At 40.1% G+C, this 137,501-nt stretch overlaps 19 protein-coding genes across 19 annotated transcripts; 8 read left to right on the top strand and 11 right to left on the bottom strand.

The window, feature by feature from the left end:
• Positions 1-40,142: 40,142 nt before the first annotated feature.
• On the bottom strand, positions 40,143-42,849 carry K441DRAFT_698449 (uncharacterized protein; the record flags this gene model as incomplete). The annotated part of the gene is made up of 2 exons (XM_067653062.1): positions 40,143-42,329; positions 42,407-42,849. 2 exons carry the CDS (start codon positions 42,847-42,849, stop codon positions 40,397-40,399), a joined length of 2,376 nt encoding a protein of 791 aa, XP_067500876.1. The 3' UTR covers positions 40,143-40,396.
• Positions 42,850-43,987: 1,138 nt separating this feature from the next.
• Positions 43,988-44,861, bottom strand: K441DRAFT_688879 (TIP41-domain-containing protein; the record flags this gene model as incomplete). The annotated part of the gene is made up of 2 exons (XM_067652242.1): positions 43,988-44,489; positions 44,569-44,861. 2 exons carry the CDS (start codon positions 44,859-44,861, stop codon positions 43,988-43,990), a joined length of 795 nt encoding a protein of 264 aa, XP_067500875.1.
• Positions 44,862-45,082: 221 nt separating this feature from the next.
• On the top strand, positions 45,083-46,761 carry K441DRAFT_664635 (serine/threonine-protein kinase-like protein). The gene is made up of 3 exons (XM_067649379.1): positions 45,083-45,259; positions 45,314-46,270; positions 46,326-46,761. The coding sequence occupies exons 1-3, from the start codon at positions 45,167-45,169 to the stop codon at positions 46,467-46,469; spliced, it is 1,194 nt and encodes a 397-aa protein (XP_067500874.1). The 5' UTR covers positions 45,083-45,166; the 3' UTR covers positions 46,470-46,761.
• K441DRAFT_664634 (uncharacterized protein) lies at positions 46,598-47,881 on the bottom strand. The gene is made up of 3 exons (XM_067649378.1): positions 47,519-47,881; positions 47,170-47,426; positions 46,598-47,017 (listed from the first exon to the last, which is right to left on the bottom strand). The coding sequence occupies exons 1-3, from the start codon at positions 47,745-47,747 to the stop codon at positions 46,790-46,792; spliced, it is 714 nt and encodes a 237-aa protein (XP_067500873.1). The 5' UTR covers positions 47,748-47,881; the 3' UTR covers positions 46,598-46,789.
• Positions 47,882-47,988: 107 nt separating this feature from the next.
• K441DRAFT_664633 (glutamate 5-kinase) lies at positions 47,989-50,072 on the top strand. Its single transcript, XM_067649377.1, has 2 exons — positions 47,989-48,057; positions 48,130-50,072. The coding sequence occupies exons 1-2, from the start codon at positions 48,012-48,014 to the stop codon at positions 49,638-49,640; spliced, it is 1,557 nt and encodes a 518-aa protein (XP_067500872.1). The 5' UTR covers positions 47,989-48,011; the 3' UTR covers positions 49,641-50,072.
• A 167-nt stretch (positions 50,073-50,239) lies between these two features.
• K441DRAFT_616167 (TIM21-domain-containing protein) lies at positions 50,240-51,176 on the bottom strand (the record flags this gene model as incomplete). The annotated part of the gene is made up of 4 exons (XM_067645735.1): positions 50,873-51,176; positions 50,619-50,803; positions 50,404-50,558; positions 50,240-50,331 (listed from the first exon to the last, which is right to left on the bottom strand). The coding sequence occupies exons 1-4, from the start codon at positions 51,161-51,163 to the stop codon at positions 50,240-50,242; spliced, it is 723 nt and encodes a 240-aa protein (XP_067500871.1). The 5' UTR covers positions 51,164-51,176.
• A 207-nt stretch (positions 51,177-51,383) lies between these two features.
• On the top strand, positions 51,384-53,003 carry K441DRAFT_679613 (AAA-domain-containing protein; the record flags this gene model as incomplete). The annotated part of the gene is made up of 4 exons (XM_067651280.1): positions 51,384-51,446; positions 51,539-51,809; positions 51,934-52,306; positions 52,436-53,003. The coding sequence occupies 4 exons, from the start codon at positions 51,384-51,386 to the stop codon at positions 53,001-53,003; spliced, it is 1,275 nt and encodes a 424-aa protein (XP_067500870.1).
• Positions 53,004-55,773: 2,770 nt separating this feature from the next.
• K441DRAFT_503941 (uncharacterized protein) lies at positions 55,774-56,856 on the top strand (the record flags this gene model as incomplete). Its single annotated transcript, XM_067642038.1, has 2 exons — positions 55,774-56,544; positions 56,824-56,856. Coding segments are annotated over 2 exons (804 nt in total), but the record flags the coding sequence as incomplete, so codon positions are not given.
• Positions 56,857-57,664: 808 nt separating this feature from the next.
• Positions 57,665-60,026, bottom strand: K441DRAFT_688871 (uncharacterized protein; the record flags this gene model as incomplete). Its single annotated transcript, XM_067652241.1, has 7 exons — positions 57,665-57,684; positions 57,840-57,911; positions 58,006-58,263; positions 58,350-58,515; positions 58,678-58,821; positions 58,931-59,055; positions 59,882-60,026. 7 exons carry the CDS (start codon positions 60,024-60,026, stop codon positions 57,665-57,667), a joined length of 930 nt encoding a protein of 309 aa, XP_067500868.1.
• Positions 60,027-61,413: 1,387 nt separating this feature from the next.
• Positions 61,414-62,358, bottom strand: K441DRAFT_205894 (uncharacterized protein). Its single transcript, XM_067640513.1, has 2 exons — positions 62,341-62,358; positions 61,414-62,285 (listed from the first exon to the last, which is right to left on the bottom strand). The coding sequence occupies exon 2, from the start codon at positions 62,046-62,048 to the stop codon at positions 61,599-61,601; it is 450 nt and encodes a 149-aa protein (XP_067500867.1). The 5' UTR covers positions 62,049-62,285; positions 62,341-62,358; the 3' UTR covers positions 61,414-61,598.
• A 255-nt stretch (positions 62,359-62,613) lies between these two features.
• Positions 62,614-63,523, bottom strand: K441DRAFT_688869 (uncharacterized protein; the record flags this gene model as incomplete). Its single annotated transcript, XM_067652240.1, has 3 exons — positions 62,614-63,257; positions 63,363-63,425; positions 63,487-63,523. The coding sequence occupies 3 exons, from the start codon at positions 63,521-63,523 to the stop codon at positions 62,614-62,616; spliced, it is 744 nt and encodes a 247-aa protein (XP_067500866.1).
• Positions 63,524-65,957: 2,434 nt separating this feature from the next.
• On the top strand, positions 65,958-68,281 carry K441DRAFT_574665 (uncharacterized protein; the record flags this gene model as incomplete). Its single annotated transcript, XM_067644108.1, has 2 exons — positions 65,958-66,245; positions 66,299-68,281. 2 exons carry the CDS (start codon positions 65,958-65,960, stop codon positions 68,279-68,281), a joined length of 2,271 nt encoding a protein of 756 aa, XP_067500865.1.
• A 3,779-nt stretch (positions 68,282-72,060) lies between these two features.
• Positions 72,061-75,615, bottom strand: K441DRAFT_574888 (uncharacterized protein; the record flags this gene model as incomplete). Its single annotated transcript, XM_067644127.1, has 3 exons — positions 72,061-74,802; positions 74,854-75,071; positions 75,273-75,615. 3 exons carry the CDS (start codon positions 75,613-75,615, stop codon positions 72,061-72,063), a joined length of 3,303 nt encoding a protein of 1,100 aa, XP_067500864.1.
• Positions 75,616-76,374: 759 nt separating this feature from the next.
• K441DRAFT_729081 (uncharacterized protein) lies at positions 76,375-77,098 on the top strand (the record flags this gene model as incomplete). Its single annotated transcript, XM_067654187.1, has 3 exons — positions 76,375-76,428; positions 76,483-76,550; positions 76,692-77,098. The coding sequence occupies 3 exons, from the start codon at positions 76,375-76,377 to the stop codon at positions 76,996-76,998; spliced, it is 429 nt and encodes a 142-aa protein (XP_067500863.1). The 3' UTR covers positions 76,999-77,098.
• A 1,534-nt stretch (positions 77,099-78,632) lies between these two features.
• Positions 78,633-80,152, bottom strand: K441DRAFT_688866 (Mob1/phocein; the record flags this gene model as incomplete). The annotated part of the gene is made up of 2 exons (XM_067652239.1): positions 78,633-79,829; positions 79,943-80,152. The coding sequence occupies 2 exons, from the start codon at positions 80,150-80,152 to the stop codon at positions 78,633-78,635; spliced, it is 1,407 nt and encodes a 468-aa protein (XP_067500862.1).
• Positions 80,153-80,937: 785 nt separating this feature from the next.
• Positions 80,938-82,697, top strand: K441DRAFT_698436 (vitamin b12 biosynthesis, cobw-like protein). The gene is made up of 5 exons (XM_067653061.1): positions 80,938-81,022; positions 81,078-81,089; positions 81,147-81,243; positions 81,310-81,826; positions 81,897-82,697. Exons 1-5 carry the CDS (start codon positions 80,968-80,970, stop codon positions 82,251-82,253), a joined length of 1,038 nt encoding a protein of 345 aa, XP_067500861.1. The 5' UTR covers positions 80,938-80,967; the 3' UTR covers positions 82,254-82,697.
• Positions 82,153-83,641, bottom strand: K441DRAFT_205736 (uncharacterized protein). The gene is made up of 5 exons (XM_067640512.1): positions 83,465-83,641; positions 83,095-83,203; positions 82,940-83,022; positions 82,635-82,787; positions 82,153-82,535 (listed from the first exon to the last, which is right to left on the bottom strand). Exons 1-5 carry the CDS (start codon positions 83,541-83,543, stop codon positions 82,441-82,443), a joined length of 519 nt encoding a protein of 172 aa, XP_067500860.1. The 5' UTR covers positions 83,544-83,641; the 3' UTR covers positions 82,153-82,440.
• An 87-nt stretch (positions 83,642-83,728) lies between these two features.
• On the bottom strand, positions 83,729-88,622 carry K441DRAFT_641478 (nucleoporin Nup157/170). Its single transcript, XM_067646655.1, has 5 exons — positions 88,140-88,622; positions 85,625-88,084; positions 85,484-85,572; positions 84,782-85,426; positions 83,729-84,673 (listed from the first exon to the last, which is right to left on the bottom strand). The coding sequence occupies exons 1-5, from the start codon at positions 88,429-88,431 to the stop codon at positions 84,023-84,025; spliced, it is 4,137 nt and encodes a 1,378-aa protein (XP_067500859.1). The 5' UTR covers positions 88,432-88,622; the 3' UTR covers positions 83,729-84,022.
• Positions 88,623-88,755: 133 nt separating this feature from the next.
• Positions 88,756-89,723, top strand: K441DRAFT_664614 (GatB/YqeY domain-containing protein). Its single transcript, XM_067649376.1, has one exon. It carries the CDS (start codon positions 88,920-88,922, stop codon positions 89,526-89,528), a length of 609 nt encoding a protein of 202 aa, XP_067500858.1. The 5' UTR covers positions 88,756-88,919; the 3' UTR covers positions 89,529-89,723.
• The last annotated feature ends 47,778 nt before the right edge of the window (positions 89,724-137,501 follow it).

Below are 137,501 nucleotides of genomic sequence, written 5' to 3'. Positions count from 1 at the left end.
GCGGGCTGGCGGCTACTAATATTAATATTAAGATGCTAACCCCACTCCCTAATAAGAGAACAATAGGTAGGTAGACACTAGGAGATACTTTAGGTGCGGGCGGTTACGGAAGAGTATTCTTTACCTTAAATCAGTTAGCTAATATAGCCGCTATTAAAATAGTAGAGCGGACTACCCGAAATTATTATAGTATAGATAAAGAGATTAAGATACTTTAGGAAGTAACTAATCTCACACAGAAGTCAGACAATAGTAAGCGAATTCTGCGTATAGTAGAGGTAATCTACTCTAATAGTAAGGAGTTCTCCTCTAAGACGGCCTTTAATAATATTACCATTGTTCTAAAGCCAATAACGCCCCAAACCTTTAGCGACTTAGTAGGGACTTAGAGCAAGGGGTAAGCCTCTTATATTCTTAAAATTATAGTTTACTAACGTATAAGCTTAACAGAGGGTATAAGGGCATAATAATAGAGGCAGCGACTACATTCCGCGCCGCACTGCTAGGTATTAAAGTTATATATAACGGACGCTAGCTGCACTGCGACCTAAAGCCGACTAATATTAGCCTTATCGGCAAGCCGCTCCGTTCCGTCCTACTAGACGTTAGTATATCTAGGCATATCTAGATAGGTAGGTTATTATAGCCTAAGCTAGGCATAGTTAGTATAATCGGCTATCTCACTCCTAAGCTTAAGCTAGAGGATTATAACTACTTTATTAACATCTAGTCTATAGGTATTATCTTATTCGAGCTAACGTACAACTACTACCTATAGAAGTTCTCCATTAACCTATAGCGCGACAGCAAAGATAATAAAAAGCTGCGCCCTTCCTTCCGGAAAAGTCATTAAAATGCTATTAATAAAATAGCTAGGGATTATAAGAGTGCGTACGCGCCGCCGGCTAGAGGCTATATATATTATAAGTGTTTCATATTATAGAGCTTTAATAGCTTCTAGTAGTAGATAGGCTAATCTAAACTTATAGTCGGCGGTCTCTTTATTAAAATAGTAAGATACTAGTAGGCAGCGAACAACTATATATAGCGCCCTAATATTGACGAGGTTCTCTAGTACCTAGCTTAGGGCCTACTACTACCCAAATCTCTATAGGTAAAGAGATAACGGTTAAAGTATAGCCTTAAAGATAGGAAGGTATAAATAAGCGTTATTTAAAAGGCCGCCTGGCTAGCATATTATAGTTATATAAAAGAGAGACTAGTAGTACTAGTATATATACCATATCTAGTACTTATAGCAATTAAATTCCCGTTTCTCTTAACAATAATACCGCTGCCCTATATTCTATCACTTTCAACTATAGTTAGGCCTAGGGTTCATACCACCCCCTTATCGTGCCCCACATATTAAATCACGTAATAACGCTTCCTCACTACGCCTATACTAACTTATGGATTATTTAAAGGCTTACCTCCCTATATTTCTAACCTCTACCTAAAACAGCCTAACTTGTAACGCCCTTATATACAGCCATTGCTAGCCATAACATCGCGGCCAGACAGCCTACCCACTACTACAGCCAGCTAAGATCTACTTATTATAAGCCTACATCCTTTTAATTTAGTTTTATATTACGGCCTATTAAACTAATAGCAGCGCGAACTTACAGGATTGCCTTAATATTGTTACCACTTAAAGTGCCTACCTTATTCCTTATACGGGTACACCAGTATCCTAGAAAGCCTACAATAACCAATTTACTACCACACTTAAATAGCGCCTTAATGCGGTTATCACCGAATAGATATATAGAAGTGTTATATATTATAGCGCCGCCAATAAATAGCCTATAGGGCATACGCTACTAGAGATTAAAGAGAAGCGTAAGGCCGAATTAAAGGCGCAGGAAGAGCTTAAGGGGGCTACCTCTAACAATAGTAGCGATAATAACGACAATAATAAAGATAAAGGCGGTAATAATATTAACGCCAGAGTTAATCTAGGGAAACCAGTAGTAGCACTAAACCAGCCCTAGAGGCCGTAGAGGCCACACTAAATAGACTGGCTCCTAATACCACCGCTATCCGCTAAAAGCCCTCCGGCTATACTATATAAGAGAAAGCGGCGGAGGATATCCGGGGAAGACAAGAAGGAAAAAAAGCGCCCTATTAAGAAGCACGTTAGATTTACCTAAGAAGTCTCCGCCGCTATAGAAGATATTATACCTAATATAGCATGGCAGAAGGGCTAGAAGCGGCAACGGACTCTTAATATAGGTAATAAAGAGGAGAGGGACAAGAAGCGGCCAAGTAAGGTATAAGTTACTACTACTTACCCTAGCAGTATATGGCTGTAGAGACTATAACTATAGCCAAGATAACCAGCTAGTTAATAATGCCACGATTATTATAATAGGGCGGCTAGGCTAGCTGCTTACGCGCTTATAACACTACGCTACGCCACTCTTAGGTATATAGCGTCTTTATTACCGATATTAAGAAGACGCTAAAAGGCATTACTCCTACTATAAGGACTATTCGCTTAACTTAAGGACTCGAAACCAAGGCTTATTTAAACTCTTAGGGCCAAGACTAAAAGTATTTTAGAGTGGCTAGTGCCAGTAAGGTTATAGAGTGTCTTTATAAGAAAGTAAGGAGGGATTTTCTTAAAGGATACTGTACTTAATATAGGTCTAGTTAAAGGATATAGAGGCCTTTTATATCCTACTTTTCTCTACCACTTAGCTAATAGGAGAGCTGACAGTGGGCTCCACTTTAACTATACCTTAAAAGTTAAGCCGATTTACTAACTTAGGGATACTAGTACAGTATTACAAATACACTATAATACAGCCACGACAGGAGCATAATCCTTCCCTATCTACACCCTACTTTACTATACCTTTATAGGAGGGTTATATTAAACGGTAAGGGCTAACATTAACCCCTTTCTTTTAATCATTCTAAGACGGCGATATAGAGGCAGCTAGTTAAGCGTTGCTTTATATAGCAATGCCTATCTAGTTATATGGCTTTACTTAAGCCCCATTACACGCCTTAACGCAACTTCCTGTCGCCTTAATAAATTAATAGCCAATAAGCCTAGCCTAAGGTTAAGATAAGGTAAGTAGGCAACTTAGCTTTTAGATAGCCCCAATAGTATAGGGTTTAGAGGCGTTTGTATAAAGTTGTAAACTAGAACCGAAAGCTAATAATAACCCCCTAATAACGCCTTACCTAGTAGGAATAGTATTATATAATCCACTCCTAATGCCTACCCTTTATGGAGCCGGACACTGCTTAAGCAGTAGACTTATCTTAGCCAGTTAACCTTATATATTTACTCCCTATCTATAGCAAAGGAGCTATTAGTGCGTTATAGGGTAGTTTAATTAGCATTCTAGCTAAGCCCTTTATAAGCGCTCCGCCTTATATAGGCGGTATAACAACTCCTATTAATCTGCCTTATATTAAGGGAGAACTCTACGCATTATATATAGCGGTTATTCATCTATTCTAGTGTAGTAGAGTAGGGTGGTTAGGTTACACAAGGGGGCTTAGACTTATAGCTACGCTTATAGGGCTATTTACTAGATCTAGTTTTTAGGATCATAATTTAAGCCGGAACCTAGAATTGGGATATAGTCTTTAAAATTAAAATATAGTCTTTAGAATTGGATCTAGTTCTTAAAACAAGATTATATTTTTAGTTAAAACTTAGGCTAATATTAAAGGGTAGATCCTATATTTATTTTTAACATTCCCACCCTATTAATATAAAATTTAAAGTTAACTCACACCCTAGAATAGGAGGATATCTAGATTTAAAAGGCAGTAAGCTAGGGCGGTCAATTTCTTAGCGGTAAAGACTTTTAAAATGTACCTTTGTACTATAAGCGAGCCTCTTTAACTTCAATCCAATATATAAAAACTTGTTCCTTTATACACAAATAATAACAAGATATTCTTAATATAGAAGCAACTAGATAAAAACAAAATACCAAGCTAAAGAAATCCTAATTAACGCCTTAATTCTTAATAAATGCTAAAAGATAAAAATATAATTACAAACATCTTTTCCTATAAGAAATCTCTTATTAGACCTTTTAGGATCTCTATCTACGGTAGAATCCACCTTTCTCTTACGTACCCTTCTCCTTAATATCTCTTCTAATAAATCCTCTAATGCCTTTCCTAGTTAATCTCCTTGCTTATACGGTTTGCTCCTCTTAGCTATCTCTATTATAACATCTTTAAATAGTTTATATATCTTAGCATAACAGCAAAAGAAACAGGGATTCTTAGCATAGTATAATGCAAGTCTCTTTAGTGGTATATCCACGGCTAAAACCTAGGTAGAATACTAGCATATTACCACAATAGGGCTAAACGTAAATACAAATGATTTATAACTAGGGCTTCGGAGACGTCTTAAGTCCTTTCTTATATAACAAGAAGGCAACTATAAGACGAGATACTTCAGTTGTTTACGCGAAATTATGGTATTAGAAATCGTTAATACTTTAAATAGGGGGGATGCAACTCTAAAAAACGTCGTAAGATTAGCTAAGCTATTCTCTACTTACTTATTAGTATTGCTAAATAAATATAGGGGTTTTATAAATATACCTTAAGTTACTGGCAAAACATGTTTAGAAACCGCAACTATATCCGCTAGTTAAGGCGAGTCTATCTTAGCCTTGCTATAGTCCTTCTTTAGCTTAAATAAGCCTATCTTAGCTTCGCCGTGGCCTTCTAAGTCCCTAAAGTAATTAAGGTACATTTTTTATACATCTCCCTAAACCATGTCCTTTTATATATCGCCCTTCGTATTATCGTTGTTTTTATAAGGATTAACTTTATTAGATGTTTAAGTAGGCGTATAAGGCATCTATTTCTGCATAGGGTTAGAAAGCTATAATTATTTCTCCTCCCCGCTACTAGATGCCGTGTCTTTATTATCGATATAATTCTAAAATAATTTAAGGTTTCTAGTAGGTTGATTAAATATATTACCCTTAGGGCGGTAGCATATAGTAATATTTCTATAAGCACTGGTTAAGGACCTATAGGTTATATTAGTAATATATTTAAGCTTAGTTAAGGTAATATATATAATATCTGGTATTCCTATAAAGATCATAAGGGGTATATAATTAAGAGGTGAGGTTTAAAGGTAAGTTAATTTAATGGCATATAAGAACTAGGAGTACGACGTTTATATTTCATTTCTCTCCCAGGGTGGAGTTAGGACAGAAGGTAAAAGGAAAAGACAGAGCACACTAGCCGCCTTTTTCCACCCTATATAGTATCTATGGTAGAATATTTAGTAGCTATAATTACTCTCAGCTTATATATTATCTACGCCCCAGACTATAGGCACCTAAAGCGATCTATAAGTGAGGTATTGTTAGGAGTAGCTATTAGCTAAGCTATTACTAAATTTAAATAGCTAACAATCTCCAATAGACGCCGTATGCCTTAGTAGGGTTTAGAAGCGTTTATATAAAGTTATAAACTAAAACTGGAAGTTAACAATAACCCCTAATAACGCCTCTCTTAGCAGGAATAGCATTATATAATCTACTTCCGACGCCCATCCTTTCTAGGGCAAGATACTGCCTAAGCAGTAGACTTATCCTAGCCAGTTAATCTTATATATTAACCCCCTATCTATAGCAAAGGAGCTATTGGTATCTATAGGTGGTTTAATTAGTATTCTAGCTAAGCCCTTTATAAGCGCTCCGCCTTATACGGGCGGTAATTAACTCCTATTAATCTGCCTTGTGTTAGGGAAGATCTTTTACTTAAGGCGCTAAACAGCTGGTACTTAGAGGTCTATAGGCTTGTTCTATATCCTAACAATATTAACCACGATTTCTCCTTAAGTGGTATTCTGTAACCCTAAGTACCTATAAGCGCAGCGTCCCTAAATTATTAGCTAGTAAGTAGGCGTTTATAAATAAAGAAACCGACTTTAGAGATAATAATGGCAACGTAAAGGCGTTAGCTGGTTAGAAAAGTAACTTTAGTAATAAGGATTAAGAATGGGATATAGAGACATTATATAACGGAGAAAATAGTTTTAGTACTAAAGATTAAGAAATAGGGGCAGATAGCAATAAAGAGATGTCGAGTGACGAGGCCATATAGGCGACGGTCGGATACGGTGGCCTTGGCTTTATAGTCTTAAATCTATAAATATAGGATATAAATATAAAGAAGACTTCTAATAAAAGCTGGTAAAAGGGTTAAAACTTTAGCCTCTTTTTGTTTAGCCTATCGCGAAACAAAATAATATTTCACCATTCCTACCAGAGTCTCTACCCGCTTGACTTATAGCAAGCTATAAAGTATTTGCGATAATCTATGCTTTTACTCAGATAAATTTATTTACTACCTTAAAAGCGATAATAGAAGGCAAATCTATACTAACGACCCAGAATTTTCTAATTTTCTTATAGACCTAGGACGCATACCACCTTAGCAACTATTAGTCATGTTTAAGACTACGGTACTTATAGATTTATATCTTAAGGATATAAACATGTTTTTTTATAGTGTTTTCTTTTTATTTAAATTATTTCTCTGCTTATAGTANCTNGCGGTTNTTTATCTATTCNNGTNTAGTAGGGAGGGGTANTTAGGTTACGNNAGGGGGCTTAGACTTATAGCTACGCTTATAGGGCTATTTATATAGGAACTTCTTCAAGTATATATAAGGGGGGTGCGAGTCGTTGCAAAGTCCATATATGTAGGAACTTCTTCAATATTTCTAGATCTTGGACTTATATATTTCCTTTTTTTATAGTTGGCTCGCAAGACCAAAGCCGTAGCCGCTAAATCCGTTAAGATCCTGGCTGCATGTTTAGAGGGCGCTACGCCCGACTACCTAGCTCGCTCTTTTTATAAAATTCCTTAATTAATCGATGGTGCCTAAAGGAAATCGTTATAGAGGAAGTAAGGAACGATGGTTAGAGTAGTGGAATATAGATATAGGAGTATTTGTAAGCGCGCATTAAATTTATCCTCTAACAGCTAGCACTATTTAATTTTGATTTAACAAACTACGCCGAATATATAGTGCTTTTCGACTCTAAAACTGAAGATAAACCATGACCAGATCCTTATCGCTACTACCCCTCTTATTTACGGCTCCTAGTACTAGTGTTATAGCTACCTTCCCTAACAAAACTTATATTCGCACTTAGAATAATAAAGGTGCGTATATTTATAAACTTTAATAGGTCCTTTAACAGGTCCGTGTCTGGCTTGACATTAATACTCTCTTACTATTAGCAGTGCTATACAAATATAAGTAGGTATACTTATATAGTACTAAGTTTTTATATCTAATATATCTAACTCTTTATACGGTATATCTATAAGGCACTAAGTTATTATATCCAACTCTATATTTAGCTCTTTTTCTATTTCCACTAGACATTCCTTATAGGCTTTATATTTACACATATACGTTATTCTATATTTTAGCGGACCATCTCTATAATAATACTAGCAGCGATTACAATAAGCTTAACAATTAAAATGGCTAGACTTATACAATACTAGACCAGACGGCTAGATATAGGAGACTAAGAATAGCTGGCCTCTACAACTTCCGTTGCGGAAAATCTATATAGCCTATATTAGCACCACTAAAACAGCAACAGTAGTCAAGGCCTACATAGGTTTACACTATACGCACTTTAAATGCTTATAATTAGGGTACCTTTCCCCAAGTCTAGCTTCGTTATAACATTACTATACCTTTTATTAGGCCTTTTAATATTATTATAGAAGGATATATACGTAAATCCAACGTTGCTGCGGCGACTAAAATTGTTATTATGGGGCCTATGGGATTATTTAATAGCAAAACTCACGATGCGTAGTTTATAACTCTTAGATTTAATAAGCATGTTTTCTTCCTAGTTAGATCTAGTACCAAGATTAAGCTTTTTAAGTTGCTCTAACAGTTGCGTATGTTTTTCTATGCTGGATATTCCTCGCTAGAATTAAGAATAGGAAGGTTAAAAGTTTAGAATTTATAGGTGGATATACGGGGCAGCCTAAAAGGTAGAAGTCTCGGCATATTATATAAACTTTTATATTCGGCGGGCCGTATATTATTTATAGCTACTAATATAGAGATCTACAAGGCGTACTATGCTCACTATAAGGCGTACATACTAGCTTCCAACCCCTCTATTCCGTCCACATTATCTATTACTATTTATATTTTATAGTATAATCTACGTTAATTAAGCAACTTAGTATAACTTCCCCTTTCTTTTACCTCTCCCTAAGAAAATAATTTTGTCGGCACCCGTAACTATGCTAAGACAATAAGCAGTAGGTTATACTTACACAGATCTAATATTTTACGTTTATAACTCCACCCGCTATTTTCGGCTTTTCTGTCCACCAGTTAGTAGGTTTTAGGCATCTTAAATACTTACAGCAGCTACAGTTCTTTTAAGAAATGCCTTAATATAAGCTATACTTATACTATACTTATTAAACCATATAATACTATAAAAGGGTACTATATAAATATCCATAAGTGTAGTTATAAAGACTTTTCTTTAACGCGGTTAAGTTATATTACGCTTTAGCCGGAGTTAAGAGCATAAGGGCTAAACGCCTAGAACTTATACGGTAGGCGGGGTAGTAAAAGGCAGAAGTCTCGGCCTACGTATAAGTTAGCGCTCCTATATTACTAGCCTACTAATATAGACTTATTACTATCCGCAAGGCTATATACGCTAACCTCCTATTTTATTTAGCTTCTATCCCTACCGTTACCCACTGTCCACATTTCGTAGTATAGCCCACGTTAATTAAGTAACTCTATATAACTTCCCCTTTCCTTTATCTCTCCTCTATCTAAGATAATAATGTTATTAGCGCCCGCAATTATACTAAAACGATAAGCAATAAGTAAAGTTATTTAACCTTATACTTTACTTTTAAGTAACTTATAAAGCAACACCTCTATTAGATTATCTACAGCAGAGGTAGCTTTATTAAGAAGTAAAATCTTTACCTTTTTAAGGATGGCACTTATAATGGCAATACGTTAACGTTTACTACCTAAGAGTTTAATACCTCCTTCCCCAACGGTAGCGTTATATCCACCGTCGTAATCTACAATCCGCTTATAAATAAAAGCGGCTTTATAGGCCTTTACAATTCTATTACTATCCGCACTAATTCTATACGCTATATTTTCTTTAATCAACCTATTTAGTAAATTAGGGTTTTGCGATATAACTATAATATTCTTTTATAGACTGCTAAGCGTAATATCACGGATATTTTGGCTATTAATTTTAATATTCCCTTTATTAGGGTCAATAAAACGTTATAAGAGGTTAAGGACTATAGTCTTGCCGCTTTCACTTCGTCTAATAAGTATAATAGTCTTTCCTCCCTTAACTGTAAAACTAATTTTTTTCTACTGCCGGCTTGCCGCCACTGGGGTAGGAAAATAAGACGTTATTAAATTTAATATAACCGACGGTAGCCTTAAGGCACGTTACTCCTTCTTTTTTAATAATAGATGGCCTAGATCGAAGAAGTTTAGAAAAGCGTTCTCCTTTACTAAGGCACTGCATAAGCAGCTCGTACGACTATGTAAGAAATCCTATAAAGCTATATAGCTTTAGCTATAAAATAATCAGAATATATAAGCTGCCTAGAGTTACGGTACCCTTTTTAATACGAAGAATTACGAGCTATATTGCGGTTAGTAGCCCAATTAATTAGGATATATCCTGCAAAAAATTAGCAGATAGCGCCGTCCAAGCAATTTATAGTATTAGCTTAACGGTATCCATTACTATAGAGGAAAATTAGGCCAGCTCGCAATCTTTATAATTAGCTAAAGCCACTAGCGTTTAATATTTAACTCCTTTAAATCTAAGCCGGTTTTCCCTATATTAACTTATAAAATATTCCTAATACAGCCGGAAAAGCTTAGGATTCTTAGTAAGTTCGATCTAGATATATATAATAACTATAGCTATTATAATAAGTCTAATATACCTATTAATAACGTGTGATATATAGGCTATAATAGTGATAAAATCGACTACTAAAGGCACCGTATTAAGAAATACTATTTCCGCTATAGAGACAAATCTCTTTCCCGAACCTAGAACCTCTAAAACTTCCTTAAAGCTTTTATCTTTATAGAAGTCTATTAAGAGTCCTATAACGTATTTAAAGCCACCCTCTTTAATATTGCGCTTTATAGATGTTATAATATACCTTCTTACTATCGGCACCAATTTTATCGGAATAAGAAAAAGATTTTATATTATATAGAAGAAGAATTTTTAAGTAGGGGAGGAACCTATAAGACACTAGTTAGTTAATCCTATTAAAAACGATATAAATATATATACTAAATCTAATAGCATCTATTATTGCACCCTCCTATATTAATAGTAAAATCACTAGTAGCCTACGGGCTCCTTCTGCAATAACTACAAAGTAAATTAAAACCTATATTTTTAAATCCCTTAGCCGTAGATATGGTATAATAACTAAGAGGTCTCTTCTATAATCTTACTAGCTTTTTATATCGCTAGTTTAGGGTTACTCTCTAAGTAGCGGCTTAGCTTTAGTTGTAAGGTAATATATTCTATCTAGGATAGAGAGTCTAACCAATAGAAATATCCTTAGAGATGATATTATAAGGTGTATAACTTAATAAACATTACTTAGTTAGCTAATAGTAAGGAGGATAAAGCGGGCGATATCTAGGGTATAGGTGGCTAGGTAAGAGCTAAAATAAGGATACCTTTCCTTAGGTAACCGAATTATTTCGAAATAAAAAAAGACCCAAGTGCTACTCTATATAAGTATTAAAACTTCTAAAAAGGCCTAAACGTTAGGTTAGTATAGAACTATAGTCCTATAGAGTAGGTTTATACATATATATATATAGTGATTTACTTAAATATAACCTAGAGAATACCTTCCGTAACCTAGGAGTCTATTAAATCTGCTTATAAATAGTAGGATTTAAACATTTATATAGCTGGTTATAACCCCTACTACCATCTATAATATAAGAGTGGGTGGCCCCTATATAACTAATACCGACTATAATCTTAAAGCTTAAACGGTATAGGTAAGGAAAGAAACGGTTAGAAGTAAGAGATAAATATAGTCGAACGTTATAAATAGTTCTATGTTTTGTAGCTCTATAGGATAAGATATAGGTATATAGGTATCTTTAGCGCTTTATATAGCTTTCTAAGTATAAGTAAAGACAGTACTGCTAGACCTTTATTCGCCCTAATCTCCAATAAAATGACACGCAAAAAACTGGGATGGAAGTAGCTATCTAAACTAAAATAAGACTATATATACACGCCACCGACAACTAAGAGTTAGCTACCTATAGTAGATACCACCTAAGCGCCCTGACGCGCCTTCCGCATTCCAGCTCTCTTATATAATTACGCGATACTAAACCTATATACTAGGGTACCCTACATTTTAAGCGCTCGCATCATCTATATAATCAATGCTATTTTACTTTAGTAGGTACTTAACCTTAATAGGGGTACTAAATTACGTAAATGGAGCGTGTTGGTAAACCTATATAGCAATTTTAGTTAGCTAACAGTCCGATCTTTTTTACTTAGTAGTTAATAAGACTAGATCTTAAGCTTCTTTATCCCTCTAATATCTCCGCTCGCTCTCTGTTAGAGATGGCCCCCCTTTTATAAATTTATAATTTAGAGCTTGCCTCTTTTAGGAATTGTATATTATATAACCCTATAATAAGTTAGCTAAAGGAAATTTAGTAAAAGGTAGTTCCTACTAGTAGCATAATCTTCTTATAAATTGTATAAAAATAAGTCCTATACGCTGTACACTGGTATAAATTGTCCATCGAAAAATAACCGCTATACGTTAGTCGACTTTCTAGCGTAGTCCTCTTTAAGCTATAACACTAAGGGGTATAAGGTTGAGGGAGTGAATTATATAAAGATTAATTTGTTTTATCCTTGGTTTCGGCTATAGTGGTTATAAACCGATTAGGATTATTTAATATCTAGGTATTATAGAGCTAACGGCTATTAGATTGCGCTCCCGTAAGAGAAGGTTACCCTAACTATATACTATACAGCTATTTTTCTTTTCTAGCTAGGGCAACGGTATATATAAAAGTGGAAATTAGCCCCAAGGCGGAATATAGATCCCGCTGGAAGATCTGTATATAGAAGGCGTTGGTGGCTTCGTTGGACTTACTTATATATAAGCAAAGAGGCCTTAATAAATTACAGCGGCCCACCCTATTATTAAGTCGCAATTTTCTTATATGTAAGCAAACGATTTTCTTATATATGAGCAAACGATTTTCTTATATGTGAGTAAATGACTTTCTTATATATGAGCAAAGAAGACTTAACAAATTAAAATGATTTCCACTTATAGATAATTAGACCACTCCTACTTTTAAAGGCTTATCCTATTAGAGAGTCGCACCTTTCTTATATATAAGAAAATAAAACTTGCCTTATATAAGTCTAGAGCAACTCTTTATAGTTAATTCGTACCCTTATACGGGAATTACCTCTCTCCCTAATTTAGGATAAAAGAAGTCATATTGCCGATTGATTATATAGTCTTACTCTAGCTCCTTAGCTGCTTTAAATATATATAAAGACTATAGATCCTAGGCGTTTATCTCTTAGCTACTATACTTTACTTCTCTCCTTTACCTTACGCTTAACTTAGAGAGTACTTTTTTTAAATATCCCGGTATCGTATTACTTGGGACTTAGAACACCCTATATATTATACTAATAGTGCCGTTTCTACTTTTACGCCCCCTTTAACTAAATAGAAGGGTTTATTACGCTCTAGCACTCTATCTCCCCTTTATAGCCTATCTAAACAGTAGAGTCTAATATGGTCTAGCAGCCTAGCTCTTTTTTACTACAATCTAGCCAAACAGAAGCATTTACTGTACTCTACTACTCTACCTTATTCTTCCTACGACCTACCTAGCTAGGAGGATCTATTATACTTTAGCACTTTACCTCCTTTTTTTAGCGAGCGACCTAAATAGGAGGATCTATTACACTCTATCTCCTATAGACCCCCTAAGGCCATTTAGGAACATTATATTCCACTAATTCTAAACTTACTCCTTTCCTCTTAGGTATGCTCTACTTATGACCTTAAACTAGATCCTTAGTATCACCCTAAACTAGCTATACACTATATATTTTTAGAGGATATATATTCTAAATTTACATTAGATTAGGGGTATACGTTAGTGCAGTTATATTAGGAGGTCTATAGGTTTAACAAATATTCGTTTAAGGTATTGTTACAGCTAAAGCAGCTTAAATTAAGCCGTAAGGTTTGCTTACTAGTGTTTAAAAGCAGCGTGGTACATCTTCTACTTTTGCTTTAGAACAAAGAAAAAGAATATAATGGCCTAGAGGAAGCCGTGGTAAGATAAGTGCCTATCCTTTTAGTTTTATATGTACTAAAATTTGTAAGCAGGCTATAGCCAAGCGAATAGTAATTAAGGAGATAAGGAGTTATAATTTAAAGATGCGAACTAAGTGTTTTAATTATTCTGCTCTTTAAAAAGCTATGTACCGTTAAAGAGTATATACTAAAATACTCGCCATTAGTTAAATTAATAGAGTGCCTCTTAGTGGATTTAAGGACGACTTTCCTTTAATTAAGGTGCTATGGCTAAAACTAATTATAAAATTACAGTAAGATAGTATTAGTAGAGCGGGTTCTTTATATATAATTGGTTGTAATTAGTATATTATTTTATTTACCATCATAAAAATACTTTTATAACTATTAAATATTTTTAATCCCCTTTTTAGATAGAGTAAGGCAGGAATAAGTAGTCGGAACTAGGCATTCTATATAATAGCCTACAACAATTACTAGGCGAGTTTAGGTGTGCTCTATTACAGTACATAGTCGTTATACCTTTTTATTAAGGACTTTAATACTAACTTTTATCTTCTTAGGCGGAATTAACTTAGTAAAGTAATTAAGAACGCGATGCTTTCGACTTAATTAGACTCTAAACTTAATACCTACGTTAACTACGTTATGCGGGCCTGTTTCTAAATCTATATTAAAACCGCCACTTAAGCAATATACGTGTACCTATAGCGCCTAATTTAAAGGCAAAAAGGCAACTTACAGCTTAAAATATTTAAGTATCTCTACTTTACTATTCTTAGTTAACCTAAAACCAGTTATTATATATTCTATCCTTTATTTATATCGTAAATATATTATTAAATTAATGCAAATAGCACTTTAATTTTTTTATAGTTTATACTTTTAGTTTAATAACATTTCCTATATTAGCTGTTAGCGCATATATTAATTTAGGGTATTTTATAGCGGTAAAATATTTCTAGTAGTACGTATACACGCCCGAAACATTCTTCTCCTTAAAAATTTTAACCATAAGTTTAATCCAAAATCGCTTCTCTTTTCGCCCTCAGCTTATCCTTTACTCCTCCACATCTTATTCACTCTCTATCCGCTATTAGAACAAATATATAGTCCGTTTATATTTAATAGAGAAAAGGGCCACAGAATATATCTCCCACAGTAGTTTTTTAGCCTTTAGGTATTTCTTATCGGCCTCCTCTAATACCGGATAATTCTTTTATAATTTCCTTATATATATAGAAGTTTCTCTAATATCGCATATAACCTAACTACGCCCTACTAAAATAACTCCTTTTATTTAAATTAGTATTAGCGGGTTAATAACTAGAGGATAGATAGCCAAAGCATATAGGTATAAACACTTAGACGGACTCTCTCTATCCTAGCCAACTTAAATAAAGCTATACGCACTTTATGGTCTAAAGGCGCCCTTTACCTAAAAGGAGCTATAAAGAATAAATCCCCAAGCGATATAATTAGGGAGGATATTATTATTAATAATATAGACCTTCTAACTCTTTTTATAGTTAATAGACCGCTAATATACCGTTAGGTTGTTCGTTTAATACTCTTCTAGACTTAGAAGTCAATCTATATTACTAAATATACGCCTTAGATATTTACTATACCTTATAATAATAGGATTAAAGCAGATAAAAGATGGCCTTTTAAAGTCTCTTTAATATAGTATATAGCTTTTCTAGGTAATAAAACATCTTATATAATAGAAGTTAGCAAATATACCCAGGAACTACAGATAGAAGAGATAGTAACTTTAATTATAGAACTAGGTAATATATATATGCTATATCTTAAACACTCTAGTTAATATTAATATTCTAACTATAGGCTAGATTTATATGTCGCGCTTAGTTACCGCGTAATATCCCCTATATTATAAAACAAGGTAAAGAGCAAGGCGAAGCGCAAGTAATTTTTATTCACTACCTCTATTATAATAAGCCTTTTTTAGAAATAGTAAAACAGATTTAGCTAGCTAATTAAATAGTTAGTTTAGGTTAAAGGGAACGTTTTAAGGCACTTAAATGGAGTAAATATATAGTTTTAAAAGCCTAATAAGAAAAAACATAGCTGCGATATATAGCGTTATGGCGATATATAGTAAGGGACTATTACCTTAAGTTAGCGAAATTAAATTAATATACTTAAAAAGGCGTAGTACCTTTGCTTCCGATATGCTATAAGCTACTAATAATATAATAGGGCGAAGTGTAGCGGGGTACTATATTGCCCCCACTTTCTAAAAATGGAATAGCCGGGTAGCTTTATATTGGGTACTAACTTATTTTTACTCTTTTATCGTGCTTATTACACCACATCTACTAAATTTTTAGCCACGTTCCTTCGCACAATTTTATCGCGTTAGGTTAACTTAGTAAGGAGTAGATATAGCGCAAATAAACGAAATGCTTACTTATAGGAGTATATACTGGTCGATTATTAGGCCCATAAGGCTAATAAAAGGTACCTCTTTCTTATATAATTCCCTAAGCGCTCTCCTATATAGTTATAAATTTAAAAACTAGCCTTTATAAACCCTTAGACTATAAAGACATTCGGTACTTACTATTATATAAATAGTATATATAGAAGGGGTAAATAAGGGGACCGACGATATATCTAATGGTAAGCTAGAAAAAAAGCCCTCTATACTAGTAATACTCTTAGTGGATTATATATACTTTTACTAAGTAATATATAGTATAGACAGGATATTAAGATAGATAGGAGTTATATAGTTAGTTATACTAATATAGTTAAGTAGAAAGATATTCTTACAGTCTTTATTAAGAAGTAAAGCGGCGTTAAAGCTGTGTAAATACTTCTATATAATTTAATTCGTATAGGCCTAGATTAAAAGGGGTAGGCTATCCTTTTAATAAATATAGATAAAAGATGTACGCTTTTTAGTCAGCCTTTAGTGCGGTTCTTCTGTCGCGAAGGCACTTAAACTAAAATATTCTATTAAATTAACTCCTAATGCCCTTAAACACGATATTATCCTACTATTTCCTAAGTTAATTATTATATCTTTATCGCCTATAAACTACGGAATTGTATATAAAATACGCTTAGAGGGATCAAACTTCGCTATAATAAAATTCGAGAGCTGTTATACCGTAATTTCCCCTCTTTCTATAAACTCTACTAATAGTTAAGCTTTACTTAAATAATAAAGGGTAAAATTACGAACCTAAAGGATATAATGCATTATTATCTTTATAATATATTGCGGATACGCTTCTATAATTTAAGTTACTAATTAGGTCTAGGACAAGCTAAGCGTCTTAGTTAAGTCCTAGATAGGTAATAGGTTAATTCTCTATTACAAAAGTAGATTTATCCGTAGCTGCTAAATATAGGTATACTAGGGTTTAGGTGTGTCGGAATATATGGACAGAAGTTACGTAGTTACGTGTCGTCGGTCGTGTCTTTGATTAGTCACCCTTATGGTNACTAATNANCCCCCTACTTAGGCACCGCGATNCTTACGATCCTCTNCTTTNNANACCTATTAGACAAGAATCAANTNANCAGTTAATAGGCCAATNAAGTGCACTTGGGTGATACCGACATTGATTAATGGTTAACCTCACCGGTTGGCTATAGAGCAACAAGGTTCACTGCCGCCCCAGCAGCTTCGTTCGATCGCAAGCAGCATTCCAGTACCTAGCAGCAAAACCACACCAGCAGCTACCTCAGCAGCATCCAACCTCAGCTAGCTTAGAATATATGACAAATACGCACGAGACATTCTACAGCACGCAAATCAATACCCAGCAGACCTCTTTGTTGAGCCTATCTGCATACCAGCTTTGACAGCACCCAACATCCAACCGCCCTCGGGCAGTACCCCATCAGCAGCTACCTTAGCAGCTACCCTAGCAGTACTACGGCAGCGCTCTAGCCGTACACAGCACACCAGCTTTTATAGCACCCAACACCCAACTACCCAACTGCTTTACGCAGTACCCCAGCGTAGCTACGCAACTCAGCAGCAAACCAATATCTAGTACGCGTCTTAGCATACAAACCAATACCCAACAGCTTCGTGCAGTACTCCAGCGTCACAGCAACTCAGCAGCGTCAGCAGCACCACCCAATACCTAGCAGCATCAGCAGCACCCAATACCCAACAGCCTCGTGCAGTACTCCAGCGTTACAGCAACCTAGCAGCGTCAGCAGCACCAAATACCCAACAACCCAGCAGCGTTAGCAGCATCCCACAACCCAGCAGCATCAGCAGCACCCCCTATAACCCCGACACCGTCTGCCGCCTTCCTTGTAGATCTGCTACGTCGAAAATTACGTTAACAGCACGCCCCTAAACGCCAGCGTGCCCCCTTCCCTCCTACGGCCTTTGCAAGCCACAAATACCACGTCAACAGAGTCTATATATTAGTGGTTTTACGCATAAAGAAAGAACTGCTAGTGTTGGAATGTATGGACAAAGGTTACGTGGCCACGTGCGCCCCCAAACGCCCGTAACCTACGAATAAGACAACTGCCGTGCCAATACGCCTACGGACAGACAAGAATTCGTGCCGATACGCCTACGAATACGACCCCGTTGCTGGCATTATACTGCCACCCAAATGACCCTGCGCTGGTACCGTACTACTACCTACACAGACAATAATCGTGCCGATATGCATACGATACATTGACCAACCGATAGCACCAATACGCCTGCTATCACGACCCTACCGACCGACTGATAGACGAGCTCTACGTTCAACCACTATCACCACCCGACGCTCGCACCGTACTGCTAGTGCTAGAATATATGGACAGAGGGTACGTGGTCACGTGTCTTAGGATGGCTGTTCTACGCACAAAGAAAGAACTGCCAGTGTCGGAATATATGGACAGAAGTTACGTAGTTACGTGTCGTCGGTCGTGTCTTTGATTAGTCACCCTTATGGTNACTAATCAACCCCCTACTTAGGCACCGCGATCCTTACGATCCTCTGCTTTCTACACCTATTAGACAAGAATCAATTCAGCAGTTAATAGGCCAATCAAGTGCACTTGGGTGATACCGACAAGGTGTTTAAAATTAGCAAGGATTTATAAAGTGCTATTACGTTAGCTGTGGCGTACCGTATATTAGTGGCCGACTTATAGTTTAGGTTATGTTTTGGGTATTTTATAGCTTATATATCTATATTAAGATTTTCTAAGCTCTAGTTGCCTTTTAGATAATTAAAAGGGGCCATTTAATAGAAAGAGTCGCTAAATATTATTAAGGATAACTTAAGGGTATCTTACAAAATAATCTTATCACCTCGGCCGCTGGTAGGATTAGCGCTACTATTTAAGGCAGTTAATAAGCTTAGTCCACGCTTTAGTAAAGCAGAGGTTAAAAAAGGCCTAGGTATTACTAGCTAAGTTTTTACTAACTAAGCATTTATCGGCCGAGCTTTAATTCCCATTAACGCTTCATATAGTTTTAGGTATTTACTTTTATAATATTAATTAACTGCTTTTATGGTTATAAGGAGTATCTAGTATATATTATAGTATTTTTACTCTAGCAGTTTACAGTAGGTAGAATAAAGTAGCTTCTTTAATTTCGCTTTCTTCCGGGTATATATTAAGAGGGGCCCTATTATTATAAAAGAGGTATTACACTCTTTAGCCTTACAATAGTACTTCTTCTTACGCCTCTTTTTACGCCTTAGCTTACCTACCCCCTTCTCTAACTAGTATATATTAGCCCCTAGAGCACCCTCTAATAAAATAGTTCCCCTTCTAAAGCTAGAGCTAGAGCTAGAGCTAGAGCTAGAGCTAGAGCTAGAGTTAGAGTTAGAGTTAGAATTAAAGTCGGAGTTAGAGTCTTCTAGTTATAATAAGTTTGCACTCTTAAAGGTATCTCTAGGAGACTTTATTATAGAAGTTCGACCTATTACCTAATTAGTATAAAATTTAGCCGCAAGATATAGTGTAAAATGCTCTCTTACTATACTCTTAGTTTTAAAGACGCTCTATTATAATAATAATATAAGAAAAGTACGGTGGGAGTATTAACTAGGACGGCAACGAGTTCTAATATTTATATTATTCTAATAAAAATATATTAATGCTTCTATTGGTGGCGGCAGCTATTAATAAGGGTTAGAGGATTTAAAGGACGTATACCAATAGAATATATATAGCACTGCTTGGCTTGGCGAACTATTAACTAGTTATCTTATAATCCTATATATAAGCTACTCTCTATAGCCGCTTCTAAGGTAGAGTTTAATAAACTACACCTTAAATATAGGAGAGGTAATACATAATTAGAGGCAGTGCTTAGGTTCCCTTCCGTATAAATTCTCTAACTTTAACCTTCTCGTGTAATAGAACCCTACCGAAATTTTCTTCTATATCCTAACTATTAGCTAATACTGCCTTTTAGTTTATTACTTATATAAAAACTAGGTGTTAGCGAAACTATTTTAGAGGGCTTTTTAAACTCCGCCCAATATATATTTATACTACGTATAAATAGACTAAGGATTTATTTCGAGTTACAGTAATACTACTTAATTAAATTCTTTCTTAAACGGTGTATGTAAGCTAATACTCTCACTATAGGAGGAGTACAAGCCTTAAGCTCCATAAGGTATTTAAGAATATTAGCTATACCTAAGATAATGCTTACGCTACTCGCCGCTATACGCCTATGCTGACTTAGTATATTAATATTAGCACCTACCTCGACAAGTAACTAAAGCACGTCTATATGTCCGTTGTTAGCCGTATAGTGCAGTGGTGTATTAGCGCCTTAATTAAATAGGCTTATATCCTAAAAGTCCCTCCTTAGATCCCTGATCTGATTAGCGGAGATATCCGCGCCTTTATTAATAAGAAGTTAAACAGCGTCTATAAATCCCCGTCTAGTAGCAAAATATATTTTTAGCTAGTGAGTTATATTAAGGACACTAGTTACCTACTTAACCCTAATTACCTTTATATACTTTGTTGCTTAAAGTGCTAGTATAAGCATAAGTAAAGATATATAGCTTAGGAGATTAGCTTAGATAGGAAGTCGTTATATAATACTTCTCTTCCTTTATCCGTTTAGGTTGATTTAAGAAATTCAAATATATATCTCGTCTATAGTCAGTCCGTTAGATATTTTATAGCAACTATATTATCTATCCCCTATTAGCCACCCCTTACCTTACCCTTTACCCTACCCTTTACCTTACCCTTTATCTTACCCTTTACCTTACCCTTTACCTTACCCTTTACCTTATTCTTACCTCACCCTTACCTTACCTACTACCCCTTGCCCCCCTAGACGAATTATAAAATCCTAGTCACTATATCTATTTTATTAAATACTAAAATGGAATTAGATAATAACAGACTAATAATAAAATAAAAAGCGATAAAGAATAATAAGATAAGCGCGTAATGACTAGGAAAGGTCCTATATATAAAAAACGTATAGTTCTAAATTTACCAGTTATATGCCTTTTTATTAGTATTAGAGGGTTAGTATAGGATTCTTATATAAGCAAGGCGACTTACCTAGCGGTGCCTCTTAATTAGATGCCATACGCCATATATAAGGGCTGCGTGATTTTTAAAATGCTTAAGTCCTTTAATTTACTCTAAATAACAAGGATGCTTATAGTAGAACCCCTACCTAAACACTTCTTCTGCAACGTAATTATTAAGATACTTTTATAGTATATCCTTCTTCGCAAATAGGCGGGTCTGCCTTAGCATTAAGAGTTAGTTATTGCTGATATAGATAAGGTAAATAAGATTAGTAAACGTTATAGGATACGGCAGCTGTATTATCTTAATACCCTCTTCCTTAATTAGGACCGCGCTCTGTGTCTTATTCGGGTTTTCTTAAAAAGGCGAGTCTAAGCTAATCTATTCTTTCTGCCGCTTTGCCTATTAATAGGTACTAGTATTAGTATCACTTATACCTCTTTTTACGCCTATTATACTTTAGTCTACTTTAGACCTAAGTTAAAATCTAATAGCCTTGCTTAGGATCCCATTCTACTAGCTCTCTTGTTAATTATAATACTTAACAAAATTACGGATAAACTTTATACGGAGTTTTATAGCGTGCCCTTCTTTAAGCTTATTTAGCGGCTAAGACAGCAGTTTAGTAATAGCAGCATGTTTACAAAATTTATACTATATAGCTATATAGGTAGAAATGTCTGTCCCAACGCTACCACTAAGCTATCTTTTAATATTGTAATTGTTAATAGCGTTATAAAAATTAAAAATAACCTAGTCCTCTTTTTATTTGCGTAGAATGTTTATAATACTATAAAGTTTATATCTAGCTTTATTATAACGGTTATATAGTTTCATTCCCTTTACAGTGTTAATAGGGTAATATCCTCAGCTTTTAATCTTTTACTTATATCGCTCTCGTTTCTTATAAAGCTGCAAAATATTAGGGTATTAATTAAGTTTTAACTGGAATTTAAGTTTCTACTCATTAGTTAGACCTATAGGGGCCCACTTATCCCTTAAGATCCCTATCCATATAGCATATTAGATAAGGTCGTCCTATAATAGAGTCCTAAAGTAGATTAACTAGAAATTGCGCTTAATTAAATTAGGTAAATAAAACCGTTAGTAGGTATTACCGTAATAACCTATTATTTAATTTTGCTCTTCTAAAGTAAGGGTGCCTAGAAAGCTTAGTTAATAAATACACTTATATTAAATTAAACACTTACTATTTAATTTCCTTCTGGACGCTTGTTGCAGCTAATAAAGTTTAAGCGATTATTTAAACCTAGCCACTCGGCCTAACCATATATAGTGATCGCGGCATTTTTAGTAAGGGAATGCTTTAGTGTCCGACACTCCCCTATAACTAGCTATTATCTTAATATCTTAAAAAATAGGTCGTTCCTCTATCTCCTTCTTAACTTCACTTTAAGACTCTCTTTATTTGCTAGGATTTTAAGTTTAAAAATCTCTTTAGGTAAAGTATAATAGCGTTAAAATATATTATCCGCAATAGCAAGGCTTATAAGATAGAATAGGATATAAAAAGCTAGGATGCTTTTAAGACGGAAAATAAACCTCTTACTATAGGTCTATTAGTGCCATTCGTGCTATCTTTAATCGGCGTCGCTATATACCATCTGCCTTTACCTTTAGAATTCTTAATATATATAAGACTTATAAGGGCAATAGTTATAGTTTAATTAAAGTTTTTCGCATCGCGAACTTTTAGGATTATAATATATTTATATAAAAGCGCTTTATTGGAGCCTCTTACGCTTAAACTTTTAATAAGAGCTTAGGGTCTTATTGCCGTGGCACTAGAGAGGAGGAGGATTGCTCCTATTTGCACTTAAAAACGACTATAGCAAGGCTTCGCGTCTATTGTCTAATAGGCATTAATAATTATATATAAGTCCTATATATACATTACATTCTTTTCTTTCTCTAATGTGTCTAGCTTATATATTAGCGTTAAGTAGGTTAGAATCCACTATAACAAATTAGCAAAGTTTTTATTTTAAAAAATCGAAGATCGCCCTATATCTTGTATATTAAGTTCTGCGCTATTGTTTATACTATAGCCTACTATATCTATAAATTTATACAGCATTTATCTCCAGTACGCCTTAATCGCGCTTTCCTTCTTAATTTGAGAATTCTTTACGCGCTATTTAAGGTATGTTTTAAATATATCGGCTATACACTAATAAAGGGCCTCGGTTAGGTTAGACTTAACTTTTAGGCAAAACCTAAATATAAATTATTAGTATTATAAGGTAAATTTTAGTTTAAATATAAACAAACTTTTCCTAGTTCTAGAACTTACGCTTAATAAGAGAAGTAGACCAGGGCTTCCGTTTTAACTTCGCTCTTTCTTAATCCTTATAATACGCAATCCTCTGCCGTAAATATTCCCCCTTAGAATTAGCGTCTTCCCTAGCTCTAGAGTTAGAGCTTAAATCTAAGTCTAAAGCTAGCTTAAAATAAGACGGCTTGCCTAGTTTTAAGTCTAAGCTAGAGGCTAAATCTATATTTTGCTATTTCTTGCTTTAAGAGGGCATAGTAGTTAAACGCGTGGTGTCTTAGTGTGCTTTAGTAGCTGCCAGTTACCTAGCTTAAAAGCGACTGCTATTAATAGGAACGCTAAAAAAGGCTCTACGGGAGATAGGCGTTCTTAAGAGCGGGACAGGGTAAAAAAACCCCGTAAGTAGAAACCTAGAAATCAAGTATTAGGGGTAAACAATATAATAGCAGGGGAATGTGCATACGTAGCTACTGTGGGAAAAGGGTTAAAAGAGCGTAGTATAGAAAGGAGGTTTTGTTATATAAGGGTAGTGCTTTTAGCGGAGGATAAGGATAAAGGTGGAGACAGGATTAGGTAGGCGGTGGTTTATAGCTTCTTAAATAGTCGCCAAGGGACGTTTGGGGCTTTAAGAGGTGCGTTATAGGGCTATAGCGCTTCTAAGTTTGGTAAGGGAGACCCTGCCGCCCTTGGCATGCTTAGCACGTTGTAAAAGCGGCAATAGACATGGGTCTAAGCGAGGAGAAACTACCTCCTAAAACGGGGGGTAGGAACCTCTAAATCCGGCTGCGTCTTCCCCAACAACAAGATTCTAGTAGTTATTAAAGTATTTATATATAGTAATTAGGTAGAATTAATATACTATTTAATATAGTATAATATATAAAACGGTAATAGTATAATATATTAGAAATAGGGTAGATCTACTAATAGCTATAGGTACTACTAATATCTAAGCCTACGTCTAAAGTCTCTTAAGGATATAATTCTTTTTAGTATCTAAATTTATTCCCTTCTTATTATATATTTTACGTTTAGGCGTTCTTAACTAAAGGGAGTTATTATAGTAACTATAACAGGAGCCTTTATCGGTATTAGCAGTAATTAAAGCGTTAGGCTTGGCAAAATACTTATATAATGTTTTCTTAATACACTCGTAATTATTATATAACTAGAAAAACTTATCTCTTATCTCTATACGCTTCTACTTATCTTCCTTTTTACCTCCCTACTTTAACTAGATAGTATTACTGGCTAATAAGTTATCTAAGTTTATAGAATTAACTAACGGTAATTAGGATCCGCGTAATAGTAATAGCTAAAAGGTAAAAGAGGAGTAGGATAATAGTGCGTAAAACTATTACTGTTGGCGAGAATTTAAACGGTATACTGCCTTCGGCTTTAGCTATAGGAGTAGGTCTTATTTACTAAAGTACTAGTGTTTAAATAAAAAGATTACTTTAGCCCTTTTACTATTATAACTAGCTTAACTACCACGCTATAGAAAAAAAGAGAAATATTATTTATATTGGGAATAAAGGCAAGTGGTCACCATATAAGGCAAATTGCCATTACGGGTGGCAAGTTGCCATTACGGGTGGCAAGTTGCCGTTACGTGTCGCCGCGGCAGTAGCGTGGTGAGGAGCCTTAAGCTCCTCGCCCTCCCTAATATATACAATAATAATTATTATTATACTATCTACGAACCGTAGCTATGTAATATCCCCTTATGTAACCAACACTAATTAGTAGTTAACTTTACTGTTATACTACAGAATAGCTAGGTATTCCACTAAAAAGAGACGAGCTACTATACCAGTGCTACTTATGCTAAAGGAAGCTATCTTTTAAGGTTAGAACTAGTCCTAAACCTTAAATAGAACTCTTTTATAAATCTAAGGATTTAAAGGCTAGAACTGGTCTTAAGCCTTTTTAAGATTATAGATTCTTGCGTCCATTATATAGAATAACACGCTTTATAAGTCTTCGCGATTTAAGGCTAGAACTAGTCTTAAGCCCTATAACCGCAAATATATATTATAAACGCGTACTAAACAATAAACGCGTACTAAATAATAAATATATATTACGAACGCGTACTAAATAACTATCCCTACACTAATAATACTTCCCTCCCTCCAAAAACATGGCTACGCCTACCTTAAATAACTAAAAAGACTCCTTACTACTAGGGGTAACTAAGCATATAAAACTTATTAATAAAGATTAGGATAAATTCGCCTTTAATATAACAACTTATACCGTAAAATAAGTTAACAGCTTTCTTCTATACTATATTATATTTTACTAAAATAGATATTATACCAACTTATAACTATAGAAGTATTTTAGGGAGGATTTTATAGGATAGACTACTAATACCTAGGTACTTAGCAACGTTAATATTATTTAGGACTTTTAAGACTTCCTCTATAGAAATAGGGTATATATTACTAAGAACGGTAACCTAATTACTAGTAATATTTAGGCCATTATTACTAGTATAGAAGAACTAATATAGATAAAAGCTAAGATTATACGTTAACTATAAAAACCTAAAAACAACCTATATTCTTTAGAAGGTAACTTTAATTTATATTAAAACCCCTAGAACGCTAACCCCCTACCTAAAGCTACTCTCCTACCTAAAGGTGCTCTCCTACTTAGAGTTACTCCGCCTCTACCTCCTCTACTTTAGCTAACTAGTAAGCTTTTACTATAAGAAGTTACGAATCTAATAAAGGTATATTCGGATAAAGAGAAAAAGTTTAAAAGAGAACTATATAATATACTTAGAGCAAAACTATAGGTTTTTTATAACTATTATAATAAGGTTAGAATTTAACGCTACTAGTACTATTACGCTTTCTCTATTATGTTAAAGGGACAGGCGGTAATATTCTATTATAACTATATTACGGGTAAAAACTATAACTTTAATACAATACTTTAGCTTACTAAAGCCCACTTTAAGACTAATAAGAATCGCTAACTGTTAGCGACTCAGTCAATCGAGGCATGAGTACGGCAAGAGGGACGCGTAAGCCTATACGATTGGTAGTCTATAAACGAGGATCTAAAGCTAGAGAAAGGAAAGGAGAAGAAGAGCAGCGCTGGTCGAAGTAGGGTTCTTTTTATACGGTCTTCTAGTCACGTGACCGCGAAGTTCTGCTAAGTTCTGCTAACCAAGTTCTGCCAACCAAGTTCTGCTAGTGCCGTAACATTACCCCCCCCTCCGCAAAAGCCTGCCCTTAGGCTTTATAGTCCGTATTATGCTTACGGGGCGTTCTTATCTTTATGTTCTTCCGGTAGCTTATCGTCTTCGCTATACCAGCACTCCATCTACTCGTCTAGGTACTTTAGGGGTCCTGGTTTATTAGGGTAGCGGTTATGGAATTCTTAAAGCTTATAGGGACTGCTAATAAAGTTCTATATAGGGTACTAGGTAGAATCTAGGTTATAGCCTTTCTAACTAACGCGGTACTTTAGCGTTTTCCTTACTAGTTTATAGGCTAGTACTTCTTTAATTTCCCATTCGTTGTCGCCATTGACTTAAATTAGTAGGGGAGGTTCGTTCTTTTATCTAGGCAATGGGTTATTTATAGCTTTCCATAGCTTATCCGGCGAGAAAACGGGGTAAACCTTAATTAAATCCGGGAGCTTTACTTTATACGAGTTACCTATCTTCTTAAGGACCTTATACGGTCCCGCTATTTAATAGTCTAGCTTACGGCTAGGCCGTTCCGTCTTCTAGTTCTTTGTTATAACCTAGACCATATCGCCTACGGTAAAGTTAGGTTCGCGCCTATACTTATTTGCCTACTGTTCCATTAATTTCTAGGCCTTTTTTAGATTTATATAAGCTACCGTCCAGGCTTCCTTTAAGCGCTTGGTGTACTGCTGGGCTTCCTTATAAGACAGTTTCTCGCGTACGGTCTGTGGTCCTTCTGGTCTATCCTAGTTAAAGCTTGTTTAGGGTAAATACCCTATTTCTAGTTAGATAGGTGCAAATCCCGTAGAGTTATAGGGTAGGGTCGCCTGGGCGTAGTCCATTAGGGGTAGTAGTTTGCCCTAGTTATCCTAAAAGTAGTTAATAAAAGGCCGGAGTCTCTAATCTAAATATTAATTTACAATCTCCGTCTAGCCGTCTATTTGGGGGTGGTATACTATAGAGAGCTTTAGCCTAATACTTAGGATCTAGGTAAACTCGTTCCAGAAGGCTAATATAAATTACGGGCCGCGATCGGATATAATAGTATCTGGTGGTCCGTAAATGCGGTAGATATAGTGGATATACAGTCGGGCCGCCTCCTTAGCATTAATATTCTTATAATAGGGAATTAAGAACGGGCGCTTACTAAAGCGGTTAACTAGAATTATAACCATATTATATCCGTCGCGGTCTATTAGTAGCTTATAAAAGTCTATAGAGATATGCTGCTAGGGGCGGTCGGGTATCAGGAGAGGTTTCAATAGTCCTAGGGTCTTATCTCGTGGAATTGTAGATCTACGGCAGCTGTCGCAGTTCCGTACATAACGGTTAATATCTATAATTATTCTGGGCCAGTAGTAGCGGTTACTAATAATCTTACGGGTCTTATTTTTTCTAGGGTAGGCTGTAGAGACCTAGGTATAAGCTTCGGCAATAAGCCGGGTCTGTAAGTTCTGTTTTTTAGCTACTACTAGCCGTTCCTAGTGCTTAAGTAGTCCGTTTTTGAGGGACTATAGGCTAATAACATTTTTTGCCTTTTTACGGTATTCCTATAGAGAGGGGGTTATTTGGTTAGCCTATAGTAGTTTATTAATAAGGTTAAGTTCGGAGGAGTTAATAGAATATATTTTAGCGCCTAAGGAGTCTATACTTAGTTCTGCCCATATTTAGGGGTTAAGGTGTTCTAGTTATAGTAGCGTCTGGGTCCGTAGTGAGATCTTTATAGCTGTCTAGTTATCTAGGTCTTACTCGTGCCTTATAAGAGCGTCCGTATAGTTTATAGCGCCTAGTCTATATATAATTAAGAAGTTAAATTAAGATAGGGTATCCGCCTAGCGTGCTTACTGGGCTGTAAGGGCCTTAGTTATTATAAAGTATTCTAGGGCCTTATAATCTAAAACTACCTTAATCGGCTTAGGGGTCCCCTCTAGCTATATACGCTAGTGCTAAAAGCTAGAGATAATAGCCAGCATTTCTTTATTATAGATGTGGTAATTTAGCTCGGCATCTATTATAGTCTTCAAATAGTATATAATAGGGTGCCACTCTCCGTCCGGTTGCTTCTGGGAAAAAATACTAGCTATCGCGCTATCTAAGGCATTAGTTTCTAGCATTAAGGGCCGTTCTGGGTTAAAATGGGCAAGTAGGGGAGCCGATACCAGCCGTTTCTTAAGCTTATTAAAGGCCTGCCTATATATGGCGTTAAAGTAGAAGGGCTGGTCTTTTCTAGTAAGATAGTTAAGAGGCCAGGCGATCCTGCTGTAGTTCTTAATAAAGTGTCGGTAGAAGTTATAAAACCCTAAAAAGGATTATACCCCCTTTACGGTCCGTGGGGGTGCCCACTAGTTAATTACGGCCGTTTTCTTTAGGTCGGTTTTAATTCCGTCCGTACTAATAATAAAACCTAGGTACTTTATATGCTTAACACTAAACTCTAACTTCTTAATGTTAACCTGGAGGCTAGCCTCGCGGAGCCGTTATAGGACTTTATAGACGTACTCCTTGTGTTCTAGCTCGTTCTTAAAGTAGATTATAATATTATCTAAATAGGCCATATAGAAATCGTTAAGGTAGTTAAAGAGTACATCGTTTATGTACCGCTAGTACGTAGCTAGTCCGTTAGTCAGTCTAAAAGGGAGTACTTTATATTTATACGTTCTGTAACGGGTCCGAAATGTAATAAGATCTTTAGACCTAGGGTCTATCCTAATTCGGTAGAAGGCCTAGCGGATATTAAGCTTTATAAAGACCTTAGCTCTACTTATTTGGGCCAGAGTCTTATTAAGTAGGGGCAGCGGATAGCGATCCTTGCGGGTTATATTATTTAGCTTATAGTAGTTAATGCAGAAGCGGAGTCCTCTATTTAGCTTTTTAACAAAGAGAATAGGTAAGGCAAAAGGGGCTTAGCTAGGCTTAATAAAGCCCTTATTTAGGTTATTAATAAGATACTACTTTGTGGCCTACAATTCGGTAATAGACTACTTATAGAGGGGGCTAAAACTAAGGGTGTTTTCTTTGCTTAATCTTAATCTTATAGTTATACGGTCGGTGAGGTAGAAGTATATTAGACACTGCTTTAGAGAATATATCCTTAAATTTCTAGTGTTAATAGGGTAGCTTTTATTCTACTAGTTCCTTATTTATAAGCTCGCTTTCTTATCCGCTAAGCTTATTTCCCTTTTCCTTAATTATTTAATTAATTTTGTATAAGCTCGTTGTAAAGGCAACAGTATTAGGCTAAATTAAGTTCTGGTAGAATCCTATAGCACCAATACAGCAGACATTAACTAGTAGGAGGTCTGCTAGTTTCCTTACAGCCGTTTTCCGGACCGTATTTTACGGTTTAGGGTTTATAATCTTTCTTAGCTCCTATTCTATCTTCCGCAGGTTATCCCTCCAATCTATTAGTTTAGTATAACGTCTAATATCCCTTACTATTCTTTATGGCTGTATAGGGCCTAAGCTCTCCATGGGGGGCTTTTTTAGGTCACTACTAACTTCCTAGGTCTTTAATGCGGGTAGCGTGATATGGGTAGTCTAGGGGCGATATAGTATACGGATCCGTTACGAATTAAGCTATATATCTTTCTCAAAGGCCTAGTCCCTACGTACAGCATTAGCCTAGTAAATAGTATTAATCTAGGGCTATATAAGGTTTTCTATTATAATGCTAATTTTTTTTATAAAGGAAGGGGTTAGGGGTAGGGTTTTAGGCTAGGTAAGCCGTCTACTCTATACGTTAAGCTGTAAGCCTAAATAGGCTAGCTATTTTCGCCCTAAGATTATATCGTGGCTACCTAGGTCCGTAATAAGGAAGGGGGTATTATACTACCTTTGTCCATTAACACGGAGGTAAATCCGTAAGATAGTTGTAATGGGTGGTCCTATCCGCCTATTATACCCGCGGATAGGAATTAGTTTAGGCAGTTCTTTAATAGGTACATTTAGAAAGTTAGCTAGCTTTACGGCACACTAGGTGTCTATTAAGGCGAAGGTATTTGCTCTAGAGTTAGCTAAAGTAGAGGTTAAAACTTGGTATTTATTGCGGAATAAAGTATAAGGGATAGTGCAGCTTCTTCTACTAACTAGCCAACCCAGATTAACATCTAACATATTAATCCCTTTTAACCCTAAAGAGGAGTCTTCCTCTAGGGTTCCTCTTTTTCTAACTCTGTGCTATCCTTCTAGATTAATAGAACCTCGTCCGCTTTCGCGTTTGTTAGGTAATCCTTTATATAGTAACCTTTCTATCTACAAGAGAAGCAAGCTCCTTAATCACTAAGGGCCTGTATATGGGGGTTACTATACATAGGCTAAGCATTCGCCGGACCTATGGCAGGGCTGGCCGCACGGCTAGCTGCTGAATTGGCAGTAGGCTGTATAGGTGGTGCTATAGGGGTTGCCGATCGTGCTGGGGCATTGCGGGCCATTCTTATATTGCTTATTATCTGATTTAAAGGGTTTTTAGCTTTATACCGTTCGGCATATGCCTTAATTCGGCGGAGGCCTTAGTTAATAGCTAAGCACTAGTCCGTAAGTTCCTTTAGCGTCTATATAGTAGTAAAAACTGGCAATACGGCTCGCTGTAGGTCTAGGGTAAGCTTGTTAAATAGGTCTGGCATTAGATCTTCCTGGGGAATTCGAGCCTAGCTAGCTAGGTGCAGAAAGCGGGTCTAAAAGGCCGAGAAGGTCTTTGTTATTTTTATGTTTAGGCTTTTATAATTAAGTCGGGCGTTCTATACTTTAAAGGGGTCCTTATAAATAGAAGACAGGTGGACGATCATCTCTTCTTTAGAGAGGAAGGGCTCTGCCAAGTCCTATGCGTACCGCGAACGTAGGTACGTCTATACGTCCCCGCCGGTACGGCCGAAGACGTAGGCCATTTTAGCCCAAGTAGTAGGGAAGTAGTCCGTATTAACTTTAAGCTTATCCTGCAATTAAAGCTTCTAATTATTAAATATAGGGTCGGTTCCGTCTATAAGTAATAGGGGGTTTGCGACCTTTGCGGACTGTAATAATACTAATGCTATATATTAGGCTAGAGCCTTAAGGACCATAGCAAGTCTCTAGGTGTTTAATAATTCCTTACTAGGCGTAGGGGGTTCTCTAGCTTTAAGCAGCTCTTAAAGTCGTTTAATTTCGGCATTAGCTGCTGTAAGCTCTACTTAGGAGTTTAAGTTAGTTACTATTTTACTATTGGAGGTATTTAAGGGTCCTACAGCTGCTTTGCCGGCTGCTGTATTTCTTAGCATCGTGGTATAGTTGTTAGGGTAACCTCTGGTAGGATTCTACAGGGGTTCTGGTCTGTGCGTATTCTATAGGTCTTATTATTCTTTTCTATTCTTCTAGTTCTAGTAATATTCTTTAGGTCTAATTCTATATTCTATTCTAGTTTGTGGTCCGTAGATATATTTAAGTTCCTTCTTAAGAAGAAAGGGTAGTTAAGCTTTAGATAATATTAGCGACTTAGTTAATTAAGGCACAAGCACAGCAAGAGGGACGCGCAAGCCTATACAATTAGTAGTCTATAAACGAGGATCTAAAGCTAGAAAAAGGAAAGGAGAAGAAGAGCAGCGCTAGTCGAAGTAGGGTTCTTTTTATGCGGTCTTCTAGTCACGTGACCGCGAAGTTCTGCCAAGTTCTGCCAACCAAGTTCTGCTAGTGCTGTAATACTAACTTTATATATCCGAATAGTGGGAGACTATATTTTAAAGAGTTATTACTTCTAACCTAACAAAGACTTATTTAGAGTGCCTTTAACTACTTTTTAATAAACTTTAAAAAATCTAATATAGCTTTACTAAAACTTACTAAAATAAGAATAGCCTAAGGGACTAGGTTATCTTAGCATGCTATAGCGTTCTTAAGTATAACTTAGCCCTATATAAACCTATAGATACGTTTAAAGAAGTATATACTAAGCTATGCTCTGCTATAGGTACTACGATGCAAATATAAGAATTTTAATAGTTCTATACTAAAAACCCTACCTAACTAAATATTCCTAACTAACATAATTATAACTAAACTAATTAAATATATAGTAGCCGCGGTAGGGAATATAGAAGAGGGTATAATTAATATTAACTATAAGGTAATTATAGAGGTCCTTATAGAGGTTTATTTTAAAGTAATTACTAGAAGAAATGCTATATTTATAAGAAGCTAAATTACTAGTTAACTAGACACTCCCTTAATAAGTAAAAAGAGGCATATAATAAGTTTCGTTAGAGTATAAGAAATATCGAAAATTATAAGGTTACTATAGCCTACTTCTAAAGCTTCCTAGTTTAATATAAAGGCGTAAAAGACCTTAAGGGTAAGGTTAATAAGACCGAATAGCTCCTTATAGATATAGAAATTAAGGACTACTTACCTAACTAATACTTTACTAAGTATGGTAAGGTAAATAGCATATAAACCATTACTGTCCTTAATAATTAATCTACGCTCCATTCTATTATAAAGTTAGATATCTTTAATAAGCTAAAGGAGAGCTCCGCGTTTTCCTTTAACAATAGATACTTAGCGAATATCTTTTATAGTATTATACTGGATACTAGAGCCGCAGGAGTATCTATAGTAAAAGAACCTTAAGTTTAAGCCCTTTAGCAGCTTAATAGCTCTATTTAAATTAACTATTTAATAGTAGGCTAGTATATAATTCATTTTAGTAAAGGTATTATAATCTCTCTTAGTACAATTAGGGTTTAAACCCCCTTAGGGTATATTAGTTTTTATATTATTTCTATAAATACTCTATTTCTATTTTACATTAAAGATATAAATAAGTTAGGCGTTAGGCTTAACAACCTTAAGAATATACTTATTTAGGAAGACAATTAGGTACCTATTATACATAAGTAGGGTTACCCCTAGTTGCTCCTTTATTAACTAGAAAAGAGTATTACTTAAAGCTATTTAACTAAGTTGGAATTACGCTAACTATACTATCGTTTTAGCCACCTATCTATTTATTAATTACTTAGGGTTCTTTAGCGAGTAGGCTATAAAGTTAAGGTTAAGGCAATTAAGCATTTTATAAAGTATTGCCATTACTGCTAAATAAACTAGAAGTCCCCTAGCTAATTTAAGTTTACCCTTAAGAATAACTACAACTTTAACTTCTATATTATTATTAACGTTATATATCTTAGCGGCAAGCTAGTACTCTAAGTTATTAACTTCTTAACCTTCTTCTAAGCCGCGCGTTTCTTAAAAGATATATTAGCTAGAAATATATAGAAGACCCTTTAGTTATACTAGATTAATATCTATTTAGGACCCCCTAATTAAATTATTTATAACGTAAAAAAGAACTTCTTATTTATAGAGTTTTAATAATAGATAAAGGCAATAGTAATTAAGGTTAAGGAAGTCCCTATTAAGGCATATAATAATATTAAAAAAGTGGAATAATATTACGCGCCATTACGCCGCGTATATAAGATTATCTCTTTAGAACTAAAGGACGCTAGTAAAGAACTTACCTTATAAATAGCTATTAAAGCTATTAATAATTCCGCTAGTCTAGATGGACTTATACCTATATTACTAGTCTTTAGCGCCTACCCTTAAATAACTAACAATTCTCTACTATCTCCCTTTGTTATATAATAAGCTGAGGCTATTTACAAGGTAATAAAGAAGGTGCGACGTCTCTACGCTATACGCTAGGTTAATAATATACTAGGAATAAGAAATGGCCTAAATACCTTAACTATGCTTAATCTATCACTTTAGTCTAAGGTACGCGTATAGCGTAAAAAGGGAGAATAGTTAGGCCCATACTAACTTATTATAATTAATAGTTAAACTTATACTATTTAGATGCCTTATAGACCTACTTAATTCTATTTAACTATTATTAAGCCTTACTATAAAGATAATAATTCTGAGCCTTTATAGGATACCCTAAAAGATACCTTAGAAGAAAACCACGATTAATATACTCTAGAAGGCGACTACAATCCCGATATAATTATAGTAGATATACCACAACTATAACGCGGTAGAGGTCACCTAAAGGAATTATAAAATCGCTAACATCTTATTAATTTTAAAGAATAATTTGTTGCCGCCATTAAGAATAAAGTTAAGTTATTAATAGCCTTTATAATAGCTAAGGAGAAGGCTGACTTTAAACTTATAAAATAGCTCTAAAAGGAAGGTTATATTATAACTCTAAGAGCTCCTTTCCAAGTATCTAATAAGTAGGAGATTGATAGTCTTATTATAAGAGGAGTCATTAAATTTAAGAAGTATAACCCTACTAAGTTCGATAAAGTTCGCATCTTTAAGTTAAGAATGGTTAATAAGATTAAGGGCAAAGCTACTAACGCCCTATTTAAGAAATTAAGGCTTATTATTTAAGGCTATAACGATAATAGTAAGGAGGTAATTTTTACGTAGTCTCCTATAATTTAATAAGCTAGTTAGCGAGTTATTATTGCGCTAGCTTTCTCCTTAATAAAGAATAGAATAGCGGTTTATTTATAAGATATTACTTAAGCCTATACCTAATTAGAGACGCACCTTTAGCGCTTAATATTAGTATACCTTTTAGAGCAAATTCGCCACCAATATCCTAAAGATATAATTATAGTTATGCTTAAGCCATTATATAGGATCGTAGAGGTAGAAACTTACTAGTGGGCTACCTATAGTAAGTACTATAAAGAGAAGCTTTTAATAACTACTTCTATATTTAATCCCTGCTTCCTTATTATAACTATAGGAACTCTATTTAGAATTATTAGTATATAAACTAATAATATAATTATCTTAGGAGACGACTAATTCTTAGCTCTTAAAGAAAACAAGCTAGTAAAGGCAAATCTTATAGTAAAGCTAAAGGAAAAGCTTAGTTTAATAACACTATTACTCTTTAATAGATATATCCTCTCCCTAAATAAGGATTCTATTACTCTACGCTAGAAGGGTTAAGGCAAGAAAATTAATATTATTAACGCTAATTCTTTAAAGCAAGGATATGTAGAGTAACGCGCTCGCGGAGTTTATATTACTTCTATCTATTAACCTAAGGCTTTATTTAATCTCTCTATTGCCGCCTAACACTAGGAACCAACTAAGGATAATATCCTTGCCCTAAATAAGCGTCTTTTTTAGCAAATAAACTATCTTAATTAGGGACTACTCTATATACCTATTAATCTTCCTACCACTAAGCTCTTTATATTTATTAATAGATTATTTATAAATAATAAAGATTTTAGCTCCTAGTTAGAATATAAGATTATTATTACAAACGAATTTACTAGAGAGAATAACTTTATAATCTATAGTAATCTTATTTATTAGAGCTTAACTAAGAGCAAGCGCATTACCTAAAGTGTTTTAGCGTTAGAGATATATAGAATAGTTAGCGAAGTTAATATAGCAATTATAATTGGAACTACCCTAAAGATAATTATAGATTAACTCAAACTTTCTATTATCCCTATAATTATATACACCGACTTATATTCCCTTTATAAGTATTTAGTTAAGCTTAGTACTATAAAGGAGAAGCGCCTTATAATTAATATTATAGTACTTTAGCAATCCTATAAGCGTTAAGAACTCTTTAAAATTTAATGAATTAATGGCTAAGATAACCTAGTAGATATAATAACAAAGGCGAACCTAAATAAGGCACTAGAGACATTTATTAATATAAATACTCTATATATATAAATTAAAGGTTAGGTTAAAAGGGAGTCCTTAGAAATTTCTTAGTTATATAAGGTCTTAAGATATCTAGGAACTTTAACCGGCGGTTAAAGTTATCTAATTAGTTAGATTCTCTTNCTAAGACTTTTTAGAGCATAATATTCTGTAAACCCTAACTTAACCTAGCCAATTAGGATTTTTTATCCCTAGGATAGAAAATTGCTATTAGCTCGCTTACTACTAGCGCCTTAGCGGCCCTCTAAATAAGATATCTACCTATAACTCCTAAGTAAGAAAGCACCACGTACTAAGAGGCAAATTTTAAAATAGCGAGACTTATATTACAATGGTAATAGTAAGTAAGGAGAATTAATATTTGCTACGCTAGTTAAGCGGTATATATATATATAGATAGCAACCATAAAAGAAGAGTTGCTAGTATTAGGAATAAAGGTAAGTGGTTACCATATAAGGCAAATTGCCATTATAGGTGGCAAGTTACCATTATGGGTGGCAAGTTGCCGTTACGTGCGGCAAGTTGCCGTTACATATTGCCGCGGTAGTAGCGTAGCGAGGAGCCTTAAGCTCCTCGCCCTCCCTAACATATACAATAATAACAATTATTATACTATCTACGAACCGTAGCTACGTGATATCCCCTTATATAACCAACAATTTAGGCGCCGGTATTATATATATAACCACTCTATAGACATTTGGAAGATTAATACCAATCCCAATAGCCTTTATAGCAAAAATAATTTAAATCTTAAAAGATTCTACTAGTTTCCTAAACTTATCTAGTATTAACTATTTACTAAATAATAAGGTTATTTAATAGAATACGGCTATAATTAAGCGGGTAATATTCTTAGTATATTAAGCTAAATATAGCTACTATAGGTATTTAGATATACTTCTATACGCCTTTATAGCTTAGACTCTAGTATTAAAGAATATAATAGTCTTTAGAATCTTATACGGAGTAGCTAAGCGGCTCCCTCCCTAAAAGACGGCAGGATTAATATATATTTTAATAGTTAGAAAATTAATAGCCTTATTAAAAAGGAAGCGGAGTAAGGTATATTTAGCAATTATATCCTTTAGTATTTAGCTAAGATAAAAGATAAGCTCTTTATAGGAAATAGAAGTCTGCTTAAGGTATATATTAGTATTATTAAAGCCTAAGGACTTCTTTACTATTTTTAACGTTTCTAGATTAAAAGTTATAAAATAGGTAAACTATAAAACCAAGCTTCCAATTAGATTGCGTATATAGCGTAGCTACGTATACTTAGGGTAAAACTTCTTACCCTATTATATAATAAGATAAGCTTTATTAATAGCGACTAAGGCTAATTACTTCTTAAACTTAGGGTCTTTAAGTAGATTATGGAAAGATAGTATACTAGTAAGCTTAGGACTAATAAAGATATAAGTATATAGGCCGGCTTTTACATTCTTAAGCGCTTTATTTATATCCTTAACGTTAGCGTTAAGGAGCAGCGTATTACCACTAATTTAATTAACCTTTTAAACTTACTCTTTTGCAATCTTATTTAGAGGAAGAAATATTAGCAATATAGTATTTTTATAAAGAATTAAAATTACTTATATAATAAGGCTTTTACTAAAGCCGGTTTATATAATAAAGATAATATTAATGCAATTATAGATTAGCCTCCGAATATAGGTTACCTACTTATTTTTTATATAGAATTCGTTACCATATAGCAGTAATATAGTACCCTAAATTACGTTATCTCGTACTTAAGTTATTATATTAGGCTTCTTTTTGTCTTAGATTTTTCTCTAAGCTTTAGCTACTTATATCTTTAGTATATCCTAATAGGCTAAGCTAGTAGAGAGTTAAGATATTTATAGATCTATCCGCAGTAACTAAGGAGCTTTACTATCTGCTACTAGTAACTAAAATGCCTTATTATTAGTATGTTACTTTTTAAAGATATTTACTGTACTAATAGTATTATTTACTACCTCGCTAGCAGTATAAGGACAGTTGCGTACTATACTAGACGTATATTTAACTTTTAGCTTCCTTATTAAGGCCTTTAAGCGTTTCTTTATACTAAATAGTAGTATATAGCTTATTAGTAAATATAAAGTCGGTAGGGGGTTTATATGTTAACATCTAGGTAGCACAGGTAGCAAAGGAGCAACAAAGCAGGTAATAAGGTATAGAATTAATCTAAATATAATATATTAGCTATTTAGGTATTTATCTACTATAAATATTAATATAGGAGGTTAAATATTAAGGATTGGTGATAGTTAATAGCTCTAGCTAAATATTTACTGTTTTAGCGGTAATATTTAAGGCAAAACGTAGTAGTAACCACTAGGCCATCTATAATAATTTTAGTAGCGTTAAAATCGCCTTATAAAGCTCTAGAATATAATATTAGCCAATTATCTATAAAGGCGTTAGTTTATTATTAATTAATAGTAGTAGGGTTTTAGGTAAAGCTTTAAAGGGGAGACCCGCTTATTTAAGGCGAAATATAGCAGTAGCTACTAGGCCGTTTATAATAATTTTAGCAGCGTTAAAATCGCCTTATAAAATCTAGAATATAATATTAGCTGATTATTTATAAAGGTGTTAGTTCGTTATTAATTAATAGCTAAAAATTTAGTATGGCGCGCGAGTTTATATAAAAATTATATATAAATTAGCGTAAGGGACGAATAAATTTCCGAACTATATACTAGATAATAATAATATAAGATAATTAATCTATTATATAAGTAGCTTATAATTAGCTAATTATTTAGGACCGAGATAATACCAGATGACAATAATATAAGATAATTAATCTATTATATAAGCAGCTTGTAATTAGCTGATCGTCTAGGACCGAGATAAGTTTTATTACTTATCCGGTAATATTAGTTATCTAGTAGCCCTAAAAACTACCAAAAAGTGGAAAAACTGCACCTTAATATCTTAACAACGGCTTAATAATAAATTCCGAAATTTTATAATTAGACTTTTATACCTATTTTAAACCTCTTATTAGATTTAAAAAAAATTATTAAATAGCTCTAAAAATATCGCAATTTAGCTTAAAATTGGGGGCTAAAACCCAATATTTTAATAATGGCCAGGCTTATTACATTAGAACTTTATTAAAAGTCTTAATATAGGTATAAAAGGCCAATTATAAATTTTTGGAATTTATTATTAAGCCGTTGTCGAGATATTAAGGTGCAGTTTTTCCACTTTTTGGTGGGCTACCGGATGACTGATATTACCGGATGAGTGATAAAACACGTTACCTCAGCGAGCTCAGACGTGAATTTGATTGGAGCGGATGTTCCTTTGACCCGTCAATAAGTTGACTAACATCCACCAAAATCACGTCTGAGAGCGTTTGGCGAGTTTTGTTAAAAGCATAAGCAAAAATCTTAGTTTTGGCAATTTTATAAGGGGATTTCCTCCATAATATAATAAAATAAAGTCTCTAAAAGTTAATATATAAATTTTAGGGGGCTACTTTATATATTAAAGGGCTTTAAATTATATTATCCCCTCCCAAATCTAAGATTAATTTCGTTAAAGTTAAAATTCCTATTATTAAAAGCATAAGCACTTTTTGTATAGGCCCGTACGGGCCCATATAAAAATATAAAAAGCCTAAAATCTTATAATCTATAGAGCTCAATCTCCTAAGTAATTTGATATAATTTTTACCTTAAAATATGTTGTGAGGATATTGATTAATTTTGTTAGGGTTTATGAGTTTTCCTTACTAAAAAAGCTTGTGTTTCCATACAAATCTCGCCAAAGTGCCTCAGACCAAGAAATCGATCAAATATCCGAAGGAGATTAGCGCGCCAGCGCAATCGATTTCTTGGTCTGAGCTTCTGAGGTAATAAAACACGTTAGTCTGAGCATGCTGAGTCAAGTCAATCCCGCTTTAACTACTACGAGCACCTTATACATCGCCACGGACCTTTAGAAGTGCCTTGCACGGGCGCACCTACCATATACTTGTCCATGCGGGCTTGACAGCTTGCTTATTACCAAGTTTGAATATATTTTACATCGGTTGCTTGTAGACTCTAATTGAAATACTACTATCCCTTAACCCGCTGGTGTCCAGAGCTTATCAATAAAGATTAGACCGTGCACGAACACTAGAACACTAGAACAAAGGCTAGCCACCTGATTGGCTAGTACTTATCGATAACTTCTGGATGCAAGCCAGCGGGTTAAGGGATAAACTTTTTGAATATAGTACTAGAAAATTGGTTTAGATGATGTAAGAAGCCGTGGAGATTAGAGTACTGCCAATAAATTTGACAGAATCTAAAAGACTAATTGCAGATTCTCCGTGTACTTGGAACACGTTTTGGAATTCTGCGAACCGCCACTCATCAATAATTTCCGTGGCATTGTAGCCGACTTCCTCGAGAGCATCAGCCCACACCTCAAGCAAACCCTCAGCCGCGGCAATATCTGTAGCTGTTCGTGATCCTGTGCCTCCGGTTTTCCATAGCGCTTTGCATGAGCAAGTTCCCAACGGATCCTCACCATTCTGAAGCAGAAGCACGAGCATGCGGTGCAGGTGTTGGCGTAGTGGCTTACGTCTTGATTTCTTACATTCAAAGTACTTTGAATTCCGAAGTAGTGCAAATAACAAATGGCTTGGGGTTTCTGGACAGAAACATGTTATATCTCGATAGGGCGTTGATAGTTGATGTGGCTCCCATTCTTTCATAGCAAAGATTCTTGCTTTTATGCTTTCGTCACCACCGGTGCACAGATATGCCAAAACCTCAAATCGTTGATCAACGGCTCTTTGCCACGTCTTGTCCGAGGTACTCGTTAGTGTAACCGTGTCTTTGACCATCAGGGTATAGAAAACGTAGTCCGGGCATTCGAAAACAATCTCTTCAAGGCCTGAATATTTCTCTTGAAACAAGTAAGAAAAGTCCAGGGGCGGTACCGTTTGGCCACTCGCGGACGCAGTCCACAGTTTCCTTAATATTTTTGGATCATCAAAGGGATCTCGTTGCGCAGCCGCAAGACAAAGTCTGCCAATGGCGTCGAGGACCTCAATCGTATGTTCTTCATGAGTAATCATACCGAGAGCGTCCACTATCGTGTACTCAATCGAGTAGTAGTCATAAGCATCCAAAAACTCCCCCATGAAAGGAACGGGATCGGCGCCTTCTGTAATGAGAAACTGGATCACCTCCAGAGCCTTATCAATTGGTTTGGAAACATGGGTATCATACCTGCACCAGTTCAACGCATGTCCCAGAAGCGTCGCGCCAGCAGAGTCGACGTCAAAAGGGGATGCCTGTCGGTATTGGAAAAGTTTTTGAAGCGCCACAACATCTCGCTCCAAGCAAGCCTGTATGACCATCGAGTCGTCGGGAACAACGTTGTAGCAGCGGAGACCTGGCATCCAAGATATTGCGTTGCCACTGTGTAAAACCTTGTCGAAAGTCACCGTATAACCGCGAGACGAGAGCCACCGGAAGGGAAGCAATGTTATTGTAACCTGGATTATACCGGTATTTTTTTCACCGCTATTGGTAGCAGGCGAATCGTGAGAGAGAATCTTAGTTGTCTTTGTTTGCAAGAAGCCGATAGGGAATGGTATTGTCCTGCAGAATGTCCTCGTCTGAGCAGGGATTGAAGACTTCTGCAGAGGTGATAAATCGCCCTTGGCACCCTGTCTGGAGAGAGCGCGAAGTTTTTCCTCGGATCTCCCAAAGGCTATGGGCTGTCTTTGTTGTCTAGGGGACGAAAGTTTTGGAAGTTGTGGACTGTCTAGCCCGTGTGATGGTTGGACAGGAGAGCCTTGAGTGTTGCTGAAATGAGGCGTCTTCATAAGAGAGTTTTTACTCTCATTATAAGCTAGTCTACGACCTGAGTAGCATTTTGGTAATTGTAGCCTAGTTTCAAATTCTGCAAAATGAAGGCCAGCGAGCGTGTTTGCCATACAGCGTTGAAAACCTTGTTCAATCATTACGGGCACGTCTGAAGCCAGTTTCTGCGTCACCTGGTCGACTCTCTTCAGAATCTCGGTGGCATTCTCAACCCCTTCCTCGATTCGGAGAGTGGTGGTGTAAGTGTTCTCTGTTACTACTGAGTTGGAAGAGAGGCTTGTAGTGATTCTATTCAAAGATTGTTCGACATGATTCGCGTGGGCGGCTTGCCTACGTTGCATACCACTTGCAAGAAATTAGTATGGCTTATTTTACGGTGACTCCGAAGGAATTAACCTGCTCAAAAGGTGTTTAGAACATACTCGGTCATCTGAATCTGGAGACCGCCCAGAGCAGTTGTGAGGGAAGATTTTGCCCGTTCTAATCTTTTGGTGTGTTCCTCGAGATCTGATCTTTTGTCGCTTGCAACGACTTGTTTCCATAATTTTTTTGCGCCCCCATCAATCATAGAGAAGTCATATTTGCTTAGAATGTCCGACAAAGCCTCTGCATGGGTGAAACAATGTTCAACTGTCACAGTGAAACTGCGTGCTGCTTCCGGGCTTATGTGTGCCGGATCTATAGTTGACAGTTGGAGTAGTGTGCTCTCAAGGACTTGGAGCTCATGATTAAGATTCTTGATGAGTCGTGGAGCGCCTTTGATGTCTTTGAAGACTCGGCGAATATACGAAATGCCTTGAGCAGCTTGGCCAGCTATGCCAACAAACGATGCCGCCGCACTCAGCACACTCAGGGGATCGGCCATGAAGCATGAATGGGAAAGAAATTTGAATTAAAATTTTAAAAATTTGCACTGCTTTAGTTAAAATCAATACGAAGGGAAGGAGATCGATACATAATGGCATATGAGTGATCACTTCGGTGCGGCGCAGCTACAAATGCAGGGGTCGAGCAAAGCCTCATAGGACGTACTCGCTGGAAGCACCAGGAAGCAAATAGCCAGGCACAGCCATCTTCACCTTGGTTGACTGGCCTGGGGATATATTCCTGACGCACCGGGTCGCATCTAGGCTGCCGATACGAAGAGTGTGCGCTGGGTTAGCTTATTCCGGGGCAAGTGGCAAAATCTGGTGGATGGGATCGATCGCGTTGGAGTTGTGGCTGAGGGTTGGGCGGCAAGCAGGCGCCCATCGTATCGCCCGTGACACATGAATCTTTGGAGAGGTTTTGAATAAATTCAGCATCGTTAGACCATCTGGATGTAGAACTGCCATAAACTTATCTTCGTGAAAATGATTTGAGACCTTAGCCGCGTCGTTCGGTTGGAGGTTACGAAACCGTTCTCGTTTTCACGTTCCTCAGTCCTCAACAGCAGTAGTCTCAATTACCAGCATCATGACGGCTTCAAGGCAATATTGTGGACGAACTTTTAAGATTAGCTTTACGACCCCCGCGGTTGAAATAAACAAGCATTCTAGCGTGACAGTGATTTTACGTTAACGCACATGTTTGGTACCGGGTGGAATGGTATGAAGCTATCCTCATTTTAGGCTTAGCGGAAGCATTCTGAAGCCTGGAATATTATCCCAACCCATGGCATCCAGCAGATAAACCGGAAAATTCCCTATGAATCTTGTGGATGTCCCCTAGATATGGTGTCTCTAAGTGAAGACGTTACGCCAAACCTAGACTATCCCTGTTCCCTCCATCTTTCGTTGTCCTCACTGCGGACGATGGAGGCACGGCGAAAGCAGACTTCGATGCTGAGTACTCTTCTGGTCCCTAGCCCATCTCGTTTCATCACCACTCCCTTCATTGCTATTTCAGCGCCATATTCAGCTGCTGGTTGGTATGTGTTACTCCAAAGCATCGGTAGATCAAATTTTATGGTCGGAATCTTTCCCTCTTAGAAGCATCCAAGCGGGGCATGCATACGTCACTATTCACTTCAGTACTAGTCTTTCAAGGTCCTTTTCTACAACTGGCAACAGTTCTGTCAACCTGTTCGGGTCCCTCATGAGTGCAGGGACATCTTCTCTGGTTTTCGCCAACTCTTCTTTTACAACTCCGAACTTCTCCTCTCGTGCAGTGTACTCCCTAATTACCTCTCCCGTTGTAAACTCCACAAAGACCCTAGTATCCCTGATACGAAATATGACGTCGTCTAGGCGCATGAAGAAGCGGCAGAGGAGGAGTAATCTCGCTGGCATAACGCGGATCTTACAGGACAGCATAGCGATGCCATTGTCTGCTAGCTCATCTTCGTAAAGTACGACATCATCGAAGAAAAGGATAGGGTCAGGACGTTTGAGGAGGGCAAGCGGGATGGGTTTGTCAGTTGGGGTAAAAGAGAGAGAGGCGGGTATGGTAGTGCCTTTGTAATCTGTGCTGTATGACCAGTCGAAAGGTTTAACGACTTCTTTGATGTCTTCGAATTGCTTGGAGCTTGGTGGGTTAGCTACATACCATAATGACTCTCACCTGTCTCGAAGACAGCGATGGTATTTAGAGAGAGAAAGCCTACCGATTCTGCTGCCATTCTCTTGAGTAAGAGACTTTCAGCATTGCTTCTCCAGTTTTGTCTACGCGATCTAATGCATCGAATGCATTAAAGTCAATTTTCCAACCACTCGCCAGGTGTTCAATATGCATGAAATTGTCGCCGAAAATCATCTCCGGTGGTGTAATCCCCAGCTTCTCAGTCATTTCTTCGATAGGTCCGGCCTTCAAAATAGGTAGCTTGCGCGTGATGACCCTGAACCCATTCTGGGTAATGGATGCGTCGGCGTCAGGGTCAGGAAGAGGAGATTTGGGCATCACGCCGTTGAACTTCGACGTCATTGTGCCTGAGGTGAGAACTGCAGGTTAGAAAAGAAGTTAGAAAAGAAAATTCGCACCAACAGCTGCGTCGGGATGGATGGAGGGATCCTGAGTCGCGGGGAGATTTCGGAATGGGATTCGTCGATCGTTGCGCGTGGCAACCGCCGACTCGTTTATTTACTCCCGAGCACTTCTGACAACCCCAACCTTGACGACATCAGGTCAAACTGCAATCTGTACGGGTGAGAACTTTGAGCTTCTATCATTTTATTTACTAGCCATCTTCACCCACTCCTCGCATCATGGACGTCATTGAAACCGCATTCGAACGGATTACCGTTACTGATGAGAATGACGACCAAATTGTCACGACTACGACTTATCACAAGTCGAAAGTAAGATCCTAATGTTCAATCATGCCAATTGAGTCCCGACTAACTTTAGTAAAGGGCTCCCTCTCCGCTGCAATGACAATATCAGGCCTGGGTTCTTCTACAAGCGCCAACCGGATGAAACTCCCTCTCCAGAAAATCCAAAACACAAATTCATCCAAACCTCTAAACACTATTACCAAAGTTACCCTTCCATCCCAAGCTGCACAGCAACATCGTGACCAGAATCCTCGTTCATCCGACGAAATATCTCACCGTCGTACTGAGAGTCTCTACCCTCAACCTTCCGCTCCGAAGCAATTCCATCTCGGCATGTTTGAAATCGGTAAGCCACTCGGAAAAGGAAAATTCGGACGCGTGTACCTCGCCAAAGAACGTTCGTCAGGCTTTGTCTGCGCCCTGAAAGTTTTGCACAAGAACGAACTGCAACACAACAAAGTCGAGAAGCAGGTGCGCCGTGAGATCGAGATTCAGTCCAACCTTGCACACCCAAATATCCTGCGGCTATACGGCCACTTCCACGATGCTAAGCGCATCTTCCTGATCCTTGAGTTTGCGGCTAAAGGCGAGCTGTACAAGCACCTGCGCCGCGAGCAGCGTTTCCCGGAATGGAAGGCTGCACAGTACATCGCTCAGATGGCGGCCGCGCTCAAGTACTTGCACAAGAAGCACGTCATCCACCGCGACATTAAGCCCGAGAACATTCTTGTCGGCATCCACGGCGAAATTAAGATCTCGGATTTTGGGTGGAGTGTGCATGCGCCGAACAATAGGCGACAGACCATGTGTGGAACGCTGGATTATTTACCGCCAGAGATGCTTAAGGGCGGCTCCAAGGAGAACTACTATAGTGAAAAGGTCGATTTGTGGAGTTTGGGGGTGTTGACGTATGAATTTTTGGTGGGAGAGGCACCGTTTGAGGACGAGCAAGTTATGACCCAGAGGAAAATTGCTAGAGGCGAGTATAAAGTGCCTGGGTTTGTCAGCCCGGAAGCGAGAGATCTCATTAAGAGGGTGAGTGAAGTTCCGTATCGAGTTTGTAAGAGAATGAGACTAACAGATATTCTAGTTACTTGTTCTTGATCCTGAGAAGCGTATCCCGCTTGAAGACATCCAACAACACCCTTGGATCGTCAAGCATTGCGTTAAGGGCGAAAGAGCTTATATGCGTGACTCAAGCAAGATGAGGAGTAGCGGTGATAGAGAGAGCTGAAGGAGTACAAACTATGTACTGCGTACTTGGGCTGCCAATTATCTTCCCTTTCATTGAAATGAGATGCAATGGATGGGATGACTGCGTTTGATAGGATTGGGGGCCTTCAGGCCTTTTTTGGGAAGCGGACTGAACACTGGATGATGCATGAACAGGAGTTGAATTGGTCTGGTATTTCCTCTGTAAAACGCCGGCGCTATGCGGATATCCTGTATAATGGTACAAGGTCCAAAAGATCCAATATAATACATCGCTTTGGAAACTCGTAAGACGTGCTTCCTTGTGTGACAAATTCGTACGCCCATCCTAGCCTCTTTATTTCATCGATAAATCTCGTCAAACGGCCGAGTATCTGTGAAACAGCTATCCCAGACTTCATTGACTATTCTAGCGGCATGAACATCGTCTTTACATGTCGGCCGGGCCATAAGTGATAAAGTGGCTCTTCGCCGCACACACTCCTGCAATTGCTCTGTAATCTTCCATTGGTTGCGAGTAAAGAACTCTCGTGTAAATCGACATTCTCCAGAGAGAGTTGAGGCGCGAATCTGGGATTTGTTAGCTGCTTTGGTCTTGGCAGTGACTTCCGTTTTGCCCCAATTTCCTTGTCTACTCTCTACACTCTTCCTTCTTCATAACAACTGGCAAATCCAAACGGGCTATGGACCATAAAAATGTAGAGAGAAAAAACCCCACATACCTCTGTGCACGCCTGATGCCTCAAGTTCCAGTTATCTACCTTAAACCGCATGTAATCATACGCGTGTATCATTTCATGCGCCATTGTGTCCTCTATATGACCTCGATTCCGCATATGATTTGCACATAATAAGATTCCATAATTCAAGTCGAATCCTCCAGATTGATCAGCCGTGCATCTTTTACAGCGCACGTTGGTGGAATTGATGTCTACGCCTAGTTTAGCAACTTCGGATTGTATAAAACGCACTGTAGGGCCTGCAATGGGTTAGCGATTGATTCTCATGTGATTGAGCCCTTTATAATGTAATGAAAAGGAACAGGGAAGTGAGGGTAGAGCAGTCACATACTATATTTGAATAAATAGTCCCTGTGAGTCTCGCATCTCTTGCAATCGCTTTCTTCTTTTAAAATGTCGCGTTCAAGGAAATACCCCTGCCTTTCCTCTTTACTAGCCTGCCCTGACAATATTGAGAAGAATGTGCTCCACGTGTAGAAGGTTGCATCAGGCTTCGGGGGACTAAGGGTTGGCTTTGAAGCAGTGCGCTGTGGCGGCGAACCATCAGGCGTCTCAGACATAATTAGGGGTAAAAGAAGGCTATACGAACCCTTGGAACTGGGAAGCAACTGCAGGAATAAAGATGTAGGGCAATGTCGGAAGAAGGGCGGGCTGGAAGGGCGTGCTGCTAAGGCTTTTTCGCGGTCAAGGTGCGGGATTGATGGAAACACTGATTGGGTAAGGCCGAAGGCGGTGTGGAATTTGGGGCAGATATAAAGTTTCCTGTCGTGCTTCACTAATATAGTGTTATAATTGAGTAGAGGTGAGAGGATTTTGTAGCTATAATGGCTGTTCACATGAAGAAACACCTTACAATCGTAATAAAACTCGGTATATCGTAACCTATACATCATATTATTCCTTCAACGGCAAAGAATTCTAGCTAGCTAACAAGCATCTTAGGGACGAGTTCCATTGTTGATGAAAAGACACATCAGCCTCTCCTCTCTATCCTCTCCGTAATTGTCGAAACTGCCGTAAAACTTTTAAAAGATGGTCATAAGGTGGTTCTTGTTTCCTCCGGCGCCATTGGCGTTGGATTGCGAAGAATGGATCTTGACCGTCGCCCCAAGCACCTCCCAAAGGTGCAAGCTCTGGCGGCAATAGGCCAGTGTAGGCTGATGAGCTTGTGGGACCAGTTATTTGGACACCTGAGGCAGCCAGTTGCCCAAATACTCTTAACTAGAAACGACATTGCGGACCGGACGCAGTACCTCAATGCTCAGAATACTTTCTTCGAGCTGCTACACATGGGCGTAATACCAATTGTCAATGAGAACGATACTCTTGCAGTTACCGAGATCAAATTTGGCGACAATGACACCCTCTCAGCTATCACAGCCGGAATGGTACAAGCAGACTACCTGTTCCTTATGACAGACGTTGATTGCCTGTACGACAAAAACCCTCGTACACACTCAGACGCCAGAGCTATCGAAGTTGTGGAAGACGTTGCAGACATTGTGGCCGATGTGTCAAGCCCAGGGTCAGCCGTAGGTACAGGAGGCATGTCTACCAAGATTGTTGCAGCACGTCTGGCCACTTCCGCAGGTGTCACTACCGTTATTACACGGTCCTCGAAACCTGGTAATATATCCGCTATTATAAATTACATAGAAGCTCAAAAAGTGGCACAACTCGCCTCAGCCCGCACATCAACCCGCAATAGCCTCGTTATTGCGGACGATTCCAACCTCCCCCTAGCACAAGCCGCGGCGCTAAACTTGCAAAACGCTCAAAACGGCCCGGTCTCCTCTTCTATGCCCTCGAACCATGAAGAAGGTACTCCAAAACCGTCTCAAACTCCTTCTCGTACTTCATCTCCTCACACCGAGTTCAGCCTCCAACCTCCCTTACATACCCGCTTCCTTCCTAACCTGCACCCAATCCGCGACCGCTACTTTTGGCTTCTCCACGGCCTTGCTCCGCACGGCACCGTCTATATCGATCAAGGAGCCTGGCAAGCCCTCTCCGACAAAGCAGGTTTACTTCCAGTCGGCGTTGTAGATGTTGAGGGTCAATTCGCGCAACAGGAAGCCGTCCGCCTTGTAGTCGTGAAACGGCTAAACGGCGCACCGCAAACTCCCAATACGCCTCCAACGCCCCAGCCACTACACAGAGAAAATAATAGCCATACTCCAACAACTTCTGGCACATCAACTCCACTTGCGTACGAACTGCGAAATCCAGCTCCCTTCGAAGTCGGTCGCGCTCTTGTGAACTATTCGGCAGCCGAAATTAGACGCATTCGCGGGGTACGGAGCACTGAGATTCATGAAGTGTTGGGGTATGCCGATAGCGAGTATGTTGCTCTGCGGGAGAATATTGCGTTTTTCGGGATTGAGCGGAGCAGGCCTGCCACACCAGCTTTAGGGCATAGGATAGATGGAGTAGCAGGGGCGGGGGTGCAGTGAGATCGAACCGCGTGAGATGAACCTAGCAACTCTCGTAGGGTTGGGAACATGTTTTCTGTGATGGGATGGGCGTTTTGAAGTTTTGGTGGCGGGCGAGGCTGGGGAAGTGGGTAATCGGAACGGTGTATCTGGAGCTTATTGACTGACCACGCTGATTTATACATCAAGGACTGCATTAGATGCGCCACAATGGTTGATATAATTTCAGATTGGCGCTCTTGCTGCCATTCACATTATTATCACATGATACCTCGCGTATCCTAGTGTTAACTCCTATTTTTACATCCTAACGTTCTAATACATTGCTTTTTATTTTTCATGCCACCTGAGTATACCCAGTTCAGCGACATTTTACAGTGCTTTCAGATTGGAATGCTAGAACGGCAGTTCAAATGAATAGAACGCGGTAACCAGCTAGCAGTACAGCCCTCTTTAGAGAAGGTCGCAGGGCCCCGAGTTCAGGGGTCCTAGGCGGAAGCACAGGACTTCATGGTCTGACTTCAGCTTCTCGATAAGAACGGCTAAAGACCCGCAAAAATATGCGGAACGCAGAGTGCGATCTGGGGAGGCAGTACGAAGTCGTCGGTCTAGCGGTTCATCTACCACCAACGCACTCCGAACATTTTGGTTGGACCTTTCCCACTTTCTTTCTTTGCATCAGCGTTTTCGAGGTAGATGCGTTGGTGTCCTGCTACTAGTAAATCAACTTATTCGCGAAAGACTATTAAATTGAGATAGGGTGTAAAGTGGAATGAACACTCACCCTTCACATCCAACGCAAGGAATTTATACTCATATTCATCTTGACTGGGCTTTTTCGTCATGTGCAGATTCACAACACCTGAGTTGAGCGGTCCTTCAACATAGAAATGCATGCGCAAGTGTTCGGTGCCCCAGCGGTCTTTTTCCGTCGTGGACCTGTGCGCAACCATAAATAGGTAGTTCGGCAGGTGAGAGGCTCGGAGGGGCTTTGCCTACGCTATTACCCTATTCCTTGCCCACCGGCTCCATGAAGGCTCCCCAAATGCCTGGATCTTCTTGCCGTCCCCCAATAACTCTATGCATTTTGGATCTCTCTTTATTCGGTCCGCGGCACGGTTGAAATGGCTCGTTTTGCTGTCATATGAAAATACCTCTGTGTACAGAAGTGCGACAACTGCACCCTATATTCCAACAATGAGAACCATGTTCTTGGTCTGATGTATGGAGGGGTTCGGTGAAGTAAAACATACAGTCAAAGCCACACCCGCTATTACCACAACAAGATTGATCCCTTGCTGTGTCGTCCTGGCAGCCTTCTCTCGAGCACTAAGCTCTCCCCACCGTACGCGACCGTCATCATTCACGATGGTAACATGCTTGCGGCTTGTAGAGCTAGTGGAGTTGGCTTTTAAGCTTCTCTGCGCAGTAAAGCTTCGTGAAAAAACCACTCGAACCGTGGAGCGAGGGAACGATCGTCTAAGGCATAAAGAAGAAAGGCGACGTAGAGACGAGGCATGTGGGGGTCTTTGTATTGCTTTCATGGTTGGATCATCGCTGTATGAAGCTTGACAGCTCGGTCGGCTCGTGCAAAGCGGAGGTGCTCGTGCCTCTCCCGCAGGCTGGAACGCCACAAGCGTGGCGGCGGTGATATCCAAACTTCTGATATCAAAGACAACGCAACACCGCTATTTTTCCCACAACCTCTCCCACCACTATTGAAATCGCCTCCTACCCTCCTTTCACCCCCTCAAAGCGAGCGTCATGAGTAGTAACAAAAAATCAACGCTGTCATACCTCCCCGACATCCTAATCGCCGCCGCCGCTGTACGTTGACATCCAAGCCTCGCATATTTCCTTTCCTTGAGCGTGCTTCCTTGGTTAAATTGACACCGGAAACTAATCCATTTGTTTTTAAGCCTCTCATAGCTTACTTCCTCATTCGGAATATAATATCACGGCTAGATCCCGAAGCGCAGCAGAAAGAGGAAGCGCGGCAGAAGGCCCGCGCCGCGTCGCAGAAGCTCGATGGCATACTAGCAAATAAGTCACGCGAGTCATCGGAAGATGGCTCCGAGTACGATAGCAGTTATCGGCGGCCGAGGAAGGAGGATTTAGTGTTGACTCCATATGAGCAGACAATAGCAATGGAGGTGGTGGCTCCCGAAGAGATCCCGGTTACGTTTGAGGGTATGTAGGACATCTCCGTACTGTAGAAGATCCGCATTCTACGGCTGAGGTGAAGAAGGCGGCATTTGCAAAGCACGAGAATTAGACACCTTTGATAAGAATTAATTGCTAATATTTCCGGTAGATATCGGTGGCCTCGATTCGATAATTGAAGAGCTCAAGGAATCCATCATCTACCCACTAACCATGCCACACCTCTACGCTCATTCCTCGTCTCTCCTCTCCGCGCCTTCTGGTGTCCTCCTTTATGGACCTCCTGGCTGCGGTAAAACTATGCTCGCAAAAGCGCTGGCGCATGAGAGCGGTGCATGCTTCATAAATCTGCATATCTCTACTCTTACAGAAAAGTGGTACGGAGACTCAAATAAGCTAGTCAATGCGGTCTTTTCATTAGCGAGGAAACTTCAACCTAGTATTGTGTTCATTGACGAAATCGATGCGGTGCTCGGGCAGAGAAGGAGCGGAGAGCATGAGGCTAGTGGAATGGTGAAGGCTGAGTATGTCATTCCTTACATTAATACCTTCTCTCCTCTGTTTTCTTCTCCATTTCCTTACGATATAAACTTCAATCTGCCATCGTCCTCCCCACTCACCCGGTACTCGTGCCATATGCTAACCAATATCAGATTCATGACACACTGGGATGGTCTCTCTTCCTCTTCGCGCCCAGGATCTACAACTCCCCAACGCATCTGCATTCTCGGTGCCACAAATCGCATCCAAGACATCGATGAAGCTATCTTACGTCGCATGCCCAAGAAATTCCCAGTCGCGCTTCCAACAGCCTCCCAGCGCCATAATATCTTCTCCCTCATCCTACGCGGCACCAAAATTGATACGCCCCATTTCGACCTCAACTATCTGGTTCGCGTCTCCGCCGGTATGAGCGGGAGCGATATCAAGGAGGCGTGTAGAGACGCTGCCATGGGGCCAGTACGTGAGTACATAAGAAAGAAGAAAGCCGATGGCAGTCTTGGGCGTGGTGTTGTGCCGGAAGATGTCAGGGGACTACGGACGGAAGATTTCTTTGGCAAATGGAGACGAGGAGCTGAGCCTGGTGATCAGGAAGTGGTTCCCAGTATCGATCGAGGTATATCAAGTGTGCACACGGAGACGGAGGAGAGTGAAGAGAGTAGCGAAGTCGATGAAGAATTTCAGGATTCGGCGTATCAAGAAGCAGCGGTTGTGAGGTGAGAATGGTCCAGTGGGTTTGGTGGGTAAAATCAAAGGGGAGCCATGGATATCTAGACATGATAGTAAATAAGGCGAGGTCATCATACAGGTGTAGTATTATCTCAAGAATCTTGAAGGCCACAGAGCCACGAATGGCATGGGATCGGCGTTTCGGACGCTTGGCGGATAGGGTAATGTCAGCCGGTAAGATTTCATTGCACATAGACTCAACTCAAGCCCACGATGTATTAATTCATTTAAATTTAAATTTACTCCTACGCTCCTATTTTCTCGATTTTAAATTTTATAGAATTTTAGCGTTCGTAAATCCGCTAAGACCTTCTTGGGCTGGTTTTTTTTTCAAAGCGTCTTTTTAAAACACTATTGTCTGAACGAGTTCGAACAGGAATTTGTGGTCGCAGTCACGTGAGCTAAGCGAGCTCAGGAAACCCCTTAAATTCTACCACTTCATGTACGATTAGAAGAACAGTCACCATCCAAACAAGCATACGATACTACATGTATTTCGTGCCCGTGGATACGACTCACTCGTGCTATTAAGTTAGTACGAACAACTATCCTATTGTCTTTCAAAGACAGTAAGGATAAATTACCATTCAAATCAGCCTCCCGGGGAGCAACTCTAACCAACGAAGAGTATCCTTTCAGGATTGCAAGTTCTAACCTACGGACGGCTAAGGCATCGTTTAAATAACTTGTTCTAGGCTCCAGGATGCTTCCCACTCACATGCCGTTGATCCGATTTATACGCTAGCCGATCATCTAGGCACATGCTCTTTTTTCCTGTTTCGAACAGTCGCGGTTGCATGCAAGGCTGAGGTGTCTCTTTTATCGAAGCAGGTGGGGCGCATACATGTCTTACACCTCTTCCGCATCAGCTAAGTTTGCAAACCCCAGTGTCCCGAGCATCAAGGCAAAAGGACTTTCCTCATGCATGAAGCTAAATCAAGTAGGTGGCGTGGAGAGTTTAACTCGTGATCAGAACAAGGTTCATTCAGCTTTGTCTTTCCATGCTGTGGGCGAAAGATAACTCCACGGCAATACTGGCTGGTTGTTTAGACTGCATGCTATTGGTCTTTCTTAACAATAAACCTTATTTATTCCATTACAATGATAAAGCTACAAAAAAAAACCATTAGTAAGCATAGTTAGGCAGAAATTGGAAAAACGTGATGCTAGTTGATTCAACGCTGTCAGCGTAGAGCTTCTAGAGAGCAGCTACGGACCTATCCACATTGCATACACTGCGTCTGTGGCCGTCAGGGCAGGAGTTAAGTACGCCTCGGTCGTCCTATTTCTATCGGACGTCTTGTCTGCAAGGAAACCTGGCCTTACAGCGTAGAAATAAGCGGCCGATATTGGCACGTGCGCAACCACCAAAAATCGACGATTGTTTGAGGAGGAGATGGACTAGAAGATGATTTAGAATATATACAAGTACTATATAAAGCGTCTACACGATTATAAAAGACGTAATGAGCAAATGACAAAGTATTAGAGTAGTAATATATCTTCNNNAATCGATTTTTAGTGGTTGCGCATGTGCCAATATCGGCCGCTTATTTCTACGCTGTACAGCTGGGACCTCGTATTCGAGGACGGAAGGAAGTTCTCGTTTATGCTCGAAGGCCCGTGCGTAAGCCTTAGGAACACCAAACAAATCTAGCTTTCTAATTGGCCAGTTCCTTATCGATAACTACAGGACGAATTCCACCGTGTTAAGGGATAGGATTATACGTGTAATTAAAATCCTTTTAAGTAGTTGCGGGAAGTCTTTAGGTTAACCTAAACGACATGCAGGGGAATCATAGCTGGCTGCAGACTCTAGACATTAAGATACCGCTCGGTTCATATACATTACCTAAGGGCGGGTGGAGGGTAATTCTAAGTATGTAAGGTAGGAAATTAAATAGAGAACAGATTAAGGGCAAAAAAAAAAAAGAATAAACATACAACAGCGAGGATTCGCTAGTGGTCACCCACCTAACTACTGATTCGCCGGTTACTGGTTTAAATATAGGGGAGCGGACGGGACCCTTTGCTCTCCAGTACCTATGAGTCGTATGTGCAAGGAAAGTGGACTTGGTCATATTATAAACGCAAAGATGGAGAGAAAATATATCTAGGCGAGCCCTTAAAGAACTCTACAACGGAATATAGATCTGTCAGGGCTGGTTGACGTTGAAGCCGATGCGAAAGACAAGGACGTTCCAATACGCAAGGCGATTATTTACACTGATGATCAATAATCTCGAGGGACTTTTGGGCTAGGGCGTCCACTCTACTTCTTGCTCGTCTCTCTTTTAGCGCTTGACGCTTGGCGGAGAAGGTAAGAAATTTGATGTGCTAGAGCTCTCTGACAGGATATATGAGATGGATAAAGGATAACCTGCTGCGCCACAGCCGAGAAGCGAAGAATACGAATGGCCCGGCGCGACCGACACAGGCGACGCAATCAACCTCCCGACGGCCCAATAACTAGCCAACACCCACTGCAGACCAGGACGATTCTCTTACGCTGCGAGGATTGATTATGTTGTGGTGGCTGACGGAGGACTAACGTACATTTGGCGCCATGATCATCCACCACCTGTAGCTGCTCCATACGTGGTTTGCCCAAGGCAACAGTATAAAGGACAAAGGTTTGGCATCAACTCGTGTTGCTGTTCTTCTCTTCCTCATTTCCATCTGCCATTGTCGTCTTTTTCCTTAATTCTCTCTCTCAATACTCATACAGCTGTCTGAATCGCTGCCCTCGCCACCACCCAAGATGGATATCCCCCCCGGAATGGCAATGGCGCCCTTGACCGAGGACGATTTGGCCGACTTCCTCTTCAACTACTTCAAAGCCGAGTATGCACCCATTCGCAGCTTCTTCAGCACCGCATATGCCGAGCCCCGCATGCCGCAGCGCTGGAGCTCAATGGGCCACGAGCTCCAGCCTGTCATCATCAGACCCGCGAACGCGCAGGCGCAGAAGGATCTCGAGAGTCTAGATATCTTCCTCCGCCAGCGGAACCTCGACGCCACGTTCGTGCGTGGCATCGTGGTGCGGTTTGCCAAGTACGAACTCCACGAGCGGCTAGAGAAGAAGCTGAACGAGTCCAGCCGCGTGGATCTAATGGTGCGGAAAGCATTGAAAGAGAAGCACGTGATTGATTCTCTCTGGCCCGCCGCGGCGAAAAGCCCTTACGACCGCGTGCAGCAGGGCAACAAAGTGCGCGGGTGGTACGGCGACATGTTCGCAAAGTACTTCCGCTACTTGCACAGCGTGGACGACTACAAGCTGCGGCCCGAAGTCGACGACCGCATCCGCCGCAGCTCGCAGCTCATCCTCGTCCCCCACGTCGACCACCTCGTCTTCGGCCCCATCGAGCCCATCCTCCCCATCGCAGCGAAAGGCGTCGTGCACACCCGCTCCTCCAGCACCCGTGACGCCAGCTTCGCGCACCCAACCATCCGCCCCGACGCGCGCGCCGACCGCTTCGAAATCCGCTTCGATGCGCCCTCTTACCTCTCCGAAACCCACACCCGCAGCGTAGTCCGCACGACCGACTGTCTGAAATGCGGCACCAAGCGCGACGTCACCGTCGTCATCTCCCTCGACCCGGCCCCGGGCCCCGTCGAGCGCAGCAAACACTCAGCCGCGAGCACGGGAGCGGGAGCAGGAGCGGGCCACCACACTTCCAACACCTCCGCGCCCCTCGCCGCACGACGCGACTCGTCCAAAGCAGCGCAGAAATATAGCCCAGGACACGTGCTGCCGGTCAGCGAGATCCGCACGCCGGCCGCGACGCTGGACGCGACGCCCGCGCTGCAGCACGACCGGAGCAGCACCGCGCGCCCCGCCAGAGCGCCCCCGAAGCAGCAGCAGCAGCAGCAGCACCGCCACCACCACCCTGACGGCTCGAAGCCGGAGAAGCAGACACCAGCACCCTCGAGCGCGCCTGCGCGGGAGCGAGCGAGCAGCGAGACCCAGACCCCCACTGACCCCCCCGCCAACGCGCGCAGCAGCCTCAGCTTCAACATCCTCTCCCTCTGGCCCGCCCGCGCCGCCGCCGCCGCCGCTGACCCCGCTGACCCCGCTCCCGTCACCAAGGCCGTCACCACCACCACCGCTGTCTCCGCTGCCCCACCTCACCCCCCAACCTCACCGCGCACGCATCCAACCCCCCGACCCCCTCACCTTGCCGCTCCGCCCTCGCCGACCATGCTCCCGCTCTCCCCGCCGCCGCCGCCGCCATACCGGCTCCCTGGCGAAGCGAGTCTGCTGGATACGGATGTGCCGCTAGCTACGGAGCCGCAAGAGGCAGGGTGGGGAGACGAGGAGAGGGAGGGGACAGAGCGGGAGGGACAGGCGGAGGAAGGGGAGGAATGGGGGCACAGCGCACGGCGGATGGCGAGTCCGGAGATTGTGGATGAGGCGCGGGAGGCGGCGAGTGTGTGGATGGAGGGGTAGGTGTTGTGGCGTTAGGACTGGGGCTGGGGCTGGGGTTGGGGCTGAGGGGAATACCTGGGATGGGTGGGATGGCGTTGGGTTGGGACCATCGGGTGGCTTTGGGGGGTATGGCGCGTCTGGATTCAACGAAAAAGCTCGAGATGATCGTAATGATAATCAGCAACTTCGCTATATACACATCTACCCATTATTTTTCGCCGTCTTACGCAAAAGGCCATCGTTCTTGTACGCATATTTACAGGAGAAAGGACAGTTGGGAATGGATCGAATCGACTCTCGGCTATCCAGAACCACCAGACTTGCAACCACAGCTACCCCCCTGGTATCAACAGATCCAACCACACCCAAGCATTGCGGTAACAAAGCACTAAGTGGACGAGCTTTTAGGCGTTTTTTCCATGGTCGCGCGCGGTCACTAGCGCCTCGGATGACGTGGGATAGATCACCGACTGCATCATGCGTTCTAAGACCTCTACAACACCCGAAGACTTCCGTTGCTACCCCAGAGCCATCGAGAAGAGGGGAGGGCGGTGTTGAACTCACCAGGCAACCGAAACGGGAAATCCAATGCCACTAGCATGATGGCAAAGAAGATCCACCACCCGCACGCACCCGTCACGAACGTGCACGCGCCTGCTGTAGTCTGTAGTCGGCCGGCTAGCGCAACGTTGCCTAGATCCAGGTTCCAGTAGGCGCTGGCGAGGCAGGCGAAGGCGGCGACGATGGTGAGGAAGATGATGAAGAAGACGATGTTGGTGCGTAGTGAGCAGATTAGGTAGATGAAGCACATGAGGCCCATGGCTAGGAAGAAGGATGGGATATGTTAGATTGGGAGCACTCGTAAGGATTTAGAGTTATGGAGGGCATGGTGTGCGAGAAGGCCTTACCGAAGCTGGAACGGAATCCGACGGTGTTGATGCCATCAGCTGGGTTGGATGTTGTCGGGTAGGCGCCATACGCGTTGTAGAAGGGCTGGAGGGTTGCAGCCCATGAGAGCCAAAAGGCGTCGAAGCCGGTGAAGACGATGAAGGGGAAAGTGTTACCGATTATCCACTAGAGAAAGCTCAGTCTGAGAATTTACCATGTTACCATCCACAATGGGTCGGAAAAAGTAAGTTTAAACGAGTAGTACCTTATGCAAATATGGGTTATGGAGGGCTGAATGGGAATAGTGTATATGTGTATTGATTGGTATGTTTCCATGAGATCACATACCTCACCAACGCCTCCCAGAATCATTAGAAGACCACCAAAGAAGAAGTATGTTCCGATTCTACCAGCACCGTTTCCACCAGCACCGCCAATAAGATCGCAGCTTAGCAGGGATAGACTTAGCAGAAAATCAATCAGGGCCCTGGGCTTATTAGTAAGATTATCATAAGAAGATGAAGTCTGAGGGGACAAGTTAAGAGACGGTGAGCTTACAGTGGTGTGGGGTTACCAAAGGCCTTTCGTAGATCACGTGTACCCTGTTCTGAGGAGACAGATAAATCTTCTCGAAGAGTTCGGGAGAGCTTGAGATGCTGCCTACAGTGCGGATTCGCTTGGGAGCATCATCGGAATCATGGTGTGCGCCGAGATGATACGGGTTACCTAAGGCTGCATTGTCAGGTACTGCGAAGACAGGAGAGGAAAGCTATCGATTAGTCGAAAAGGAATTACCGTTGTTGCTGAAATTTTTCTCTAGGGGGGCACCAGCACCATTAAGATGGGGAGCCAGAGCAGTCAAGTTGGCGTTCTCATGAGTGGTGCTGTAGTGTTTGGTTCGTGTGCCATGATGACAACAGACTGATAATTGAATGGCGATGCAAGGACGAGACTAAAAGTGGTTTAAGGCAAGGAGCTGGACTAGTTTGCTTCAATGAAGTTCTAGTAATGCCGCGATCTTACTTCAGGCATGGGCCATGATTCCAAGGAAATGACTGAGGGAATTGGAGTTAAGGGGACGGGACGGACCAAGACTTCAAATAACGGCTCTCAACGACGACTCCGCACTGGGACTTTAGCGGTCGACCAGGGGGGAACGACAGTTTGAGACGATCAGCCTAGAACGTGGACGCCCCCGGATCAAAGGGCGATAGGACTGGAAGGAGTACCGCACGGCTAGCAAGGCCGGCATAACGATATGAGTGGTGCACAACGACTGGCTTGTTGTCTGACGGGCATAAGAAGCACAAGCCAAACGAACTGCCGATGCCGGTTTACTCCTAGGTGCTAGGCCCTGGCTGGGTGACTACAGGGCTCACTTAGAAGACCTCTATCTTTCCCTGCAGGGCTGTGAAGGTTTGCTTGGGACCCGTTGAGCTGTAGAGAGCTTTATTTGATGTCGCCGACGGGCTCACGGAGCGTCCAGATGTTTGGGATGCACTAGACTTAGTTACGAACCGGGGGATGTCTATTGGTGAGGTCATGGCTTCACATGACTTTAGTGGTTGGAAAAGTAATTGGTTGGAGTCAGGTTGGCGGAGGGCGAAGGAGACGAGACAGAAGGAGACGGCAGCGGTGGCGAGGAAAATAGTGGGCCGTGCGGAGAGGCTGGGGTGATCATCAAGACTGGGGAACATCTCGTCTTGCTTTAAAATCGTCTATGTTGTTGGAGCCATTTGCCTGGGCATCTTTATTCCCAGGAGCGACCTCTACAAGACCTGTATGTAGTCAGTAACTGAGGCCATCTCAGCCGAAACGCTTTGTTCGTCATCAAGAGCATGCCCTGTTCAGATCAAGGGTTGATCGGTGGTTGATGTTGAGACACTAGAAGTTGGCGGTGGCCGTCTGATGAGACGAGATGAACCGTCGGCAGACTGTGATTAACTCAGCCAATGACTTGCCAATTTCGGGAGGGCTATTTTAATGCACCGTCTCCTGCGCTTTGCAAAGCTGACTGGAGAAATGATCGTCCTATTTCGCTTCCAAAACGGACGAAACCGTTCCACACTCTCCGCACAATTCTATTCAGTGAAACCGACTCGCAGCGTTGGGTCCTGTGGAGCCATGCCAACCACCGGTCTACATACCCTAACTTGGACGTGACTGACTTTTCTTATTGCATGCTACGAAGGGGCCAGGACTGCTGACACGGTTTTGTTGGTAGAACGACCGGGAGCCAAGAGTCTTTACGAGATCCCAATTGGATTTCTTCGTTCCTAACTTCTACCATCGGGAAGCGTGAGGCATTGCGGCAATGTGGTCGGACACCAGAGAACCAATTGAATTCCATGCTATAAGTCTAACATCTAAACCGAAATATCTCAGAGCGCTATTGCGGCTTTTTGGGAAGTACAGTTATGAGCTTGCTAAAGAAATGGCTTATGAAGTGTTGTTTAGTGTGGCGAACTCCTGCAGAACAATGTCCATCATCTCCGTTAAATAGATGCCAAACGAAGCCCGGATTGAAAAGGAACGGTGGATCCAAATGCGCGACAAATACCACGTGAGCCAGATTGTCCATTCTTAAGGAAATTTCACATGAAGTAGCGACATTCTTCACATTGGAGAGCCAGCCTTCGTAGAATTTTAGTACCAATGACATCGACACCATTTTCAAGTTTTTGAATAAGAATTCTAAGCTCACTTCGGACATGATGGCCGGGTAAGCGCAAGGTTTGTACCGCTCGTAGCGGCGATTGAGGCAGGGATAGCCCTTCGGCATATGATCACTCTGGCTCTTAACTGTCCACAATTTGGTCCGGTGGGGAAACAAAAATTCAGTTTCATGGAAATACGCATTCATCGTCTCTTCATTCATCTGATGGCATACCGGGAGCATGTTGATGGATATACCGCGTTCTTGTCCACATGTGAAGAGGCTTCCATAATCTGACGGTAACTCACCCGACCGGACAAAATGCAGGTAAATAGCTGGTTTGCCGAGCGTGTATGAGTATACCGGGTCCCGAAGTTCTCTCAGAAGTTGTCGAACGTTGAGGTCACTGTCAAGTACCACCTTATGACTCACACCCTGTTTCTTGCCATCGTATGTCTTACTATCTATTTTCTATTACCTATTCATTACCTATCACCGACTGAGTGGCAATACCGACCTTGTGGCGATTGAGTAATAGTTCCAAATCGTCGTCAGTGTCGTCGTCAATCTTTTGCCCCTACCTCATGTATATAGAGAGCTTCTAGAGCCAGCTTCAATCGACAGAGTTCTTATGAGTGACTTGTCCGTCCGACAGAAGTCCAAACAGGTTGAAACTAGAAACCTTCGAGAAATATGTGGTTGGAATTACGCGAGAATGAAGCTTTGAAAATCTCTCTGAAGTTCTGGCCAATGAACCTATCTTTGGAGCACCCTTTGATGGGCCTCTCTCATGGCAATGGTGCAGCTTGCGGAAGACATGGTGTAAGGATCTAACGAATCGACTATCCTTGAATGCAGGTAGTAAAGCTCTAGAACTTCTCGGCCTAGGAACAGATGTATCAAGTGTGGCCAGGTTTCTGAGGTCTGAAGGGTAATAGGCGTATACTTCAGTGGATGAGTGGTCAGCGCCATACAAGGGCTGGATCACATCCTGGTCTATTTCGTCTGACGGTAGATTATAATTCCAGTCCGTTTCCCCAAATGAGAAATCTCCATCCCACATTGACTCATCCCTTCCCAAAGCCAGCAACTGGTCTATCCTACTCGGTACGGTGAGATCGTGCTGGATTGGATCTATGATCTACTCATATACTGCTGAACCCCAAGCCGATTGACTATAGTCCTAATGAAAGATTGTCTAGTATAAGTAGATTAGGCGCGTTGTTAACGAGAAACGATGCGGTTGTCGATAGGTTCGTGCTGGTGCAGAACAACAAGAGCGAGATTCATTCAAGGCCAACTTTTAAATAAGAAGTTAGAAGTTTTCGAGTGAATAATGTCAAATTATATCTCACCACTTAATAAGCCGCCGCGCTCTTACGAGCCGCAATTCCAAAAGACTATCATTCAATCTATCATGCCTGTGAGCCGTCCTCATGATAAAATCTATGCAATCTAGGATATATGAACATATTCAGTCCCATTTAACGATCATTACCGTCCAGAACCTTCGAGTAACTCCGCATTCCATTTAACACCATGTTGTCAGTCTTCACTTCATCATGACCGTGATACAAGGCCATTCAGCAAGTGTGTTCACCAACGCCGTGTGGCTTCACGCCCCGTTCTTATTTCTTCAAATGCGATCTAGGCACCTTTCCAGTAGAGTCCCAAAACTGATTACGTTCCTGTATCGTAGCATCACACCAGGCTTTGATTTCAGGAAGCTCGATCCTCGTTCCAACCCGCGTGAATTCACTGAGATCAACACGGCCCTCGTTAGAGCGCTCATATTCCACCATTTGGAGAATGAGCTCTATCTTATCAATGTCATGGACGAATTTCGCCTCCAGTGTCTCACTGTCCTCGTACTCCTGCCAAATTCGACGTATTTCCTCCCCGGATAATCCGCCTCCGACTTTTCCAAGCAATCTTTTGCAAATGTAGTCCATAGTCTCAGCTTCTCGTCGCGACTTTTCCTTCTTCGAAATACCATCGACCGGTGTGATGTCGCCGACGAGCGCTTCTGCCATATCGTGGATCAGGGCCATCTTTGTGCAGCGCGGGATATCAAGACGTGAGGATAATGACGGAGGAGCAAGCATTGTCAAGATAGACATCCTGTACATATGATCACTTATGGATTCGCCATTATCTATGTCAAATCGCTGCCAGCCCGCGCGCTTCGTAGTCTTTAGGCGCTCAAGGATATGGAAGAATGGCAGAGGAGAATCGGTGTTTTCTTGAGGACGATGAGACATGGTGGAGAGAACTGCGTTCATAGAGTTAGAATGCAACACATAGGAAAGATGAATATAGGTTCAATGCTGCAGAGGTCTGCGTACGGAGCTGGATTGAATACCCGCCCTCAACATACCACTCTCTGGGGTCCAATCGGCTGCCTGTACATCACCCTTGGTAAGAATGCTGGTATCAGGGCCTGCTGAAAAGCGTTAGTAGGTGAGGAAGTTGAAGTGACGGGGTTAAGAATCTGCACGTACCTGGAGGTTCATTGGTTTGGGCAGCGTTTTTAATCATGATGCCTGCGGGGTTTGATAATGATAACTACTAGAATTAAAATTTGATAGAGGTCAACTAGGGTTCAGAGTAAGTCCAGTTGCAGAAGGGTGGGATGAGGTATTTGTGGCGGAGGACCTTGAAGAGCTAAAGGTTTGCTGCCGACGTGAAGAGTTGTTGTTCACGATTCTGCCCGCAATCAGAGTTGCGGAGGATAGGCCGGCTGTACAGCGTAGAAATAAGCGGCCGATATTGGCACATGCGCAACCACCAAAAATCGATTTTTGAAGATATATTACTACCCTAATACTTTGTCATTTGCCCATTACGTCTTTTATAATCGTGTAGACGCTTTATATAGTACTTGTATATATTCTAAATTATCTTCTAGTCCATCTCCTCCTCAAACAATCGTCGATTTTTGGTGGTTACGCACGTGCCAATATCGGCCGCTTATTTCTACGCTGTACAGGCCGGATAGGCCTCTCGGATAATAGGCCTATCAGCTGATAGTATCCGGAGACTATCCGGATAGTCTCCGGATAGTCTTGGCAAAATCCCCTTAATATGCTTATACTTGTAATGCACCTCCTAATATTAAATAAATAAATTTTCTATTAGTATAGATTTATAGAGCTTACAAAGCGCTTTAAAATGGTACCACTTTTATCTAAATATCCTAAGGATAAGCAATATTATATAGATATAAAGCTTACAAGAGCTCTGCGGAATAAGGCTTTAGGGGAGCCGCGCACGGAGCTCTACCAAAGCTCAGCAAAAGCTCTGCACGAAGCTCTGCACGAAGCTCTGTATACGGAGGCTCTACACGAAGCTCTGCGTATAGAGGCTCTGCACGAAGCTTTACGTACGGAGGCTCTACACGAAGCTCTGCACGAAGCTCTGCGTACGGAGGCTCTGCGTATGGAGGCTCTGCACGAAGCTCTGCACGAGGCTCTGCACGAAGCTTTTATATAGAGCCTCCGTAGTAGAGCCGTCGTACGTAGAGCCGTCGCGCAGAGCCTCTGTACGTAGAGATTCGTGTAGATCCTCGTATAAAGCCTTATATAAAGCTTTTATATGCAGAGCCTCTATATAATATAATAATATTTAATTAAAAATATATATAACTACTTAGCTAATAAATATTATTTTTGTAAAGATAAATATTATTTTTATTATAGACATCTAGACCTCTCTAAGCTTTAAATAATTATATGCTAAGAAATATAGCTAAGGCTATCTAAAGACTATCCGGATAGTCTCTAAATACTATTAGCTAATAGGTCTATTATCTAAGAGGCCTATCTAGCCTATCCTTTATAAGTCTATTAAAGATATACTTATAAAGAATAAACTATCCTATTTAGTTAGGCGGATAATAATACTATTTAAGGATAGCCTAGATATAATATCCAGATAAGGCTTAGTATTTATAAAATTTTAACTATAAAACTAAATATTTTATTTCTATTATATAACACTATAAATATAGCTATTACTGCTTTATATAAAGCTACGTACGTAGAGCTTCTATATATAGAGTCTTTAATAGAGAGCGTTGTATAGAGCCCTATACGTAAAGCCTTTATATATAAAGCGTTATATAGAGCGTCGTATAGAGCCTCTATATATAGAGTTTTTAATATAGAGTATCGTGCAGAGCGTTATATAGAGCGTTATAGTATATTAGTGCTACGTATTAGTAAAGCCTTAGAGATCTAAATAGGGCTTTAAGTAGAGCTTTTGCAGAGCTTCGTGTAGAGCTTTGTGTAGAACCTCTACTATCTACTATAAAAGATCAGTAAAAATCGCCAAGTCGTAGCAGCGTATATTGCCCTCCATTAAAACAATATACCCCCTATAGCCCCACTAATATAACTCTATATTTTATAAATAGAGCTCTATTTTATAGCTCTATTNTAGGGCTATAAAATAAGCTATTATTTATAAAATATAGAGCGTTATTAGTAGGGTTATAGGGGGTGCTTTGCAATAGCTTAAGGCTCTCCACTAACTTATCCGACCCCTCCATTCCTAGAAATAAGTACCCCCTATAACTCTACCAAAACGGCCTTAAATTATATAAATAAAGGCTTATTTTATAGCCCTAGAATAGAGCTATAAAATAGGCCTCTATTTATAAAATATAGAGTTATATTAGTGGGGTTATAGGTAGTATATTATTTGGATATTATCCGGATATTATCCGATATCCGGGCTATCCTCGGATAGGTTTATTATCCGCCCGACCGGATAGGATAATTTATCCTCCGCAAGCCTGCCCGCAATCGTGGGGCCGGTGCACGGGCGCCTTGGCTTTGCCGGCATTGTTTTGAAACTCCGCAAACACAAACTGCCACGACGCCTCTACCATAATATGAACCCCCCCCCCACTCTAACTAATAGCATTGCCCTCACGTTTACTTAAATATATGGAATTAAAGGGCTACTAGTCATGCCTCGCTCAACATCAGCCTCGGGCGCTGCTCCAACAACAACCGTAAATCTAGCCCGCAGTTTGTCACTGAAGACAACTTCTGTGCCCACAAAGCCTTCAAATGTCACGCTCTTTATAACTAACTTACGCTTGCTGGACCTTGATTTACGGCCAGATTGGCCCTCAATTACCACCCAAACTTTCTCTACGCAAAATGCTCAGCAAAATCAAAAGAATCGCATACGATCCGTAGAATGGGCATTATTCCGTCTTTTCGAGCTCTGGGATGTTGAAGAGACGCGGGATGTGAGATATAAATTAAGATTGATGTTGACACAAACTGATGTGGTGCCTTGTAGAAACTCCAGCCTTTTTTTCCACCTCTCGAACCCCTTCAATCCTTAAACCTGCGTGCGGCTCTTTACAGATCACTCAATGAATTGAAGAAGAATGGCTTGTTAGGCAGGGATTCCGTGCTCCGAAAGACTATGTTGGATGAATGTAAGAGTGACAAATTCATGGAAATACTCGTGCTATTCTCTACTGCTGTCTTGAAGAAATCAATAGGCGTTGGGAAACAAAGAGGCAAACAAGAACCTGCTGTTAAAGCAATTGCTACTGCAACTGTGTTATCAGCAAGTCAGCAGAATTCTTTGCTTCCATTAGCAATTGCACACAGATCGGCGCTCAAGTCTATTCTACAGAAGAAGGAAGAGCAGAGGTCTCGATATACACACTCCTCAGATCTTCTAGAGACTAAAAACCAATCAATTCACCAGCGGAACAAGCAATTCAATACCACCTTACAGCAAGGAAAATGTTCCGTTCAGCATGGCGATGCCATTTCTATAAAGCGGCAATTACGTGACAATTGGATCGGGAACACGACATGGTTGGATATCATTCTCCACGGAAACGGGCAAGCTGAAGACGGCTATTTGAATGCACCGTTCCGTGATGTATGGAATACTATCGAAAAGGGCGGCTCTCTGCTAGAAGGAGCCAACAGTAGTGATTTGCTAGAGACGTTGGAGCTGCGCGTGGAGAAGCAACGGACGCGCTTGCAGAAATGGCAGTCCTTCCATGCAATGATGACCGAATCAGACATGTCCTCTTCTCGTCAAAAATGCAGAACTGTCACCAAGAGTGGTATACCGGCTGAAAACTGCGAGTTTAACGCTCACTTGAGCCTGCAGCCAGGCATGCCAAAATCCACACAACGGGATACTCGTAAGGAGACTGCGGTATCCACGTCAAAAGTATCGCAAAAATACAAAGACATGGTCACAGAGATGAGAGAGGACATATCTAGCGCCTCGCAACAAAGGCGCGATCGAAGAGCAGCATTGCATATTCACCCGCGTCGAAGTTCGCTCTATTATTCTCCTCAATCACCAATCAAACGCAAGAAATCACGTTCAGAAAGTGGGCCAAAGGAAACCTCAGATCTTCACAGTGTAGGGGAGCTTTCTCATACCGAAGAAGCTCCATTAACAAAGAAAATTGAAAAACCAACATTTCCTCTTACGTCTAACAACCTGAGCACTCCGATCGATTCTGAAGCAACTCTGATCGGGAACTCGGTGGAATCACTACCTCGAGCCTCACCCCCTTCAAATTCAAATGAGACTATGCGCCATGATGAAGAAGCTCAACTGGAAGCTTCTAGTAGTGCACAAGAGGTTACACATGTGCACCCAGTTGCAGCATATCCTGAGTTACAAGCGAGGCTAAACCTCAGCAGCGAAGAACATCTTGCAGAACAAATAATTTCTTCTATAGGTGAAGCCACTCCTTCACCAATCAAGAAGCCTCGTCCTTCGCTCATAGAAAGGACGCGAATGTCAATGGCTCATTCCAGCGCTTTTCAGGTCCCCGAAACACTCGAAGAAAGCCTTCCAGATGTGGCACCATCACTGCCAGAGATCGCTGAGCAACCGGCATTAGACCGCCGTGCTAGTCTAATAGAGAGAACACGACAGTCTATGTCACGCATTTCGCAACAACCTCCTCAAAAATCACGCAGATCCATGGCATCAAAGGCCCGCCAATCACTCTTTCCAGTCAACCAATTTGAGACGCCTCGTAAGCAATCGCCAATTGAAGGAAAGAAGGGCGACTCGACTCCGAAGGAATATCTGTTTTCAGATCATGCGGATTACGACCATGTCTTTAAGAGCCGACCAAAGATTGCGCAAAGCCCAGTCTTCACTCCGCAACACGACGAAGAGCTGCCAATGACGGAAAACGCCCTCGATTTAGACGATTCTATCATTCCGGAGGAAGTATGGGCAAGTTCCCCGCTTGGGAGAGCTGCAGTAATGGGAAGAAATCGAGTATGACGCTATAGTCATGGAACTTCTGAGTTACAATACAATTTTAATGCAGCTATGAATTTATTTTCAACCACCAGCCGGCTCAGATCCATTTATTGCCATGGAATGTGCGATCTTATAATTTACGAACGTGTGCAGACTTTACAAATGGCGATTGTTGTTATGAGAGGCCTAAGTGATACCTAGTTAAGGGCTTTGAACGAACCCAGCGCTGGTATCCCTAGTTCACACACAATTTACAAGATGCCGCCATCACGAGCAGACCCACATTACATATCTTCATCATCCAGCATATCGTCTTCGCAGCTCTAGGGCGTGCTTATCCAAATACTACCGTAGCCCCATATTTCGGGGCAACCGGCTAGCTGGCGTCAGCGGTACAGTACAAGCCTAAACAAGGGAGAAGTTCCATAAATCATTGACACATATAAGACCTCCTGTATCTCTCCCCTTGTTCCGAAGGGTTCTACTCCTTACTTTTCGAAATGGCGGGCCTACAGGCGAACGCCCATCCTCCAGCGTCCGCGTTGTACCCATTAGTCTCTCACAAGAGATCTTGACTTCTGCGAAAGTCATCGGCAGTTACTTGTCTGCCAATGGATATCCCTAACTCTCTTTCTCTCCAAATGCTCCAGCAGCAGCACCCGCAGAACATAACTGGAAAGGACTCGGGGCTGGCCTTGTGGTTGATGTGAGTTATCAAGCCTTATTTCAATAAAAATTCTAACATTTACAGGTCGGAGGATCGGTAGGTCATGCTAGCATTGCAATCGCAAATGCGGCTCCCAAGCTCTAGACCATTGTACAAGATCTCCCTGAAATCTTCCAGGGCAAAGCAGCGCTGCCAGCAGCATTGAAGGATAGGACCACTTTCCAAGCCCACGATTTCTGAACCCCACAACCGGTCAAGGATGTAGATGTGTATTTTATCCGTTTTGTCTTCGCGACCATTCGGATGATGACGCTGTCAAAATTCTGCGAAATATTGTCCCGGCAATGAAACATGGTGCAAGGCTTGTGGTGATGGATACCGTGCTTCCCTAGCCAAACACCGTGGGGCAAAGTGAAGAAAGACTTCAACGGTATGTTGTTCTAGGTGTAGATGTTAAATAAAAGCAAGCTAACCTAGAACAGCATCCTAGATCTTCAGATGATGAATTTTTTCATGAGGGCGAAGGAAAGGGAGATTGACGACTGGAGAAAGATTTTCAAGAATGCTGATCAAAGACTGGAGGTACGGAGGGTTGTCGCGCTGCCAGAGAGCGCGATGTCTCTGATAAAACTTGCGATCAGCGGGAATGATCCGGAATAGAGTAAAAATGATTATGCGGCAAAGGCACATATAAATGATCTTTCGTAGCAGTGTAGCTAGTTCCTGAAAGCAACGTTAAGAGATATGAAGAGCCCTAAAAGACTGTGAGACGCAGTAGAGACATTCAGTCCAAGATCGTGCAAAAGGTGCTCCCAATCGATTATTGATAACTGCGGTTGTTGCTAATGGACACGAGGCAGTATATGGTTGTTCTTTGTGGCGGTCAATGCGTGCTTGGCAACTTTGCAACAAAGCCGACATATTAGAGTGAATATCTCAATAAATCCATTCAGAGCGATTCTAAGTCCGCCTATGACGATGCGTAGGTCTCAGCGCACTCCTGCTCAATTTTCCTGTATATCGACTTACAGCCTCAAGTCAAAGCTATGCCACCTCCCTTAACTCCAGCGTCCAGGGCTATCCGTTGGAATATTGACGACGCTACTACAAGCACCGAGCAGGCTGTAAGCTTGCTCCGCGACCTGGATTAGCCTGATTGCTCTTGAATTAATTACTAGAATTTAGCATACAACTTTCCCAATGACGAGAATGAACAAGATCGCTTTGATATTACGCATGCACTCTTCACTGCGGCACAGGGAGGAAAGCTACACCTCTGTCCGAAACCCCTGAGCTCTTCGAGAATATTGGATATCGGGACCGGAACGGGTATATGGGCCATTGATACGGGTGACTTGTACCCCCGATGCCGAAATAGTATGCAATTCTTCCTCGCCTCCGACCTGCATAAAGTTAAATCAGCGAAGATAGGTAACGATTCCAGCACCATCCAACCAAAATAGTAAGCCAAGCCAAGTTCCCATTTCCCTCCATTTCCCTCGCCAAAAAAAGAACCCCTGAGCACACCGAAAACTCCAAAACTCTACGAATCAACAAATCTAGGGTTCTCCAATATGTCTCCTTCGAATTTGACGATGCCGAATCCGATAGGCCTATTCGACCTCTGTTCGGTCTTATCCACAGCCGCTACATGTCCGGCTCCAGGATTGGCCCGGTTTGATAAAACGCTGCTATGAGTGGCCCTTCCCATTTGGCAACCCAGCTCGGTCAGCGCTAACCCGGGCCTCCTTCACCCACCCTTCTTCTCACAGACACATCGAAGTCGGCGGCTGGTCCGAATTCCAGGACCTGGACGTCCGCCACTATTTTGAAGACAAGTCGATCGAAGAGGGCAACAAGGTGGTCGAGTTCATGAACTACATCATCGAAGCGTGCGACAAAGGTGGGCCATACGACGCTTCCTGGCCCGCGGACTTTCAGTGTTGGCTTGTTCACGCGAGTGTTGGGGCGGTCACCGGAGCGGGTTCAATTATACCTCGCTGAGGTACGGAGGGATATGAAAAAGAGGGATGCGCATAAGATGTTGAATTAGTAAGTTTCTAAATGTATTATGAGCTTGGGCTCATAGGAAATTGTGTTCCAAAACCCTCCGCAGTAGAGAGGCTGTGTGAGCTTCTCTTCTTTCTATTTCCCCTTTGCGAAATTGGAGTTAGTCATGTTGTTTGGGGCCAGCGAACGGAGTGAATATTGGCCTGGGATAGGTTAAACGGCCGGGTGGGGACTGGAGATGATGTGTACGATTAATGGGTTATGATAGTAGTTCTCGAAATGGATAAACTATACTTAGAATGAAATAGAGAGTCGGAGCCCTTACCAAAAGTTCGAACATAGATCGTTATGCCCTGTTAGTCTAAGCAATGAAATAGAACTCATATAGATCAAGGTTCAGTCAAGATAGATTTTACATGCCGTGTAGAGATAGATCTTGCTAGAGACAACCCTAGGTTCCGTGAACGTCTATAATTGCGTAAAGATACTAGATCCGCTCCGAAGTGGCCGGTAACACCGAGTACTATCGTATTAACAATGATGATGGCCTTCTGTTAAGTCGCTGATATTTCAATCAGCGATTGAGCCAGGCCACAGAAGATGACAGAAGAGAGGAGGTAGAGCCCAGACATTACGCAGATTTAAACGATTCGAAACCACGACAAACAATTGAACTACGACATGGGAAAAGAAACGAATATTGCATTATCTCGGGAGAGGTGAAGACAGTCTCAAGCCGAACGAAATCATCGATCCAATTCAATTAACAGGAATAAAGACAATTCGCTTTTACGCTTCACGCAACCTTACCCGCCAAAATGAGGAAATAAAGAAGAGTTGATAGGGATAGAAGCCCTTAGACCTCCCAGGCGAAGTGGGGTATAAGTTTATCGAAAAGACCGAATCCACCCATTTGTTCAAATATCAATCCAGAAGTCACTGCCACACACCATAATATACACATAAACAAATTAAACTCATAACCGAAAACGCCAATGATAAGAGAATCCAGCTAAGGCCCACCTTTCCCAAAGGAAAATCATGTATACCATGTCATCAATACATCGCTTATTCCAATATTGAGCCAAATGATAGATAGAGAAGAGAATATAAGGGGGAATATTTATGAACCCGGGGGTGTCAACATTTCCATACATTTTGTGAGTAGATTGGAAGCCTCGTGGAGCAACTCCCACCTTGTCTTCTTGAACATGTCGCGGACGAGAATCAGCATTCCTAGACAGGCGTTTCGGTTGGGCATTTTCGCAAGGTCATCCGGTGCACGGACCCCACCCACTCGTCGTAAGAAGCCTTGCATATCGCGAACTTTGTCCTCATGTGTTATAAGTTTGTACGGCGATTTAACAGGTCCATCGAGCGCATAGCCGTAAGACCATACAATCAGCGTTGCAAAATACAGCACCCAAGGTCGGTTGAGCAGGAAATCATCTCGAGCTGAGTAGTCGAAACCGGCGGACGATGTCGAACCGCCCGGTGGCGTGTGCTCGTCCAGAACAAGGACGGTGGACAGGAACCTGAGAGCATAGAAGGTCGCATCCCGAGCACGAGCGGTGGGAGCCCATGTTTCTTTCATGCGCTTTTGCGCTCCGTTATAGTCCTGCGGTGTGATGGACCTTCCCAGTAATCGGGTAGCGCCCGCATAAATCTGGCAATCCACAATATCAACATGCATTGCCATATGGGCCATATGATGTAGGACTGTCCGGCTCTCGAACACGTTATCATCGTCCAGTCCATTGGAGTACAGATAAGCGTTTGGAGCAGAAAGATCGTTAGGTTTGGCGAGAGAAGCATCGAAATCTTGTTTCCAGAAGTCGAAGGCTCTTGTAAGAGATCCTCTCCACTTGTCTCGTCCTCCTAGTGCTTGCGATACCCCAAGCGAGCTGACTTGCAGGTCTCGCTGATTCATGTGCCAGGATACGCTTAGAAGGCCGGCCATCAATATAGTTCGTCCGAAGGAGTTGGTCCGCACACTCTGTCCATTTAGCGTCTTTTTCAATCCATCCAAGAAGGTTGTTGGTTTGATGCCATTCGCGTGAAGGCTAGCTTCGACTCTGCCTACTTCTGAGCTGCTTGTGGCAGACCAGAGAGCTTCATCGCAAGGGAGCGGTAGTCGCATCTCATGAGCAACCATAACAGCTGAGTGGCCGAACATGGTTGCATGTATGGAATCCATTACAAATGCTGCAAATGCCGCTCGTCGTGTTGCCTCATTAGTGATCCAGTGGTTCCACCATTCGTCTGGAGTATTGGCTCCAGATGTATGAATACTGTTCATGCCATTCTTAGCATCCTTGATGCTTGGCGGAGAATCCAAGGCAGACCTGCCGATTAGCGAAGAGCCTCTGCGCATTAGGGTGAGCGTCGTAGCATGATGGATGTGAGCTCGCTCGTGCAAGGGGCGAGTGGAATACATCTTTTCAAATATTTCCAGAAGCAACAGCGCCTGGAAGATCCATAACTTCGCTGGTGGCCTGAAGTCGGCGTCCATAAAGATCTCCCAGCGTAAGTGCCAAGCAAGGAAAGCGGAGAGCTGTGAGCAGGCTTTCGTGGTCTCAAGACCGTAAGTCTTGTCAAGACATGATGCTCCCAGAGCCATAATAGCCAATAGCAGTAGATCAGGACATGACGCAGCATTGAATGTAGGCCTATGGAGAATGGGCAACTGTGGATGGAAGTGAATCCAATATGAGCCGATGTACGTTTGCATCATATGCAAGCTGAGAACATGATGATCATCGTCCTTGTTGCCGTCACAGATCTCATCCTTCTGCTTTTTGACTGGTGTATGGTCGGTTTCGTTGAAGCGCCCCATGATGAGATCGAGGAGCTGTTGTCTCTTATCTTCAGAAAGGGCAGATTCCGGAAGACTGGTATCTAAAATACTATTGACTGCCATGGGGTGTTGTGGAGGCGCCGGCTGATTGAAGTAACCAGTTACAACTGGATCGTAATTGAAATAAGGTGCTTGAAGGCCAATCTGAGAAGCACCACCCATCATGTTGTTCGCGTTTCCGGATCCGGTGGGATAGCCCATAGGAGACGCGCCAGGGCCAAAGTTTGAGTCGTTGAAGAGCCATGCAGCAAAGTCGTCAGCCATGGCAAATGGAGAGCGACTGTAGCCTTCTCCACCAAATACAGGAATAGCATAAGACGGAGTCATATTTTCCAGTAGAGTCGCCTCAGATACGCCATTCATTCTAGTATCGGTCGATGAACTGTTTTCCATTCCGTTCATTGGCGTGGGTCCCGAAGTTCCACTGTACGAAGCGTCGTGGTCTCTTGAAGTAGGCGTTTGACTCATGGTGGGAAATTCTGGAGGCGGCAATGTGGTAAATGGTGGAAAGTTTTGCTGTGTTTGATATCCGGCTGGTGAGGATGTTGGATATTGATTGTTTATTGGCGCAGAGGTGTTATACGACTGAGCTGGGGTTGTTGCAGAGTTATAAGGCGAGTTAGAGCCATAGGACGATATATTGGAGGTTTGCGCTCGCAAGTCCGGCCGCGAGAAGTTTGTTCCATTGCTGAGATGTGGAGACATCTGAGGCCGTACATTGTTCAGTGAACCAAAGCTGGAATGTCGAGGCGGGGGACCATAATTCCCCATATTTCTTGATTGGGCATTAGCCATTTCATAAGGTTTTGCATCATTGCCGCGGTAGCTGTCATCGCTTCTCGTTCTATTCAATGGGTTTGGTGCTTGCCTCGTTGCAATATCTGAAGCCGGAGAATGTAGGGTTGGGTCCAAGGGTGGAGAAACCTCGGAACTTGCGGTGGCAGAGCTGGGACCGGCAGAGGCGGGAGATTGGACCATGAAAGTCTTTTCCGATGGCCCTTGCGGGATCTGTGGGTGGGGTCAGTAAATTTCGAGAATTCCCGCATTCATGTATCTTACCGTGGGGGAGTTTTGAGCCTTGCCAAGCTTCGCAGCAGCGGTTTTGGGGGCCATTGCGGCGGTCACAATAGGATTGATGTTGTGCATGAAGGTGTCTTTTCGCAGAAGCTGAGAGCCTCTAGCTGTATGTCGTTCCTTGTGTCGCGCGCAAAGGTCCTGTCGAACAAAAGACCGGTGGCATTCAGGGAAGTCGCAATGGTAGATTTGTTTTGGATTGTCTGGGGATGGCATGCGTTAGACATAGATTTGCAATTCCCACACGAGGAAAGTTCCAAAAGGAATGGGCAATGGTCAACTCCAGAAGCATACACGATCAGATGGGGGGATAGCACGATTGAATGGTCACGAATGCTTCGGTCTCGAAGCACTTTTTCTTCCGGAGCGGCGAATCATGAGCAGCCAGGATGAGTGCAACTTACGATTGAGCTGGTGCCTGTACAAGTGTTCTGCTCGAGAATAACTCTTGCCGCAGCCCTCATGGGGACATTCGAACTTCTTGTCCAGTCCTTTTCGGCTTCTTCTGCGTTTTCTCGAGGAGCCTCCTGCGTCGCCTCCATCTTCGCCGTTATTGTCCGCATCCATGCTGTCTCCATTCTCATTCTCTCTATTACGACGCCTGCCTCGAGCTTCGTCCTTGCCCGGTGAGGCGGGAGTTGGAGGCTCGATGGCTGGCGTCTCCATCTTCGCGGGTATCATGGACTCGAGACTTTTTCCGAAATCCGACGGGTGCCCTGCGTGCATGGAAAGAATTTGCGCCGTCATCGCAGTTGTAAATTGTGCAGCGTTGTAGGAGTGAAGGGACCAGGTTGAGCTCGAGAAATTGTCGAGGCAGATTCCTTGCGGCGGTGGCCAACTTGGGGGCGTGGATGTCGCGTGGTGACTACAGCCCTAAGGGACAGAGGTGAAAGACGGGGTAAAGGGTTCGGAGGTCGGCGGGCATTCTAGTGCGGGTTGAGTAACACGAAACGGTGGGTTGAGCAGGTCGAAGGGCTGAACTCGTACAGCAATCTCAATGCCTGGACGGGCTGGTGGAGATCACGGGATTGTCAGGTCCAAGCTGGAGAGCCGAGAGGGCTGGAGAGTTTGAGTTTGGATTTGGGTTTGGGTCAATGCTGGTGGTGGTGCTGTAAGGCGCGTGGAGGGGTGAGGATCGATAATCGCTCGCGCGGTGGACTCCGCTGCCAGATGACCTGCAGGAGCCAACGCTACTGGCTGGGGGAGCGGGATAATGACGAGTTGCCCGCAGAGGGCGAAACTCTTTTTTTGTGGAGGCCTTCACCGGCCCAAATCAGGACGTGGGATAGAGAAGGTTGAAGGGGGGCGGAAGGAGGGTGGGCAAAGGCGATGAACACCAGGTCGTCTGGGTTGGAGGCGTGAAGGACTTGACAGGGCGGGAGAGAGAAGCCCAAGGGATCTCCGCCGCAGCCGCCGATAAAGGTCGGCGGATCGCCGTCCGGGGTGCTCTTCAATTTGGGTTCATTCGCGCAGCGAGCTTGGATGGTGGGTAATGCCGCTACAGACATGGCTGCGGGCATGGCTACACACATGGCTACAGGCATGGCTACAGGGTCGACAGTACATACCAACTTCTTTGCCTACATACATACATACATACATAGGATGCGGTAGGTACATGTACATAGATGTCTTGTGCGCGCCGGCTGGCACCACACAGCGCAACGGGCAACAGCATCAAGGTACTCCATACAGTAGCAGTCACCTGCGCATCGAGAGAGCGAGAGCGAAAGAGGCTGCGGCGGGCGTAGGAAAGGCGGCGGTGCGGGCGCGCGCCCTCTCTCTCTTTTCCCCCCCCGTTTGCTTCACTGCTTTACTGCTAGCTACTGGCTACTGGCTACTGGCTACTGGCTACTGGCTACTGGCTACTGGTTACTAGCTACTAGCTGTCACTCGCTGCAAAAGTACCGCAACCTGCTACCCAGGACAGCCCGGACAGCCCAGGACAGCCCAGGACCGCCCGGGACAGCCCAGCTGCCTTCTACATGTACGACCAACAGCCGCAAAGGCCAAAAAGTGTGGAGAAGCGACCCTGACTGCCTTGGCGTGGGGGCGGTCAAGGCAGCGTGGGGTTTGCCCGCGGCAGATTGGGCCATGCCATCAGTAAAGGCCAGTAAAGTCTTCTCGTAAATTGTGGGCAATATCTACACATGAAGGGCCACGGTCGTCGTCTGCCACCTGCCCACTGCGGTGGTGGGCCAGTTTCTGCAAGCGGGGCTGCACTCTGCAAAAGATTGCAGTAAAGCAGTCCGTGCCATCTCTCAGTGCGCTCCTCTTGCGTGTGTTTCGTGCTTCGCCTGCTTCGCCTGCTTTGAGTTGTTCGTGATGGGATGCCTCCTCTTCTCCTCCCTGGGCCAGATGCTTCCCTCCCCTCCCACCATCCCTTCCATCCCTCCGATCGCTCGCTTCCCTCCACTTCTCCTCTCCTTCGTATCAATCTCGGCGCGCTAGAGGCTTGGGACGTGATACTCCTGTCTTGGCCGCTTTGTCTCTGCTTCCGGGCTATTACTTTATATCTTTTGTTGCCCCCCCGGCTCGGAGTCACACGAGATGATTCTCTTTTCACTCGATTGGATTCTTGGCCGCCGTTGCTTCTTCGCACCTTACTACTTTCTCTCAAGTTCGCCCGGCCCGTCGAAGCATCGAGGCGTTGCCGACGGCCCAATCAGGCATAACTACCCCAGATCAAAGGAGGGAGTCTGCAGGAGCAGCTAGGATTGGCAAGGAAGAAAGCGGCGGTCGTTGTGGCGTCTGCAAGCTCGCCAGCGTGCGATGCAATGTGCGGAAAAGCAGCGACCGCGGAGGGAGGGGGCCGCGAATCATAGCCATGTCGCATGTCACACTTGTCACATTTCGTTTGAAAAAAAACTTTTACTGTCTGCCGTTGCGTGATGTGGTGAAATCACTGGCTGTTCGGTATGCACAAGGCTTGAAGGTTGGTGGAAATAATAGGAGGGGAATAAGGGGATTCCCGCGGAGCTTGAGCTGCCAGACAACGAAAGCACGCGAGCTCGCCCTCCCAGCAGCGCAGGGCGAAGTCTGATTCTCTGCAGATTACTGTGGTGGACGACCTGCTGCTTTGGCTCGCAAACCTGAAATTGTTCGCTTCTCAATTAACTGATTGGTGCTAAATCCCCGTCCCAAGAGCCTGGATGTTGCCTCCATGGACGGCACGCTTTGGCCCATCGGTCCGGACGCGACGCCTTTCACGGCGGGAAACGGCGGAAAACGGCGAAAAAGCAACCGTTCCAGCCGTGGGTTTCATCATTTATCGACGACCCGTTGAGGCTCCTCTGCGCTAGACGCCACCTCACACCATGCTTCATTATTCTCACCGATCATTAAAATACGCCCGTCCAGCGCTCTGATCATTCACCAGGGGGGTTATTTGCGGAATTGCCAACTCCTTCTAGTGCACATCATCCAGCGCCCAACGACTTTCCCTACACACGACCGCAGTAATTAATACCTTTTAGTTTTCTGCATTAGGAACGCTAGCAACCCTCCATTGAAGTCTACCCGTTTGTATTGGTCATCTCGGTCAATGTCTGCCAATGATTTTGACCAATCCTGCCGTCTTCTGACCGAGGGTCGTGAACACCTCGCCAGACGTGTACGTACGAATAGCGATGCTTGAACAGCTGTTCCTCCGGAATCATCTCGAATAGTCTGATTTGGTTGGCTCACCAAAATAATTCTGTGGGGTATTTCTTTACTAGTAATGATGTGCCGTTGCAAGGCAATGGACTATTATACACGTGTCATTAATCTCCCTCTCCTGCGTCTCCAGCCGCGGACTTCTCTTTCTCCGCTGTCGCCTTCTCGACTGGTGCTTCAGCAGATGTTTGATCGGCACTACTTTTCTCCTCTTTTTCCGGCTGGGAATCTTCACCTTCGGGTGGACTTTGCCCTTCTGGCTCCGTAGTTGCAATCTGAGGTTGTTCCAGTTCAATCTCATCCTTTGCAGGATCGCCAGATTCATTTGCCACAACTGTCGGTTCCTCCTCCACACTCGGTTTCTCTACTTCAGGCTTTACCTCAGCTTCTGTCTTAGGCTCTGGTTCAGACTCAGGCCCTGGCGTTGGTATTGATTCCGACCCAGACTCCGACTCCGGCTTTGGTGCATCTTCTTTAGGTTGATGCTCCTCCTCTTCCTCATTCTCTTCTACAACAGTTGCAACGGAAGTAGCGCTAATGGAAGAAGTAGGCCTATGCCGCTTGGTTGTATTTCCCGAAGCTATAGTGGTATCCGCAGCGCCCTCAGGCCCATTCTCATTGGTCGCTTGTATCTGATCATCTTTCTGCAGGATTGTTGGTGGGTTCATTGCTGTTGATACAGGGGTCGAGTCGATGCCTTCAGCCTCCGACGGGATCGTGAAGTTATCCTCAGGGATTAGAGAATAAACGTCGCAGACAGTCTTGAAGAATATGTAGAGCCCGGATTTGTTTTCAACCTTCCAAAACATGTCGCGATGTTGAAACCATGCGTGTGCAAATATCCGGTAGACACGACGAAAGATATTCGTAAGCTGCCGCACTTGCTGGTGCGCAGAGTTTGTCTCTGTGCCTAACGCTAATCTGCTCGGAAAGTGTTTCGGAGAAGTAAGGGTGTTGGCTGCCCAGTCTAGTGTGTGACAACAATAATCAATAGCGCAGCATGATTTCGGAGGATCGTGGACGGCGCAGAGATATTGCCATTCTGATGCGCGCATTTCAGGGCAGGTTTGGGATGAGCATGGTGGGCTATCGGAGAAGAGAGCGATTATTATGGAGTTGACCTTTTGTGTGAGGAATCTACACAGCTCATAGAGCCAGAGGGCCTTGTCGACGCCCTCTGGAGGTTGCGCCAGGCGGAGAGCCTTCTGCTTGTCGATAGGAATCGTAGTCGTACAACCTAAGGAATGAGTGAGGAAGTTATGTAGAGCTTTGAGATGCTCCGTCAACTGGAAAGCAGAATCTATCTATAAATCTAGAGTCAGCTGTGATGTCCTTTGACCACTTGAACGCGACAGCTGCAGGCGAAATCTGACAGGGCTTGAAATGCGCCTGTACATGTAACCATCTACTAGCTCACCTCTATTAATTCTACCAGAGGAGGACCCTCTGCCATATCTGCGGCCTTTGTTCCAGGACGTATCCTCCTCGAAGCGCCATGGTCGACACTGCTGAACAGCTTGCCCTGTTCTTCAGAAGCGGCTATGGGTGATTTTGGACCAATTTGATCCTCGGCGATGGGAGGGGGACTTGGGAGGCGGGGAGAGCTCGACGGTGAGACGCCCGCCATCGTGCTCTACTGCTGCCCAAAGCCAAGTGCTGTTCAGGTTACGGTAGGGGAGAGGGCAGTTCGGTGCTGTGCCTGTTGACGCCAAAAAGAGCTGTCGAGGTGCGGTAGTCGGATTTCGGTGAGGCTAAACCTGAACCGACTTAGGGCCTCGAGACACCAGCGGTATCACTCTGCATGCTCTTTTCTATATCTCTTGAAATAAAAAGTGTACACATATTTAGCGCTATAAAGCTCATCGGTAAAACTTCCTAATAAGTTAGTCTTTGGAAGAGCTTTTGCAAATTTTATGCTCGTCTCCGCTGCACTAGTCAACTCCGTAATAATTTGTCGGCATAGTCTTATATTTCTTCGCGTATTCTTATATCCGACCCTCGAAACTTCTTTTATTGACTTGTTTACTAACCTTTATACTTAGAGAAAACGGTCAGAGTACTTCGGTAGGTTCTGTTTGTAATTTTCTATCATTCTTTCAAAGTATCTTGACCCTCGAACTTCACTCGCTGTTCCCCAAAGACATCTCTTTTACTTACCGTTGAAAGAATCCCAAGCTACAGGATATACTGCTAGATACTTGCTCTCAGCTTTTCTAGACCCAGCCACGCTGAGTCACTATGAACCTAGACATTGAGGAGGAAGAAGCTCCCCCGCTTTTGTTTGCTTCGGGAGAGGAGAATGTAGGGCCTGAGACAGAAGTGAACGAGCTGTCCGTTCTCAAAGTACCTGTTACCATAATTACTGGTGTGTCCTCTGCCACTATGCTTGACCTATTTTGATGGGAATTTGTAGGCTACCTCGGCGCTGGAAAGACTACACTAATGAATTACATCCTGACGGAGCGCCACGGGAAAAAGATAGCAGTAATATTAAACGGTTGGCACACTATCTCCTGAACCTTACAGACTCATTCGCTAATACCGCTGAGCAGAATTCGGTGACTGTATATCTCCTTTTTCTCTTCTCATTTCCTACTTCACTAACGGAACACCCACAAAAGCCGTCGATATTGAAAAATCCCTTACAGTCTCCAAGGACGGCCAGCAAGTAGAAGAATGGCTCGAATTAGCAAACGGCTGTATATGCTGTTCAGTCAAGTCCGTTTTTCTCCCACTTTTTCTCCCACTTTTTCTATTACCTCTTAGATCTGACTCCTTTCTCAGAGACTCCGGCGTTGCCGCCATCGAAGCTCTAATGGAGCGGCGTGGCGCCTTCGACTACATTCTTCTCGAAACTACCGGGCTTGCTGACCCAGGCAATATTGCCCCACTCTTTTGGGTTGATGAAGGACTAGGTAGCACGATCTGCCTTGACGGCATCGTCACACTTGTCGATGCAAAGAACATCCTAAAAAGCCTCAACGAGAAGCCCCCATCAACGACCCCTGGTCATCAAGAACATAGCAATGAGAAGCACGAAAACCCTGAGCTCACAACTGCACACTTGCAGATTTCTCATGCCGACGTTGTAGTCATTAATAAAAGCGATCTCGTCACTGAAGCCGAGCTCGCACGTGTTCGAGAACGCATCCAAGCAATCAACGGGCTTGCAAAACTGCACGTAACATTCCGGAGCCGGGTCCCGCAGCTCGAAGGTGTGCTGCTTGACCTCCACGCCTATGACTCTGTCGTCGCAAGCGAACTAGAATTTGCGAGTCGAGGACACAGCCATCTAGATCCGGTGAGCCTTACTCATCACACTTATATCACCCCTAGTTGAAACCTTGCGAAGATGTGCTAACACATTCTAGACAATATCCACAGTCACGCTGCCGGTCCCAACCTTAGAAGCGGAAAAACTGGAGGCACTCGACGCATGGCTCCGTGCAGTACTCTGGGAGTCCACGCTTCCGCTTCCCACGCCTTCTGAACTCGCAGCTGCCTCTTCGAAGTTTGAAATCCACAGGCTAAAAGGACGTATACAGCTTACTAATGGCTCTGTGAAGCTCTTGCAAGGTGTGCGGGAGGTCTTTGAGCTAATTGACGAGGCAGGTAGCCCACGTGGTTCCGAAGGAGATAGAATGGAGGTATACGGAAAAATCGTGCTGATAGGGCGAGGGTTAGGCGAGAAAGCGTTCAAGGAGAGTTTAAGATTAGCCGTTGGATAAAAATGATGTGGTTATAAAAGCGCAATATATTATAATCGCCTTTTTCTGTAATGAGCAACAGCTGTCAATTGAATATGGAAGGTCTACCCCATCCAGCGACCCTATTCCAGTTTCCACCTTCGCACACACTAGACCTCAGCTCCCGTCTCACCATCTCCGCGCCGATTTACCCGCTCTGACGCAATATTTAAAGTCCTTTCTTCCCGCTGGCAGCCTTAACTCCTGCAGCACGACTAATCACCGCATCTAGCCGGCCGAACATATCCACTCCCATAAAGACCGCTTTTGTTCTCACGTCAGCATAACTATACCAGCAATATAGCAATATCCTATCGTAGGATCCCCGGCATATATTTATATGTCATGGAATTAGCCACTTACCGAGAGCCAGGTACGGCACATACAATGCGCCTAGCGTGACTTTTGCATCTTGAGAAATGTTATCCCAGCTGAGGTAATCCGCGATGCACGTGAGTGTCGTTAGACCAGTTTGGACGGCGAAAAGAAGGAGATGGAGGGGCACTTTGGGGTCATCTATTTCCTATTTTAGTATGTTCCATAAATACATCAAGCCCTAAGCGTGCTGAGGGGGTGATATAAGGGCAATGGTGGAAGCTGTATGAAACCGAATGACGTGAAGCGGCGCAACATGGAATATCCGTATCACAAGGGGGAATTGCACATACCCCGGGTTAATGCTCCGATAGCCCATACACTTAGTGGAACGTGATAGAGGGCTTCCATCCACATGTAGACATTAAACCAGGCCCTTGGGCCCCATGAGCATTCGTTCAATTATGTCATAACTGTGGGTCCGGAAACAGTGATACTGAATACTTACGGTGGAATAACGAAGAATTGGTCTTGATATGTGGCAATGTACCACTCCCTGAGACCAGTCATCCACGTAGGCTTGGCTACTTCAGGATATATGGGGTAGAGATCGATCGCTATAATAGCACACTCACGCATTCAATTAACGTGGATCCCATATATTTTGCGTAGGCCCACGGACACCGAAGCTTTAAAAAATTCGGATGACTCCGAAATGCAGGTTGACATGGCCGGCATCTAGGAAAGAAAGCATGGAAAAGTGATGGAGAAGAAAGATGACTGAATGGACTAGAGGAATGGGACCGGCGATCTGCTGCCAAGAACGTAGGCTTGATGCTGATAATAAAAATAAAGATATAAAGGACGAAGCTACTTACCAAACATGATAGGCAGGTGGATGATGAAGAAGGTGAGGTATAGGATATCGCGCTTGCGAGCACTGAGCGGGCGTGCCATAATGAAAATGCAAAAAGCAGCAGGAAAACGGTTACTAGATAAAATATAGACGTGATACGGCCGGGTACTGATGGTTGTACTATTGCGCAATGTTGATTCAGAGCTTGTTTACTTGATGCCAAGCAGGCGGCATATAGGGTTGAGCTGGTTGCACGTGATTCTCGTATTCCAATCCTTTTAAGTATGTGGATTCTCATATGTATACACTAATCTCACTTATTGAATTTAGACCTTCCGACGCCTATAGCCACCCGCTATCTGAGGCTGTGTACAACAATATTCCAAACGACACCCACCAGAAGCACGCCCACCAAAGATGCGGTTTGCTTTTCCGTTCTGACGCGCCTTGAACACCACCAAAGGAATCTTAAAGAATAAAAGACCCTCCTAAACTCGGCTCACTAATTACCACTTTTACCAACATCATTAACGCGGCGAATCTGGTATTATTGCTCATGTAGTCCGAGGTATGAATACTTTTACCTCAACATGCTTTCCACTGTCGCTCTGAGCACTCTCCCTCGTTCCATCCACTCCCTACCTTCTTCCAATGCCGCCCCACTCAAAACTTCCTTCAAAGTGTCCGCAACTGCGATAGTATTCTCCTCGCCTCCAAAGACAACCCCATGTCTCGAGGTGTCCTCAAACCACTTCTCAATTACATAGATCAAATGCTTCGCTATGATCCGCTTATTGCGACCTGCAAAAGGTGGCTCGTCGGACCAGTAAAGGGTCTCCAATACTGCGACAAGTGATTCGCATGGGACATGCAACTCAAGGAAAATATCCAAGACCCAAGTCTGCGGGGCATCCATCACCTCCCCAGTTTTCCCCGCTTCCCTAGCTCGTTCAGCCGAGGTAGTTATGTCGTATTGTAGAAGTAGCGGCAGTAGAGTGGGTATTGGAAAGGTTGTCTCCGAGCAATTGAGGCGGCGACCTAGGGTCCGGACATTCTCAGCCACGAGCTCCCACGGTTGCGTGTGTTGCTGTTCTATGGCTTCGATGTGCAGCTGCTCCACAAGGTTGGTCCACGTCGCCCGGATGTCGGTAGCGTTGCGGTAATCAGCGGCGTGGTAAATCTGAATGCAGATGTCGTAGTAGCCGGCTTGATCTGCGTAGCCGTTGTAGAGCTGGCGTTACAAAAAGTGTTAGCATGAAAGTTTACAGCGAGGAAACAGCGGGAAGATTGTAGAAAACTAATGAAACAGATGATAGATATCAGGCGAATAGCGACATACCTCATCTAACGGTAAGATCTGTCCATCGAGTTGCTTCAGAACCTCGTCTCTTCTTTCTCCTTGCAGTCTGACATCTGACTTCATCCGCTGCAGAATGTCCTCCTGGATATTTGCCAGGTCTAGCAGATCTGAAACTTCTCTTAGTAGCTCCTGCCTTGACTGTCGGTTCATACGCATATCTGAGATCCCTGTAACTCTCGTCGACGCATTCGCTCTTGCACGGCTAAGATACTCGATCCGTTGCTCAAGACTCAGCTCAAAGCCACTCTTCACAAGCTGGAGCTGTACCGTTGCAGCTTCAAAATAGCTGTTATAATGAGCATAGTATCTCCATAGCAGGTCTGCGTGTGCTGCGTCGTCCAACGATTTGCGTTGCAGATAGGTGACAACATGGGGCGAGCTGATCTCTAGAAGGCGATCACTCCATCCCTGGCTCAGGTACCAGTCGTAGAGATATGTCTGGAAGACCTCATCGTCCGAATTATTGATTTCTTCATAAGCCTCGCCCCGCCGGCGGGCAGTGAGGGACAAAGTACCGTCCACCATGTCGGGCTTATCACTGCATGCCTTATCTACAGCGCGGATGACTTCATGCACAAGGTCATAGCATTTTGTCCGACTTTCAAAAGATGCTCTCCGGACATCCTACAAGCTATTAGTATATCCAGTATATCAATTTGCAGGGCGATCACTGGAACCCACTTGTTGGGGACAACCATCTTTGATCCATGCCAGTGCTCGGTTGCCACGGTCCAACTGCTGCGCGACTTTTAAAGCTAGCCTAATAGCTCCTATAAAAATCGTTAGAGAAACAACCAATTATTAATAGGGATATTGACTTACCAGCATAGAACGCCATCGATACATACTGCTTGACAGCCCATTCTAAGTGTTCCATAGACAGACTCGCCGCGACCTTCTCAAAGAGCTTCAAACTCTCATTCAAGAGCATACGACCAGACTCAGTATTTGCGCCAGCCTCTGAGGCTTTCTTAAGTTGCTCCTGGGCCTTGAAAATGACCACATCTTCGGAGCTGCAAAAGCTGCCACAGCGCCTCCGTAAAGCCTCGGCGATTGTCTCGACGTTGGATCCCTTGGCAATATTTCGATTGACAATAGCTTTAACTAGCTCCTTCGCCAGCTCCTTGCCGTTGGGTGAGCAGAATAGCCCCTCGAAAGTGAGTTCCCGCACCCTCTGTCGCGAGGTGTCCGATAGTGATAGCACGATCTCGTCTACCCTCTCATCAAATAATACTAGGACGAACGATATACCTTCGATAACACTTCCAATCAGCTGTACTAAACTCGTGAGCGCCCGATTCTCCCCCTGAAGCTCGACCTCGTCTTGTTTTGTCGCTGCTCGCCCCAGCGCCTCCGGTCCTGCTAACCCATCAATGAAGCTCTTATTCGCATCCAAGAATTCTTGCAGATGAGTAAGATCTCGCTGGATGCTCTGTAGCTTTAGTAGCTGGACTGCTGGGGCAACTGTTAGACCTCCAATAGGCGTACTACCCTCTTTCAGAATCGGCGATTTCCAGATTGAGCGCACCAGGCGAGAAATGTAGAGCGCAATACCCTCATGCCGTGGCGAAGGCCGTACGTTGTCAATCGCAGATGCGCTGTTGTCGACAACTGAGTTTTCGTTCAATTGCGCCTTTCCGCCGAATTCGATAAACGCTTTACGCGCATACTCCAAGATGTCGTGGTCCGTTATTTTGGCAACGCGAGCATCGGGAGTCACATCAGAACCCTGCCCGCAGGCAACTGCGAGAGCTGTAGCGCTCGTCTCGCCACGTCCATACAACCGTACGAATTTACGAAGTTCCGCTTCGAGTCCCTCTTCACCACCACCATAGCGAATAGCGGAAGCAAACATGTCTACCAGGCGACGGCGGCGAATCGTCTGGACTCCAGTATTTGTGAGAATGGCGATTTCGCTTCCGGGTTGATCAAATTGTACAGCCAGTTCGTTCCCAAAACCCATTGGTGAAGGTGCGGCGGCGAATGGCGGCGTGACCAACCCAATATCTTCCATTTGACCTCCAAGTTGAAGCCAATGGCCTAACTCCATGTATCTGAAGCCCTGTGCTGGCTCTTGCGGTCTCGCGATCCGTCCAGAATCCGGGGCTGACATGAACAAGAGATCATTATCGCCCGCTTGCGTCCTCTGCACGAAGCAGAAAAAGTATCCCGGTGCATATCTATTGGCCTTCCGGGTCATCATTAGCATCTTCGAATTGGTCGCAATTGGTGGCGCAGCTTGATATGTTGTTAACTGTGAGGAAGGACTCTGACTTGATGCGTGGCCTTCAGGGGGAGGAAATTTGACATGGTGAACCTGCATGCTGGTTGGAGCGCTAGATGAATCGCTGAAGTAGTACGTGCCAGAGGTTGCGCTCAGGAAGATGCGACAGCCGGTTGATGTTGTAGCCATGAGATTCAATCGCGCAGATTCCGTTGCAGATATAGGATCGATAGAGACAAGAGTGGCATTTGGTCCTAAAAGCTCTGATCTAACCATATGCCCGATCATTGTCTTTATACTGCTTAGAGGTCTCGTGATGACACAGTCGAGGGTATTGGCTGTTTTCATGTGAAACACTCTAATCGTGGAGGACGAAGATAGAGTATAGAGTAAATTCCGGGTGTCGTCAATCGCCATTTGAACGACATGTTCATGAACTATCTTTTGCCCGAAAGATATCGTGGAAAGTAGAGTAGAAGTAAGAGGCTTCGAAACATGGTTGATCTTGGCGCACCTATTCGCAAACCATTTCTCTTCTTGCTGGTATGTGATCTCGTAAATGTCGTCCGAGTCCCGTCCATCGCCAAAGAATATTCTTCCTGTTTTTGCCGAGCCTTCTATACAGCTGACTTTCATTCCCTTGATAGACACGTGCATGCGCGTTTGGTACAATGCTACGCTGTGAACTCCTTCCGGTCCTCGCTGACAGGACACACCAATCAAGTAAATGTCAGATATAGTCGCGACAACCAAAAGATGCGAAATCGAATCCACGAAAACCTTTGGTCGAGGAACAACCAACTTTACTGCTGTAATCGTATTTGGTTGCTCCTCGAAACCAATCAGTTCAGGATTCGGATGTGTATAGTCCCATAGATATAGCTGATTGTCTATCGTTATCCAGGCATGATTTAACTCCGCAAATAGCCCCATCATCGTCGACATCTGGCCGTGGTTGTACTGCTCAAATATCCGGTCGGGGATATCGTATGTCTTGACTCTCTGGAAAGGTGCCCATGCTGTGCTGGTAGGAATGTCGTAATCAGAGGATATACCTTCTACAAAATGGTAAGTATTCTAGATGCGAGGGCCGGAATTTGGGATGATGCTCACGTCCAACATAGGTATCTAAGTCAGGATACCTCGTTTCCTGAGTTAACGTCTCATTGATTGTTCGCGCCGCACGCTCTATAGGTGTAAGGGTTTGCGCCGTACTTGTAGTAGCTGGAAGTGCTACTTGTTGTGTGGGAGCAAGGGAAGGCTGGGTCTGCTGTTGGCCGACATTCTGGAAGGATGTAGTAGTTGATGGAGCTCGAAACACCGGAGGCCGAGAAGGCGCAGGAGTATTGATGAATGCGCCTGGCGGTGTAGGCCGCTGAGGGGTCGCAGGGACCGCGAAAGACATGGGCTTGAGGAAGAGGAAGAGGATGGATTAGCGTGTTGTCTTTGACATCAAAAACGCTGGCAAGGCATATAGTACAATGCGCCAAAAATCAGTCCTGAAAAATGAATGTGAGGAAAAAGGGGAGAGAGTCAAACAATGGAGTCGCGACAAATTTATTTGCAGGCACTTGAATGGCCTCTTGGGGGGAATTCTTACTCAAGGTTTCTACTGCGACAACAAAAGCTTGAAAGCTATGAGAGCCTGGGAGCGCGTCTCGGATCAACTTTTTTGCGTCGGTTTCCGGAGACTGGCATCAATCAAATCGAACAAGAAGCGAATGCCTAGAGAGAATATTGGAATTTGCAATTGCATTTCGAGAGGGAGTATCTACATATTCAAATACTCGAGGTTGGGCCACCGCACTACCTTGTTCTATTTTCTGTTTTCTATTGTTGGTTTCAATTGAAGCATTTCCACCGGATATTTGATTCACCGCTTCAACAGAGACAATGGCTTCACTACCCCGTCCTGTCTTCCATCTTTCCGCACGCACTTTACCTTCGAATTTGCTTCTCAGGGACCATGCGCGCCGTACCACCGCCCCACCCTGCTGTCGGTGTCTATCCTCCACGCCTCCAAACTCGTCCTCACCCATCCTCACGCAACTCCGCAACGACTTGAAGATTGCTATGCGTAACAAGGACACGGCACGACTATCAGTCCTACGTACTATATTAGCTGAAATTACGAACGCCTCCAAAACAAATTCTCCCATCGCCAACGACCTCCAGTTGCTGGCTCTGCTGCGGAAACGTATAGGAAGTGCGCAATCAGCAGCAGCAGAGTTCTCAGCAGCAAACCGGCCAGACCTTGCAACGAAGGAAGAGCAGCAGATAGCCGTATTGGAGGAGTACGCAGGCAGTGTCGAAACTGTAGGAGAAGCGGATATTAAGAACGCTGTAGAAGGTGTAATTGAGAAATTGAAAGCAGGTTCCGAGAAGCTAGATTTGGGCAGCGTGTTGAAGTCAGTAACAGGGCCAGGAGGCGAATTGGAAGGGAAGCCAGTAGAAAAGAAAGAGGTTGTTCGGATCGTGAAGGAGATGCTAGGGTCGACGTAATTCGGTGAGGTCAAAGCATAACAAATGCACGGTAGATAAGCGAAAGGCGGATGTAAGATAGTATCACGAATTGGACTTGTAAGATACGTGTAAGGGGAGGCGCATTGATGTGTAAGTAAAAGCAGTCACTTCACTCTTCCTAGTTTATTAGTGTCATACGTGCACCATTAGAAGAAGCTATGTACGAAATTTGACATTCTATTAATCCTTCTTCGCATTTAAGATCTAGTTCGCATTAATTTGTTGTGATATATAACGTGAATCTCAATTGCTGTCTTTCTAATCATTCGATAATCCGTGGCACAAATTTAGCAAGCATTAATATACAAACCAGCTGGCTTAGGCTTCTGGTTCTGAAAATAGCCAAGGCACATTTCATCAAGCCCATTCAGCTAGAATGTGACTGAGGTGCCAGCTGGGCACTCATGAGACCCAATCAAATAGCTGTTATCTGGCTAGACAGCATACGAACCGAAATCGAACAGCTTCGCTGGGGCGTTGACATAAGCAGAACAATCGGAACAGTGGAACGGAACGGTTAGTAGAAATAGCAGTCGAAACAGTTAGAATAGTATTAGGCCTAGAATATGTTGGTCGGAATAGTTAAACAGCATAATAGATCTAGTGGGTCTAGCAGCGGTATAGATCTAGAACAGTAGAGATAAAATAGTTAGTTAAGACAGTAGGGACAAAATAGCCGGACGGAATAGCGGCAGTAGCGGCAGCAGCAGTGGCGGTGGTAGAGCAGTTATTATTTAGCTAGTCGTTTAATATCAAAACTCTATATCTAGCCCTGTATCGGTCTGTACTGTATATAGCTTCTTAGTTAAGGCTCTGCCCGTGGCTTTGCATTAGACCCTATATCTAGTTATGCGTCTAGCTGTGCATTTAGCTATGCACTAGTAGCTCTGCATTATATATTCTACGTCCCTATCTGCGTGCGTGTCTATATGCGTGCCTATATGCCTACTTTAACTGCTAGCCGAAGACTCTCTAATTGGTTAGCGGAAATGTGCTGCAACTAATTATTCGGTCGTTTAATTAAGGTAGAAGGTTGGCCCGGTCGAAGGCTCTAACGGTTCTAATTTAAAGAGACGGCGTTTAACTAATTAAGATTTGACGAGACCCTAGCTTAACTTAAGGTGTCTTCTACTGCATATACTGTTGGAAAACAAGCCCGCAACGATATCACGTGATGAGACTTGTGGGAGAAACCTCTTGGCAAGAATCTGACCAATCAGACAACTTCGACCGTCGGTCGAAGTTCCTTGAAATCTCTTCAACCACCTATATAGAAAATAAGCAATACATAGAGTTTTAGCTCTATAACCTTAATTTAACAGGTTATAAGCCCGGGTTTACGCCTAATAAACTAAATCTAATTGCTTTATTATTGTTACAATAATTGCTATCGCAATATTACCATATGGGCGTGAAAAGTTAGTAAACGTTTACCTAACTTACAACGCCAAAAACCTATAATAAGCAGCTACGTAGCTGTTAACTATAGACTCTACGGTAAATATATAAGAGGATCCTATTAAGGACGAGCCTAATATAGTTTATAATTAAACAGTGGTATAATAAAGCCTGAAACTAGAGGCTATGGAAGGCTCCTAAGCCGTGCGAAAGCGTACCAACTCTAGGAGGAAACTCTTATACAGACTACTGGGGGGTAGACTGGTACTCGGGTAATACCGTTATAGATAGATAGATTAATTCTATTACGCTGTTGCGGTTCCTTAAGGTCCATGCAGCGGTTCTATGGAGCGCTATTCTCTACAGAGGAGGAAACCAGCACACTGGGAAAAACCTCCTCCTAGAACTGGCTAGTCGAACCAGTATACTATATACAGATGCCTCCTCCCACTGTTGGTGGACTAGTGTAGCTAATAGCCAAGGTGTATACTGCTAAGCACAATTTTTAGTCACATTATCGTAAACTCCCCCTAGCCGTGACCAATAGTATATCCCCGCCCCACTGTTGCGATAAATAGCGCCCTTACCAACATTCTCTACCGCCCCGTTGCGCGCCACACTAAGACTAGGGGTTGGTTGCTCCTATCACCGTTACAAGCCAACAGGCCTATTTTTTTAGCGCTGGCAAGCGCCCTTTAGCCATCTTAATACTGCAGATGGTGGCGCCTGCATACCCTTTTGAGATTTATGTGGAGAGTAAAAAGCCACAGGAAAGAAAAGGGCTGTAGGATTCGAACCTACGACCTTCGCGGTCACCACTCCGCGTCGGACTTCCCGATAGCACATCTCTACCACTGCGCCATCGCCCCTAATACCGTTATAAGATATCCAAAAGAACTGGTGAAATTCCCCGCAATTGGTGGTGGCAGCCAACTGCTTATAGTTTGGGACTAAAGCACTAGAAAACTGGGGTAGAGGCCTGGATAAGCAGGCATGTTGAACTCTACTGTATTACTAGCTAATATATAACTACCTGCCCGAGATGCGAATGTGGCTGGCCAAGACAGACACCAAAACACGTAATACTGCTATGCCCCCTACGCACCAATCGAGAAACAATGCTCTCAGCAGCTGGCACAGAGAACTATAATACACTGCTCTTAACACAAAAAGGCCTCAAGGCGGTCACCCAGTGGCTTATTAGTCAAAATGTGCTAAATCAGTTCCGGGTTGCAAGGGAAATAGTAATAGAAGGCAAGGGGGCGAGCAGCAGGTGCCCCCTAGTAACTCTACAGTAGTAGAGTAATAGTTTGTAATACTAGCGCGTCCGTAGGCTTGTTACGGCAGCAGTGGTTCCCAAGGAGGTTAAACAGTAAGGTAGTAGAGCACCATAGGCGCTAAGTAGGCGAGTCCCAAAAGGCGGGGAGATGGATCACGGGGTTTTCTCATTTTTCTTAAATAGAGTTTTCTCCCCATATGTAAATAAGGAGTAGTCCGCGTAGGCCTAATAGGGATCCAAATCGGACGTTAAGCAATGAATTATTATTATAATAAAGCCTTATAGGAAATACTATTGTAGACTTATTAATGGGCTAGGTATATAAGTATAGAATAGTTAATAACGTAAATATAATTAGTAGAGTAGGTTGCCTAATAGATTAACTCTAATTATATTCTAAGATTTGCTATAAAAAAGAAAACTATTTAAGTAGGGACTATGGTTCTTTAAATATATAATACTACGCCTAAGAAATATACTAAGTACATTAGTTCGTTAGTATGTTCATCGGGAAAATATTCGCAGGATGAGATTCAAGTAGACTTTGGTTTTCGCGTTTCGCGTAATTGACATGCAATTTAACTAACTCGACACGCAATTGACCAACTTAACACGCAGTTAACCTACTTAATATGCAATTTAACTAACTCGATATATAGTTAACTTACTTAACATGTAATTTAACTAACTTAATACGCAGTTAACCTACTTAATATGCAATTTAACTAACTTAATACGCAGTTAACCTACTTAACATGTAATTTAACTAACTTAACACGCAGTTGACCTACTTAATATATAATTTAACTAACTTAATACGCAGTTAACCTACTTAATATACTATTTAACAACTTTAAAAGCTAACTATATATCCTTTAACACGTAGTTAACCTACTTAAAAGTTAAATAATACGCAGTTAACCTACTTAACAACTTTAAAAGCTAACTGTATATTTCTTAACGTGCGATTAAGGTAAAGTTATATGCTATATATTTAACTATTATATATAATCTTATATAATCTTATACAATCTTATACAATCTTATAGTCTTATACTTGGAGGCTCTGCACGAGGCTCTACACGAAGCTCTGCGTACAGAGGCTCTGCACAAAGCTCTGCGCATAGAGGCTCTACACGAAGCTCTACACGAAGCTCTGCGTACAGAGGCTCTGCACGAAGCTCTGTGCATAGAGGCTCTGCACAAAGCTCTGCACGAAGCTTCGCATAAGGCTCTACACGAGGCTCTACACAAAGCTCTGCGTACAGAGGCTCTGCACGAAGCTCTGCACGAAGCTCTGCAGAAGCTCTGCACGAAGCTCTGCACGAAGCTCTGCACGAAGCTCTGCACGAAGCTCTGCACGAAGCTCTACACGAAGCTCTACGTACAGAGGCTCTGCACTAGACGACCGTCGCCAGAACTAGATAACCGTCGCTAAAACCACAACCGTCGCCAGAACTAAACAACCGTCGCCAGAACTAGACAACCGTCGCTAGAACTACAACCGTCGCTAGAACCAGACGAACGTCGCCAGAACTAAATAACCGTCGCTAGAACCAGACGACCGTCGCCAGAACTAGCAGATAACCGTTACTAGAACCAGACAACAACCGTTTAAATAACCAGCTAGCAAACACCATAAACAATTTAATCGATTAATTAAATTAATCCAGAGCCTATTACCGAATCAAATCAAATTAAGGCCTCCTAGGGAGGCACCCTAGATAACTACTATTTAAATGTATAGCTAGCGAACGGCTATAGAGAACAATTCGAATCAATCAGAGCCTTTAATCGGGCCGACCTCTCCCCTAAATTAAATTAGACACTATAGGCAGATATAAACAGGTAGGCAATATAAATAGGTAGACAATGCAGACAGGTAGACGATGTAGATAGGTAGGCGATGTAAACAGGTAGGCGATGTAAACAGGTAGGTAATGCAGACAGGTAGGTAATATAGATAGGTAGACGATGCAGACCAGTAGACGATGCAGATAGGTAGGCGATGTAGATAGGTAGACGATGTAGACAGGTAGGTGATATAGATAGGTAGGTGATGCAGATAGGTAGGTAATGTAGATAGGTAGGTAATATAAATAGGTAGGTAATATAGACAGGTAGATGATGTAGATAGGTAGATAATATAAATAGGTAGGCGATGTAGATAGGTAGGTAATGCAGATAGGTAGGTAATATAGATAGGTAGATAATATAGACAGGTAGACAATGTAGACAGGTAGGCGATATAGATAGGTAGGTAATGCAGACAGGTAGGTAATATAGATAGGTAGGTAATGTAGATAGGTAGATAATATAGATAGGTAGTAGATATAGACATAATAGATTATATAAAGAAGTGTATATAATTTATCTTACTAGCTTTATAAACGGCTTTAAAGTAGCCTTTATTATCTAAAATTATAAGTTATATAGGTTGCGCAGGTTGCGTAGATTGCGTAGGTTACATAGGCTATGCGTAGGCTACGCGTAGGCTGCGTATTAAATGAACTCGATATAGGCTGGTTTGTCAAGTTGGTTAATACCCTTAATGGCCCGCCAACGACGCCAACTTCTAGCAGCTGAGGTCATTTACAAGGGACAATATTTTGCCGATATTAGTATATTCCATATTTCTATATTCCTATATTCCTATATTCTAGACTTATAGCATAACTAACTATATAACTTAGCTACTAAAGACTCGCTAGGGAGACGCCGGACGAACACATAGCTCCCTTATCGTTAGTATATATACACTAGGAATGCAAAAACTCCTTATCCAAAAAGGAATAATTATAAACGGCCTTATATACAATATAAGGCTCTACAACTACAGACTACGCCTAGAACGATACTACCGCTACGCATAATAGGGACATACCCAATCCATATGCGCAGTATAGGTGTGCTGCGGCCATTATCCCATGCGCCGTTAATAAAGGTGCTACGGTAAGTGAACTAACCAGATCGTCTGGATCAAGGCTTGCCTTGGCAAAATGAAGCTATAGATTTAATTAAGTAATTGCACGTCGATATTATGGTAATAAAGCTCCAAATTGATATATATTGACCCTGTCGTCGCCTAATACAATCCAGATGTTCTTTCTAGCAAGGTCGTCGCATGCAGAGCGGTATTTTGCAGAGAGATACTCTGGTAGAGACGCGTGTTGATATCAGACTTGCGGAGGATAGGGCCGGATAGGCCTCTCGGATAATAGACCTATCAGCTGATAGTATCCGGAGACTATCCGGATAGTCTCCGGATAGTCTTGGCAAAATCCCCTTAATATACTTATACTTATAATGCACCCCCTAATATTAAATAAATAAATTTTCTATTAATATAGATTTATAGAGCTTGCGAAGCGCTTTAAAATGGTACCACTTTTATCTAAATATCTTAAGGATAAGTAATATTACGTAGATGTAAAGCTTATAAGAGCTCTGCGGAATAAGGCTTAAGGGGAGCCCCGCATGGAGCTCTACCAAAGCTTAGCAAAAGCTCTGCACGAAGCTCTGCGGAGGCTCTGCACGAAGCTCTGCGTACAGAGGCTCTGCACTAAGCTCTACGTACGGAGGCTCTGCGCGAAGCTCTGCGGAGGCTCCGTATAAAGCTCTGCGGAGGCTCCGCATAAAGCCCTGCGGAGGCTCCGCATAAAGCCCTACGGAGGCTCCGTATAAAGCTCTACACGAAGCTCTAGTAAATACCTTTAGCTTTCCTACTAATTAGATATCTCCTTTCTACCTTTTTATTTATACTTCTCTTTATATAAAATACTATAAAATAAAATAAAAATAGGAAAAAAGAAAGAAGATCTAGCAGTTTTTAGTAACTTTTATTTATTCCTCGTTATCCTCTAGTTCTATAATCTGATCCTTACCCTCTAGTACTCCTGCTGCCGCCGCTATAGGCTGAGAATTTTTATTATACGACGAACATTAACCTCTATAATCCCGCTACTTGCAATTTCTATAGCACCTACTATAGAACCCTAGGAGGCTCTGATATTTAGTAAAGGGGTAAGGGCCCACTAAATGACGTAAAGTCGCTGTATAAGCCTCGCAAGGCTAGTATTAATTAGCTCTCTACCTTATATAAGTAATATAGGTTACTTATAATTATATTTAAAGACCCACGGCTCTAAATTAGAATTGCATTTATATATGAGGGCCTCCCTATCTAAACTTGCTTCTTTAATATACCCCCTACCTAAGCCTCCACATTAATTGCCGGTAAAGCTTCTACCCTCTCCTACTTATTCTAAGAGTAGTTAGTTATATAGGTATATTATATAGAGAGGAGAGTTTACTTATATTATGGCAATATTGCCAGAGAATCTCTTGTATAATAGGGCGGGAAGTATACTAGATAATTATATTTCCCGATTCTTAATAAAGGACAATATTGGTAGGATTTAAACTTATAATCTATTTAGTTTAAAGTTAGCATATATTTACCTACGCCACCTACGCGCCTTTAGTGGTTACCTTTTGCCTAAGATTATTCTATTTATATATCCTATACCCTTTAATACTTAGTGTTGTATAATATATGCCTTCCCTTATATAACTCTCTAGCTACTATATAATAAAAAAACTATAAAAGAATACTTAGAATCTTATAAGCTGCCTAGTCCTTTACGCACTTTAATACCTTAAGTATTTATAGAGTAGTTCTCGTATAATCCCATGGAACGCGACGTTGAGAACCTAAAAATACTCTCTTTAGCTTATTACTTATTCTAGGTATTAAGAGAACTTTAATTGTAAGCTATAAGAGTTATGGAAATCTCGTACGCTAAAGAGGCTAATTCCACTATTAAATAGCTGTTATATGGCTATTAAGCGGAATTGGATTCTTATTAATATAGCTATTAAACTTATCTAGACTCTGTGGACGAGTATGCTTTAAATAATACTAAAGACGAGCCTTATAGAAGGCAGAGAGGTTTTCTTTAGACTCTAAAGGCGACTTTTAAGTTTTCTCAGTTGCGTACGATATAGTTGAACCTAAAAGTATTACTTTCTCGCAAAATCTCTTCTAGAGCTTTTGTACGCTAAAGAGCTTTTTTTCTCCTTTAATGGTAATATAATTATTCCGATTTTTTAAGAAAGCCATATAATACTCTAGGTTAAAAACCCATGCCGCTAGATAGTAGGGAGAATTATCTAGCTTCTTAATGTACTTTATAAGCTTTTTCTTAGTATATTAGAGTTAGGGAGCTATAAACTTGTCCTTAGCCTTAGTAGCTATTACCTAGTAGAAAAGAATTAGCTAAAGAAATATTAAGAGTATTGTATAATATACTAATACAGTCTATATTATATCCTTAAGAATATTAACTAATTCTAGAACCCTCTTTAGTGTTATATAATCTCCTTAAAGAAATAGAGTTGCTTTGTGAAAAGACTAAAGGAAATCACAGATCGTATAAAGATGTATCTATTCGCTTATTAAGAGAATATTATCTTCTAAGAAATCGTCCTTATAGTACTTTACGTAGAGCTAAAGCCTAGCCTTTACCTTATCCTCTAGAGCTATATATAATATAAGAAACCAGCTATTCCACCTTATATAATTATTAAGAGGAATTATTTTATTAGCACGTTTAATAAACTATATTATATAGTTAGCTAAGCTGCGGATATAAACGATATAGTTATAAAGCTTTCCTATTAGCCCCATAATATTTTAAATATTTTTACCTTTTCTATAATTTTCGTCTAATACTAGCTCTAATTCTTTATCCTTCTTTTTCCTCTTATCTTTTATTTTAACTAGTAGCGGTGCTTATTATATAACTTCTTCTTCTTCCTTATTCTGTTCCTTATTCTCTTTATTATATAAGTTTATAAGCCGCTTATTCTTCTTTAAACCGAATAGAAAGGCCTAAATAATAAGATTAATAACATGCCCCTAATAACGAATTCTTTAATATATTGTAATCTAGTTAATTTTATACTTAAGGCTAAGCCATTAGCAAATCATATAATAGAGGACATTATTTAATCCAGTATTATCGCCGACAAGAGCTCCAATCTTTATTTTAATACTATACTTAATAAAAACCGGATGAAGCGCCTTCTATTAATCTATACCACTCTAGCTAGATACCGTATAAAGGGCAATTAAGGTGTTCTGATATTTATTCTAGATATTAATAAAGCTAGCACAGATTCTAAGAAGAAGGGTATAACTTAAAGAGGTCTAGATATCTACAGCAAGGTAAATATTTGTCTTTGTAGATTAAAGTACTTTTTATATAGTATCTTAACTTTTAGTAAAGTGTTTAAGAATCTAGGCTGTAATTATTAAGTGGTATATAGGGATAATTAAGGGTGCTTTTTAATTTAATGCCTTTACAAAAGCATAAAACTCTAGCCATTCCATATATAAGAAGGGAAGCCGTTATACAATAATTAGATCTAGAAGTGCTTGCTTTACGGTATTTTAATATACTGTACGCTTTAAAACCTTGCCCTTAAGACCTTAAACTTCTTTTTTTGCTAGAAGCTTTTAATATAGTTCTAAAAGTGTATGATTACAGCACGTGGTACACCAAACGCGTGGTTACGCGTTTGGTGCACCAACCACTTAGGTGCTGACTAATTAGGGGGAGGCGCGTCAGTATATAGACCACGTAGTCTACCTTAATAGAATCGACAGTCACTACTATCCCAAAGAGCATACGATACTATACGTATTTCGTGCCCCGGGATATAACTCACTTATATCATTAAGTTGATATAAATACTAATTAGTAAGCGCGCACAGATCAGCAATTACTTAACACCTCCCCCCAAGCGATACATAACAGCGACCACCCATTTAGACTCCTAGTACGACCTGCTGGAAGGTTGGAAGCCGGGGATTACAGAACTATCACCAACTCTGTATACTTATTTAAGTCTTAGTACGGTTTACTAGAAGTTTATAGACGCGAATATAGACCCTTACAGAACCCCCTATCCTTAACCCCTTGAACCTTAAACCCCTCCGGACCTTTTACGGAAACCCCCTACCCCCCTATAAACCATTACGGACCTATTAATCGCCGTTACGGACCATTATAAGACCTCTTGAACTATTACGGACCCTTTAATTAATTTTACGGACCGTTATAAGACCTCCCCTACCCGTTACAAGCTACTACTACCCGCTACGTACTATACTATACAGTATGGCAGACACAAGCAAGCAGATTAATAAAGGTTGAGAGAAATAGAGATAAGGAGTCGACCTTACGTCTATAGCTGACGTTAATAACTATATTAAGTACAAAATCCTTAAATACGGATATTTTAAGCTTATAAATAACGACCTGTAGGAGTAATATAAAGAAGACTTTACGGACTTTACGGAAGATATTCTTAAGACTTGTAACCCTACTACTATCTATAACCTACAAACCCTTTTACGTTACTAAGGTATATAGGTTAAAAAGGATAAATAAGTTACTGTTATACGGTCCTTATATAATATAATATAGGAGGAGGACCAAACGGAATAGACTAAAGAGGAAATTCTAGACTAGGTTAAAGTCACTAATAAACTCTTTGCTTCTCCTAAACTTAATGGTATTACTAGCCTTATACCTAACCTACTTAACCAAATTCGTCTTATAAACCTAAGCGATTTTAGAATTAATTTTATGGGCTAAAGCACACCTAGTACTTAAGTTATGGACCGTAATACCCCCATAACCTAAATTACGGACTATAATACCCCTATAAACCAAAATATGGACTAAAACCCTCCTATTACCTAAGTTACAGATCTATAGACCGCCCAAGTTACAGATCCGCAACCCACTTAAGTAAAGACCTACGGCAAGGAACTAGCTAACTTGGCTAAGCTCTATACTAACGAATCTAAGTATAGCGGTGAAAACGATAACTTTAACTTCAAACTTACTATCTTTATAGACCTCTATTAGAAGGCTGATATTCCTAAATAGGAATTCAGCCAAGCCTATTCCACTATGCTGCGCGGCCTAGCCCTTAACTACTACTACACTAACCTTAAGAGCAACCCCCTTAGTGTCTCCTTTAATAAGCTATGCAAAGCTATATATAACTACTTTAAAGGACTAGAATATAGGCGTAATATCCTTACCTAATGGAATGCGATCAAGTTACGGACCGTAATTAATAAGAATACCGAAAAGTCAACTATAGAGTGCCTGCAAATTCTTATTAAAGACCTCCGGCACCTATAGTACGGCCTTAACATTAAGCTTTAAACGGACGACTTCCTATACAACAAGCTTATTACAGCTTGCCAGGAAGTAAAACCTTATAAATACGCCTACTATAAGCCCGCAGACACCGTAGCTGGTCTTATTAACAATTTACGGTCCTCCATTATAACGTACAAAGTCTTAAACCCGCCAGATAGTACCCAAGCCTTTATTACGGACCTGTAAAACCCATAAACTAACTTAGACGCCTACTTTACGGACCGCCGCTACCGCTAGCAGTACCCGCATCGACCAGGTCCTACCCGTAACCCCTATAGCAACTCCTATACGAAAGCATACCCCCGCAGACAAACTAGCCAAAAGTGCTTTATATGCGGCAAGGAAGGATATTAGTCTACAAGGTATACCTAGGAAGAACGTACCAAGTTTAGGAAGAGACTTAATAACCGTATTAACTAGTTCATTTTGGAATACGAAGGAGAGGAAGCGGAAAAGCCTCCTGATAAGTTAATAGAAGCCCTTATAATTAACTTTAACTCAGATACTTAGGAATAGGAGACCTTAGAGACGTTCCTAACTACTTTTGGACCTTTTACGGACAGCTAAGCCTTTAATATTACGACCGTATTAGCTAACCACTCCTTTATACACTTAATTGCACCTGAAAACTAGCCCATAAATACACCCGTTGGACCCGTTATGGACGTCACAGACCGCGAATAGGACCCATTTACATATATTACCACTAAACGCTACACCCCCAAAGAATTTTACGGCGTTATAATTAATATAGGTGCCTCTAAGAAATCTACTGTAGGTTACGGACAATACCTTGTATATAAGACCACCATAAATGACAATACGGATATTAATACTATGCAAACTGGGGCCGTAAACGTCTAATTTGGCATCGGCTTAACCACATTAATTAGATTAGTGGCAGTTAAGACCCTAATTAGCCTAGTTAACTTCCACGTAGTAAAAGCGGACACCTATTTTCTACTCTGTTTTACGGACATGGATAGGTTATAAGTTTACTANAATAATGTTANGGATACCGTAATTGGCCCNNNAACTGCCCTAGGAAGNAAGCATATNACCCTNCCAATTATACNACGATTTGGACACCCGTTCCTTATATAGGGAGAGACTTTACGGACCTATATTTAGGAATCTTTTAACTATAACCTATGCTACCTTACTAGTACTAAAATCCACCGACTATACCGCCGCTTTAGCTACCTATTAGCCGAAAAGCTATATAGAGTCCTTAAACGCTCTAGACACAACAACGTTAATAGGAAGGCAATCGACCACCTAACCAAATACTGCTCTTTTTGCCAGAAATACGGACGTTCCCTAAGCAGATTTAAGTTCACCCTTTATAAGGACCTTAACTTTAACCACTTAGTATATATGGACATTATATACATTAACGGCAGTCTAGTATTACATATAATTAACGAGGCAACCCGCTATTAAGCCGCCCGTTAGTTGTAAAATATATCCACAAAATATACTTAGGACATTTTACGGACCTGCTGGATTAATATATACCTTAGACCTCCTAAGTATATTACCCACAACGCTAGTAGGAACTTTATCAGTAAGGAATTCCAATAGTATACTACGGTCATGGCTATTTTAATAAAAGCCGTTCTAGTTAAGGCGCACTAGTCTATTAGGCTTATTAAGCGAGCTTACCTAGCCCTACGGAGAGCTTACTAGATTATTACGGACGAGTATAAGGACATCTAAAAGGAATTGGCTTTACAGATGGCCGTAAAAGCCGTCAACAACACCGCTGGCCCTAACAGACTAGTACCCACCCTTTTGGTTTACGGAGCCTACCCAAGGATAAGCAACCTAGGCCCTGCTACCCCATCTATTACGGAACAAGCAGCTGCAATACGGAAGGCAATAGCCGAAATAGTCAAATTACGGGCCAAACAAGCCATTAATAGCGCTCTACATTACCGTAACGGACCTAATATAACTTTAGTTTATGACCTCCCGCTTAATTCTAAAGTCCTTGTATGGCGTAAAAGCGGCAATTGGACTGGACCTTACCGTTTACTAGCTACAGAAGACGAAACGTGTTGTATATAACTCCCTAGCGGACCAACCAACTTCAGAAGCACGTCCATAAAACCCTATTTTCGGTCCGAAAATACCTATGCCGTTAAACTAGATAAACTAGAAGTACCCGCCGAACCAGACGAACTAGAAATACCCCTACCTACTTTAGAAGTCCCCCGCAAACCTACTAAACCTGCTGTAAAGCGTAGCCAAGGATGCCCCCGAAAGCACCCTATAACGGAGAACCCCGTAACGGAGAACCACCTAACCTCTATAGGCACATCCGCAAAGCAATCTCCGCCTACGGATATATCAGTTCTGGTACAGGAAACCCCTTTTATAGACTCACGACGCAAAGAGATCAACGGACTACTTAAGAAGGGCGTCTTTGCGGTTATAACAGAGAAAGACGTTCCGCAAGGCGTCCGTATATTTAACTTACGCTTTGTTAATAAGATTAAGCACCCTAGTACTGATAAAGCCTTTGAGAAGTTAAGGCTTGTTATATAAGCCTATAACGACTAGGGAAAGGGCTTAGTCCTTACGCAATCGCCCATAATTTAACAAGTCAGTTAATGGATTATACTTATACTTACGCCTAGACTACAGCAAACTAAGCCCGTAGCCCTTTACTTACGGGATATCTTATAAACCTACGTATAATCTAATACCTACTTAAGTAGGGACATCTTTATACGACTACCCCTTAAGCTTAACTTGCAACTAGGAACAATTTTATAGGTTATAAAACCCCTTTATGGAGTGCCAGAAGCTAGAAACCACTGGTTTAAGACGTACCACTAGCATTACGTCCGTAAACTTAAAATGGAATAGTTAACCTATAACCCCTGCCTTCTATATACACTATCAAACGGCCTTAGTATTGTTGGACTCTAAATAGATAATACCCTCTTTATAGCGGACCGGACTTTTATAGATGCCGAAGAGAATAAATTATAAAAGGCCAAGTTCCTAGTAAAGCCGCGAGAGCAGTTAACTAAGTAGACCCTAGTTAAGTTTAATGGAGGCTTAATTATATAAAAGGGCAACCTAATCTAGTTAACTTAGGAACGCCAAACTTAAAACCTAAGGCTTATTATAGCAAAGCCTACGGACCTTACCAGTTCCCGCGGAGAGACCCGTAAAACCGTAAATATAAAGGACTAATACGTTATATAGCGTGTAAGAGGCGCCTATATTGCTATAGTCTGTCAACCCAAATCTACCTACGACTTATCCTTTGCGGCCTAGGTAATAGATCCGTAAGAGGAAGATATTAAGTAGCTAAATAAGCGTATTTAGTGGCAAATTAACAATGTAACAAGAGGACTTACTTTTATACCACTAGACCTGAATTCCCTTAGCGTAATGGTATTTATAGACGCCTCTTTTGCCAATAATAGGGACCTATTATCGCAAATCGGCTTCGTAATTATACTTACGGACCGTAATTAGGACGTAAATATACTATATTAGTCTTTAATTAAATGCAAACAAGTAACCCGCAGCGTACTAGCTTCTAAACTATATACACTAGCCTATGGCTTTAATATAGCAGCCGCAATCAAATTAACAATCTAGAAGATCCTATAATTGGAGCAGCTACCCCTAGTTTTATACACTAATTCAAAGTCCCTCTACGACTGCCTAGTCAAACTAGGTACGACATAGGAGAAGAGGCTTATGGTCAACCTAATGTGCTTACATCAGGCCTACGAACGACGTGAGATTACGAAGGTCAAATAGATTAGCACCGAAGACAACCCAGTAGACGCTATAACTAAGGTAAAGCCGTGCCAAGCTCTTAAAACCCTAATTAACACAAATAAGCTTAACCTAAGGGTTATAGAATGGGTGGAACGAGACTAACGGAGCACTTACGGTTTATTTACGGCCCGTTAGAAGGCCGTACGGTCTACTTTACGGACCGTAAGTAGGACTTATAACCAGCTTAGAGCACCGTTTAGAAGGCAGCCCAGAAGGCACCTTAGGAGGGATTTCCTATATATTTCTTTTGTATTTTACGGCTCCATTAAAGCGATTACGGAGGTTAGATACAATTAAGTCATTTCCAAGTACCGCCAGTATATGATTACAGCACGTGGTACACCAAACGCGTGGTTACGCGTTTGGTGCACCAACCACTTAGGTACTAACTAATTAGGGGGAGGCGCGTCAGTATATAGACTACGTAGTCTACCTCAATAGAATCGACAGTCACCACTATCCCAAAGAGCATACGATACTATACGTATTTCGTGCCCCGGGATATGACTCACTTATATCATTAAGTTAATACAAATAAAAAGAGTTCTCTCCCTCTAATTTTTTACTATCGTACGCTCCTAATTCTCTGCTAGACTCTATTTAATATTATATTTTCTAAAATGGCCTTATAATCTAACGGTTAAGAAATAGTGTCCTTTTAGGTCTTAAGGAGGACAGTATTTATAAAAGTAGCGTTTCTTTATATAAGATTTTTCTTTTTTTATTACCGTATGAGTATATTTATAAATTAAGGAGACTTGTCTTAAGGTCTATGTCGTATAAGTAGTTAGGATTAAACCGGTATTAGCTTTGGTCTTAACGCCATTTAAAAGAGCAGAAAGTGTATTAACTTTAAAGGAATTATTATTATTAAAGTTTTTAGAGTAAATTTCACTAGTACTAGCCATATTTATAGCGTCGTATAATAGGGGGTAAAGGTTTAGTTTATAGTTAAAAATTTGCAAATATCCAGATATTATCCGGATATTATCCGATATCCGGGCTATCCTTAGATAGGACTATTATCCGCCTGACCGGATAGGATAATTTATCCTTCGCAAGTCTGGTTAATATTTTGATATTCGCGCACGGGCCACATTTGCGTAGCACCTCAACCGTGTATAGGATATAGGCCCCCACAATATAAGACACTGCTTAAATTAAGACTAAATAAAATGCGTAAACTGCTACTGAAGCATATATAAGGCATAGGAGAGAGAAGACTACATTAAATATAGGAGACAGAAGGTTAGGGCTTAACAGCTACGGAAATAACTATACGCTAGGTTATATGAATGGAAATAATAGGCGATAAGCTAGGGGGGCGTAGGTGCCTTTCTAGTGTTTCCTACCTTTAATACTAGGGGGCTAGGCTAGCCATCCTAAGCCTTAACGGGCTAGAAGTAACGCCGCGTAATATTACTAGACTATATAGGGATATAAGGGATATAAGGGATATAAGGAAAAGGATACCCTATAGGAAGACTGTAACGGAGCCTTATAATAGGAACTACGGTGGACTTGTTAATAGGCTAGGTATATAGGTATTGTAAGTAAGTTAATAATATAATAATAACTGGTGGAGTGGTTACCTAATAGATTAACTCTAATTGTATTCTAAGAATTACTATAAGGAAGGAACTATCTAGGTAGGGACTAAGGGTCCTTAAATATACAACTGTATTCCTATAAAATCCTTCTTATACGTGAAGTACGTAAGGTATATAAGGTATGTAAAACATTCCTTATAGGCCTTACAGAGCTTACAGAGCTCGTTATATGACCTTAGTTACTATTCCTCGTTATATAGCTCTACGGGTTCTAACCTAAACCGTGCCTATATTAACTAACTAGCTTCTTCTAACTCCTCTCTAAGTAGTCGTAATATCGTACTTAAAGCGTCCGTAACACCATCTTCTTCCTCTCTATTTTTGTCCTTAAAGATACCTAGTATCTCTAAGTTGTTTACTAGAGGTGTAATGTCCGTCTGATTAATTTAGTTAATATTATTACTTATAATGCCTAAAGCACCTGCTTCTTCTTTAGCTGAGCGCTGGTCTCGTACCGTAGCTGTTATACTGTCGCTAGGTGAGATTATGCCTTCTTATTCTCGTTATACGAAAGAGGGGTTAGTCTGTGTTGCGATCGCGTTGCCTATTAACCGATAACCGTCTTCTTGTTCCGAGTATACGCGAGCGAATATGCGATCTTCCTATGATGTTCGTTCCGTTTCTAACGCTAAGTATACGCGTCCTATGACTCTTAATAGTCTCTAAGTTCCCTAAGTAATTTGTTATAAGGTCTCATGTTTAATCTACTACTATAAAGCTTAATAGTGAACTATCTGAGGCGCTAGCCAAGATTTATTAACTTTAGTATAACAATAAGCTTTATCTAGCTCGCATTTGTAATAAGGAGCGTTGTGCCCTTAAGGCTCGTTAAAACGCTTATACTTGTCTTCTTTATCTTAAGAAGGTTCGCAAGAAGGTTTATTTTAAGGAGTAAAAGCTTATAGAATAAGGTTTACAGGAACTTAGTAATAAAAGAACGGATTTTTTTCTAACAGAGAAGGAAACAACTCTAAGTAGTTCGGCAGTTGCTCTTCCTAGGTCCCCCTTAGGTAACTTATTCTTTAGCGATTCCCCTTTATCTATATTGCCTAACCTTTTCTCTTTTAATACTCCTATACCTTTCCTATAGCGTTTTTTAGGTTCTCTAGTAGCTCCTAAGTAGTTTCGTTATAACCTATCTACTTTACTTTATACTATGTTTTATCGTCTATATCCTCGTAATTAACGATCTTTAAAACTTACTATTTATCTTCTTTTTATCTTCTATACATGTCTGCCTTATAGACCAGTGGCTTAATATTTCCGTATGCTAGCTTTAGCATTGTAATATACTATATAGGGTAGATCTTTATTCTAGCTAGTAAGTTCAACTTAAATATAACTAATAAAAATTTCTATATAATTTTAAAAGGTCCTAGTCTAACATGGTCTAACTTCTTACTTAGTTATTAACTTTTAAAATTTTTATATAGTAGCTATATTTTATCTCCCTCCTTAAGATCTAGTCCCTTAGATCTCTTAGCATTATAGTACCTTTTTATCCTTTACTATACTACCTTAGCTATTTCCATAAGGTCTATATAAAGATTCATTAAACTCTTTATTCTTTACTTAGCTATACTACTTATCTTCTTTACTTAACGTGGTAATAATAAGGTCCTTAGCTTATATCCGTAATTCGCCTTAAATAGTAACATGCCTATTTCTTCTTATAGTGTTATATTATATGTAAACTATATAACTAGTAATAGCAATACCTAATTATTCTATATATAATTAATATAATGCCTTAGATACTACTCTAGTGTCTAATTTAATCTTTCCGTTTAACCGTCTGTCTATAGATAATATACGGTGAAAGTTACTGCTTAAACTCCTTACTCTACTAAGAACACTTCCCAGAATACTACTATAAATCTTAAATCTCTATCTAATATAATCTTACTTAGTACTCTATGCCTTATAAACACTTCTTTAACATAAATTCTAGTAATATCTTCTGCTAATATTTCTTTTATATATACTATAAAGTATCCCCACTTTATAAGCTTATCTACTATTACTAAGATTACGTTATAATCTTATCCGGTAATAGGATCTCTTAACTTTAGTAACTTAATAATAAAGTCCTATAATATAACNTCCTATAGTNTCTCTAGTATTTTAATAGGTTATAGCCCTCTATATAGCTTATGCCTTATTAGTTTATTCCTTTATTAATCTAGATATTTCTTTATAACTTACCTAGCTAGTCCCTAGATTCTATTAATAATATACTCCTCTTAAAGTCTTAACACTAAGCCTATAGCTCCGTTATATCCTTAAGTTAGTCCTTTATAAAATAATTTAATAAACTTTTTTATAATAAATCTTAGTATATACGTTACTTTTTAATTTTTATACTACTCTAAGTCTAGATCCTCTATTTATACGTTTAGGATCTTTTATATTTAATTACTCTCTAATAAATTATAGATTTTCTCCTCTTATATTGCTGTAATTTTTAGATAGTTGTATCTAATTAATCTATCTATATCTTTTCGCAATAAAGCCCCTAATGGCTTTTTATTGTTTTATAGTTTAGCTTTTCTACTTAAAGCATCTGCTCGTGTATTCTCTGTACCCTTAGTATACTAAATCTTAAAATAGTATTCCGTAAGCATCTCCGCCTATCTAACCTATCTTTAATTAAGTTCTTTCATTATTAGGAACCTCATTAAGTTCTTATAATTTGTTTTAACTATAAATAGTTTTTCTATACCTTATAAGAATAATCTCTATTCCCTTAATACTATAATTATACCTAATAACTCCTTATTATAGATGTTATAGTTTAGTTCTAGTAGTGTTATCTTTTAACTATAGTATACCACTAAGTGCTATCTATTTTTATATTTCTATAGAAAGTATACTCCTAGTATATAGTCTAATATATCCGTTTCAACCACTATCTCTAACTACGGTTAATAGATTTTAAGAACTGGCTCCTAAGTAAATAACTGTTTAATTTTCTTAAATAGTTCCTTTTATTCCTCTTCCTATACCTATAGTTCTTCCTTCTTTATTAATCTTATAAGTGGCTTAATATCCTTTAACCATTAAGCTATAAACCTTCTGTAGTAGTTGCAGAACCCTAAAAATAACCTTAACTATATTACATTTTCTAGTTCTTACCACTTTATTATGGCCTTAATCTTCTTTAGATCTATACTAAGTTAGCCTAGTTTAATAATAAATCTAACAAAATCCGTCTTTCTAGTAAAGAACTCGCATTTTTTAATTGCTACTAGCATCTATTCTTCTTATAGTCTCTTTAAAACCCATTCGATATATTCTCTATATTCTTCCTTACTTATTAAGTAGATAATAATATCGTTAAAATATACCATAATAAATTTATCTAAGTATTCTCTTAATATATCATTAATACGCTTCTAAAATATTACTAGTGCGTTTATAAGCCTAAATTGTATAACTAGTAGTTTATATAGTCCTTCCTTTAACCTAAAGGCTACCTTTTATTTATCGCCTTCCTTAATTCTAATCTAATAGTACACCTATCTTAGATCTATCTTTATAAAGATTTGCGCATTACCGATCCTATCTTAAATTTCACTAATTAAAGGTAAAGGATACCTATCCTTCCTAGTAATGCTATTTAACTATCTATAGTTAATGCATAGCCTAAGTTTTTTATTCTTCTTTAGTACGAATAGTACTAGATATCCCGCTGTGAGGTAAGGATATAGATAGGGAGCTTAATGATGGAATAATAGGGTATATTGTATAGACAGAGACGAATCCTTAAGGGAGAAGGAGGAGTCTAAGGTGCGAGGTAAGGGGTTTCCATAGGCACGTGCAGCGTACGTGCCTCACAGGCAAGTCGCCTGCGGGTCGCCTGTACCTCGCAGCTATATAACTATATGCTTAGGTTTCACCTAACAATGCCCCCCCCTTTAAAAAGGGTCGTCCCCAATCCTTTACGTACTTAGGCCTCGATAAAACCCCATAAAAAACCTTAATAAGGAAAAATTAAAAAGGGAAAGAGTGTCCTGATTTTACGCATAAAAAGATAGGTATATACTTTACCGGTAAGTTATAGGTTATTTATATATAGCCAGGCGTATAGTAGTAAGGCAGTATGCCCGTTAAATCCACCGCTAACCCTATACTTTGGCCTTATACTATACCTGCGTAGCATATAGAGATTCCGCCAAGTTCTGCCAAATTCTGCCAAATTCTGCCAAATTCTAGATGCGTACTTGCATAAGTAGGTCGCTAATACCTCACGGGTAGGTCATAGGTTATTCGCATGCAGCCAGATTTATAAACGGTAAGGCTATATACCTATTAAATCCGCCGCTAACCCTACTTTAGCCTTACGCTATACCGGCGTAGCGCCGTGTATACTTCGTGGGTAGGTTATAGGTTATTTATATATAGCTAGACGTATAGTAGTAGGGCAGTATACCCATTAAATCCACCGCCGACTTTATACTTTAGCCTTGCGTTATCTGCGTAGCACATATGTAGTATATACGTAGTTATATCGGGTCGCGATGCGCCTACGTAAGGTATACGTTTAGGGGTATATAGTATCCAAGTCTTCTACCTATCTGACGTTAGGTCGCGATACGCCTGCACAAGATATGCGTTTAGGGGTATACGGTATCTAAGTCTGATATATAAATCGTCGGTACAGGTTACTACTAGTAGGTCACTAGTAGGTCATAAACCCCAGTTAAAGGACCCCGGTTACGGATAGATCTGTCCTTTAAGATATAAGTTATTAGTATAGGTTGCTACTAGCAGGTTACTAGTGGGTTAAAGGACCCCAGTTAAAGGACCCCGGTTATAGGCGGTATCTATTACTAGTAGGGACTTGCCCCTAAGTCAGCTAATCACACGTAGAGCGTAAGGCGTCCCTTTTGCTCTATAGATAAAATCGACTAGTGACTCGTAGGGTCGTTAGGTCGCGATGCGCCTACGTAAAGTATACGCTTAGGGGTATACGGTATCCAAGCTTTCTTTTCTCTAACATTAGGTCGCGATATACCTGCGCATAATATACGTTTAGGGTATGCGGTATCCAAGTCTTCTTCCTATTTAATATTAGGTCGTAATACGCCTATATAAGGTATATATTTAGGGTATACGTTATCCAAGTCTTTGTAGAGTAATATATATATCGTTAGCACAGGTTACTACTAGTAGGTTACTAGCAGGTCATAGACCCCGGTTAAAGGACCCCGGTTATAGATAGGCCTATTATATAATATATATATATAGTTATCAGTATAGGTTACTACTAGTAGGTTACTAGCGGGTTAAAGGACCCTAGTTAAAGGACCCCGGTTATAGACGGACCTGCCACCTATTGCCTAACGGCTAGGACTTATCTGCAACGGCTTACCGCTAATATTCTTTATAGTTACTACCTGCGTTCCTCTAGTAAGTTATAGGCATAGCGCTAGCGTCTAGGGGGTCCTTAGGGCTATCCGGCTGTTAAGTAGTCTCTCTAGGAGTTTGCTTAGGAAAGCCTTGCCTTCCTTAGGTTCTGTTTTCTAAACCTAACCCTATAGAGCTTACGCTATGACCGCGCTTTAAGCGTAAAAATCTGCTACTAACTACGCGATCTTCCGTAAGCTTCGTGGTATTAAGCAATTACTTTATATGGCGGACTTCAGTAAAGAGGTCCTTAGTAGTTCTTACCCATATAGCAAAGTTCTGGCGGAAGAGCTCTGCTTATAGGTAGGTTGGGAGATATAAGAACTAAAAGTCTACCTACTAATTAGGATTAACAAAGGGGGTATATAATAAGAGGTCCTCTAAGCTACGTATACGGGTTAAGAAGGTGTTAAACTTCTAGTTCTCCTTTATTACAGTCGTATAGTACGCAGTAGCATTATTAAAGCATCTTACTATAGGGTCCTTAATCTAGTCTTAGACTATAGTCTTAAATTCGTCCTATAGTAAAGGACCTTTATCTTTAGCGCCCAGCCGGTAATATACTAGTTAAGTAATTATCTTCGCTTTTACAAGACCTTTAATGGCCTAATACGTACGTCGCTCGCAGTTATAGTTAGTGTCGTTAACCTTAAATTAGTTCTTAACTGCGGCGATCCACCGGTTAAACTTCTGTTAAGTAGTGCTACTAATATTGGGCAGTAACTTCTTAACTAGGGCGTCAAAATTCATTCGGCGTATACGCTCGCTACGTAACTTATATTCTTCGCTTAAGAGACGATAATAATAGGAGGGCTTTATTAAGTTAATAATGCTCCGTAAGTTAGCTATTTTCTTAGCTAGCTTATCTAGCTCCTTTGGGTTAGCAGTATTCGGTAGGACGCTAGTAACCTTGCTAAGCTTCTGTTGAGCCTAGGTATATAAGTTAAACTAGTCTCTAGCGTTCGTAGATGTCTAATCGTCTTAAGATTCGGAAGGTAGCCTAGATATTACTAGTATAGAGACTTCGTCTGCACTAGATCCTAAGGCGTTCTGCTATTATATCGCGGGCGTATTGCCATTAAGTGTAGGGGTCGATCTTATCTTCGGAGGCATTATAGATTATAGGAAAATTAAACCGGCTATCCTCCTAAAGGGATTGGTAAGGATTCGAATGTAAGGTAAGGATATAGATAGGGAGCTCAATAATGGAACAATAGGGTATATTATATAGACAGAGACGAATCCTTAAGGGAGAAGGAGGAGTCTAAGGTGCGAGGTAAGGGGTTTCCATAGGCATGTGTAGCGTACATACCTTACAGGCGAGTCGCCTGCGGGTTACCTGTACCTCACAGCTATATAACTATATGCTCAGGTTTCACCTAACACCCGCTAATAACTGCAATAGTCTAATATATCCCTTTTAAAGATTTTCCTAAACAAACTCCTTAAATGCCTATAACTCTTTTTCTATTAACTTATAGGTTAGGTAAAACCTTAGACTTATTCCTAGTTCTAATTCTATCTTATAGTCCCATACTATATATTCTAACAGCTTTTTACTTTCTAGTAACTATAACCTTTTACTATATTTATAGTATCTCTTTAGTATATAACTTAATCCTTAATTAGTCTCCTTATATGTCGCTCTAACTTAGTACTATACTAACTTAGTTTATTATCGCATTTTACGTTATTATATATCTCTAATATTAACTTAACCTATAACCTAATTAATCTTTAGATTATATTCCTATAACTAAGGCATTTCTAATACTGCCTTATTATTCCCTAATGGTAATATATTAAAAGACATGTCAATCTATCTCCCTTTAATGGTTATCTAAATAGGTCCTATTTTAAGGTTAATAATACCTCCTCTATAGGCTATTAGATCTCCTAAAATTATTACTAATAGATAAGGGTACTCCTTTTACCTATATAGTAGCCCCATCCTTTTAACTACTACTAGTAAGATATAGTTTCGTATCGCTCCACTATCTACTAATACTTTAAACTATTAATCTTACCATTTAACTTTTAAATTTAGGTATTGTCCTTAAATTTCTTTAAGGGTCTAAGGCTTTACTACTAGCTCCCTCTAGTTCTATAGGCCTCTACTTTTCCTAACTCTTAGCTACTTAATCCTATTATACTTAGCTTACTCTTTAGCCAATACCTAGTTTGCTTTTTATCTTTAATATACTATAAATAGGTGTTCTCTAAACATTCCTACTATTATTATCCATCTAAGCATTCTTCCGTTAGGAATCTTCCTGGTTAAAATATTAAACTTCCTTTCTCTTAAACTTCTGCTAGATGCCATCTGTATATATATTTAGCATTCCTATACTATTATTTATTTATTATCCAGTATATCCTTATAGGGTATTTCTAATTCTTTTCCTTTGGATTCTTATACATTTTATATATATCGTCTATATATATAATCCATAATAGCATATAGTATGCTAAGTACTTTAGGTTAACTCTTAACTTGTCCTTATCCTTAAGTTTAAACCTCTATTACACTAATCTAAATGTTATAACTTTATTTATAGGTACTAAAATACGCCTCTTACTTCTCCAGTCCTCTAATCGTTCCTTTAGATCCTTTAATATTATAATTAAAGCTCCCTTAATATAATTCATTGCTTTTTCAGTAATTAGGTGGTCTTAGATAACTTTTTCGTCCAACTATATATAGAAATCTTCCTACTTATCATTGTGTCGTTGCCTATACTACTTTTAGTACAGCTATTAGAGTATATACGGTCTATCCGTAAGGAAGTATCTTCTTATTACTACGTCATAATAGCCTTTTATATATCATTCTTTAAACCTAGTAGAAATCCCTAAATCCTCTTTATTTTCCAATTTAATAAGCCACTTAGCTCTTAGTATGCCTACTCTTAGCCTATTAGTAATCCTTTATACTAGTGCTCTGTCCTTTATATATCTCAATATACTAGATTTCTTGTCTAGTTTCTATTCTTGCCATAAGGTAATTCTTACTCTAAATTTCTCTATGGTTTCTTTTCTTTCGCGTCTTATAAGTAGATCCTTAAAGTCTTCTTACTTTTTAATCTTAGTATTAAACTCTTAATCTTTAGTCTAAACATCTTATTTAACTAGTAAGTCCTCTAGGTCTATATATCTATTTCCTAGTCTAACTACTGTTTATATTGCAGATTCTCTAATCTATAGTAAAGTCTCTTACTTCCTATTTATGGGTGTCCTAATTTATACCCCAAATTCTTAACCCCTTAGATTCTTTAATCCTAAGCTTGCTTCTAACTTAAGCTTAGCTCTAGCCTTAGTCTAACTAGGCGTCCGTAGTGTTCTTATCTCGTCTTAAGAGTCTTAAATCTTACTTATCTTATCTTAAGAATTTTATGCCGTTAGGAACACTTATCCCGAGCTTATTTATATATTCTTAAACTAAGCCACTACCCTACTCTATCGGTTTGCGTCCGTTATAAGTCTTTAAGTATGCCTTATCTCTTTTTAAGAGTCTTAATTATCTCTTATCTCGTCTTAAGAATCTTAAGCCTTTAGCCTTTTGCCTTTATTAAGTGGTAAGCTAGCACTAGCAGTTATCTACTTACTTAATCATCTCTAGATATTGCTCCTTTTATCTTATAAAGTAATAGATGCCGTATCTAACGATGTTATAATACCCATTACTAAACCTTACTTTATGGCGGTCTCAGTCTCTACTTTTATTGCGTTATTAAGGTTTAGATACCCCCAGTTAGTTCCTTTACTATCCTTATTACTGTTAATTAATAAGTACTCTAACTCCATTATTATTATTACTAATTATTGTCCGTATGTTACTATAATATCTTAATCTAGCTTATAGAGTCGATCTTATTTTTTTATCTAACTCTTTAGTTCCTTTAAGTCTTTTTAACTCTGGCTCTTATAGCTAATAGCTTGCGCTATACTTAGCGTCTTTATAAATTTAGTATGCGTTGTTATAATAAAACGCAAAACTTCTAATTAAATATTCTTTTGTTCCTCGTAGTATACTATTATTCCTCTATATATATATATTACATACTATTAGTCTAGTTCCCTTTACTACGTAATAACTCTAACCACTTCTACAGTCTTTAGCGAAATAACCCTATTTTCCGCAATTTATATAAGCTCCATCTTTAAACTATTACTTTTGCTATAGAGTCCGCTTAAACGTCTTCCGCTGTTAAGATCTTTAGTTTAGCCTATGCTTCTTAGTCCTATAATTACTTAATCCTTAACTTCTAGGTTTCTATAGTTACTTTCCCTATTTCTTATAGGTTTCTCTAGTACCACTTAGGTCTATTAGCTCTGCGCTATACTATAGTTTTTAATTTAGCTTTAGTTATTGCGTACTCTACGTCTTATATAACTATAGAACTCTATTCTAGCCTCTCTTAGCCTGTTCCCTTTAGAAGATCCTATTATTAATCTTAATCGCTTAATCTATTAATTCCCTTAGGGTATCCACATCTTCTATTAGAATAATTGCGTCCTAGACTTTAGCCTTAAGTCCCTATTTATACTGTGCCATAAGCGCCTTATTATTCCATTTAACCTATATAGTAAATGTTTAAAACTATATTATATACTTAATTGCTAAAGTTCGCTGCGTTAGGTCCTAAAGCTTTTTCTTTACTATAGTTATTACTTCCGGGTCCCCAAATATTTATATTAATCGTTCCATAAATCCTACCTAGCTAGAAAACATAAATCGTACCTCTTAATTGGTAATAGTTATTCCGTTAGTCTATATTTCCGTTAAATAGGGTTTAAACTATTTAAGTACCTAACCCGTTAGAAATAGTCCCGCATAGGCTATCTAATCCATTATTATGGCTAACTTAGCCCCTTCTTATATGACTTTAAAATGCATTTATATTAGAAATCCTTTAAGCTTTAATCTCTCTCCTAAGAATCGTTCGATTGAAGGTAACTTAACCTTTACTACTCCAATCCCATTAAGTCTTTCTTTAAGTATTTAGTTATTCTCATTTAACCTATTAATAATTTCCTATAACTACCCAACCGTAACTGGTTGTAAGTTAGTATCTTACATACTTATATCTCCACTTAACCTTAAAGTGGTTGCTGCCGTTAACGGTATTATAGTGGCTGCTTTTGGTGGCATGTTATTTAACTTATTAAAACCGTAACTATAGTAGTAATTGTATAATAGAGCCTTGTAGTAGGAACTACGGTAAACTCGTTAATAGGCTAGGTATATAGGTATTATAAGTAAGTTAACAACGTAATAACAACTGGTAGAGTGGTTGCCCAACAGATTAACTCTAATTATATTCTGAGAATTACTATAAGGAAGGAACTATCTAGGTAGGGACTAAGGGTCCTTAAATATATAACTATACTCCTATAAAATCCTTCTTATACGTGAAGTACGTAAGGTACGTAAGGTACGTAAGATATTCCTTATAGGCCTTACAGAGCTTATAGAGCTCGTCATGTGACCTCGGTTACTATTCCTCATCACATAGCTCCACGGGTTCCAACCTAGACCGTGCCTATATTAACCAACTAGCTTCTTCTAACTCCTCTCCAAGTAGTTATAATATTATACTTAAAGCGTCCGTAACAAAGACCCTTATGGACAGCTATAGCAAGCTTAAGACCAGGACAATTAAGAATTAGACTTAACGCGGTAAATATAACATTCGCAGCCGACTCTTAAAGGGTATATAGCTAACTAGTAAAAATAGGGAAAGAACTGGAGATAATAACAGATTTAGATATAGAAGCGCTAGTAGGAACATAAGATATGGGAATAAAAAGCTTTATATAAAATAAGTAGTAACTAGGGTATAGATATAAGAGATAGAAGTTCTAAATATTCTAAAGAAAGTAGAAATAGAAGAAGTAAGGAATTAAAAAAAGGCGAAGGACCCTTACTAAGGGTCCGCTACCTATCCATTATATAGTATAACTACGGCAATATAAACCACTATCTCGTAAGGCCCTTACTAGACAGCCTAGACCTAGAGGAATACTATATCCTTACTATATAAGAGCCGTATTATAATACCTATATATAATTAATATACTGCCCCTAAGAATTCCAGCTCCTATATAAACTAAAAGCAGCTATACGCGTATACTTTATAATTAGTAAAGCTATTAGCCTATCCTTATAATTATAATAGGCAGTTAGCCTAAATATTGCAGTTATAATAATTTAGACATATAGGGGACCGGTATAAATAATTAATATATATAACCCTAGGGTTAAAGGGGTCCTATAAATAGAGAACATTATATTAGTAATAAGCTTACTAAAAACCAAAGGTATAGAGTTTATCCTATTAGGAGATATAAACCTCTACCACCCGTGGTAGGGGGGTATCTATATTACTGCTAAATAATAGGTAGAGTGCTTACTAAGAGCTATAAACACCTGGGGCCTTAAGCTTACTACCCCCCTAGGAGCAATTATATGGCAATAAGGCACCGCTAGAGGTATAATTAACCTTATATTTATAGACAAAGGCCTATACTAAAGACTTAAAAGGTATAACCCCAAAGAAGAATAAGTACTTACTTTAAACCATATCCCTATCCAGATACAGCTAAATCTGGATATTAAGGCGTAACTAAATAGCAAAAGATACGTAATAAGAAAGCTTAAGATAGATAGCTTCCTTAATATAGTTAAATAATAACTTTAAAACCTAGAAGAAATCCACCCAATACCAAATAAGCGAGGCTTATTAGCTACCCCTAAGGAAATTAACTAAAGACTAGAAAGGATCTAGGCAGCAATTAAAAACGGGCTAGAAGAGTACTACCCGGTCTTAAAACCGGGCCCCTATACGCAATATATATAGTCCGCATAATATATAGTTCTTATCGCTAGCTAATAGTAAGTAAGAAGAAAATATATAAGTAGCTATAATCTTAAAGACGAGAGATAATATAAAGACATAAGAAACCAGCTAAAGAATGCCCTAAAAAAAGAAGTAAGGAATAGCTAAAGACGGTTTATAAATAAGCATACTACTAACCTAAACCTCCCCTATAATAAAGGTCTTTAGAGAATAGCAAAATAGGTAAAGAGAAAGGCGGGACGTCTAGTAGAAGACCTATACCTTCCGCCCCTACGAAAACTAGGTAAATTACTAGCTATAAGTAACAATAATAAGAAGGCAAAGATCCTTATAGAAAGATTTTTCCCTTAACCAGCTTTAGTAGACCTTAGTAATATTATAGGCAAAGCACCGGTAACTCGCCTAAGGGTTAACAGCAATATAATAACCGAAGAAATGGCTAGAACTATTAGCCGCCTTTTAAATAATATAGTACTAAAACCAGATAGGATCCTAAATAAAGCCCTAAAGACCTACGGACTACTAATAGCACCTTAGCTTGCGGATATAGCTAAAGTATACTTTATAATAGGCTACTACCCGAGACTTAGAAGAGCTATAATAATATTTATCCTATATAAAGAAGGTAAAGCAGACTATTTATTTCCAGGGAGCTACCGCCCTATTGCCTTAGAAAATACCCTTAGCAAGATCTTAGAAAGGGTAATAGCAGACTATATAGTAGACATGGCTAAGGAATATACCCTACTACCACAAAGCTAAATAGAGGTAAGAAAGAACCGCTTAACACTATTAGTACTTACACTACTCGCTACCACTATTAAATCTGCATAGGCTATGCAAAGGGACTTTGTAGTATTAATGCTTAGCCTAGATATTAGTAGCGCTTATAACAATATACCCTATAAGCGTCTCCTATATATCCTTAGGGCAAAAGGCTTCTTAAAATAGATTATATAATTTGTTTAAGGGTTTATAAGCTAAAATAAAACATTACTAGTCTTTAGCGGATACTAAAGCCCCCCTATCGCAGTTGCAACAGGAATACTATAAAAATTACCCCTCTCGCTTATACTCTTCCTTTTCTTTATAAGCAACCTACTTAACTCCTTTAAGGAATGGCCGACCTAGGGGATAGGCTTTATTAATAATATAAACCTAATTATATACGGGCTAATAGCCGCAGAGAATTACAGAACACTAAAGAAAGCTTATAATACCTATATAGAATAGGTAAGACAATATAGAGTCTAATTCTTACTAAAGAAATACCAGCTAATCTATTTTATAAGAAAACGCAACTAATCTATAAATTTCTAGTATATAATTTATATCTAAGGCTTTAGGGGTTAACTAGTTTAGGGCCTAAGAGTATTAGGAGTATAGGTAAACAGTAAGCTCTAGTAGAGCGCTTATACGGTATAAGCAGCCTATAAGGGCGAAGTATAGTACATTATATTATCTAGGATTGTCAATTTTATATAAGGTCTATACTTCTAAAGGTTTCGCCTACTATATATAGCAGTTATCTGGCTAACCATAATATATAGGTCCAGTATTTAGGCCATTAGGGAATCTAAGAAAGGCCCCCCTAAATCGCTCCTTAAACCACTCTAAAAAGTCTAAATAGCCTGCCTTTAGGGTATAATAGGTGGATATAAGCGAATGGCCATAGCACTACTTAAAAAGGAAGCTAATATTCCCCCTCTATAACTATATATTAAAGCCGCTATAATATAAAGGGCGTAAAAGGAACGTAACTCTAATATTATAAAGTACATTAAGATACGCCTAAATAAACTACAAAGAAACCTTAGGGCGCCTTATAGGAGAACAAACCAACAACCCTAAAGTAGGGAAGATATATTAGAGAAACAGGTAAAGAAAGTAAAAGAAAAATAGTACTGCTTTAGGGCCTAGGCCCATATAGAGGAGAAAAGGAGACGTATAAGAGGCCAGTAAGGATAATAGTAAGAAAGAGAAAGGAGTTAAAGTAGAGTATAAAAGAACGCCGGGAAACTATTTACCGTAATGTAATACTGGCTAGACTAACGCTAGAGAGGTATATAGGAGTTGAAGGTACAGAGGCTAACTAAGGCAAGAGGGACCTAAGCCGTAGCATAGTTAACGCTATAGGGGGTAAACACTCTAGGGCTTTAAAAAGGCCTAATAAAGGCAGAAAATATAATAGCAACACTCTTAAGAATAGGAATAATAGGACTAAAAGATNGGCTTTACTAGGTAGGTATTCTAGTAGGTAGCCTAAGATATAAATATAGCTGGCTAAGACAGACACTAAAACACGTAATACTATTATGCCTCTTATACACTCACTAAGAAGTAATACTCTTAATAGCTGGCATAGAGAACTATAAGACACTACTCTTAATATAAAAAGGCCTTAAGGCGGTTACCTAGTGGCTTATTAGCTAAAATATACTAAACTAGTTCTAGGTTNTAANNGAAATAGTAATANAGGNNNGGGGGGNNANNAACNGGCGCCCCCTAATAACTCTATAGTAGTAGAGTAAAGTTTATAATACTAGCGCGTCCGTAGGCTTATTACGGCAGCAGTGGTTCCTAAAGAGGTTAAAAAGTAAGGTAGTAGAAGCACTATAGGTGATCTACAGGCGCTTTATAGGCGAGTCCTAAAAGGCGGGGAGATGGATTACGGGGTTTTCTTAAATAGAGTTTTCTCCCTATATATACATAAGGAGTAGTCCGCGTGGGCCTAATAGGGATCTAAATTGGACGTTAAGCAATGAATTATTATTATATAACTTAGCTACCTTTTATCCTATAGCTTAATTCGTTCTAGCGCCTCCTATACTATTTTAATTAACCTATTTATATATCTTTTTAGTAGTTCTACTACTGCTAATATAAGGTCTGTAATACTATCCCTCTTCTCTTTATCTTTATTCTTAAAGATACTTTCTATCTCTAAGTTGTCTATTAGAGGTATAGTATTCCCGTTTTTAATTTAATAACTTTTATTAGATTCTTATTATTTAATTAATATAGCCAGCTAGTAACTACTATACTATTACTTAGTAAAGTTATACTGTCCTATTCTTATTATAAGGAGAAAAAGTTAATATATATTATAATTACAGCTCTATTTAGTTACTAACCTTTTTTCTATACTAGGTATATATAAGCGAACATATAATTATCCTATAATATTTAATCTATCTTTAATACTAAGTATGCGCGTTTTATTATTCTTTATAGGCGTTTAGTACTTTATCTAATTTATTATAGGGTCTTATATTTAATCTACCATATTATATTTTAAGGATAAGTTAGCCTTAGCCCTTACTAAGGTATAAAAACTCCAAGATAATAAAGAGTGGATTTACGCTAAAGAGTAGAGAGTGTTTAAAGCTTAACTAGCTACTTACGCTAGGTTACTTCGTCTTAAAAAGATTTATAAAAAGGTATACTTTAAGGAGTTATGTCTTACTAAATAAAGTCTTTATAAGCTTAAGGCTAAAGAGGTGGAAATAGTTTATATACTAGCAGTAAATCTCTTAAATAATCTGGCTTATTTATTACCTTTAACTAATCCCTTTATCTTTAGCTCCTTCTTAATATTACCTAACCCGTTTTCTTTTAATACTCTTATACATTTTCTATAGCATTTTTTAAGTTCTATAGTAGTTCCTAAGTAGTCTTATTATAGCCTATCCACTTTACTTTATACTATATTTTATTATTAATGTCCTTATAACTAATAATTTTTAAAACTTTCTATTTATCTTCCCCTTATTTTCTATATACACCTACTTTATAAACTAATGGCTTTACGTCTTTATACGCTGGCTTTAGTATCGCGATATACTATATAAAGTAAACCTTTATTTTCGCTAGTAAGTTAAATCTATACATAACTTCTAAAATCTTGGCTATAATTTTAAATAGTCCTAGTCTAACATAGTCTAACATTTTACTTAGTTATTGGTGTAAGGGATATTATTGCGGATACCTTAGGTTGCCCTTAAGACAACCCCCGGACGCCTTTTAGATAGTCGCTAGTTATATACTAGAGGCCTTACCTCCTTAAAAATTCGTCTTTTTTACTAATCTATCCTATTCTACAATTGTGTCCTTATAGCTCCCTATCTACAAAGTCCCCTTATATTTAAATCCTTTCTACTCTATTTAGAAGGGTAGCTGGCTTAAGAACTAGATTATTTGTTTATATCCTTTATTTACAACTACTATCCTTCTTTAAAATCTTGTAATAACCTAAATAGAAACTCCACGGATACCTTATAGAAAGCTGTCGCGCTAAGGTAGAAAGACCCATTTAATAGCGAGAGATTGCGATAATATAAATCTCTAGGTAAGATAGCTAAATAAGCCCTAATACCTAAATGCGCTAGAAGCTTAAAGACTCTTATATACCTATAGTTACCGCTAGGGAAAACGTAGATATCCTTTATAACGGTTATAATATTGCTAAAAAGTAACTAGAACCCCTTTAGCCCTACCTAAACCAATTAAAAGATTAAGCGCTAAAGGTAACTTTAAGATCTTCTCTTAAGCTAGAAATGCTAGAGGAATACACTAATATATCTAACTAGGGACCTAACTAGAACCCTCCCAGAAGACCACCAGCCTATAATTAGTATAGTAGCGGTATATAGACTGCTTACGAGCTAAGCGGGCTTACCCCTTTAAAAAACTAAACTTAAACACTAACTTAAGACCTAAGGCTTATTGGGAAACCCGCACTAGCTATTAATACTAATATTACCTTTATAATAGGAGCTTTCCTAAGCCTAAGTTTAGAAGGGTAAAAGTCCTATACTAATCTCCTTTAAGACGGATATTAGGAAGCTGTTATAATGCTCTTAAAAGCTATATAGGAGGGAGCTACTAATAAATATATTAGAACTCTTTAAGGGCAAATCTATATCTAGTAGGGTTTAATTTAGGCTAGATAAATTTTTTAATAACCTAGCTAAGGCTAAGGGCTTTTTAGGGGCTACCTAGCACCTACCTAAAAAGGTGTAAAAGACTTAAAGAGGCATTTACGCAATAAATAAAAAAGGATATAAACTAACTAGCTAAGGCCTCTAGTAGTTTAGAACTCCGTTATAAACCTAACGGCTAATATTTAGACAATTGGGTTTATAAGGTAGATAACTTCTTTAAGATATTAATAATACGAGATAATACTAAAGAACGTATACGCTGGATTATTAGTAAGATTAAAGACCAATTACTAAACCAGATTGCGCTTAATTAACCTAATAAAGAGTAAATTATTATATAGCTATAGCTGTAGACCTTCCTAAAGGGTTGGACTTAAGATCTATATATTATATAATATAATAATACAGAATAATTCTGGAACAGTATATAGTTAGACCGTTAAGACTTCCGCTAGTTTATAAACTTTATAGAAACTTATACTTAATAGATAAATTTAGAGCTATTAAAAATAGAGACGGTAGTATTTATAAGAAGAAGAAGATTGGATTTATCTAGGCTAGAATTAAGCTAGTAATTTATAATAAAATAAAGACGTAGGAGCCCTACCGCGGATTACTATATATATAGATTTTAAACGAGCGGTTCTAAACACTAAGAACGTGGTAAGGAACTAGACCTCTTCCAGTAGAAAGCTAGGGGGTAATTAAAAGCGTGGGTATTTTAGTAGTAATATAGAGCAAACCTAAGCTGTTCTTAAGAAGAACTTTAAAAGGGTTAAAGTTAGGGGCCCTAAATAATAGGAAAGACTTTTAAGGCTAACCCGATACTTGTCCGGCACCCTTATAGAAATATTCTAAGAAGCTAAAAGGAAATTTCCCTAAAGGTAAATCTTATTAGAAGAATAAGTTGGGTAATAATCGCACTAATAATCTAAAAAAGAAAGTCCCTAGTTATAAACGTCTTCTAGCTATAATTAGGGTAAGATACGGAAAGGAAGACCCTCTATATTACTATTAAGCTAGAAATAATACTCTTTATAGGTAAGACGTATTAGTTCTAAGTACTATATAATAGCGGCGCCGAAATTAATCTTATACGATATAATTTAGCAAAAGAGTATAAACTTATCCTATTATTAAGGTGGCGAAAACCTATTATAGGCTTCTTAAATAAGCATTGGATTAAACTATATAGTGCCCATAAGCTTATAGTGTTAGTAGCCAATATATATAACTGTACTAAGGTAGTTGGCTCGCAATCCTTCTAGGTAGCTAACTTTAAAGGTTATAACCTTGTTCTTAGATACCCTTAGCTTATAAAAATAAATCTTAAGATACGCTTTAAAATAGGAGCTTTTAAATAGTGGAACAATAAAGAATTAAAAGGGCGTATATTACTAATAAGCTTAAAAGATATCCTAGAGGATATAGCTCTAAGTAAAATAGTATACGCTTTACACCTAAAGGAGTATTAGATTTAACCTCTATTTTATAATAAGATAGGTATAAAGCCTAATATAGGTAATACCCCTTCTAAAACGGATACCTTATAGGGAACTGCCGGATAGGTTACAGAGATATTATAAGGAGGCGGCGATCTTAAGGATTTTATAAGATACTTTAACCGTTATAGTTACTTTAGCTTAAATAATACGTAGAGAGTATATTACGATACCTTAAATATTATGTTAAAGAATTCTATACCCTCTACTGGCTACCGTATATAACTGTTTAATATATAGTGGCAGGGGGCGAGCAGCAGGTGCCCCCTAGTAACTCTATAGTAGTAGAGTAATAGTTTATAATACTAGCGCGTCCGTAGGCTTGTTACGGCAGCAGTAGTTCCTAAGGAGGTCAAACAGTAAGGTAGTAGAGCACCATAGGCAACTCGTAGGCGCTAAGTAGGCGAGTTCTAAAAGGCGGGGAGATGGATCACGGGGTTTTCTCATTTTTCTTAAATAGAGTTTTCTCCCCATATGTAAATAAGGAGTAGTCCGCGTGGGCCCAATAGGGATCCAAATCGGACGTTAAGCAATGAATTATTATTATTATTATATATAGTGGCAACTATATATAAGTAACTACTATAGCGCGCGATGCTGCCCATAAGCATTTTAAGGGAGCTTTAAAACCTACCTAATAATAATATAGAGGATAAACGCGACCCTAATTTGTTAAATATTCTATTAGGCCTAAAGGGCTTACTAAGGGTATTTTTAGGTAGATAAACTAAAGTCTTACTATAGAACTTGGAATACGATTATATAATTAATTTTAAAAAAGGTAAATAACCATTAAAACTTTTTATCTATAACCTCTTTTATAAAGAGCTTGGGATCTTATAAAAGTATTTTAACAAGTTACTAAAAAAGGGGTAGATCTAGCCTAATAAGCTACTAGTAGGTGCGCCGATTCTTTTTATTCTAAAACTAAATAGAACTATAAGGCTATATATAGATTATCGCGGTCTTAATAAGATTATAATTAAAAACCGTTACCTACTACTACTAGTTAGTAAAATACTAGATTAACTATTTAGGGCGAAGATCTTTACAAAGCTAGATCTATAAGACACCTATTATAGGCTCCATATTAAAAAAGGGGATAAGTAAAAAACCGCTTTTAAGACCTAATATAGCCACTTTAAGTATTTAGTAATGCCTTTTAGGCTAGCTAATGCGCCTATAATATTCTTGTCTGTACGAGTAGAGATTATAAATATCGTTACTAGATAAATGGCGTGGAGCGTATGCGGCAGGGGCCGTATGGCGTAGCGTAGGCCACCTGACTACCTACGGCCCGATAGATAGCCCGACCTTTACTACCCCTTTCTTTCTCTTTTGGTAGACGACGGAAAGAACACGAATAAACCAAGAACCAGTTACCTTATATTGCAATTGCAGTACCCCCCCGGGTGATACCGACACTAATTAGTGATATTACAGATCAGAATCCGGTGTTATTACGAAGAGAGACAACACGCGATCGCTCCTACTAAGGCCCGTTAATCTCGTCGCGTTTGCTAAGGAGAACCCTTCCTGTATAGGCCCTGGGAACTCAAAGAACCGACTCCTACCAAGGCTTCGTTCGGTTCGCGTCCATCACGCAAATCAACCACTTAATAAGGAGAACCCTTCCTACCAAGGCCCTGGGAACTCAAAGAACCGACTCCTACTAAGGCTTCGTTCGGTTCGCGTCCACCACGCAAAATCAATACCCAGTACGACCTCTTTACTGAGCGCCAGTACACCCTACAACCCAGCAGCGTCAGCAGCACCCCTACCTACACCACGATCTACACCAGTTATTATGTCCGACGCAGGAACCCAACGTCCGCGCTGGGGCAACGGGATCACCCTAACCAACGAGACTACTGCAGAAGATATCACTAACTACATTAACTTTAAAATTAATGAGTATACTAAATACAATTTTAAGGATAAAAGCCTATGGGAATTATACCAAGAGGACTTTGACAATTTTGAGGTACAGATATTTAAGGACGCTTATAGGTCCGCAATTATGGAACTTAAACAACTACTCTAACGTAATAGAGTATAGGTCTTTAATAAGAAGAGCAAATTAATACCACAAGCACTATACAACGTCGCCCACGAGAACGACCGTACGGAATGGTCAGATGCAGAAATTAGACTATTTATTAGTACTGAAGGACCTTTTAATTCATATGTCATTAACCGCCGTCTTAAATTACGTCCATTAACTCTGGTGTCGTCTGCCACCCCAGCCTCAGCCGTCTTAAATGACCTTCCTACGGCCGAGCTTCCCTTGCCTACAAACGTTACGGCTCCGTCTACCAACGTCACGGCTTCGCCTACAAACGTTACGGCTCCGCCTACAAACGTTACGGCTCCCTCTGCGAACGTCACAGCTCCCTCTACGAATACCCCTGTGACACCTCAACCACCTGTTGCATCTATACCCCAGCAAGCTGCACTGACTGCTACTCAACAGCAGTACTACCCTCAAACACCTGTTGCACTTGTACCCCAGCAACCTGCCTAGCAACAGTATAACTTTCAGCAGCCTGCCTAGTAGCAGCAGTACGACCCTCGGCAACCTGGCCGACAACAGCATACCCTATTGCAATTTACCCGACAACAGCAACCAGACCCAGGAGGAGGAGGAACAACGTTATATAATACTTGGTTGTTAACCCTTCCACCTATTTTCCCCTATGGTCTGCGACAACTTTTATACCTTCTAAAGCCGCCATACCTTCGGTTCTAACTTCAACTACGCTCTGTTATGGGATACTCCTATAACACCTTCCGCAATTTTTACGATATCCGCAATATCCGCAATATCCGTAGCGATATCCGCAATATCCGTAATGATATCCGCAACGTCTGCAATATCCGTAATATTCGCAATACCGAAACATCCGCGATTACTGCCCCGAGCACCTGTTAACCTATATACTTCTCCTTTATACTTTCTTACCTTCTTTTCTTTTTATAAATGCCGCCAGTGTCTATATAAGTAGAGATTATAAATATCGTTACTAGATAAATGGCGTGGAGCGTATGCGGCAGGGGCTGTATGGCGTAGCGTAGGTCACCTAACTACCTACGGCCCGATAGATAGCCCGACCTTTACTACCCCTTTCTTTCTCTTTTAGTAGATGACGGAAAGAACACGAATAAACCAAGAACCAGTTACCTTATATTGCAATTGCAGTACCCCCCCAGGTGATACCGACAATTCTAATTATATATTTATAGAGCCTTAGGAGGACTAGTTAACCGTATATACGTTAATTATTTAGATAATATTTTAATCTACTTAGAAGATATGGATTAGTATAAGTAATACGTCCGCGAAGTACTAGAATGTTTAAACAATTAGGGCCTCTACGCTAAGGCATTAAAGTATATCTTTAATACTAAGCAGGTCGAGTTTCTAGGTTATATTATAATGCCTATAGGTGTAGTTATAGACCGAGTATAGGTATAGATAATTTAAGAGTAGCTAGAGCTAGAGAGCTATTAAGATATTTAAGTATATCTAGGCTTTAATAATTTCTATAAACGCTTTATCTATAACTACTTAGACGTTATTTAATACCAATTTAATTATATTATAGAAGCTTTCTAAGACCTAGCTTAAGAGGCAAAAGCTTAAAAATGGGAAGGAAGAAAACTAAAAAGGGACTAACTAAATAGTATAAACTATAGTTATAGCCTAGAAAGGTTTAGGAGGCCTTTTAAAAACTATATATAAAGTTTATAAAAGCTTTATTACTACGACATTTTAACCTAGATTAGCTATTAATAATAATTACTAATATATTAAAATTTGCCCTTATTAGTATCCTATTATAACCTAATACGTATTTAAATGCTACCTAGCTCTACTAAAAACTAATAGTATTTTATAGCAGAAAATTCTAAGGGCTTAAAGTTAGGTATTATACCCATAATAAGGAACTGCTGGCTATAGTTAACTGCTTTAAATAGTAGCAATACTATCTTAAGCACGCGAGCTATACTACTTGTATACTCTTAGATTATTATAATCTACGCTACTTTATAATTATAAAGAAGCTTACACCTTAATAGGCTAAATAGGTGGAGGAGCTTATATAATTTAATTTTAAGATTAAATATAAGCTAGGGGAAAGTAACCTTACTAATAGACTGTTATAACGGCTAGACTATACTAAAGGCTTTAAAATAGGAGAAGGAAAATAAATAATAGATATCTTACTCCCTATATTATAGAATAAGCTCTAGGTATAGAATACTTAAGTACTTATTGCTTTACGCACTAGGTTTTAGGCGGTATAAGCCCTATTAGTTTCCATTAATATTCTAGTTAGTATTTAGTTTATTACTAATAAGGGTCTAAATATACCTAAATAAGATATCCCTAATATACTTTCGGAACCTAGTAATATATTACCCCTAATTACTAAGCTATTTTCTTAAACTAATAGTAAAGCTATAGAGTAATTAGAACTTGGAGGCCTATAATAACTAAAGGACTTTAACCTTTTAGCGGCCTTCCTAATATATATATATTAAGAGGTTATAAAATCTATAGTACTATTTAGTCTTATACTTAATAGCAGTGACTTAGTTAATTAAGGCATAAGTATAGTAAGAGGGACGCGCAAGCCTATATAATTGGTAGTCTATAAACAAGGATTTAAAGCTAGAAAAAGGAAAGGAGATAAAGGGCGGCGCTGCTTAACGTTCTATACGATCCTCTAGTTACATAACGGCAACTATTTAGAACTGTGTAAAACTGTCTATAACTATCTACAACTATCTATTATAATCTACTAATATCTATTAGCCGCAATCTACTAGTTTCTACCAGTGCTATTACGGACGCTTTAAGTACAATATTATAACTACTTGGGGAAGAGTCGGTAGAAGCTAGTTAGTTAATTTAGGCATAGTCTAGAATGGAACCAGTAGAACTATATAATGAGGAATAGTAACTAAGGTTACATAATATGCTATGTATTAAATAAGAGGAACGGAGGGAACCTACGTACTTTATATATAACACGTATATTACGTATAAGGAGGATTTTATAGGAGTACAGTTGTGTATTTAAGGACCCTTAATCCCTACCTAGATAGTTTCTTCCTTATAGTAATTCTTAGAATATAATTAGAGTTAATCTATTAGGCAACCACTCCNCTAGTTATTATTACATTATTAACTTTAATTTATATTACCTATATACCTAGCCTAATAATAAGCCTATTGTAGTACTTGCTATAAGGTTCCGTTATATAATTACTACCTAGTTACGGTATTAAATATAGAAAGTCAAACAATATGCTACTAAAAGCAGCCACTATAACGCTATTAACGGCGGCAACTACTTTAAGGTCAGGAGATACCAGTATAGCAGATACTAATTTATAGCAACCTATAACGGTCGGATAACTATAAGAGATAGTTAACTAATTAATGACTAATAATGCGGCGTTAGAGGAAAGGGTTAATAGAATTAGAGTAGTAAAGATTAAGTTACTATTAATTAAGAGATACTTAGGAGAGAGATTAAAGCTTAAGGGGTTTCTTATATAAATGTACTTTAAAGTTATATAAGAAGGGGTAAAGCTACTAATACCTATAGATCAAATAGCCTATGCGGGACTATTCCTATTAAGAAGAGCACTTGGGTAGTTTAGGTTTTGCCTTACGGAAATATAGGCAAATAGAATAACAACCACTAATTAAGAGGTACGATTTATATTCTTAAGCTAGGAAGGGTTTACGGAGCGACTTACACAAATATTTAAAGACCCTAAGGTAGTAACTATAGTAAAAAGAAAACTCCAAGATATTACGTAACGAACCTTAGTAATTAAGTATATAACGCAGTTCTAGACGCTAGCTACGCAAGTTAAGTAAAATAATAAGGCGCTTATGCCATAGTATAAGCAAGGACTTAAGGCTAAAGTCTAGGATATAATTATCCTAATAGAAGATGCGGATACCCTATAGGAGTTAATAGATTAAGCAATTAAGATTAATAATTAGATCTATTAAAGGGAATAGGCNAAGAGAGGCTAGGATAGAGTTCTATAGTTATATAAGGCGTAAAGTACGCAACGACTAAAGCTAAGTTAGAAACTATAGTATAGCGCAGAACTAATAGACCTAAGTAGTATTAGAGAAGCCCATAAGAGATAGAGTAAGAAACTATAAAAACCTAAAGGTTAAGGATCTAGTAATTATAGGACTAAGGAGTAGAGGCTAAACCAGGGATTTTAGCAGCAGAAGACGTTTAGGCGGACTCTATAGTAAAGTTAGTAGTTTAAAAATAGAGCTTATATAAATTATAGGAAATAAGGTTATTTCGCAAGGGATTATAAAGATAGTTAGAATTACTATGCAATAAAGGGAACTAGACTAGTAGTGGAAGATATACACGTATAAAGGGATAATAGTGTACTACAAGGAACAAAAGAATGTTTAATTAGAAGTTTCGCGTTTTGCTATAATAACGCATACCAAATTTATAAAGACGCTAAGTATAGCGCAAGCTATTAGCTATAAGAGCCAAAATCCTTAAAATATAGGGGAACTAATAAACTATTACGTAGATTGGATATTAAAGACAACAAGTTTAATATAGGCGAAACATTTGCAGACGATAAGGCAATAAGGGCAGTTTATTAGGAACGTATAAACCTTAAAGAAGTTATATTAGAAGTAGAAACTAAGACCGCTATAGAGTAAGGTTTAGTAACGGGCATTATAACACCGTTAGATACGGCATCTATCACTTTATAAAATAAAAGGAAGAGTATTTTATAAAGATTAAGTAAGCAGACAACTGCTAGTGCTAATTCATTACTTAATAAAGGCAAAAGGCTAAAGGCTTAAAATTCTTAAAATAAGATAAGAGATAATTAAGATTCTTAAGACGAGATAAGGCAAGCTTAAGGACCTATAATAGACAATAACCAATAGAGTAGAGTAATAGCTTAGTTTAAAGATATACAAATAAGCTTAGGATAGAGTTTCCTATAGGTATAAGATTCTTAAGAAGAAATAAGTGAGATTTAGGACTCTTAAGACGAGATAAGAATACCTAAGCCTAGTTAGACTAAGGTAGGAGTAAAGCTTAAGATAGAAGCCAGCTTAGGATTAAAAATCCTATAGAATTAAGACTTTAAAACACGAATAAGGACTATTAACGAGATTAAGAAGTAGGAAGACTTTAAGGATCCACTTATAAGACGCAAAAAGAAAGAAACTATAGAGGAATTTTGTCACGGAGTGAGTATAAGCGGCGATAATATATAGCAAGGTAGATATTATTAAGCTATGTATATAAACTATATAAGGAGGTTAAGACGTTGCGTAAGGAAAGAAGGTAGGAAAACGGGAAGAAAGGGCATATATCTTTAACTTAGTTGCTTAGTTAATACATATATAGGGCAGAATAGGGTTTAAGTTATGGTCCTAGCAGAACTTAGCAGAATTTAGTGGAACTTAGCAGAATATAGCAGAATGCCATAGATTGCCGTTAGATTGCCATCAGATTGCTATTAAATTACCATTTCGTAGTTAGTCTCTAATTACTAAGTTGGTGGAAATAGGTGGACGTGTATAAGGTATTATAAGGGTGTCCCATAATAGTACCCCCCCTTTAAACTTGAGCTTCTGCGAGATAGGGCTGTAGTAGTTCTAGATAGAGTTTGTGAAAGTCTTCTGCGGCTTATATAAGTTCTATAGAGTTAACGGGTTCCTATAAGGACTTAGTAAAGCCTCTCTATTTCGTAAGATATATATATTAGCGTTTCCGTTTGTTATACTTAATATTATTAATTCTTTTAATAAAGTACTTATTCTCACTATCTACTTTAACTGGTAGGAGAAGGTCCTATATCTATCTAGGCAGGGCGTCTAATATAGGGGCAGTAGGATAGAGGACTGACGTATAGAATACGGGGTGGATTTTAACCGTATTAGGGAGCTTTAATTAGTAAAAATAAGAGGAGACGACCTTCTCAACCTTATAAGGGCCAGCGTTCTTCTAATTAAGTTTCTTAGCAGGTCGTTTTGTGTTTAGATTTCTTATATCTAGCTAGACAAAGTCACCAATTTAGTAAGCTAGTGCTAGGGTTTATTTTTTATTTGCTGCGGCTTTATAGACAGATTGGGCCTATATTATTTCGTTAGTAAGGAACTATTATAGTTCCTCTATCTTTTTTACGAATTTGTTTGCTTCTGTAACTTATAAGGCTTAATAAGCGGGGTAAGGAACGTTGCTAAAGGGTTTAAAACCCATTTATGGATACTGGCCGTAGTTAGCTAGGAATGGGGAGACCTTTATAATTTATAAAACGGAATTATTTGCTATAAACTTGGTAAATATAAGCTAGTTAATCTAGTTATCTTGTAAGTATAACGTGTATATCCGAATATACTGCTCTATTATAGCATTTATATGTTCCGTTTAACTATCCGTTTCTAGGTGGTATACTATAAATAATAGTACTTTAATATGGAGTTGGGTAGTTAGTTCTTCTTAAAATATAAAGACAAATTGGCTGCCTCTATTAGAGATAATTGTTTTAGGGAGTTTATAGAGTTTCTATACGTAATTTAGGAATAGTTGGGTAATAGCAGGTGTTGACATATTAGGGTAGGTAATTAAGTGTCTTATTTTGGATAGTTGGTCTATAACTACTATAATATTTATATAGCCTTTACTTACGGAGAGATTAATAATAAAGTTAATTAAGATATCCTTTTATCTTTGGTTTAGAGTAGGTAGTGGCTTTAGAAGGCCATTATATGTCTTATATAAAGCTTTAGCTTGCCGGCAGATATAGCAGCTAGAGATATACCTTTATGTTATATTATATATATTCGGCCAATAGTATTCTCGTTAGAGTAGTTTTAGGGTTTTTCCTTAGCCTAGGTGGCTGGCTACTAGTAGATCGTATACGTGTTTAAGGAGCTTAAGCTTAAGCTTATTATAATTAGGGATAATTAGACGGTTCTAGTAATATAGGCGGTTTCCGCGGGCTTTATATTTACTTAGAGAAATCTTTCTAGAGCGTCTAATGCCATCTTATATTAGTTTAAGTGTTTTTTAGATAAACTCGTTATTTGGGTATTTATTAACTATAATCTGTTTAATTAATTAATTAGTTATTTTAAGGATATATACCATAAGATCTTTAGTAGGAGGGTTAAATAGTTTAGGGTAAAGTAGGGTCTAATTTTAGTAAGAGCGCGCTTCTTCTAGGGCTAGCGCGTCTTATAAGTGTTAGGTTAGGGCATTAGGCTTCTAACCTTAGACGCCTAAGCGGTATATAATTAAGAATTGGAAGCGTAATAGATATTCTAACTAGTAAGCCTAATAATGACTTAACTATTTTGTGGTTGTAAAGTACTGTAGGTTCTTATAGTCGCTAAGGACCTTAATTAGAAATCCGGCGCCTTCTAGTTTAGGTCGCTATTGCTTAAAGCATCTAATAATAGCTAGTAATTCTTTATTATAGATTTTATAATTGCATTTAGTAGGGCTTAGTTGCTTTAAGAAGTATACTATAGGGTATAATACTCCTTCTTTGTTATATTAAGACAGAATACCTCTAGTAATGTAATTAGATAAGTCGGCTTCTATAACACTTATTTGTTCTAGGTTAAAGTATTAGAGTATAGGTATAGTAGTAAATATAACCTTTAGATACGTAAAGGCCTTCTTATATTCTTTATTAAAGATAAAAGCTTTATCTTTTTAGGTTAAAGTAATAAGGGGTAAAACTAGGGCGGAGAAGTTATTAATAAACTATTGGTAGAAGTTAGTAAATCCTATAAAGGCTCTTATATCCTTAATGTTCTTGGGTTTCTGCTAGTTTATAATTGCTTTAACTTTCTTTGGGTCTATTTATATACTATTTATAGAAATAAAAAGTCTAAGGTATAGGACTTCCGTTTTATAAAACTTATATTTATCTATATCTAATTATAGACTAGCTCCGTATAGGGCTTATAGGATAAGGTTAACGTGTTTTTAATATTTAGTTAGGTTATTACTATATATAATAATAATAATAATAATAATAATAATAATAATTCATTGCTTAACGTCCGATTTGGATCCCTATTAGGCCCATGCGGACTACTCCTTATTTATATATAGGGAGAAAACTCTATTTAAGAAAAATGAGAAAACCCTATGATCCATCTCCCTGCCTTTTAGGACTTGCCTACTTAGTGCCTATAAGTTGCCTATAGTGCTCTACTACCTTACTATTTAACCTCCTTAGGAACTACTGCTGCCGTAATAAGCCTACGGACGCGCTAGTATTATAAACTATTACTCTACTATTATAGAGTTACTAGGGGGCACTTGATGCTCGTCCCCTTACCTTCTATTACTATTTCCCTTATAACCTAGAACTAATTTAGCATATTTTAACTAATAAGCCACTAGGTAACCGCCTTGAGGCCTTTTTATATTAAGAGCAGTATATTATAGTTCTTTATGCCAGCTACTAAGAGTATTATTTCTTAATTGGTGCGTAGGGGGCATAGCAGTATTACGTGTTTTAGTATCTGTCTTAGCCAGCTATATTCGCATCTCGGGCTACCTACTAGGACACCTACCTAGTAAAGCCAATCTTTTAGTCCTATTATTCCTGTTCTTAAGAGTATTACTATTATATTTTCTACCTTTATTAGGCCTTCTTAGATCCCTTAGGTATTTACCCCCTATAGCGTTAACTATGCTATAGCTTAGGTTTGTCTTGCCTAAGTTAGCCTCTGTACCTTTAACTCCTATTTACCTCTCTAGCGTTAGTCCAACCAGTATTATATTATAGTAGATAGTTTCCTAGCGTTTTTATATGTTTTACTTTAGCTCCTTTCTCTATCTTACTATTATTTTTACTAACCTCTTACGTGTCTCCCTTTCTTCTCTATATGGGCCTAGGCCCTAAAGCGGTACTATTCTTCTTCTACTTTTTTTACCTGTTTCTCTAATATCTCTTCCCTACTTTAGGGTTATTAGTTTATTCTCCTATAGGGCACCCTAGGGTCCCTCTATAGTTTACTTAGGCGTGTCTTAATATACTTTATAACATTAGAGTTGCGTTTATTTTACGTCCTTTATATTGCAGCGGCTTTAATATATAACTATAGGGGGGGAATATTAGATTCCTTCTTAAGCAGTACTGTGGCCGTTCGCTTATACCCGCCTATAATACTCTAGAGGTAGGCTGTTTAGATCTTTTAAAGTGGTTTAAGGAGTAATTTAGGGGGGCCCTTTTTAGTTTCTCTAATGGCCTAAATACTAGATCTATATGTTATGGTTGGCCAAACAACTACTATATATAGTAGGCGTGACCTTTAGAAGCATAGACCCTATATAGAATTAACAATCCTAGATAAAGCGATAAACTGTGCTTAGCCTTTACGGGCCGCTTACGCTGTATATGCGCTCTATCAGAGCTTACTATCTACCTATACTCCTAATACCTTTAGGCCCTAAACTAGTTAACCCCTAAAGCCTTAGATGTAAATTATATGCTAGAGATCTGCAGATTAGTTGCGTTTTCTTATAAAATGGATTAGCTGGTATTTCTCTAGTAAGAATTAGACTTTATAACATTTTGCTTATTTTATATAAGTATTATAGGCTTTCTTTAGTGTTCTGCAATTCTCTACGGCTGTTGGCCCGAATATGATTAGGTTTATATTATTAATAAAGCCTATTCCCTAGGTCGCCCCTTCCTTAAAGGAGTTAAGTAGGTTACTTATAAAGAAAAGGAAGAGTATAGGCGAGAGGGGTAATCCTTATAGTATTCCTGTTGTAACTATAATAGGGGGGCTCTAGTATCTGCTAAAGACTAGTAATGTTTCTTTCTAGCCTATAAACCCTTAGACAAATTATATAATCTATTTTAGGAAGCCCTTTACCCTAAGGATATATAGGAGACGCTTATAGGGTATATTGTTATAGGCACCATTAATGTCTAGGCTAAGTATTGATATTATAAAGTCCTTTCGCATCGCCTATGCAGATTTAATAGTGGCAGCGAGTAGCGTAAGTGCTGATAGTGTTAAGCGGTTCTTTCTTGCCCCTATTTGGCTTTATAGTAGTAGGGCGTGTTTCTTTACTATATCTGCTATGTGTTCTACTATTACCCTTTCTAAGATCTTGCTAAGGGTGTTTTCTAAGGCAATAGGGCAGTAGCTTCCTGGGATTAAGTAATCTGCTTTACCTTCTTTTTATAAGACAACCGTCGTTATAGATCTTCCGAGTTATAGGTAGTAGCCTATAGCAAAGTATACTCTAGCTATATCTGTAAGCTAAGGTGCTATAAGTGGCCTATAGGTTTTTAGGGCCTTATTTAGAATCCTATCTAGTTCTAGTACTATATTATTTAAAAGGCAGCTAATAGTTCTAGCCATTTCCTCTATTATTATGTCGCTGTTAACCCGTAGGCGAGTTACTAGTATTTCGCCCGTGATATTACTAAGGTCTGCTAGAGCTGGTTAGGGGAAGAACCTTTCTATAAGGATCTTTGCCTTCTTATTATTGTTATTTATAGCCTATAATTCTCCTACTCTTCATAGGGGTGGTAGATGTGGGTCTTTTACTAGGCGCCCTGCCTTTTTATTTGCCCATTTCGCTATAGCCTAAAGGCCCTTATTATGGGGGCAGGTGGTTATATAGTAGAGTTTAACGTACCTACTTATCTAGGCCTTTACCCTAGTTTTCTAGTATTTATCCTAAACCTAGGCCTAAAGGCCTAGGGGCTTTCTATAAGCAGTTGGCTGCTACTACCTTAACGGGGGGTTTTACTAGTTCTTTTAGATATCTTATAATGGGTTAGCTTAAGTACTAGTCTGCTCCCCCGTAGTCTATATAAGAGTCTTCTTCTAAAG

The sequence above is a fragment of the Cenococcum geophilum genome (assembly GCF_001692895.1).
Source record: "Cenococcum geophilum 1.58 unplaced genomic scaffold K441scaffold_39, whole genome shotgun sequence".
NCBI classification, from domain to species: domain Eukaryota; kingdom Fungi; phylum Ascomycota; class Dothideomycetes; order Gloniales; family Gloniaceae; genus Cenococcum; species Cenococcum geophilum.
This window is presented reverse-complemented; position numbering and strand designations above follow the sequence as displayed.

Coding starts and splice junctions, on each gene's coding strand:
- K441DRAFT_205736 (XM_067640512.1), bottom strand. CDS start 83,543: ATGGCACGCCCGCTCAGTGCTCGCAAGCGCGATATCCTATACCTCACC. Junction 83,023..83,094: donor CAATTCTTCGTTATTCCACC/GTAAGTATTCAG, acceptor ATGGGGCCCAAG/GGCCTGGTTTAATGTCTACA. Junction 82,788..82,939: donor TATCGGAGCATTAACCCGGG/GTATGTGCAATT, acceptor AATAGGAAATAG/ATGACCCCAAAGTGCCCCTC.
- K441DRAFT_664634 (XM_067649378.1), bottom strand. CDS start 47,747: ATGTCTGAGACGCCTGATGGTTCGCCGCCACAGCGCACTGCTTCAAAG. Junction 47,427..47,518: donor GGACTATTTATTCAAATATA/GTATGTGACTGC, acceptor AACCCATTGCAG/GCCCTACAGTGCGTTTTATA. Junction 47,018..47,169: donor GGCATCAGGCGTGCACAGAG/GTATGTGGGGTT, acceptor AACAAATCCCAG/ATTCGCGCCTCAACTCTCTC.
- K441DRAFT_641478 (XM_067646655.1), bottom strand. CDS start 88,431: ATGTCTTTCGCGGTCCCTGCGACCCCTCAGCGGCCTACACCGCCAGGC. Junction 85,573..85,624: donor ATCGATGGCGTTCTATGCTG/GTAAGTCAATAT, acceptor CGATTTTTATAG/GAGCTATTAGGCTAGCTTTA. Junction 85,427..85,483: donor AAGATGGTTGTCCCCAACAA/GTGGGTTCCAGT, acceptor AATAGCTTGTAG/GATGTCCGGAGAGCATCTTT.
- K441DRAFT_698436 (XM_067653061.1), top strand. CDS start 80,968: ATGAATTACATCCTGACGGAGCGCCACGGGAAAAAGATAGCAGTAATA. Junction 81,244..81,309: donor TGTATATGCTGTTCAGTCAA/GTCCGTTTTTCT, acceptor CTCCTTTCTCAG/AGACTCCGGCGTTGCCGCCA. Junction 81,827..81,896: donor GACACAGCCATCTAGATCCG/GTGAGCCTTACT, acceptor AACACATTCTAG/ACAATATCCACAGTCACGCT.
- K441DRAFT_664633 (XM_067649377.1), top strand. CDS start 48,012: ATGGCTGTTCACATGAAGAAACACCTTACAATCGTAATAAAACTCG. Junction 48,058..48,129: donor TACAATCGTAATAAAACTCG/GTATATCGTAAC, acceptor CAAGCATCTTAG/GGACGAGTTCCATTGTTGAT.
- K441DRAFT_205894 (XM_067640513.1), bottom strand. CDS start 62,048: ATGTGGGATGGAGATTTCTCATTTGGGGAAACGGACTGGAATTATAAT.
- K441DRAFT_664635 (XM_067649379.1), top strand. CDS start 45,167: ATGGACGTCATTGAAACCGCATTCGAACGGATTACCGTTACTGATGAG. Junction 45,260..45,313: donor CGACTTATCACAAGTCGAAA/GTAAGATCCTAA, acceptor ACTTTAGTAAAG/GGCTCCCTCTCCGCTGCAAT. Junction 46,271..46,325: donor CGAGAGATCTCATTAAGAGG/GTGAGTGAAGTT, acceptor CAGATATTCTAG/TTACTTGTTCTTGATCCTGA.
- K441DRAFT_664614 (XM_067649376.1), top strand. CDS start 88,920: ATGGCTTCACTACCCCGTCCTGTCTTCCATCTTTCCGCACGCACTTTA.